General features: G+C 37.3%; 1 protein-coding gene across 1 annotated transcript; it reads left to right on the top strand.

Moving 5' to 3' along the window:
- Positions 1-19,887: 19,887 nt before the first annotated feature.
- si:dkey-215k6.1 (transmembrane protein 132C) lies at positions 19,888-103,535 on the top strand. The gene is made up of 6 exons (XM_056457478.1): positions 19,888-20,057; positions 59,662-59,805; positions 87,554-87,759; positions 91,578-91,851; positions 96,177-96,368; positions 100,618-103,535. Exons 1-6 carry the CDS (start codon positions 19,899-19,901, stop codon positions 101,806-101,808), a joined length of 2,166 nt encoding a protein of 721 aa, XP_056313453.1. The 5' UTR covers positions 19,888-19,898; the 3' UTR covers positions 101,809-103,535.
- Positions 103,536-111,330: the final 7,795 nt, after the last annotated feature.

Raw genomic sequence — 111,330 nt, 5'->3', positions numbered from 1 at the left:
CAGCGATCGTGCGGGTGGGACCATTTGCGGGGGCTCTGCCTGCCTGGTTAGCGCGGGCCAGCCCATCGCAATGGCTCATCCATACGACCAGACTCGGCTATGCGATTCAGTTCGCTAAACGGCCTCCCAGGTTCACGGGCGACCAGGGTCAGTCCTGCGTCCGCCCCTGTCTTGCGAGAGGAGATTGCTGTCCTCCTGGCGAAGGATGCAATCGAGCCGGCCCTCCAGCCGAGATGGAGCGCGGGTTTTACAGCCCGCACTTCATCGTGCCCCCCCCAAAAAAAAAAAAAAAAAAAAAAAAGCGGTGGGCTATGGCCAATCCTATATCTGCACATTTTGAACCGCTGCCTTCACTGGCTGCGCTCCGAAATGCTTACGCAGATGCGCATCACGCGATGCGTTCGTCCTCAGGATTGGTTTGCAGCAATAGATCTGAAGGACGCGTATTTTCATATCTCCACACTTCCACGCCACCGGCAGTTTCTGCGGTTTGCGTTTGAAGGTCGAGCGTGGCAATACAAGGTCCTCCCCTTCGGGCTCTCTCTGTCTCCGCGAGTTTTCACCAAGCTCGCGGAGGGTGCCCTCGCGCCCCTTCGGCTCGCCGGCATCCGCACGCTCAATTATTTCGATGACTGGTTGAGTTTTAGCCCACTCTCGGAAGCAATTGATTATGCACAGAGACAAGGTGCTCCGGCACCTCCGCCCGTTGGGGTTTCAGGTCAACCGAGAAAAGAGCAAGCGCGCCTCCATGCAGAGCATCTCCTTTCTCTGGTTGGAGCTGGACTCGATCACTATGGAGGCGCGCCTCTCACGAGAGCGCGCCGAGGTAATGCTGAACTGTCTGAGAGAGTTCGACAGGAAAAAAAGTGGTCCCCCTGAAATTATTTCAGAGGCTCCTGGGGCATATGGCATCCGTAGCCGCGGCCACGCCGCTCGGATTGCTCCATATGAGACCACTACAGCATTGGCTTCACGATCGGGTCCCCAGACGCGCATGGCACGCGGGCACACACCGAGTGACTGTCACTGCGCTGTGTCACCGCACCCGCACCCCCTGGAAAGGACCCCTTCTTCCTACGGGCCAGTGTGCCCCTAGGTCAGGCGTCCAGGCAGGCTGTCGTTTCGGCAGATGCCTCAAGTATGGGGTGGGGGGGGCCATGTGTAGCGGGCATGCTGCTGCGGACCTGTGGAGGGGAACCCAGCTGCATTGGCATATCAACTGCCTAGAGCTGTTGGCAGTGTTTCTCGCTCTGCGCCGCTTTTTACCGGTGCTGAGGGGGCAACACGTGCTGGTCAGGATGGACAGCACGGCCGCGGTAGCGTATTCCATCCGGATGGGGGGTATACGCTCCCGCTGCATGTCTCAGCTCGCTCGCCGTCTGCTCCTCTGGAGTCATACGCGGCTGAAGTTGCTGCTTGCTATTCACACCCCGGATGGGCTCAACCGTGCGGCCAACAGGCTCTCACGGCAGCTCCTTCCCCGGGAGAATGGCGACTCCACCCCGAGTCATGCGTAAGTATGCACTCCCCCCAGTGAGCCTACTCGGCAGTTTCTGTGCAAGGTCAGGGAGGACGAGGGGCAGGTCTTGCTAGTTGCGCCCCTGGCCCAACCGGACCTGGATATCAGAACTCTCCCTCCTCGCGACGCCCCCCCTGGCGAGTTCCTTTGAGAGAGGACCTACTCTCTCAGGGACAGGGCACCATCTGGCACCCTCGCTTAGTTCTGTGAGCGACGAGGAAGACTTAGGTAACCTACCGGTGGCGGTGGTTAATACCATCACTCAGGCTAGTGCACCCTCTACGAGACATGCCTACGCCCTGGAGTGGAGTCTATTCACTGAGTGGTGCGCTTCTCGCCGAGAAGACCCCCGATCTGGCCAGATCAGTGTTGTGCTTTCTTTCCTTCAGGACAGGTGGAGCGAAGGCTGTCGCTCTCCACACTGAGGGTTTACGTGGCCACCATCTCCGCTCATCATGATGCGTGGATGGCGGCACCGTGGGGAGGCATAACCTCATCATCCAGTTCCTCAGAGGTGCGAGGCGGATGTTTTCCCCCGCCCCCCTCTCATACCCTCTTGAGATCTCGCGGTAGTGCTACGAGCCTACGTGGGGATCCCTTCGAACCACTCGACTCAGTATCCTTGAGATTTCTGTCCTTGAAGACAGCTCTGCTGGTCGTGTTGGCATCGGTTAAGAGGGTTAGGTACCTGGAGGCATTTTCGGTCAGTGACTCGTGCCTAGAATTCGGGCCGGCCTACTCTCACGTTGTCCTGAGACCCCGGCCCGGCTATGTGCCCAAGGTTCCTACCACGCCGTTTAAGAATCAGGTAGTGAGCCTGCAAGCGCTGCCCGCGGAGGGGGCAGACCCAGCCCTTTCATTGTTGTGTCCTGTTCGCGCTTTGCAAATATATGTGGACCACACTCAGAGCCTTAGATCCTCTGACCAGCTCTTTGTCCATTACAGTGGTCGGCAGATGGGAAGTGCCGTATCTAAAAAGAGGTTGGCCCACTGGATAGTGGATGCCATCTCCCTCGCCTTTGGGCCAGGGTGAGCCGTGTCCCCCGGGGGTGAGAGCGCACTCCACTACGGAGCATCGCATCCTCCTGGGCGTTAGCACGCGGCGCCTCTCTGACAGACATTTGTAGAGCTACGGGTTGGGTGACACCCAATACATTTGCAAGGTTACAATCTGCGAGTGGAGCCGGTTTCCTCAAGGGTATTAGGCAACCCTTGGTGATTGAGGAAACGATTCGGTTGAGGTGTCGAAGCACGCTTGCTGCGCCACTCTCCCTAACCCGGAGATACGTGCGCTTTTTCAGCTTTGTCAGTTTAGTTCCCCATTTCTTTGGCGAACCCTGCAGAGTTCCTCCGAGGCCCCCAGCACCTGACTCAGCGGAGGAGTCAGGTGTTGGCCCGTTACGTTGTCGGCATGCCCGCTGGTCAGCCCGCGTTCTGGGTATAGGTGCCTGCTATGTGTGATCCCCGCTGGCGATCCCATACGTTCACTCAGCCACGGTATAGTCCCCCCTTCTAGGGCAGGCTCGTGTCTTCCCTCCCCGCTAACCATCCTTATGCAAGGACTCCCCATCTCTGGGCTAGTCCATAGGTTGTCACCAGGTCTCCCCTCTGGGTAACAGGTGAGCTCCGCAGCGTCCTCCCTATCGGGACTGAACGCTTTCCCAACGTACTGTCGTATCAAAACCTATTTTACTGGGTTATTGCGACTCCCCGAAAAACATAACTGTTCTGAACAGGTAAGTGAGGGCCAGGGGACACGTTGGAAGACTGTGTCTCGGGGCGTTGTAGGTGCGCTCGCTCTACTGCGTGGCACACCCTTCGCCAGGGACGCAGTAAGGTTCTTTCGTTGTGGCGTTTTCCATAGATTTCCCCATAGTGGAAGTTTCCACATAGCATTGGAGTTCCCCATCCGAAGGGGAACGCTACGGTTACTAAAGTAACCCTTCGTTCCCCGAGGGGGGGAACGGAAATGCTATGTTCCTTCGCCACAACGATTGTCCCTTAGCTGTTGAGCGTGAAAGTCTCTTCAGCTAGAAAAGGATGTCGAGCATGGCACTGGCTGCGTCTTTATAGCATGACTGATTGTCATTGACGCCAGCTGTGCACGCTGACGCTGCCAACTCATTGGCATTTCATTGGCCCGTTTTTATACTCTTTCAGATGATTGGATTCTGACGAAATCCCCATAGTGGAAGTTTCCACATAGCATTTCCGTTCCCCCCCTCGGGGAACGAAGGGTTACTTTAGTAACCGTAGCGTTCTGTTCATATATGTATTTGTCTTTATGTCTGTTTGTCTATCTTTTGTAATAGGAATGGTATGTGAGGTCAACAAGTTTATCCACATAAAAATGTTATCGGACTTGTTTTTGATCCCATCGTCATATTTTCTCACCTGTTTCGAGTGTACCCGCATACTTTGCTGCCAGTATATGTGCATCAGTATTTATATTTATGTGCTTGATTTAACGAAAGATCTGGACAAAACCTTGGCTGAGATTCAAAGCCATTAGCAGTGAGTGGGCGTTACAAAGGGAGAGAGAGGACATCTGATTTAGGGCTTTTCAAGCTGTCACACACACAGGCACACACACACACACACTTACACTCTTACAGTAGATCTGTCCTTTCGATACAGAATAGAGCTCAATGCTGACTTACTGGCCTTGGTGAGTTTCCAAACCCTTGAGCACTGGAGCCATAATAAACTTCTTCAGCTCTGTGTGCTGGACACTGTTCACCAACAGCTCTCAAACACTTTATCAGGGGGATGAGTACTTCTCTTTACATGAAGCACTAATGCGGTTCAAGCGCTCTTTGTGTATGTTTTCAGCGCAGGTGCTTCTTATTTTTGAGCTGCTGTTAATGTCATTTTGTCATTAGTCGACTAGTCTAACAAACCAAGAGAAGAGTCAACTGAAAAAATAAAAGACTGAATGTTTGTGTTTGAATTTGACTCCTATGTGTGAATAGTGCACATAACATGCAGCTGCATCTCAAGAAAACCTTGACGTTTACAGCCAATGCATTACTTAAAGTCACTTTTTTTTTGCAAATGTTAAAGTTCTGCAATGATTCAAAGATCGAAATATGTAATGAAGTTATTGCTTATGGCCTTCATTTGCTGTCCATGAACATCTAATTTAGTAGTTGTAACTTAAGTGGTTGGCACACAACAAATGAAAATAAAGTAGTAAATATAAACTAAAGTAGTTTAGTAGTTGGCACACAACAAATGAAAAGCGACAGACCGGAAGTCATTTATTTCCAATGGAGAGTTGTCCTAATTCAGATCTGATTTGAGCTGCGGATCTGTTAAAATATTTGAACTTCTGTATTCAAATAAAAGTATTTTTTAATGCTGTTTCCACATTTTCTTCAAAAATATTGTAGCAGTCTATTAATTTTTAGTATTCATTCATTCAACCATGGCGAACACACGGCAAATAAAGGTCCCTGCTTTTGCACTTCTTTATTTCAGACACTGCGAGAGTCAGCTTCTCTCTCTTGGTGCACGATAAAACATTCTGTGTGACTGCCACAAGGGGGCGAATTCAGAAAGTCGTGTTTGGATGTCATGTGCAGTGGAAATCCTTGTTGTTACATTCTCATTTTACATTCTAAATCCTAGTTGCAACACAAGTAAACAAAATATTGATCTGAGCTTAAATAATTTAGTAACTCTTGCATTAAACACAAAAACACAGGAGAGTGGGCTGCACAAACCACCTGTAGAATCACTCTCTCTCTCTCTCTCTCTCTCTCTCTCTCTCTCTCTCTCTCTCTTTCAAAAAACCCAATAAAGACAAAAAAGCACAAACAGTTCCTTTGTTAAACTAGGACTTTCTGTGTATTGTCTCTAATTGTTCACTGAATACCTCAGTTGTAAGTCGGTTTAAACAAAAGCGTATGCTAAATGTAATGTAATGTAAAGCTTGCAGAAAGAAAAACAGCTGAATGCAGTCACAAGAAATTCAAGAACAACAAAAGATAAGCATATACGTATGGATATGAATGTCTTCACTGATGGTGAAGGTGACTCGAAGTCCACAGATAAGCCTGGGTTAACAGTTTCAGTGGTTGTTATCTAAAAAAAAACATAACTTGGAATATTGTGATTAAACAATCAGAGGCAAGTATTTCAGAGAGCCATGTACTGAAGAAACAAAAATGAACAACCCAGGCTCATTCTAAAAACGTACCCCTATATTCATTTCTGGAGAGCACCAAATATTTCCTTGGAACTCAGTTTTTTGCCGATTTTGTTTTCGCGAATCCACCAAAGGCTTCTGTGTATGCTTTTCCAGATCTCAAATTTCTCTTGCGAGTGCGATTCATGCCTGCTGTTCTCGTGTAAATCCACCAGAGGCGGCTGTCAACTTATTGTTTGACTGACTAAATGACTGACTGACTGATCATTCGACTGACCCACCCTTGTCTTTCCCTAAACCCAACCAATTGTATTTTCAAAAGCAATCCAGAAATAGAAAAGCCCCCGCCTGATTTTTACCACGTTTTGAGATTTTACCACATTCTCAACCTGTTATTTACTTGTGTATTTCATTTTTTGGATTCTGTTTTTGTCTTAACTGCTTTCTGGAACCGTTCTTCACCAGACTCAAACCCCGTTGTCATAGTCAACTCCTCTTTGCGTCTCAAGGTCACCAACATACGAGCCACTGGACAACTGGTTACAGTGGAAATGCTGTCCCAATGGAGGTAAGCGGTCAGCTGGTAAATGCAAAAAGCAACGGTGTCATAACGCCCCATATCGTTCATTTTAAAGATGAAATGCAGCCATATGTAGCTCTGGCTACATAATTCACGATATCCAGAAATGTATATAGGGGTACGTTTTCAGAATGAGCCTGTGTTATTTTATCATCATTATTATTATTATCATATCAGTCACAAGACATTCAACAAAAGATAAGCATATAAATATGGATGTCTTCACTGATGGGGAAGGTGATTCAAAGTACACAGTCTGTGTTATTAGTTTCAGTGGTTGTTATCCGGTAAAAACTTGGAATGTTGTGATTGACCAATCAGAATCAAGTATTCCAGAGAGCTATCTACTGTAGAAACAAAAATGAACCATAGTAAAATATGTCATTTGTATAATCAGTTTTACTTCAAATACCATGGCTAAACTACAGTTAGCTAAACTATTGTTAATTTGTTGGTACAAAGTTTTACCGCCTCCCAAAAAATGTGAATTATTCTGAATGTGGCTGATGCTGCATCGCTTTCTCATAATGCAGACTGTATAACACGCAGTTAACACTGGAAATGAGACACAACAAAACGGGAACACTCTCATTATAATCAACAAAGGGTAGAGGCGGTGTAAATAAGAGATTTATTGTGCGGCGTCGACAGTGTTTGTTATAATGGAGCATTTGTGAGAGTCTGTTTGCGGACAGTCAGTGAGCTCGCCCTGAACTTACAGTCATGTGAAACGCCAAAAACCTGCAGTGACAGCTTTAGCTATTATAATAGGAAGAGAGCATTCGAGTATTGTCACATTGCTCACTTTCTCTGTATAATTTATTCTGAATCTGCTTGTTATGGGTGTATAGTGTACATAAGGAGTATGGCATGCAGTTGTCTCACACAGAATACAGTAAGAAAAGTATAAGAGACAGTACGTGCTGGTCACCATTGAGCAAAGGGTCTTGCATGGGGGACAACTGTTTCATTCTGGTGTCATTTAGATATCTAATGATCATTTTAAACAATTATTACTGAATACATCTTTGTTAACACATCTTTGTTATAAGTGGCTGAATTTTGTAACAATCATTTTGAGTCAGTTTGCTATACTTCTAGGCTTCTGGACTGATCTTTTCTTTGAATGAGTGATTAGAGCACAGAGATGTGAAGTCCAGCCACAATAGAAGTAAAGCAGACAGAAAGTGTTGGAATATGTGCCAGTGAATTGACATAGTGTGAAAAAATTAAGGAACGAGAAATGTCATTCAGCACTAACAGCGTCTTACTGAACAACATATAGAGGCTTTCACTGTATTATATTATATTCTCTATTTTTACTTATTTCCAGTAAAATACATCATTTTCTATATTTTTAGTAGAACGTTCAAATGAACATCATCCATTTTAGTCCCTATGATATGATATGATCACATGTCATGTGTCATCATTGCAATATTAAGTATATTGCTATATATTGCAATTTTTTACCTTTTCCCAATTTCAAGATCTCCCCAGTTCTCCCCAGTGTGTGTGTGTGTGTGATTGTGGGTGTGTGTGTGAAAAGAGCAGGTAGAGTGTGACGGGCTAGGAGACTCGAGTTGATCTTCTTGGAGTTTTTGCTCAATAAAATAGTTAGTTGTCGGTATTTTCGAGTCCATCGTCTGTATTTACATTCACCCACTGGCAGCCAAAATCCACGCCTTACACTATGAAGCATGTATGCACTAAAACTACTTTTATATTGTTGATTAGCTGCTGGGCATTTCACGCTGTCTTGCACTGAAGGCTGTCAGTGTCGACCAATCGCAGCAGACTGTCATCCGTCCAATCAGCGCAGATTAGCTTCGCGCTAAGGAGAGGTTTGGGAACAAATGAATCGCTGAACAATTTATATGGGAGTCTCTGGGATAATTAGGTAAAATAATTGCATATTATAAGACCATGAAAGTGTTTTTTGACCTTACATGCATATTAGACTGTTGTTGGAGACCCTTACAACCAAAATATGACCCTATTTCATATATAATAGGGGCTCTTTAAAAAAAAAAAAGTACTTCAGTGTTTGGGTATTCTGTCTGTCTGAGATAATTAGACTGCTCAAATGTGTGTATTTCATACAAAGTATGAAGCTGATCAGTCAGTTCTTGTCACGTGACTCGCGGTGCGCTCGCTGCATTCATTATACTGGGTGCGTCTGGAAGACGTGAGAGAGTCACACTGCTCCGTTGGAAATAACGACCTTGCGCACCCTAAAAGTCCGCTGTCATTTGCGATCTCCAACATTTGATCTTCTTGCACAGACATAGTGGATTCATCTGATTTGTTGACAAATGGGTTGCGGATCTATTCCTTGGTAGTTTGCGGGTGTTTTACTGGGCCTTTTCCCTTTAAGAAACTTTCCAAAAATGTCTGTTTCTTACTCATTTTGCTGCTTGTGAGTTCAATTTGGGTGCTCACGTGACCGAGATGTAAGCCAGAGAATATTTCAAAATAAAAGATTTTCGTTCAGACTCAGATAATAAATAAAACTGAAATAATTAATGATTTCCCGGTACCAATTGATCCGCGGATCGGTACCAGTCCGTGGCCCAGTGGTTGGGGACCACTGGACTAGAGAGCCAGTAAAGAAATTGGTTTTATTATTAAGTTATTGTTTATAGTTTATTTACTTTTTTTCTGTTATTAAACTAAATTGTTGGGGAGCAGTGTCTATATCAATTCCACTCAGTTGTGATCATTTCTGTTTTGTTTTTTGTTTTTTACAAAACTTCTTTTGAGGTGTCTCAAAGAATGTCTCGCAGAACTATAATCCAGCCCTGTAGCTTGTTGCAGGTCTGTGATTTAGTGAGCATCTTTTTACTGCTTTTTCACACTGATTCAGTGATCCGTGTTGCCTCAACTAATATACAGCCGTTTCTTGTTGAAATATACATTTCTTTCTCATATTATCTGAACGAATGTACCTACGCTCTTGGCTTGATTGTAATGCGATGCAACTTGTTGTGTTTCCCAGCGCAGCCGAGCCCTGCACATGAACCCTTCTCCAGCAGTCAGCGAGGTTATCGTGGAGTGAATATATGCCTTACGAGGCTGCATTCAAATTCACTGTGACCTAAATACCACCGAGAATCTCTATGGGGAAATGACAGCGTGGAAACATGTATTGTGCGCTAGACAGTAGAGAGGGAGAATGAAGGTGAGAGAGGAAAAAAAAGAAAGATCGCTGGCATGACATTTCTGTCTCTTTTGGGCTCTGTAGTGTGTGAAGACTCTCTTGGCTCTGTTGGCAAGGCCCTACTCGCTCGCACATGGACACACACACACACACACACGCACACACACACGCACACACACACACACACTTGTATGCTATTGTGTGGTGTGTATGATAAGGCAGTGTAGCTGAACGGACCTCCACATGGTTTAGCGTCAGAGCGCTGTGCTCCACCCGTCTGTCACTGCAGTTTCTGACTTACTGGAACACCGCTGCAACCGTGCATCTCCTGACACTTTCTCTCTCTCTCTCTCTCTCTCTCTCTCTCTCTCTCTCTCTCTCTCTCTTTCATGCTTGCTTTTTTACCCTCTCGTTCTTTGTCCCATGACAGCTTTAGTTCTGGCTGGTGGCCAGCGGTCAGTAACGAGGATATGACATTGTTCTTCTTCCAATCTCTCTCTCTCTCTCTCTCTCTCTCTCTCTCTCTCTCTCTCTCTCTCTCTCTCTCTCTTTTTAAATGCTGACTCTCTAACCTGGCTTGCTTGTGCATGGTAAAATAGCAATTAGGTCAGTGTCTGGCACTATATATAGCTCACCAAACTTCCATGAAGTGATTGTTTCTCAGCACTAGGCTGAACTTGAGACTGAGCCAACCTAAAGACGATTGAATGATCTGTCTAACACTCGTATTGGAATGAGATGACATGCTGTAGGTGTACAGTCATATACTTGTACTATATATGAGATCGATATTGGCAGTGCTTGTATTTAGTATTTTTATTTTTATATTAAAACCAACATTCTGAAAACGTAGTCCTATATACGTTTCTGGAGACAACAAATTATGTAGCCAGAGATACATATGGCTGCATTTCATCTTTTAAATGAACACTACGGGGTGGTATGATGCCATTCCTTTTCGCGCATACCAGCTGACCGCTTACCTCCGTATGGACAGCTTTCCCGCTGTAACCAGTTTGTCCTGTTACCTCGCCATGCAAGTTGGTGGACTTGAGATGCAGAGAGGAGTTGACCACGATGATGGGCTTAGAGCCCGGCAAAGAGTTCCAGAAAGCAGGTGAAACAAAAACAGAATCAAAAAAATAAAATAAACAAGTAAATAACGGTGAGAATGTGGTAAAATCTAGAAACGTGGTACAAATCAGATGAGGGCTTATCTTTTTCTGGATTGCTTTTGAAAATTGTTGGTTGGGTTTAGGGAAGTGGTTTAGGGAAGGAGGAGGGTGGGTCATTTGATGAGTAAGTCAGTCAGTCATTCAGTCAGTCGACAGCGGCCTCTAGTGGGTTTACGCGAGAACAGCAGGCATGAATTGCACTCACGAGAGAAATTTGAGATCTCAAAAAGCATACACAGCGGCCTCTCGTGGATTTGTGAAAACAAAATCTGCAAAAAAACGTACCCCCTGGGATGTATTTCGCGGTCTCCAGAAATGTATATTGAGGTATGTTTTCAGAATGAGCTTGGGTTGGCTAAAACATGCTGATTATTTTGTCAGCATAACATCAGCACGAGAAGCTCAAATATTTGATGGTATGTTCGTAATAAAATTTGCAAACCAAGTTACTTTTATTCAACCAGCAATTTTTTTACAATTTATTTATTTATTTATTTGTTTGTTTGTTTGTTTGTTTGTTTGTTTGTTTGTTTTTTTGACCGGAAATGACACAGGCTTCTCCAAAAAGATAACAATATGATGTCCATCATTGTGGAAAATAATCCATATATTTTTCAGCTTTTATTTACATTTGAACAAAAATGTTAAGCCAGAATTTGTCAGGGGTATGAATAATTTCAGGTTTGACTGTAGTTTCATTTTATTGCCTATGCACAGGATAAGTGTGGCTCTTGAAAACAAACAAACAAACAAACAAACAGTTGGTTCTTGATATTAATAAAATAACTACAATGCATTTAAAGTTCGCAAAAGCAAAATAAATGCCAATAAAAGTGATTTCATTTTTGTATTTTCACTTAGATAATATTGTAATACGTAGATTATATTGTAATATTTAGTTACTAATATAACTGAAAGTCAAAACATCAAGTCAAAAAAGTAAAAATTAACAATAAAATAGACTAAGTAATGTAAGTAATGTGTATTCAAATAGCACATTTATCGTGTATGAACATACACCCAATGCACTTTACAGTGAGGAGGGGGGTCTCTTTACTCCACCACCAGTGTGCAGAATCCACTTGGATGATGTGATGGCAGCCACAGGACAACGGTGCCAGTGTGCTCACCACACACCAGCTATAAATGGAGTGGAGAGACAGTGATAGAGCCGATTTGTTGGATGGGGATGATTGGGAGGCCATGATGGGTAAGGGCCAATGGGGGGAGTTTAGTCAGCACACCGGAATTCTCTTTACGAAAAGTGCCATGGGATTTTGAATGACCACAGAGAGTTAGGACTGCGGTTTAACATCTCTTCCAAACTATGTAAACAATATAAAATTTACAAATAATCTTGGATACAAGCGGCTGAACTGAGTTTTCTTCGCAGGGTGGCAGGGCGCACCCTTATAGATAGGGTGAGGAGCTCTGTCACCCAAGAGGAGCTCGTAGTAGAGCTGTGTCTCCTCCACATCGAGAGAAGTCAGCTGAGGTGGCTCGGGCATCTGTTTCGGATGCCTCCTGGACGCCTACCTAGGGAGGTGTTCCAGGCATGTCCGACCGAGAGGAGGCCTCAGGTAAGACCCAGGACATGCTGGAGGGATTATGTCTCTCGGCTAGCCTGGGAACGCCTCGGGATCCCCCTGGAGGAGTTGGAGGAAGTATCTGAGGAGAGGGAAGTCTGGGGTTCTCTCCTAAGACTGCTGCCCCTGTGACCCAGCCCCAGAAAAGCGGATGGAGATGAGATGATTATGAAAAACTAAACAAAATGACTAAAATGAAAATTAAAACTGATGATATAACAATAAACGATAATACACTAATAAAACTAGTAGTATCTAAATAATAACAATATAATTGCTTAATAAAATGTAAAATGTATTTAACTGTATTGTTTAAAATATTGACTAATTTATAATAATCGGTTAAAGTTAAAAGTTCCTGTGAAGTAAAGGGAAAAACAATATATAGTTTTTAAAAAAATTCATGTTATTGGGCAGCACAGTGGCTCAGTGGTTAACACTGTCACCTCAAAGCAAGAAGGTTGCTGGTTCAAGTCCTAGCTGGAGCAGTTAGCATTTCTGTATGGGGTTTGCATGTTCTCCCCATGTTGGCGTGGGTGCTCCCTCCACAATTCAAAGACATGCCGTATAGGTGAATTGTATAAACTAAATTGGCAGTAGTATATGAGTGTGTAAATGAGTGTGTATGTTTCCCAGTACTGGGTTGCAGCTGGAAGGGCATCCGCTGCGTAAAACATATGGTGGAATAATTGGTGGTTCACTAAGCCAAAGGAAAATCAATGAATGTTATTGATCTGATTCATCTATGCATTCACCTCAGAATACTTTATTATTGGCTTCATTTTTCCCCAATGAGCCAATAAATTGAACAGTCCCGCTTAACATTTTTTATTTATTTTTTATCCATTTCACTCAAATGTACTGTATGTCCCAAAACTAAAGGAAAGATATGTCGATACTTCTGTTGAATCGGACCTTGAATCTTTTCAAGCGGAAATGCCATGCATACATCTGAGCCTTGTTTTACAGCTGTGCTCCAATTCCAGAATACTTTAAACCAGTGACAGATTAATTAGAGCCAGCGTGACAACTGAAAGCCCTTGGCTCGCTCTTTTTTGCAGACACCTACAGAGAAACTCTCTCAAGCGATGTCCTGAAGTACACGTTTACCTGAGTGAACCCGTCACGGGTGACAAACAGCCCTTTAAGTCTGCCTGACTGCACTTCTCTGTCCCTTCTGCCTTCGTCCAGCACTCTAAAACACGACTTTCTCAACAAAGGTTAAACAACAGGCTGGTGATGTATAGCTGTGTGCCTTCCTCTCAGCTGCTCTGGCTTTCTGAGCCACGATAAGATAAACACTCCTGCCTTTTCGGCATCTGTGGCGGCCACAAACCCTGAACCGATCGATGATGGCTAATTAATACAGCTGGGGACAATGAGACTCCTCGCTTCCCGCTTTTCCTATGCGCTTAAATTAATTATGGCTGACTGAAAAATCCAGACTGAGGGCTTGCATTTTGGCTCGGATGCCCTGGTGCTGCCTGTGCTTTCTCTTTGTATTCCTCCAAACTTATTTTGAGTTAAGATAATTGCTCAATTGCATTAGGGTTTTTTAAAGGCGGTAAGAATACACACATGATTACATACATTTAAAAACACAACTCTGCATGCATGTACAAAGGGTTATGTTATAGGTCATTTGGTTTCATAAGGACTCTTTTCACTGGTTACTCTTCTGGCAGTTGATTGTAGTAATATACAGTGGGGGGTGGGTGGGGTATTCAACATGTCATGAGTTTTTTTTTTAAAGTAATACTTCTAAAGTACCTGTTGACATGGAATTGAACCAGATTTTGATAAACTCTTGATGGTTCTGTGGGTCTCATCTATCAAACCTGATCTTTATTTTGTATTTTATATTGGATTAAAGTCAGGTGATTGGCTAGGCCATTCTACAGCTTGATTTTCTTTCTCTGAAACCATTTGAGAGTTTCCTTGGCTGTGTTTTGGATCATTGTCTTGTTGAAATGTCCACTCTGCTTTCATCCTAATCATCATGATAATGTAGATGATTGAGGCAGCTGATATTAATTTACAATAGCAAAGGGCAGAGGACTGCTGAATAACTAACGAGAGATTTTAGCTGTTGTCTGGGCTTTCACTGCCTTTCTACACCTCCCTTTCTTCATGTGTTCAGTACTTTTTTCCTGTGTCATTTCATTTTATTACACAACTGAATTTGTAAACTAATTAATATTGTTTTTTTTTCATATATGAATTTCTTTGGTTCTTACCAACATGAAAAATTTCAAGTTAACAGCACCTTTAGAAATAGGTTTTCAGAGAAAAATGATGCGTTGAATTATCTTTTCCCCCCACTGTATGTCAGTATATTATTCTCTTTAAGAACGTGTTGATAAAAAAAGAGTTTCAACACATATTCATGACTAAATTGATATATTAATGAAAGTGTGTGTTTGTTTCTGTCTGATTTTTAAATTGCTCATTTAATGAGTTTCATTTTCTCATTGATAAAAAATACTCATTATACTTTTGTACATTGTGTGTTTTTAAACTTGGCATCTGAAGAATTGTCAGTGACTGGTTTTTGGGTGTCGTATGACTTGCCAAATTTTATTATGTTATTTTAGAGCTACCATTCTTCCAGTGTATATCCTTTTGTGCTTTCACAAAAGTTTGATTGAAAAAAGTAAGTCATACTGTACAAAATGTGAGTTTCAATGAGACTTTTGAAACCTATTTTAATCCCACTGGGAACTATTGTGATTTTTTTTCTGTTCTGAAAAGTTCTGAAAGCTCAAAAAATGGCTTTGGGCTTTTACATGAATTTTTTTTTTGATTGGAAATGTTTCAACAACATGCACAGTGATGCATAATTCTTTATTTAGACATGTTGGTTGTTCTGCAGTCAAACAGAAGTAAATGAGTCTGCAAGTCTAACACAAGTCTGAAAACAAATCTAGATGAGTCTGCAAGTTTAACAAGTCTCATTTAAGACAGAGCTGTCCTGTCTATATTATACTTTTTAGGAAGGGCAGAGTATTAAAAAAAACGTGCATGACTTGTTTTAGTTGAGCTTGTTTTAGGGTCTTGAATAGATCCTGCGGTTTCACCTGCCCTGACCATATTGAAAATATCACCCAAAGTTGTTGGGCCTCTAGCATTTGCATTACTTTGGCTCAGCCAGTGCTTAGGAAGCAAGAGGTTTTAATGTCTCACACAGCCTATAGCTGGAGTTTTGAATAAAATGAGATAATTAAAAAAAAACTAAGAATATAACTTTTCAGTTATATATAAATGCTGTATTTATAGCACAGAAACCAATAGGGTTTGCTTTGCTTTGGCTTTTTCAGGGTTAATTATTGTGATATTCTGATTGCAACAGAGAAATACTGGGAAATCTCTGTAGATTGATGGTATTTCGTGCCGTTCAGCCTCATAACTTTAAAATGTATTTATACGTTAGGCTAGAGATTCATTAGGCAACGGTTTCTACTGTTCTGATGTCAGCTTCAGATGTGTATGAATGGCGGAAGAAAGTTGTTCCTCGTACAAAAGGACTTTTGAGACTCCCCATGTTTGATTTTCACATGAGTATGCCATCAAACTGTTGTATAAACGCAATATCACACGACTAGCAGTGCGATATGGCTGTATATCGGCACTGATGGGGGGCACAAAGGCATTCAGCCTGCGACTTTGAGCCAATGCACGCCTCCCACCAGTGCTGATACACAGCCATATCGCACTGCTACTCGTGTGAAATTGCTCAAATCACTGTTAATTTGAAACTACATAGATCATATAAATTGATAGTCTCACTTGGGTGTTTCCCATTGCTGGGTTGCAACTGGAAGAACATCCGCCACATAAACATATGCCAGAGTAATTGGTGGTTCATTACGTTCTGGTGACCCCTGATTAACCAGGGACTAAGCCAAAGGATACACTGTAAAAAATAAATACGTAAAATTTACAGTAAAAAATGGCAGCTGTGGTTGCCAGTATTTTACCATTAAAAATACAGAACAAGCCGTAAAAGTAATTTCTCGTTTTAATTTCTCATCTTTACAGTAAACTACCATATTTCATTAATTCATAGATGTAATATGTCTGTATTTTGAATTACCAACATCTACACATCTTTTGTTACACAGATGGGCACGTTAACACATCCCAGCCATTTGCTGGTGATGATGAGTAAGTTACATAATGAACCAATCCTCATCACTAACAACTTTTCCCACAAGTAGAAAAGTGTATCAGTGTGTAGAAGGTGCTCAGTGTCATTCACACAGCTACTAAACACCAGTATGGTAACACGCATCAAATTAAAGTCATGAAATAAACATTGTCAACATTAGATGTAACATAAATCTCTAATGTACATAACTGATGGGGAAACAACTAAAAAGACCCATAGTAATGTCAACAAAAAGCATAAAAGGTGATTTGCCAGGCAGGGAATTCTGGGAAAGTCAATTTACGGTTATTTGCCGTATATATTAAGGAAACATACTGTTAACCAGGTTACAGATTTTTACTGTAGCATTTTTACAGTTTTTTTCAGTGTAGTGAGTGAGTAAACTTCAACATGACTATGATTTTACATACTTCATTTTACATACTTTAACATGTAGAAGATGTAAAATGGAAATTTTGGTGTTTACTTGTAGCATGACAACCGTTAACAATCAAACACAATGGCATGCAATTCTATGCAGTTTCCTAATGGTCACTGTTGTTACAAACTGGTGTGTAAATCCTCATTTAACCAACATAATAATAAAGGAGGCATGACAGTTGTTCTCAAGTTACAAGATTTTTTATGATTAAATGGGTTATTTTTGATGTCAAGGTTGTGGGTTCAGTTCCCAAGAAAATCCAGAACATAATTTAGGTCACTCTGGAAAAAAGCATCTGCCAAATGCATATGAATGTAAATGTAAAATAAAAGAAATGACAGAATTCCCACAATGCCTCCTTTGCCGTACGCTCTTATGCCCTCTGCTTATTATCCAGCCGTTTATAATGCCTAACAACTTTCCTGGAAGACAGAGAGTAAGTTTGCTGTCCTCTCCACTTCTCATCTGCTTCTACATAACTAATCCTCTTAACGCCTCTGAAAGTCCTGTTCAGCGTGCTTGTGTTTGCGTATAATTGTGCGAGTGCGCTTTTTCTTGTCTATGGCTCATTGTTCGCTGCAGCCGAGTGTTTGGGCAAGATCGCTGTCTGACTCGAACTGAAACTGGAGTGAATAATGACAAAACGCTCGTACTATTCAGAGAAATGACATTGCGCTTCCAGAAGAGACAGAGAGGGACTGTGACTGATTCTTTTTTCCTTGCTCTCATTCTCCATAACATTATTTGTCTCTCGTTTTCTGACCGACCGCCCCCCCCCTCCCCTCCCTTCCTCTGCTCCCTGTAGACGCACGCCATCTCTGCAATAAAGTATTGTCTGTTGGTTTATTGATTCATTTACTGCTTCGAGAACATTCTTTTTGAAGGAGGAAGGGGTCAGACAGCAGCGCATCCATCAAGCAGCCGATTGGGCCAGTGTAATTGAACTCATTTCGGGGGTGTCATAACAAGGATGGAGGGGGGAGGCGGTTATTTGGCCCCTGTTGATCTGGGGTCAGAGGTCAACTCGGAGCATTTAGAGGGGTCGTGATCTAACTGCTCGTGTTCATTCACGAGAAACAGAGGAGAGAGGAATCAGGGAGGGTTTGCTGTCATTCAGGGAAATGGATTTTGCTTTTCGCATCAGGCTTGGCGCTTTGTGCGTGCAAATAGCAGAACAAGACATTTCACTCTTGGTGTAGAGTTTTTAACTTTGGGGTGTATTCAGCCAAGAAATGCACATCGTGATTAACCAAGGGTCTTTTTCTGTTTATTTTTTGGTTTGTTTTGTGCTGTTAAGAGTTCATTTAAAAGGTCAAATGCAAGCTATGCCCATTTACACTAATGTACAGTGAAATACAATCCATTTATTTTTCTATGATTTGGCCTTTCTTTCACAATGCACTTTTTGATAGTATTCTCCAAAGAGAGTACATTTTGATAAGTTTTTACATTGTTGTGTGGTATTTAAAAGCAACTGATAGATATCTGTTTATATTTATATGTGCCTGTTTTATGAAATTCACTTTCGCTGTGTTTCGAAAGATAAAGGAGTCATTCTTTGTCAACCAAATTTGAGACATTTCCCTGCCTCAAATATTCTGATTCTGATAATCATAAATATTTCTTTAAAAAAAAACAGCATATTAAATGTAATGGGTGTATATTTAGAAGTACACTAAATATTTACATTTATTTTTACAGGAGATCAAAATTACATTTGGAGTAGGGCTGCATGATGTTGGAAAAAAACTGGCATTGCAGTACTTTATTTTCTGCGATGCTTATTGCATTGTTGAGAATAATTTTAATAGATGAAATGAATAGCTCCATTTGGAAAGAATTAATAATTTTAGGATAATTTTGGATGAAAATAGGATGATTTTGTAATACAGCGCATCCGCATAAAAGGCAGACCAAATCACAAGCAAGGATATAGTAAAACAAAGTTGGAATTTAAATAATGCTTTATGGTTTTTCTGAGAGAGTATTCAGGTGCACAAATTGAATAATTAAATGTAAAATAAATAAAATGTTATAATCTTTATAGCATATATCAGGGCGATTCAATTTTCAGCCCACTTTGCACTAAGCTAAGCTTTGCACATTTTTTTAGTGATCAAAAACTCCATTTTTATACAGCTTATACTTTTATTTAATAAAGAACAAATTCTTTAAAAATTGTATCTTGTTTCCCCTCAATTAAAGGTTTCCCTCATTGAAAATAATTGGATAGAACAAAATTGTTAACCACCCCTTGAGTTTATTCATTGGATGTGATTACAAGAAACCCTTCAGATTGTTTATTCCAATATCTTAGGAGATAATTTATGTGCATTAAACACAATCATACCAGTGGATTGTGCACACTAATTTAGAATCTATATATATTGAGGAGATCAATTATTCATCTCCTAAATGGATTTTTTTATAATGTGTTCAGTAATCAGATTGGATTTTTGTTGTTGCACTTTAAACATTGAAGCAGAATGTTCATTTTTATTCCCTTTTTATTTGCCTTAACTGCTTTTGGATATATAAACACTGTTATTATTAGTTTCATATTTGTTTTTATTAAAATTGGTTTATAGCACACACATTTATGTATGAAAAACATGCATAATTCTATATCGGTGCAAATAAACAAGTATGTTTTCAGTTTGTGGTCTGTAAAGCATATTCTTTCATACCTTTTCTCCTGGTATTCTTCTTTTATGGCCTTATTTGTTTAAATGCTGGTATAGACATTGATTAATATGTGGCTCCATCAGTAAATTGTTAGATTGTGTACATTTTAGTGATAAAAAACAAAACAAATGTAACTTACTTTACATACTATACTTTAATCTTTTGAATGCAAATGATAGAGCAAATATTGTAAAAACTAGAAATGTAGCTTGTTTTTTTCTATTGACACTGTTAGTGAGAATCTTTTAACAGCACACATGCTAAATTGGCTTAGAAATGCTTTTTTTTTGCATGTAAGTAACAGAAAGCTGACTGAAAACTCCTACAGGTGCATTACAATCCTTGGTTTTTACAATCCTTCAGGCCAGCTGCAGAAATAGCAGTGCCCACGTCTCATCTGGACATCTGTCTTTCTCTTTTCCTCAACAGACTTGATGGTTCCTACTACGAGATCATGTGGGTGGACTTCGAGATTGACAATTTCATCACATTGCGGTCATCGCAGTCCGTCCGCTGGCAGATCGAGTATCCATCCACTGGAGCGTCAGCTGAGGTCATCTCCACCATCTACATCAGCCAGCGAGACATCCAGGGCATCGTGCCCATCGCTGAGGTGAGAGCAACACACACGCTTTCTTGCCTTGTCCATATATTCAAGGTTATGATGATATCCCCACAAATATTTTTAAATGTTGTTCCTGTTGAATAGGAAATAAAAAAAATATATATATATGTATAACTGGAGAAATTCTGTGTGAAGGCCCTGGTATACTTCAAATGAAATGGAAGAAAAAAAACGTTTTCGTTTTCTGTTTGAGTGATTGTATACTATTTTCGAGCATTCAGAGGCTGGTACTGATCTACTCCTAAACACAACAACAATGTTGGTGCTTAGAGAAGAACAGTTTTATAAGGCTCTGCTCTGTAAAAACTTGACTCTCCAGATTGTACATGTTGATGTTGTTTTCTTGTCTGACCTCCGTGGAATGAGAAAGAATCAGGGTCGAAGTCAACTAGCGCCAAAGAAGGCGTTAAAGAAGTTTCAGAACACACCCACTGATTGCATAAACACAATGCACCAATGTTAACTAAAAGGTGTTTTGCATGCCCCTATAAAAGTTCGCTTTGGTACTTGGTTTCGAACTGCCGAAAAAAATTCAAATCAGAACTTTGTTTTAGCCGGATTTTGTTTAAAATCGTTTTAAAAGCGTTTCTGTGTGGAGTTTGCATGTTCTCCCTGCGTTCGCGTGGGTTTCCTCCGGGTGCTCCGGCTTCCCCCACAGTCCAAAGACATGTGGTACAGGTGAATTGGGTTGGCTAAATTGTCCGTAGTGTATGGGTGTGAATGACTGTGTGTGGATGCTTCCCAGAGATGGGTTGCAGCTGGAAGGGCATCTACTGCGTAAAACATGTGCTGGATAAGTTGGCGGTTCATTCCGCTGTGGCAACCCCGAATTAATAACGGGACTAAGCCGAAAAGAAAATGAATGAATAAATAAATGAATGAATGAATGAATGTTTGAAATATACCTTAAATCATGACAGAATGTCTTTAAAAATGCTGATTTCTAACACTGGCATTCAAGCATCAGTCAGTCTCACAGTATTTTATGCTTTAATATTTATATGTTTTATAATATATATTTTTAACGTCACATTGAGTCCTTTGTGTCATCAGGGTTTTCTTTTGATGAAACAGAGAGAAGATTTTTTTCAACACATTTCTAAACATAATAGTTTTAATAACTCATTTCTAGTAACTGATTTATTTTATCTTTACCATGATGACAATAAATAATATTTGACTAGATATTTTTTAAGACACTTCTATACAGGCTAAAGTGACATTTAAAGGCTTAACTAGGTTAATTAGGTTAACTAGGCATGTTAGGATAGTTTGGCAAGTTATTGTATAGTGATAGTTTGTTCTGTGTACTATCGAAAAAAAATAGCTTAAAGGGGCTAATTATATTGACCTTAAAATGTTTTTAAAAAAAATTAAAAACTGCTTTTATTCTAGCTGAAATAAAAGAAATAAGACTTTCTCCAGATGAAAAAAATATTATCAGACATACTGTGAAAATTTCCTTGTTGTCTTAAACATCATTTGGGAAATAATAAAGAAAATAAATAAATTCAAAAGGGGGCTAGCTAATTATTCGGATTCGGATTATATAATAATTCATATATATATATATATATATATATATATATATATATATATATATATATATATATATATATATATATATATATATATATATATATATATATATATGTATATATGTATATATATATATATATATGTATATGTATATATATATGTATATATATATATATATGTATATGTGTATATATATATGTATATATATATATATATATATATATATATATATATATATATATATATGTGTGTATATATATATATATATATATATATATATATATATATATATATATATATATATATATATATATATATATATATATATATATATATATATATATATATATATACACATATATATATATATATACACATATGTATATGTGTGTGTGTATATATAACTACCGATAAATACACACACACATAGCACCTGTTATGTTTCATTTACATTATATGATTTTTTTTTTTTTTTTTATTATTTATAAATTATTTTAAATCCACATCAAGTCGATTGTGTTTGCATTTGATGAAACTCAAGACCCCATTGGCCTAAATGTATTTCATGATTACAGTAATTTATATTAAATTATTAATTTAGGTAAGATTAGTTTCCATTTATTTCATTAGATTTCCTTGACAGTTAAGCAGTTCTCTAATTTAAATATAGATGTTTACACTTTTTTGTCTTATCGAGTCCATTAGCTGGAATTTATTTTAACTCTAAGCATTTATTTATAATAAATTAATAATTAATAAATGAGTATTTAGTTCATATTCGTTCAAATTTACGTGACAGTTAAGCAAGCCTACCACTAATTGATTTATGAATTGATTGATAGATTTTTTCATTCCTCCAGCACATCTCAGTCTCACACTTCCAGACTTTAGACTAGCATAAGGATACTGTCTAACTGTCTACTGTCTAGCAGCCAACCACAGTTTGATATGTATATATATGCCATTTCTGAGCAGTCAGTTGTAAGTGATGAAACTGTATAAAGATCATCCACCTGAAGTGTGTTTAGGCAGGTAGAGATTAAACTCTACAGCGATTTAAGTCTGTAAGTCTTTCAGATAAGCAGACTCCTGTGGTTCTGTGCGATACGAACAGCAATACTTTGTCATGTCAGAACCATAGGACGCAAAGAGCGCTTATAGCAAATAGACTCTCGGAAACACAGCATGAGCAGTCAATAGTGAAGATGAAAGAGCAAGAGAGATGTGTGGCTGTATCTGCTCCAAAGGTAAAGCTGGCGTGAAGAATTTTCATTATATAATGGCCTTGTGTTCCCCTCATGACGAACAGTACAGATTTTCACTTCTGTAATTTCTACTCTTACTGTTTTTTGAAATTATTATTATTATTCATAGAGGTGATTCTATTCTTCTGTTCACTAATATAAATTCTTTACAGTTAAAAAACAATAGGTTGTTGAAATTCAATTTTGATAATTCAGTACTTGCCAAACACAAGTTACTTCCTGTTTTACTTTTAATGAAAAAAGAAAAAATTAGGCAAAAGAAGATTGAAAAAATGTGGTCAGATGAATCTCAGGATCATCTCAGACTGGTTTCTTGAACATGACAATGAGTTCACTGTACTCAAATGGCCACCACAGTCACCATAACTCACCATTGTCCAATTGATTGTCTTTGGGATATGGTGAAACAGGAGATTCGGATCATGGATGTGCAGCTGACAAATCTGCAGCAACTGCGTGATGTTATCATGTCAATATGGACCAAAGTCTCTGAGGAATATTTCCAGCACCTTGTTGAATCTACAGTATGCCACAAAAGATTAAGACAGTATTGAAGGCAAAGCGGGTCCAACCCAGTAATAGTAAGGTGTAATAAAGGGACCAGTGAGTGTATTATGTACGTTTCCTATCTGAACAAGTTGTCTGTCATCATTTACAAAAAACAGCCATTGACTTTCATGATATTTTTTCGTTCCTACTATGGAAGCAAAAGCCTGCTTTTCTCCAACATTCTTCAGAATATCTCGTTTTGTGTTGAACAGAAGAAAGGATTGAAGTTTGAAACCTTTCTTTGAAAGACTGGTAATAAATATGAATATTTGATTGAAGAGCTAAACCACTTTTTAAAGCTGCATTCAGATGATTAAATTAGCCACAATTATAGCCACTGTATGTATATATACATGTACAGTATATTTCTTATATAGATTGTTTATCAAGTCTTTTGAATGTTACTTTTGAATTCTGTTACATTCTGTCAATATTGTAACATAAAGATAACAGAAATCACAATTCTAAGCTTTTTAGCCAAAAGTTTCACATACTAATTGCTTAAAAATACCAATGAAATTATGTTTAAAAGACAACCCACTGTGTGATTTGTTCCATTTTATATTATAACAAGATTTAGTTTTGGTGTTAAAACTTTTCAGATGAAAGTATTCTTTCAGCAAAAGCACACATATTTACTTAATGTGTGAGTGTAGATTACATAATTTCTTGTATCTTGTTGTTGGAGTTAAGTCTGTCAGTTTCAATATAAAGTATGGCACAATACACATTTTTATAAAATAAACATTGTTTTTAAACAATTTAAAATTGAGAAAATAAATAAACTGAATTAATATAATATAATATAATATAATATAATATAAGTAAAATAAAATATTTTGATTTCATAGTAATACATAAAACATGATGTAAAAAATACACTGAATAATTCAGATAGCATGTTTTGTATACTGTATACAAGACACTTTTTTTCCAGAAAATATATTGTTATAGCCTTTAAGACATTAGGCTCTATTTTAATAATCTAGGCTCAAAGTCTAAAGCACATGATGCAAAAGCATTATGGACGTGTCCAAATCCACTCTTGCTATTTTAAGACTGGAATAAACCAATCAGAGTTTAAGGAAACGGTGTTATACGCACTCCACTGAAGACATCCATTAGCCTACATAATTAATTTTGTTTGTCAAGTGCAAAGATTTGTTTAAAAACCATTTCTAAATTTAGTTTTAATGTCCAGCAAATGAATAAATGAACAATAATAATGAAGTGTGGTCAAAAAACTGAGTTTTATCCAAAGACGCATATTCTCCATATGGTTCAAAACCTGACAAGTGGACAAATCTGAGCTTGTTTTTAATAAAGCAAATATAAATATGCATATTAATAATAATAATACAAAAGCAAGTTGTCATGAATAAACTGAAAAAATAAAACAATGTGAAGAAGGCTTGGAGGCATGCAGTGGTTTTTATATTTATGTAGAAATGTTTATGTTGCACAGTCTAATTTAGTTCCTCAAAATAGCAAGGCACCAACAATGTGCCTTAACACACCACTTTTCTAGACCGGAACACCCATAAGTCCAGAAAGTGCCACAAATAGATTTGCTATTTAAACAACGCAGCGGAAAATGGGAAAATTACTGACAATATTCTAAAAAATAGCAACACGTCGGGGCAAACACGTCTTGCACCTTATTGGGCCAGGTGTATGATAGAGCCCATTGTGATCAATGTCAATAAGTAGCCCAGTATTCAAATAACTAAAAATACAACCATTTTAAAAAATAGAATCATTTACTTTTAGCTATTTAGCAGATGGTTTTGAATTGAAAAGGCATTCAGCGATTCGACAAGAAGAGGAAATACACAAAAGAAGTGCTAATTATACAAAGGAACTGATAGTGCTCAGAGCGTTAGGCGCTAGAGTTAGGGGAGTGTGTATTTTTACGAGAAAGAAGAGTGTTTCTACAGGTGGTTTGTCAAGCCCACTCACTTTTTTTAACAGGCACACTTTTATAAGTCCAACATGTTTTTTTAATTGCATGTTTAATTGCATGTAATTGAATGTAGTGCAAATGTGCAAAACTGGTACAAGTGATGGTTTCCACAGGTGGTTTGTAAAGCCCACTGACTTGTGTGAGGCACACTTCTATAAATGCACAATGTTTTTTTAGGAGATATGGAGTGATTGTAAGAATGTGTGTGGTGCAAATGCGCAAAACTTGTGCAAGTGATGTTGAAATGACAGAAAGATGAAAAGAGTGCGTTTTCTACAGGTGGTTTGTCAAGCCCACTCACCTGTGTGAGGAACACACAGAATTTCAAAAATGTTTTGAGGTTGTCATGTGGTTGGGAGTCATCCATCACCCATCACCGGTATACAGTATCTGCTTATGACCTCTCTTTAGACATGATGTTGACCTGAAGCTGTAATGTGGAAAATAGAGGATCAGGTGTGGGCTGATGCCTCCTGCATAATCACCAGGCCACGACCCGACACCTTGGCTTTATTGAAATCACCCTTGTGTTTTGATCTTCTGATAGGTCAGGTCATGTGTTTGTCTCCTGTTGTTTGGGGCTCCATGATATATGTGCCTCCAGCAGGGGGGAGAGGTGACTCTCACAGCCCCCGATCTACGCTCTCCTGCTGGGGTACATGATTCCAGCACACTCCTATCAACTCCGCTCACCATGGAGCCATCAGTGGCTTTTTCCACTGTGGGGGAAGTCATAGATAACGGGACAAGGTTGGAGTGTGTTGTTGTTGTTTTTATGTAACTCGTATCATTTTCAATTACAATTAAAGATCGCTTGAAGTGCCTTGGAATGCGCAGTAATGTGAAAATATTCAGCACATTTTACTAAATTATTTTTTATCAAATAAATAGTCACGTTAAAATTGTACTCATGATTATTGTTTTTATGTAAACGTTGTTGATTTATATGCATATATAAAAAACTAAATGAAAAATATGAATGTTTTGCTAATTATTATGTCCTTATTATCCTTATTATTATTATGTCCCTTTTTTCCCTTCCACCTCTTCATCTTTCACTCTCTATGACACATCTACAATGACATCCAGTCCAAACCTCTTAAAGTTAGAGCTTGTTAGAGTCCCTGAGTAGCTGTCAGTGAAGACAGGCAGAGACTCGTGGCTTCAGAGACTTGCAGGCAGAAAAGGTCAGAAGATGAAAGGCGGTCCATGCTGGAGTCCTGGACTTCCAGCACTGATCATTAAGAAAACACACACACACACACATACACACCAGAAAACAGGAGGAAAAATGGAGGCACAGGGTGTGATAAAGGTTAGTGATGTTTTGTGTAGAAGATTGAGTTTATACATCAGCAGTGGTTAGTAAGATCCATTTGATTTCAACATCAAAACCTCGCTTTCCAAGCCCATTTACCCCGTAAATAAACTCTTAACAGGACATTTTTGTGCTCAGAGTAGCTTTTAGTACTTGGTGAGTTCCAGTAGAGATACGACCTATTAGCGATAATTTGCCTCGCCATGTAGACGCTATTTTACCCACAATGAGTATGTAGTGAAAGAGGCTATTTCACCCCTCTCCTCTCTTTGGTGTTGAAAGCCAGTTATAAATTGGATCAGTGTGGCTGTTTCCTTACATCTGAGCTGCTGTGTAATTCTGCTTTGGGCTTGTTAGAGTGTTTTAAGCCCCAGACGCTGAAACCTCCAGGCCATTTTAGAGCTCTTTTCCATCTCTCTCTCTCTCTGCCTTCACACTCACCTTTTCTCATATATACGTTTTCAGTATGTGACCCCTGTATCTTATCTTTTAGCCGCGGGTGTATTTGTGCGTTTTTCTCATGGGAAGAGATGTTCATTAAAATATTTCAAGTGATATCAGTCATATTATTAAGTTCAAGTTGTTTTATTGGCATGACATTTTGTACATCATTGCAAAACATTTTAGTCATGTATAAAACTAGCATCATCAAATGAATAAAATTATGAAATTAAAATAAATGACAGAGAGAAAAAAGGAATAAAAACAGGTAATGTCTTTAATAATTATATGAATTATAATATTATATATATATATATATATATATATATATATATATATATATATATATATATATATATATATATATATATATATATATATATATATATATATGTATGTGTATATATATATAATTATTCACATGTTTATATATATAATTATTCATATGTTTATTTTGTTATTAATATTATTATCACTGAAATTGTTACAAAAAATACAACATTTCTGATATTAGTTATAATAATTACAATATTTATATAATTACTAATGAATTAATGAAGTTATAATACCTACAAACTTAATAATTCAATTTAATAATTGCTAATTAATAATGCAATCATACATGTTAATTCTCTCTCCATCTCTCTCTCTCTCTCATATACCTCCTGTTTTCACACTCACCGTTTCTCCTATCTATGTGTTCAGTATTTGACCCCTGTATCTTATATTTTAGCTGTTTGTGTGTTTCCTCAAGGGAAAAGTTGTTCATTAAAATATTTTGAGTGAAATAAATATCATAATGAGTGTTAATGAACTTTTTATATGGCCAAAAAACATTAGATATGTGGCTAACAAGGAAGAAAAAAGTGAATGGGCTGTTTTTACTGATGCTTCTGTGAGTTTAAGATTACTGTTGAGTTTACATATACAATAATTGGTGATTTTGATCATTTAAACTTATTTAATTATTATAATTATTTTTGTGAATTAGAAGATATAATTCTACAATTAATTGAGTTTTATTTTGTTTAAAATTTGTACTTTTCTTTTTTGGTAATATCGATTTGTTGTTTTTGTAAAAACTGTTCAAGTTCAAATGCATAACAATTAATATAGTTACCTTTTCAAAGTAATAATAGCAATAATAATAATAATAATATTAATAATAATAATAATAATAATAATAATAATTATTATTATTATTATTATTATTATTATTATTATTATTATTATTATTATTATTATTATATATTATAATAATAATAACAATATCAATGTATAGATATGAAATATAAATATGCATATGATGCAATTGAAATATAAATTTAAATATCTTTGTAACAAAATATTTTTGTTTTTATCACATCACATCATTTGACACATCATGTCAAAACAAACTTTTATTTTGGTTGCGATTAATCACGATTAATCTTTGCTTAGCACTATAAAATAGACAACATCTCTGATATTAGTTTTAAGAATTACAATTATTAATAGAAATACTAATTAATTACTGCAATTATAATAATTACACATGTAATGATTGCTAATTAATAATTACTAATTAATGATGCAATTATAAGTATAAAATCTCTTTCCATCTCTCACATAAATTTCCTGCATTTACACTCACCTTTTCTCCAATATATAAGTTCAGCATGTGACCCCTATATCTAATCTTTAGCTGTGAGTAAGTGTGTGTGTGTGCGCGTGTTTCCTCGCAGTTTGAGTTGTTCCCAGTGGAGTGAGCAGAAGCAGTTGAGTGTCTGAGAGGTAATTAATTCTTAATTGGAACACTTGTTTATCTTTGTTGTTTGAAGATTCCAATGAGTTGCCGAAATACCCAGCGGGCCATGTAGCTACGAGAGGGGCGGCGCTTTCAGCTGTGCAGCTTAATACCAGTCTGCCTGCGTTTGTTTACATTAGGGAAAGATAGCAAGAAAGAGAGAGAGATCTGTTTTAATAGCGTCCCTATTTGAAATTAGGAAGTTGCACGCGGATGAGCTGGTGCTGTGGAGAGACAGGCAAAGAGGAGATTTAAATGAATTGCTTGTGCAGTATCGTGCTTTATTTCGATTACTGTTTCATGTTGTGTGGATGATTAATGGAGTGCAGCGGTGGAGATGTGTGGACAGACAATCGCAGCGTGAGCGATTGAGGAGGTGGTGGATGTGTTCGAGAGGAGTTCGGAAATGAGGAGTGTCTGTGAATGTGAATTTGTGGTTAATTGCGGCTTGTTATGTTTTGTTGTGGGAGATTGTTTTACCTTGTACTTATCTGCTATACTGTAATAATATTTATTTCTTTGCATAAGTGTGTTGAGGCAATATTTTTATTTCCGAAAAACAATGGAACAGCATTGATAGAAGTAATTAAACAGTTTTTAAAAAGAAAGATAAAATAATGGCCTTTGATTATCCCTTATTGGTTTCTACAGGCATACATAATGCATGTTTTAGGGCAATTTTTTTGGAAATGGCCTAAATTTGAACTACCATATACTGTAAAACTCAAAAAGTTAATGTAACTCAAACCATTTGAGGAAACTGATTGCGACAAACCATTTAAGTTCAAAAACTAATCCTAATAAATACTCTGAACTAAATCCATTTGAGTAAACGAAGCAATCTGAGCACAGTAATGAAGAACTCAAACCAACTGAGTACTGTAAAACCCAATAAAAGTTAAATCAACTCAAACCATTTGAGGAAACCGATTGCAACAAACCATTTGAGTAAAAAAACTAATCTATATGAGTACTGTGAACTTACTCCATTTAAGTTGAAGTAATGAGGTATTTAATTAATAAATTATCTTCAACACTGAGTTCAAAACTATTTTCAAATGAGTAGAATTAACTTTAAGTCAATATGACTTTACTTTAAGAATTAACTTTAAGTCAATAAGTCAAATGAGTTAACTACACTCATTTCATTAGATAAAGTTGACTGTTTGGCAACTCTGTATTAATGCAATTACATTCTGTTATATAAATTAAATGAAATATTTTTGTTCAGTTACATTATAACACATATTGCTTAAATGTGTTTTAACGACATGTTGTTTAATTACATTTAATTGTGTTAATAAATTATAATGTGTGGTTCTCCTTTGGTTTCAGGCAAAAATGAACATGGAAATATTTATTGAAATGTTCAAGAAGCCTCTTTTGTTCCCTCTTTTGTTTGACAATAATGAAGAACATGGTTCTAAGCTGCTTTTAGAACCATATCGAAGGACATGTGTTAATGATTTATTCAATTTTAGACGTTTCAATTGTATTAGTGCTACATATATATAAGTCCCGCCCATTACTGACAATCGCTCTCTCATTAGCATAAACAGTCCTGAGTGAGAAGCAGCCATCCGCCACTACAATTTTCACCTGCTACACCCCGTTTACACTGTCAGGCCTTGATGCCCAATTCAGATTTGTTGCCTACATCTGATTTTTTTGCCTATCTGTTTACACATTCTTTTAATTGTGATCCATATCCGATTCATGTGTTTACACGCATCATGTGTCGTGCATGCATAAAGGTGGGTTCTAGCATCTGTGCCACATTTGCCATGATGGAAGAAATTTTCTTGCTTTAAGCTCTGTGAAATATGCAAAGTTCTACTTTAAAATGATTTTGAGGCGGAGGAGGAAGGAAATGGCCGTCATCGCAGCTTGTGCCTATAGTTGATGTATGTTGTCCTCCACCATTCAGAGGAATTTACATGTACAAGAGAGATCTCAGGTCTGGTGGGAGCAAATTGTGGCGACTGACCACTTTCCTCCTCCATGTTTCCTCTGTTGTTGTTGTTTACCGCGTCATCGTCTCCACACACGCTCTTCCTTCTACGTCATTAAACCGCAGAGAAGTACCACATTGTCGCAAGTCTAATAACGTACAAAACGGAATGCCTCATTAAATCCAATCTGCCGGTTTACATAATAGTCGCATTGTCACATATCTGATTTATATCTGATTTATTTCCACATATGAAGGAGGCCTGAAACCGATCTCTATATAGCCGAAAGTATTTGTTTTTTGTTGTTTTTATGTTTTTTTTTTGTGCGTACATGGTCATAGAACAGATCCGATCTGTGTCACACATGAGCAAAAAAATCAGAATTGGGTCACATTTAACTGGCAGTGTAAACGGGGCCTAACAGGATTATAAATGTGGAGTTTTAGGAGGCACAAATGAGCACTGGAGTCTCCATTGTCTTCATTTGAGACACTTCATTTGACATTTTCAGTTTTTCACAGAGATAAAGAGAGTCCTGTTTTAAATCTGCCGCTATGCTGACACACATGCAGTTGTAGCTCCAGCCTCTTCTGTAAAGCACTCTCATTTGAATTTAAAGCGACAAAAGCTGCACAATTTGGCTCAAAAAGGGGCATAATCGGTTCCTTTTCATGCTTAAATAACGTTGATAATTTTCTTTTTGTCTTGAATTTTTATCATATGCTAATTCTTTCCCTTACATTAATCCACAAATCCCTTGCTAGTCATTCATAAAGTGGATGCAGATATTTAGTTTATATGCAATTTTTTCTTATTGTATAGCTTATTTTACTCTGTTTTGGTTAACTATAGAATACATTTTATATACATTTCATCTAATTATGGTGTAATATAATTATATAACATATTAAATACTAAATCTAAATGATAAACAAGTTAGGACAAAGCTATCAAAAAGTAATCAGAACACACATTATAGATTACATTGCTAACTGCTATTTTATCATGTAGTTTGTAATCAGCAACAGACCGCACAACAAATCTATCCATTCATCTCATAGATCATAATAGTTTTATCGTTATTTTTGTTCAGTTATTTATTTTCTTATATCCGCTCTGCCTTTCTCGCCTCTTTAGATGAAACGCCCATAAGAATGAGAAAAAGGGCCTGAAGCAGCAGCCGGACCTGCTGGGAATGGAACTTTTAATGTAATTAAAGACAGGAAATTTAAACATTGTCCCGCCTGAAGCTGTTCTTTTGGGCCATTACCTTTCATTTTTCAACCGTACCTTCATACACCATCTTTTTCAAGTTATATTCTCTCTCACACACACACACACACATCAAATCAGTGTCTGTACTGTATATCTTGGGTTCGTTTTCCTCATTAGCTTACTTTGAGCAAGCAGAGGAAGGTTGAGAAGAGAAAGAGAGCAAAAGAAAGAGAAAGAGAGAGAGAGAACACAGTCTTATCTATATTTATCACAGCCGGTACATGGAGCTGCCATGCCTAGTTTTAATAATACGGTATGATGAATGGATGTTTCCCACAGGTCAAAGAAAGAGTGGAGGAAACAGTGGCATTGGAAAAAAGAAAGTCCTAAAATGAGAGCATAAATGGTGATGTTTTGCATTTTTTCCCAGAGTGTTTAATAGTCCGGCTCTGCCTTTGTGTTTCTGAATAAGACAGAGCGTCTTGCATATTTCGAGGGGCCTGGAAGACGATGACTCCAGGGACCTAAGCCCCTAACAGACCAAACACAGACGCACAGTCCACCGAGGGCTTTGATCGCTGTTCTGTTCATTGTTGCCTTGCCAGCTTAGATTTATCGCTACCTCTTCAGGGGACCGTTTTACCCTGTAAATACAATCAACAACGTAAAAACCAAATAAAACATAGGCTATCGGGGAGTAAAGGCAATCGATAGCCAAGGTACGAGCAAAACAAAGTAATCAAATGAAGAAACGGGTAGCGTTTTTTTTGTTTTTGGAAGAGCAAGATTCTTCAGCATGTCAAAAATACCGCAGAGAAAATCTATAGGAAGGCGGTTATAGGGTAAATCAGATCTGATCATTTTACTTTTACTTTATTTTTGTAAGAGTGTGTTCACACTTAATTGACATTTGTTGTTTTTTTTTTTTGGGGGGGGGGGGGGGGGTGATTTGACTGAAAATTAAAACAGCATGTATACAATAATAAAGCAAAAACATCATGAGCCAAAAACAGGACATGATGATGTGAGACTGAAAAGGACATAATGCCCAAACATACCTGGTTATTCTCATCAAAGTCATGAGTTCCCTATTGATTAAAGCAATGTTCATTCATTTTCCTGATTTATCAGAGTTCGTCACAGCGCAATGAACCGCCAACTATTTCAGCAAATGTTTAACCCAGTACTGGGTAACACCCATAAACACTCATTCACATACGCACTCATACACCATGGCCAAATTGTTATTTTTTTTAACTAGTTAACCTATAGCGCTTGTCTTTGGACTGTGGGGGAAACTAGAGCACCTGGAGGAAACCCACACAAACACAAACTCTACACAGAAATGTCAATTGGCCCAGTTAGGACTCACACCTTCTTGCTGTGAGGCGACAGTGCTATAATTTTCATGATAAGCAAGTTTTGATTGATGAAAATGAGACAAAAACTAAATAAAAATCAAGTGATGATGGTAAAAGAAACCATATTGACATTTTTATTCACTAATAAAAACTAGATTCATATAAACTGTTAACTATTAAAGGGCACCTATGATGAAAATCAACTTTCATAAGCTGTTTGGACAGAACACTGTGCAGGTATAGTGTGTCCACTGTCATACTGGAGTGATATAAACCCAACTAGTCTCTTTTTTTAAATTTCCTGACATTAAAAATATGACCCAAATCCAAGTGATTTTGAGGCCCACCGCAACGTTACGTAGAAGTGCTGTTTCCCCGCTTACTGAATTGATTGACAGGCACCATGTTACTAATAGAAAATGTCTATAATCTATAATAGAAAACTATTATAGAAATTATTCTCTAATAGTTTTTATAATAGAACATTTTTTCGCAAAAAAAAAAAAAAAAAAAAAAAAAAATATATATATATATATATATATATATATATATATATATATATATATATATATATACATATGCAGTTGAAGTCAGAATTATTAGCCCCCCTGTTTATTTTATTCCCCAATTCCTGTTTAACGGAGGAGAGAAGAATTTTTTTTAACACATTTCTGAACATAATAGTTTAATAACTCATTTCTAATAACAGATTGGTTTTATCTTTGCCATGATGACAGTAAATAATATTTGACACTTCTATACAGCTTAAAGTGACATTTAAAGGCTTAACTAGGTTAATTAGGTTAACTAGGTATGTTAGGGTAATTAGGCAAGTTATTGTATAATGATGGTTTGTTCTGTAAACTATCGGAAAAATATATATAGCTTAAAGGGGCTAATAATATTGACCTTAAAATGCTGTTTAAAAAATTTAAAAACTGAAATAAAACAAATAAGACTTTCTCCAGAAGAAAAAATGTTATCAGACATACTGTGAAAATTTCCTTGCTCTGTGAAACATTTTTGGTCTGATATAGAAAAGGTATGTTGCATATTTTTAATGAGACTTTTTAAATTTATTTTTAATTTCGATTATTTTGTCTGAACAACAGTATCCTTGCTTTTAAACTATCCCTTTAAGAACTCGTCTAAAGGTTTGTTGAGCGTGTCAGGATGAGAATGAGATGGAATAAATAAATGTAGGGCACAGATACGCACACACTCGCAATTTTTTATAAGCTTCACAGGCTAATTCTTCAAAAGGCAAAGTAATGGAGCCAAAAGTCACGCTGTAAAGAAAAGAGCACACACTTAGAGAAAGAGGTTGCAGCAAAGAGAAAACACACACACACACACATACACACACAGGCAACATGCGCTGACTCACCTAGATATTACAGCGTGGTTAGTGGAATCATTACACACCAGAGGGTACACACACACACACACACAAACGGCACAAAAACAGAGTTTGGGGAAAGGTTTCTCATGTTTCTAGCCCTATTAGAGGGCCTGTAATTCAGAGTGTCATGAAGCTAATTGTCAATTACATCTGATCTATCAGTCTCAGTGCCAGAGCTGCCAAGACCTGCCAAGACTCTCTCTTGTCGTATCGAGCAGCACTTTCCTTCTCTCTCATTCTGCCTTTCCTTTACTCTTCCACCTCTGAGCTCTTCACCTCTAGAGCTTTCCGAGCGTTCTCCTTCAAAGCAGGGCCATTGCACAGCAATTTGGCTCGCTGAAATGGAATTGCGTGCGTGTCCGCGAGAGAGAAACTCAGACAGAGAGAATGATTTGCTAGATATCGCTGCCAGTCCTCCATATTTGTATTCCACACATAAATCCAAAAAGTGAGTTCTTCAATGTTGCGCTTGATAAGGCTTGTCAGGAGAACAAAAGTAGGGTTGTATTAGTGCTTTATCTAAAGAGAAAACCAGACTATCACTGCGCATCATGGTAATTCTATGTCTGTGCTGCGTTTTCGTGTCCCATGAGATCTTTTGTTTACTTTTCTGCTTTATGGTTTTCTTAGGCCTGCCGGAACAGGGGAGAGGTACATTAAAGCATTTGAAGATGAATTTGGGTCTGGTGTTGAGCTCTACAGGGACCCGAATGTTCGCTCTCCCTTCGTGCATTTAATGGGTTTAGATTAAATCACCGCTAAGTACCTCCACCAATTTGCTTCTTAGAGTTTATCAATGGAAAACTAGAAGGAGAAATAAATAATGTGAAAGAAGCACAGGGGGTGTCTTTTAGAGGAAGGTTTATAGGTTAGTTGTATTTAAAATGTTTTGTGTATACATAGTTTAATTTGAGCAAGGATGCATTCAGAAGGAGATTGAGATGATGTCAGATGTGTCTTTTGATTGTTGTGTGTGTATGTGTGTGTGTGTGTGTGTGTGTGTGTGTGTGTGTGTGTGTGTGTGTGTGCGTGTGCGTGTGTGTATGTGTGTGTGTGCGCGTGTGCTTGTGTGTGTGTGTGTGTGTGTGTGTGTGTGTGTGTGTGTGTGTGTGTGTGTGTGTGTGTGTGTGTGTGTCATGGGATCATGCTTGTTGGTTGAAAAGTGAATGTTAGACCATGTGAAATATTGATGCCCGGTGTCTCCATGCTGTGACCTCATTAAAGTTTCAAGTTATTTTTTGTTTCACAGCATCAGCTGTTTTACTTCACAGTCTAACATAATGACAATGCTTTTTGGAGAAAAAAAATTGGAAAAGGACTTTATTATTATAATTATTTCTTTTAGTTTTATTTTTTAGCAGAAGTAGCAGCAGTAGAAGTTTTGATTTAATGTTTATGTAGTGCTGTTATGCATATTTATGTTGTATGTTAATATGTTTACTTGCCTGTTTGTTTTGTGTTTGTACTTATACACTCACCGGTCACTTTTAGTTACACCTTGCTAGTACCAGGTTGAACCCCGTTTTGCCTTCAAAACTGCCTTAATCCTTCGTGGCATAGATTCAACAAGGTACTGGAAATATTCCTCTCACATTTTGATCCATATTGACATGATAGCATCATGCAGTTGCTGCAGATAATATTGGCTGCACATCCATAATGCAAATCTACCGTTCCACCGCTGTATTGGATTGAGTTCTGGTGACTGTGGAGGCCATTTAAGTACAGTGAACACATTGTCATGTTGAAGAAACCAGTCTGAGATAATTCGCGCGTTATCCTGTTGGAAGAAGCCATCAGAAGATGGGTACACTGTGGTCATAAAGGGATGGACATGGTCAGCAACAATACTCAGGTAGGCTGTGGCATTGACATGATGCTCACTTGGTACTAATGGACCCAAAGTGTGCCAAGAAAATATCACACTATTACCATTACACCACCACCTACAGCCTGAACCATTGGTACAAGGCAGGATGAATCCATGCTTTCATGTTGTTGATGACAAATTCTGACCCCACCATCTGAATGTCGCAGCAGAAATCAAGACTCATCAGACCAGGCAATGCTTTTTCAATCTTCTATTGTCCAATTTTGGTCAGCCTGTGCGAATTGTAGCCTCAGTTTCCTGTTCTTTGGTGACAGGAGTGACACCCGTGTGGTCTTCTGCTGCTGTAGCCCATCCGCCTCAAGGTTCGACGTGTTGTGCGTTCAGAGATGCTCTTCTGCATACCTCGGGTGTAACGATTATTTGAGTTAATATAACGGTTATTTGAGTTACTGTTGACTTTCAATCAGCTGGAACCAGTCTGGCCATTCTCCTCTGGCTTTAACAAGGCATTTGCGCCCACAGAACTGCTGCTCACTGGACATTTTCTCTTTTTCTGACCATTCTCTGTAAACCCTAGAGATGGTTGTGCGTGAAAATCCCAGTAGATCAGCAGTTTCTGAAATACTCAGACCAGCCTGTCTGGCACTAACAACCATGCCCCATTCAAAGTCACTTAAATCACCTTTCTTCCCCATTCTGATTCTCAGTTTGAACAGCAGCAGATCTTTTTGACCATGTCTGCATGCCTAATTGAGTTGCTACCATGTGATTGGCTTATTAGAAATTTGCATTAATGAGCAGTTGGGTAGGTACCTAATAAAGTGGCCGGTGAGTGTATATGTGTAATATTATACATAGAATATAAGGTGTGTATTTGTACTTATTAATGATATATTTATTAAGTTCAACAATATTTAAAAAAACATCCATTATTAACGTTGTTAAGCATTGTTTTGAAATTCTTTTATACATTTCTATTTAAATTCATAAAAAGTTAAGAAACTTACTTTTGCCCATACTATTGAAGAATTAATAGATTAATGAGAGCAAAGGTTGCCTATTAGATATACAAGAAATATTGTATATAGTGGTCTGATGTATGACCACTACAGAGGCCTCAGAGCCAGCGGTAGATTCCATAAAATCTTTCCGTGGAATGCAATTTTTATTAATGGTGTATGAACGATGATCGGCCACTGGTGTTCTGGAGCTAATGACTCAAAAATAATTTAACACAACTTTCAAATAGGCATCATCTTTAGAAATAAAGCACAAATTTGGAGTCCAAACAGCCATATTCTGACCTAAAAATATAGAAATAAATTTGTAACCTAGAAGTTTTTACTTTTAAAATGTATTCAAAACTCACAAACTAGCCACAGACATTTTTTAGTATTGTTGTCATGTAATATTTTTTGACAATTCAAAAATAATATTGATGTATTGCATTTATTAAAATTCTTTCATTTTCCTTCGGCTTAGTCCACTATTTATCAGGGGTCACCACAGTGGAATGAACCACCAACTATTCCGGCATATGTTTTACACAGCCCTTCCAGCCGCAACCCACTACTGGGAAACACCCATACACACTCGCAGACACACATACTAATTTTGTTTACCCAATTCACTTATACCGCATGTCTATGGACTGTGGGCAAAACCGGAGCACCCAGAGGAAACCCACATGAACATGGGTAGAACATGCAAACTTAACACAGAAATACCAACTGACCAAGTCAGAACTCAAACCAGCGGCCTACTTGCTGTGAGGTGACAGTGCTAACCACTGAGACACCATGCCGCCATTTATTAAAATAATTCATGTAAATGTAATCGAGCTGTCTACTTAGTTTTTACCTTTAAACAACCAACTTTTTGAGATCTTTTTCATGCTTTACTGAAATTGTGGGATAGTAGAGATATGACAAGAGAGCTAGGGTAGGCGGAAATCAAACTCAGGTCACCGTGAGTTCAGTTGCTACATGTTTGTATGTTTAACCACAAGCCTAGATGCACTGACTGAAATGTTGTTTTACTTCTCATACCTTATGAAAGATACGGTTATTCTATGAAAACAGAGTCGCTTACTGTTGGCGTTAGACTAATATTGAGAAAACGAGAAAGCTTCAGGCAAGCTAACTGTAACAAAGACTTCACATTTCTGTTCATATACAATAATTAGTTACTTTTTATGTAACAGTAGCTAAGGTTTGCCCAACACTGATTAGCACATACAGGAAATCAACCGAACCGCAGAAATGTGGGACACGGGACTTAGCGGCTCCGCTTGTCAACAATAAGCCTTTGAAATCGTGAGACTGGAATGCAGACGCACACAATGGCTTTGAAAGACATCTCCTAATTGGATGTTGACATGCTCAAGTGAGCTGTGTGATACAGGAGAAGAAATGTAATGAATCTGCTAATTAGAGGTTAACTTGAAGTGTGCGTACAGCTGTCAGAAGGGTGTTTAGTTTTATGCTGATGACCACGTGCGGCTCCTCCCACTTGTTTATTCATCCGCCGTGTGTCATTTTTAATGTTTGACGTTGGTTTTGCTTGATGACTTGTGTCAAAACTGCTGATGGCCGACTGTATTAGTCAGATTTTTTGGCTGGTGTACTGCTGACTTGCTCTAAGATTGTTGTTGTAATTAATCAGCTTCTTTGAGGGTGAGAGCTGTATGTGAGTTAATTGTTTTCTGCTGTGACCTGCACATTTCACCAGCACGATCACTTTTACAAGCTTGTATTTCAAGCTTAATTACGGTCAGTTACGAGCTGCCATCGAGGCCTTGCTGGTGAACTGTGCGGCTAGATGTTTGTGACCTCCCCGATTTTATGGCTGTTTAGCTTTGTATTAAATACAAGATGAAAGCCATTGCATTTATAGCAGGTGCACAGCGCTGATAATGACAGCCAGCGGTGATGTACTTAGACACAGTGCATTGTGGGGGATCAGGTGACACCGCCGCCTTCCCCTTGGGAGTCTGTTTATTTTCATCCAAAATTTGGCGTCCAAGTTTGAAGCTAAGAATAATTGGATCGTTTCTCTTACAAAGCAACAAAATGACCTACCATTGTAATTACAATGACATTTACTGTGACCTCTTTTTTTGTACCAGAATGGCATTCACACCAGTTCTCTGAAGGTCAGTAATCCCCAAAAACCCAAATTGCACCGGATCGAATTGTCTGCCGTTGGAATCACCCGGACATGACGCTATAAAATAATTACAGGCGCGCATCGATAGTTCCTAAAGTGTTAATGTGTCTTAATTGAGTTCTATTTTTAGGTCTCCATCCACTGAACTAATGCAGTGTAAATCAGGCTGGAGCACTTTATGCCATTTCCTGTTAAATCCATATTGACAGAGCTATGTAGACCATTATCCCCTGATCTTTAATTAGTGGTGCTTCCTAAGGTAAGCATGACTATTTTTCAAAACCCCTAGTAATAAAGTACATATTCTCTGGGCATGAATGATGCTTCAAATTATGCACCTTGTTGAGAAATTGCTGAGTTAGCTTTGTCTTTTCTAAGCAATAACACTTAAATTTTAAGTAAGATATCATTGTGAGCGGATTCTTTTAACTTGCAACGACATAGCAACATGCTGACCACCACTCAGAACACATCAGTACCTGGATAGCAACACTTTCTATACAAGGATCAAGTTTACATGGCAAGGAAAGATTCCTTTTTTGCATCTCTGTAATATAATGCTTGCTCAAAAAAATCACAAACTAACATTTCATTGGAGCACCTTTAGCTTTGATAATGGTATGCATTTGCCATGGCATTGTTTCAGCATGCTTCTGCAATGTCACAACATCTGTTCCTATCCAGATTTGAACACACTGGGCCCTATCATACACCCGGCGCAAGGCGCGATGCAATTGTTGTTTGTTAGTTTCAGCTCGGCACAAGAGTCGTTTTGATGTTTTGCGCCACGGTGTTTAAATACCAGATGCATTTGCGCTCATTTGTGCGCCCATAGGCGTTCTGATCTAAAAAAGGAAGCGTGTTGAGGCGCATTGCTGGCGCGTTGCTATTTTGAGGAACTTGAATAGACGGTTCAATAGACCAGATCAAAGCTGGTCTATTGTCCAGCGCAGAGCACGTTAGTTGTGCGCCTTGCTTACACATTGCTGAATACACACAGGATGTACAGCAATATGCAAATATTTTTACAAATGAAAAATTGTATAAAAAAAATAAATAAATAAAAAATTAAAGGATTAAAATATTACAAAAATTATTATTTTCTAGCCTACATAAATATAAAAACCATACTTTCATGCCTTCTTCATCTCGGGGGGCTTTTGCTGTTTATTCATAACAATTTGCTTTTGTATAATGTTATCATTATTAGCAGTATTATTCATTATATGCATATTTATATTTGTTTTATTAAAATCAGGCTTAGATTTGCCCACCTGTCAGGTTTTAGACCATATGGGGCATAGTATGTGTATTTGGATATAACTCAGGTTTGAATACACTTGGTTATTATTGTTCATTTATTCGTTTGCTGGAAAGTAATGATAATGATAGCTGTGATAAAAATAGCTGTGTGTACAACACATTTCCCTATCCACGAGAGTGAAAGCGAAAGTAAACAATACGGAGGCTCATCTCTAATTCTCGCCTGTAGATGCTCTATTTACCTGTTTTCGTGCTAGTAAAGCAATCAGTTTTTCCACTTACAAAGTCAGCCATGTAAATAGCAAATGCGCAATGACACGGCGCAACTGACCCTTAAAGGGAATGGGAGATGAGACTCTGATTGGTTTATTCTTAAAACACACCTATAACTCATTAAGAGAATAAGCTCAACCCTGTTAGACCATGCACTGCGGCGCAAAGTGGATTTTTCCGTCCTTAAAATAGCAAAAATGGATTCTGACATGCCCTTAATGCGTTTGCGCCCTGCGCTTTGGATGGCTGCACATGGATCGTCGAAATAGAGCCCTTTATCTTAAGTCAGATCACCATGCAAAGTCTTCTTCAGCACATCCCAAAGATTAAAGGGTTAAAGTCTGGACCCTGTGGTGGCCAATTCATGTGTTTAAAAATGGTGTCTCATGCTCACTAAACCACTCTTTCGCAATTTGAGCTGGATGATTACTGGTATTGTTATAATGATATATGCATGTGAGATCAGGGGAAAAAAATCAACAAGAAATGCTAACCTGGTTATTCAATTCAGGTGGTCAGCTCTTTGGACACATAAAGTTGCTGAACCCGATTGCAGCATTCTCAGATCACTGCACCGCCCACACAGGCTTGTATGGTAGACAGGCATTATGGGTGCATCACCTCCACCTCTCTTCTTATGCATGGCAAGGCAAGTTTATTTATATATTACATTTCATACACGATGGTAATTCAAAGTCCTTTACAAAAACAGGAATAAATAAAACAAGTATAAGAAAGTAAAAACAACAAAGAATAAACATTATTCTTACCCTGATGCACCCGTCACTCTGAAACAGGGTAAATCTAGACTCATCAGACCTCATGACCTTCTTAATTTTCTCCAGAGTCCAGTATCAAAGATTTTTTTTTTGATCAAAGATTTTTACTGCGATAAGACTCACTGATGAGTGGTTTTCTTAAGGCTACACATCTGTTTTATCCTAATCCCTTGAGTTCCATTCGCATTATGTGCGTAGAAATGCTATGACTTTCACTTTTAAACAGAGCCATGAATTCTACTGTTGTTTTTGTGATTTAATTTCACCAGACATTTAAGTACTTCACCAGACATTTAAGTACTTCACCAGACATTTAAGTACTTGCCGTTACATTCAAGTTTTTTCCATCCACATTTCTTCCTCTAAGATGGTGGTTCCCCATTATCTTTCCAGCTATTAATAATGTAATGCACAAATCCAACACAGGTTCATTGTGGATATGAACCCCTGTCTACATCATGTCTCATTAATTATGTCTCATGTGACATTAATCATGTCTTTCTAAATAAGACACTTACAACTTTTTATCAGTAGGTGTCCTGCCCAAACCAAATCTATCTTCAGGTATAAATAAAGTCGCCTAACCTAACATACAGTAACATTTCTAGAGAGCACAAATTATGTAGCCAGAGGTACCTGGCTGCATTTCATCTGTAAAACGAAAGCTATGGGTCGGTATGGTATGGGACGATTTCTCTTCTTTTTCACACTACCCCTGACCACTTACCTCAATATGGATGGCTTTTCCAGTGTTACCAGTTTGCCACGTAGCTCGCCATGTACGTTGGCCAACGTGGGACGTGGAGCGGAGTTGACTGTGATGACGGGGTTTGAGTCCAGCGTCTGAAAACGTGGTCTTTTCTTTTTTTAGATTGCTTTTGAAAACACTATCGGTTGGGTTAAGGGAAGGGGGTGGGTGGATCAGTCAGTCTGTCAACATCAAGCTGGCCTGGTCGGCTGAAGTGTATATTGTGCACTCTGGTGGATTTATGCATGAAGAGGACGAACGAGAAAAACAAAAACTGTGAGCAGACATACCTCTGGTTACATATTTCATATTTCACTATCCCCTGAAATTAAGACCTGGGTATGTGTACACAATGAGTCTGGGTTGCAGTCATTTCAGCAATCTCTTAGAGGCTGCCTGTTCTTAAAGCATGCCAATAATTTGAGGGTTAAGTAACTTGTTACCAAATGAAACAAAATCATTGATGCAGTAATTATTTAATGCAAAGCTTTTAACTATTTGCTTAGTTACATATATCAAGGTGGTGACTTTTTTGGACAGGCAGTGTATTTACAGTATTGAAACCCAAACTATTGAATTGTAGTGTAAAAATTAAAGTACATATCATTCAACACAAGAATTCAAGTGATGCATACTGATTTCCTTTTGTTAAATTCGGCTTTTGTGCTTCTTGATCTGACCCGATGTGCTTCAGATACCGCTCTGTGGTGGGGAATCTACGTGGATTAGTTGAATGATGCCGGCTTATGGTCCTTCTGATGCTTTATTGATTCAGCTTCGGTCAGTCTCTGGAGAAAGGTGCTCTTCGGGCTGCTGCAACGGATCTCGTTGTTTGAGGGTTTTGGTTCAGTGCGCCCCCTAAACCGCAGTCTGTGTGGTCAGGCCATTTGTGGTTGTCAGAGTAATTGGGCAAAGCATGGAGGTTTGAACGCACATACCACATCTACAATCAAATCAGCCTGGTCATTTTCAAACTAATATTTTTAATCATCAGGGCATTCTAAAAACAAAATCCTCTTACTGGGAATTAATATCACAATTTAAACCAAAATCATCCCCATTTAACAGCTTTGAGGTTAATTACACACCTTCAGAGAATTTGTAATGGTTTAAATTGTAATAATGGAAACTATATTGATTTCTCTGGGTCTCTAATTTTTGGTTTCTATTGGTGACACGTTAAAACCAATAAATTGTGATGGAATATGTCCCAAAACACACTAGAATGCACTGGTTTAAAATGCACAGGTTTTAGTAATTACATTTTCATAGGTTTTAATGTCTTTAATGGTATTTGTAGTGGAAACCAATAGAACTTTGACAGTTTCTATTGCTTTTTTATTATTTCACCAGGGTAATAAAACACAGATCACAACCCTTTCATTCACTGCAACCAATTATAACAAAATTTGCTGTCCTCCGTCCAATATCGCATGCCTCCGTGCTAAAGGCATCTGATTGATGGTTTGTTATTTACTGTGGAGAAACTTCAGCCTCTGTACACAGACATTCTCAGTTTTATAGTTCGTCGCCCATTGCCCATCTGATCCAATCCTCCATCCAGCCTCTATTTAGGGGAGGAAACACGACCCATAAATCACTGCTGTGCCCATGGACACCTCTCTTCTCTTAACGCTTTGTGATATATATGGGCCCGTGCGCTATAGCTGCGGTTATGGCAGGAGGAGCTCATGGAAAATTGGATATCAAGGCAAAGGGGGAAAACAGGAAATGGGCTTAAGGATCGCAATGTGATTGGGCCTGGGGGCAAGAGAGCAGAAATTAGCATAAGACGCACAGTAGGAAACTGAGATTGGCCCAGAACATGACAGCTGCATAGTAATTATTGGCCCTACGCTTTCCTCATAAATTCACAACGGGCAGTAGCTTGAACACCAGCCCTTTTAATGGCACAATTCCCACTGCAGACTGGGAGGTGGAAGACGAGGTGCTGAAACATAACTTCAGCTTCACATTTATTTTATTTTATGCTTTTATTTATTTATTTTGTATGCCTGATGGTCAGAAAACACTTATAATGAAACTTGAAATGTCAGTTTATTTTCAGTGAGTGTGTTTAGAAATGTTTCTAATTAAATCCATTGGAGCTGAGTGGATGTAGAATGAAGTGTTATATATTTAACTCAGGGCCATCTGTTTGCTTTTAAGTGAGTATTCAGTTAATAAACATGATCAAATACTAAGGCCATGGTTTTTACATTTAAGAGCAAGCAATGATGTACAGGAGTTAAACTAAAAATGAATCTGATTATAAAAAACAGACTAATATTTAAGTCTAATATTTAATACAGACAAATATTAAAGATCCCCTATAAAGAAATCAGGGTATACAGTGCATTCGGAAAAAAATTCATAGTGCTTAACTTTTTTCCACTTTTTTTTTAAGGCTGTAACATATTCCAAAATGGAATAAATTCATTTATTTCCTCAAAATTCTAATTACGGAATGTCCTTGGGTGGCGCAGCCAGAGCCCTGATCTAAATCCTATTCAACATTTCTGGAGAGATCTGAAAATGGCTGTACACTGTCGCTTCCCATTCAACCTGATAGAGTTTGAGAGGTAATGCAAAGAGGAATGGGCAAATATTCTCAAAGACAGATGTGCCAAGCTTGTGGCATCATCAAGCTTGTGGCCAAAGGTGCATCAACAATGTATTGAGCAAAGGCTGTGAATACCTATGTACATGTGATTTTTTTAAATTTTTAATAAATTTGCAACAATTTCAAAAAATCTTTTTTCTCATTGTCATTATAGGGTATCGTGTGTAGAATTTTGAGGAAATAAATTAATTTAATCTATTTTGGAATAAAGCTGTAACCATGAAGTTTTCCTAAATAAAGTGGTCTTTGTGCTTTGCAGATTTTTTTTTCATGATCAAACAGCAATCTGTAAAAAGCATAAAGGGCATCTTTAAGTAGAACAAAACTGATATTTGCTTTATTAATTTATCTATTTAATCTATTGTCTAGTAAGGAAAAGATTCCACTTGTCAGAATTGTTGCTTGTATCTCAAATGGCAGAGCATGATTCTAACCTAGTTCAAATACTGACTTGAAGTACTGGCAAAAATGTGTCGTTTATACACTGTTATAACAGTGAATAGCATCATAAATGGAAAATGCTGATTTACATTTACAATCTTTTCTTGGCCAAAAAAGTATTAAATGACCAACTTAATTAGCTTGCTGCATGATTTGATGTATTTGATGTATTTGCATTAATATAAGAGGAGGAAAAATCAGTTTCCATTTCTTTTTGATGTCAGTTTTAATTATTTTTTGCTTCCAAATTACTAGAAAAATCTGCAAATTGAGTTTAGATTAATTACTTGTTATCTTTATGCCCGTGTACATTGTTTTGAAGTATATGCCAGAGCCAGTCAAGACTGCTTTGCTTCTGATGGCAAGTTCATGAGTTGGAAAATGGATAAATTGTCAGCACAGAGGTGTAAACATGCAACAGAATATGCCAGAGTTATTTCAATAAAAAAACTGCTTCAGAATTGCTGGCCCACAGGATTTGGCAAATCTGGAAATAAAATCCCCCAGTTTCAGTTGCTAGAGCCCCTCCGTCACAACCCACTCACACACACCAAGCCAAACTGACAAAACAAGTATCATTGCCTATGCCAGGTTATGCAATGGAGAGAGAAAAATACACGCTCTCACAGATGTCTGCGCTTTTAGACATCATCCCGAATTACTGCTGGCTTGCACTTATTCAAATGCATTTTTCGTTCTACAAAGAGACAGCTTCCAGATGTATTGATATTTGAGGATTTGTAATGCTGCTTTTTACACTCAAGATCTCCGATGTGTCTCCCTACGTGTGAATGCAGTCTAATGAACTCTGAAATGTGTGGGGGGTAAGTAAGAAAAGAACATTTGCGTATTGATTGTGAGAACAAGGAATCTGAAATGCTTTATTAGATCCAATAACCCAGTCAGTGGTGAATGAACTTAATGGATGATTTTTTTTTCTTTTTTTTTTCTACTGGTCGAATCGATAGGAAGGTATTACCATTACTCATTCACAATAGTTAAACTGAGTGACTGACCCCTAGAGGACGGTAACAGAACTGCATGTTTCTTGTGTTCTCATGTACTTATTTGTTTCCAGTTACAGTTTATGCAGGAAAACTATCGTTTGTTGGTTGATTTTCACAAGTCTGTAAATACAGTGGCTTAAGAAGTTGTTGGGCTGAAGCAGTTTGTTGGGCTGCTCCACATTTTAAACAATGGCATAAGTGTAGTGGCTGGACCATGTTTTTAATATCAATTCAATCATTTCTTCTGGAAGAATTTTCCTAAAAGGATTACAAAATAATAAGTTAAACCGCGAAGAAGAACATAAAAGCTGTTGAGTAGTTTACAACATTTTAAACTTTGAAATCAAAAAGTATTCTACATGTGCAGTAGGGGATTGTCTTCTGAAACAGTTGCTGTTGAGCTGGTTGAAAGTCTCTTCACATTCCAATGGTAATGATTAAAGTAAGTGATCTAAATGTATTCATATGTATTTTTATACTCTGGGTAAGGCATAAAACTACAAAATGTTAGTCCAATAAAAATTTGTGAGCCCAATAATTCCCATAATTCTGATAAGTTGCCCAAATCGTCTGTCAACAAATGTAGATTTGTACATCTGTGCATCTGTTCACACAGACAGGTCTGCCGTTTGTGCGTGCATGTGCGCCACATTCACATGCACACGAAAGTGTGACAGTGGTAAAAACAATTGCTGAATCAAATCTTTTTAAAATCCTGAATCAATATTGGAGTTACTTTTGCTTGCTGGAGGAAGGATGACACCAAAGTATTTCTTTTAGACTGGTAATGTTATGTTTTAAAACTATTTCAGTCACGCAAAGCTTATGTAGATTTTGTTGTTTATGAATAGGTTATATGCACTGAAGTGTTGTTCAACCACTGAAATCTTCAGGCGAACAATTGATGTCACTATTTTCTGAAGGGACCTTTTACAGCATCGATAATGTAGATTTTTATTGTTTAACAACAAAACATAAGTAAATACCGCTATTCCGCCTAGCCTGCTTACTGAGCTGAAGTTGGTTTTATATTTACATTGGTTAATTTTTGAACAATGACAACCTGTGACGTGCTCCCTATATTGTTTACCATGCTACTATTAATATTCGGTCTGAAATAGCATGTAAGTATGGCTTAGTAACTGTGATTCCTGCCAAGCACTACGCATAGTCAGACCAGCGATTCTTGCATGCATGAACTATTGCACATTATGACAAGTTTTGCTTGCTAACTACACAACTGAAATCGTGCTAGATATAATACAGTGTTTCGTTGGGAATTGTAGTATTATAAAGTACTGTAAAGTTTTCTAACTGGCGAATGACATGATCTAGTGGGTTGTGTACTGTCATCTTAAAGATGCGTGTTCGTGATTTTAAGAGGCGTGGATTTGGACGGCAGGGGAGGGAATGTGTTTTCAAAGCTATTATGCTAATGGTTAGCATTTTGGTAGATCACCTACTACATCTTTAATGTAAGATACAGAAGTGCAAGTGGTTTTAATGTGGGAACTAACAATGAATTACTATAAATGATGTGACTTAAAACCACTGAGAAATTTAAAGGCATTGATATTGATTTGATAATACTTCTAATCACTAAACTCTGTCAACAATAAAGTGCACTGCTTTTTCTCCGTATGTTGATCCAGAGACTATAACAAGAAAGTGACGCATGCTTTTTTTTTAAACTTAAAAGCTGCTAAAAATGCACTTGTCACTTTCTTTGCACAATTATTATTATTATTATTATTATTATTATTATTATTACTACTATTGTTGTTGTCTTTTTACTTTTTTAAAATCTTTTCTTGCTGCAATTTTGGTCAACATAGGCTCATAGGGAAAACATACCCCCGTATAAATTTCTGGAGAGCATGAATTATGTAGCCAGAGCTACATTTTGTCTATAAAACGAATGCTACTGGGCGGTGTGATGCAGCTGACGGCTACTGTTTCATTTCGCGCTACCAGCTGACGGTTTACTGCCGTGTGGATGACTTTTCTGCTGTTACCAGTTTGCTCAGTTGCTCACCATGTACATCAGTGAACTTGAGATGCAGAAAAGAGTTGACCACGATGTATACAGGGCTATGTATCAATAATGAGCCTGGGTTGATTGTTGTTGTTTTAGACACATAAAACGCACATTCCATTGTATTTTGTGCAATGACGATAAAGATTCTGATTCTCACTCTAAAGGTTGTGTATTTCTTTATGTATTATCTCGGAAAATCCACTGTATTTCGTAACAGTAAGTGTTTTGCTTGTAGGTGCTGTATCAGATTGGTAATACCGAACAAGGTTTGCACAATGTCTGCATAAAGGATCAGGCTTCATGCGGCACAGTCAATGCCAATCAATTAAAATGCCTCAAAAGAGATGTCTGAGATCGAATCAGGATATCTAAATTGCGTTTGTTTCTTATAATGTTATCACCTTTAGTTTCACACTCTTACATGGGCAACCACCATCATAAGGCAATCACCAATAGTCTGAGTATAGTCTGAGCACAGTGACAGCAACATCCATAAAAACACACAAAATTCATCATATCTACATTGATTCGGTTTATTTGTTCAGGAAGTCTTCATGCTTCTCAGTAGGGTATCTTGTTTATGCGTTAATCTTCGCGTCAATCCTTTGTGAGCGGGATCCTAGCGTTACGCAGATCCAATCAGTCACTCCTGTCCCCGGCACGTATAAAATGCATTCAGCCCAGACAGGTGACCAGTCAAAGAGTGTTATCCATCCCTTTGTCTGGACTGGCTCACGCGCCGCTGCCGCACTTCTCATTTGACAGAGACGATTTATAATGTCACGCCGACAACCCGTGAAGTACGAGCACGAAGCATCGCACCGCAACAGCATCATTCTCCGCTCCTCCACTTGAGGAGTGTGAAATTCATTAGCTCAATGGTTATAAAGAGATTAGGAATGTGACGTAATGGATATCAATTATGATTTATTCAGTCTGCTAGCGTGAGAGAGCGCTGCAGCTGGATCTCTTGAATATGAGGAGGCGTGCGAGAGTGTGTGTTTGTATGCCGTGTTTGTGTTTGTGTGTCTTTTTATGCAGAAGAAGCTCATTCATTCCAGGACACTCAGGGAGCAGCGATACTTCCTGCTTCTTTAGCGGCTTATTACTGATGTCATCATACAAAATTGGAGTCTTATTTTGTTGAGCTGTGCGGTTGTCTGGCTGGTAGATTGGTCTGTATTGTTTGTGTTTGTACCGGTGTGTCATAGCACATTTTTTGTTGTTGTATCTTTTGGTTTTATATGCAGAACTCTGATTATTACAGTGGTAGGATACCGAATCTAGTTAATAAATAGATAAATAAGTCAATGAAGCCTTAACGATTTATATTACAATTAAGAGGATGCACATAAACACTTTTCTGTAATAAAAACAGGTTGTCTGCAGGGTCTTAAAATCCATTTAAAATTGATCAATCAATTTGGGGAAATTTAAGGCCTTTAAAAAGTCCTAAAAAAGTCCTAAATGCTATTTAATAAGGTATTACATTTTGTATCAATTTTGATATATAGTATGCTAAGGTTTGCCTGAATTTAATCAGTGAATATTGGGATGCTGTGTAGTTTATGAAATTGTTGAATCTGAGACAACTGCAGCCTGCAGCTTGATGACATAGTTGGCCCGGTCCACTACATAGTTGACGATTGCCTACACCTTGCCCTACCTTCCCCAACTGTCACAGCAGCATAGGCGCAACCTTAGTGGGCTGTACAAGGTTCACTGTGTAGTTGAAAATCGCCTACACCTCCCCCTACCCTAAACCCAACCATCACAGCAGCATGAGTGCTACCTTAGTGGGGCGGTATAAGGTCTGCTACCTAGTTGACGATAGCCTACACCTCCCCCTACCCTACCCCCAATCATCACTGTAGCATGGGCGCTACCTTAATGGGTGGTATAAGGTCCACTATGTATTTGACAATCGCCTACACCTCCCCCTACCCCAAACCCAACCATCACAGCAGCATGAGTGCTACCTTAGTGGGCAGTAAAAGGTCTGCTATGAAGTTGACGATCGCCTACACCTCCACCTACCATAAACCCAACCATCACAGCAGCATGAGTGCTACCTTAGTGGGTGGTATAAGGTCCGCTACGTAGTTGACGATTGCCTACATCTCACCCTACCCTAAACCCAACCGTCACAGTAGCATGGACGCTACCTTACTGGGTGATACAAGGTCCACTATATAGTTGACAATCGCCTACACCTTCCCCTACCCTAAACCCAACCGTCACAGTAGCATGGACGCTACCTTACTTGGTGATACAAGGTCCACTATATAGTTGACAATCGCCTACACCTTCCCCTACCCTAAACCCAACCGTCACAGCAGCATGGGCGCTACCTTAGTGGGTGGTACAAGGTCCACTACGTAGTTGACAATCGCCTACAACTTCCCCTACCCTAAACCCAACCGTCACAGCAGCATAGGTGCTACCTTAGTGGGTGGTACAAGGTCCACTACGTAGTTGACAATCGCCTACAACTTCCCCTACCCTAAACCCAACCGTCACAGCAGCATAGGTGCTACCTTAGTGGGCAGTACAAGGTTCACTGTGTAGTTGAAAATCGCCTACACCTCCCCCTACCCTAAACCCAACCATCACAGCAGCATGAGTGCTACCTTAGTGGGGCGGTATAAGGTCTGCTACCTAGTTGACGATAGCCTACACCTCCCCCTACCCTACCCCCAATCGTCACTGTAGCATGGGCGCTACCTTAATGAGTGGTATAAGGTCCACTATGTATTTGACAATCGCCTACACCTCCCCCTACCCTAAACCCAACCATCACAGCAGCATGAGTGCTACCTTAGTGGGCAGTAAAAGGTCTGCTATGAAGTTGACGATCGCCTACACCTCCACCTACCATAAACCCAACCATCACAGCAGTATGAGTGCTACCTTAGTGGGTGGTATAAGGTCCGCTACGTAGTCGACGATTCCCTACATCTCACCCTACCCAAAACCCACACGTCACAGTAGCATGGATGCTACCTTACTGGGTGATACAAGGTCCACTATATAGTTGACAATCGCCTACACCTTCCCCTACCCTAAACCCAACCGTCACAGCAGCATGGGCGCTACCTTAGTGGGCGGTACAAGGTCCACTACGTAGTTGACAATCGCCTACAACTTCCCCTTCCCTAAACCCAACCGTCACAGCAGCATAGGTGCTACCTTAGTGGGCGGTACAAGGTCCATTACGTAGTTGACAATCGCCTACAACTTCCCCTACCCTAAACCCAACCGTCACAGCAGCATAGGTGCTACCTTAGTGGGCGGTACAAGGTCCACTACGTAGTTGACAATCGCCTACAACTTCCCCTACCCTAAACCCAACCGTCACAGCAGCATAGGTGCTACCTTAGTGGGCGGTACAAGGTCCACTACATAGTTGACAATCGCCTACACCTCCCCCTACCCCAAACCCAACCATCATAGTAGCATGGGCGTAACCTTAGTGGGTGGTACAAGGTCCACTACATAGTTGACGATCACCTACGTCATCAAGCTGCAGGCTGCAGTGAGGACATCTTGTAAAAATCCTGCTAGATTTGACAACACACTGCTTTGTTTACTGCAGTAACCAAGCCAACAGCATTATTCCTGCTGTTCTATAGGCTTCACCTGCTGGAAGAGAGTGAATTAGCATTTATTCAGCTTATGAATAATGTTTTAGTTTAGGTGCAGGTTTTAAGCCTAATACTTCAACTTTATGCAAATAAAGAGCCACTTTCCTGAGCGACAGCCAATAGGAGCACCAGTAGAGCTCACATGATCCTCTCCCAGACCTACACAGACCTGCATTTACAGAAGGTCTCCACCCAGAGTGACATGAAGCTACAAAGTTGCTGCTAGTGTGAATGAGGCATCATGTAGCATCATTTCACAAAAAACAGATTATGTTTTAACTTCATAATTTTAAGTGATTCAATCTATTTTAAATCACTAAATGCCCACGCTAATGATAATTGAATCTTTGTGTGAATCATGATGAAAGTGTAATTGTTGCATCAGCCTGAAAGAGAAAGTAAAAATGTGTTCCCACCCTTCTGAAATATATTGCATTGTAAATGAGTTATCACAAACTAAGACTCTTTATTTGTGCTTTCTTACACAATCAGTCTTTAGCAAATATCCTGTAAGTTAAAATGTCGCCAGTGTTACCGGTTGAAACCTAAAGTGGTATTGAATTATGTGGAAAACAGTCTTAAAAGGTGTCTATTACAGTTTTTTACTTTCTGATTTCTGTACCCTGAAAAAAGCATTAGGTTTTGTTTAAACAGGAAAGAAAATACAAACAAAAAAGACCATCATGGCACAGATTAAAGACTTTATTGTGCAACACTTTGTCAGATGCTTGCGTTGATGTTATTACATATTCAAATTAATTTCTGCTAATACTAGAAATGTTCATTTATTGTGTTCAGTTAGTTCTAATAGAAAGACCAGGGATATATATATAGATTTTGAAATACATGTATTTAGCTAAGTATTAATTTACAAAGTATGAATTAAAGAGGATCTATTTTGCAAAAAGTCACTTTTATTAGTGGTTTAATCACAGTTGTGGGGCGACAGTGTGTCAATATAACCAGCTAATAATGGTAAAAAATAATTAATGAAATTTTTTTTTTACAATCACACATAAAAAATGGTCTGCAAAAACACCTTGATTGACATTTTCCCATTTTTATGGGAAGTCTACCTTCAACCTAAGTCTACCTTCTTCTGACCTTCTTTTTTGATGTTGACATTTTTTAGTTTTTTATTTACAGAGACAGTGTTAGTCCAGTTTTGAATCTGCTGCTTTTTCTTATGAAAATAGGCCTGGGAACAAAGTCTCATTTGAATTTAAAGCAACAGTTACCAAAACGGCACATTTTTTATCAAAGCCTTAAAGGGGCAGTTTCAAAGAGTTATAAAAATATGTATTTATGGGCTATTTTGATTACTCTAGGGACATCAGAGACTTGTTTGCATCTCGTAAAAAGGGTTATAGGTGTTATAGGTCCCCTTTAACATAGGATAAGATTTCTTTGGTGGAGGCTCCGTTAGTAGCTTGAATTGGAAGCGAATAGATCCAGCTATGACTGCTGATGATGGTGGCGGTGGCGAGGATGCTAGATGAACGTTTGCATCAGTATCAACAAATGAACGGATAAATGAATGAATGGCCTGCTTATAGTCTTGAGTCGTGACTATCGGTTGGAAATAATTGTAATGAATGATGTGACATTAGGTTTTTTTGGTAGAACTAGCACTAAAGCTATGTTTACTTGTCTTCATCAGACTTACCCACTTTAGCAATTTGACTACATTTCTTTATCTGACCGAAAATACCATGCATATTCCAGTTAACATTCCTATGTAACACATAATTTGTTTACACATCCTAAAAGCTAATCCTGTCCAACTGATATGCTTTTATATCAACAAGCTTCACTTCAGATGCCGTCTGTCAGTAGTGTATTGCAATGTTGCCGATTGACAGGTTAGAATACAATGCACAATAGTCCAGTCATTAAAGTCATCAGTGCTTATTACAGATGCTATCATACAAAACTGTTTACACATTTCACTTGAGGAGGTCTTTTCCTGTAGAGCTGTGTGGTAGTCTGGCCAGTAAATAGGTCTGCAGTGTTTTTATTTTCCCTGGCATGCCATAGCATATATTTTTAGTTGTATGTTTCGACCTTATATCTAGCTAAGTGGAATAAAGTAGATATGAACCTATAGCTCTCGTTCATTCATCATGTTTATCTGTCAGGACGCCAGATGAAAAACTGCTCATGTTGCAGCCAGGTAGATTTTTCCTCCTCTATTGTATTGTGTCTCCTTTCCTCTTTTCTCTCTCCCTTTTTTTCCCCCAATCCCATTTTTCTTCTAAACACGCACACACAGAGATCTCTCATTCTGTAGGTTGCTGTAGGCGTGATAGACTGCATGTGAGGTTTCTACCTGCCTTATTTTAATGCACATTTAATGCGGGACTCAAACTGCACTTAATATCAGACAGTTTCTTGAATCAAGTAATATTCAGTATTAGGTTTAGAGTCGTCAGTGGGGTAAGTGCACTAAGTAGTTTATACCTTAAGTGGTTTTAGTGCACTTTAGTTTTAGAGTTTTTCTGTTCACTAGTTTGACCAGACATTAAGATGAAAATGGTGGTTAAATCATTCTTTTCAACGTAAGCATGCATTTTTAAAAAACTGATTAATTAATTATTTAATTAATTCATACATTCCTTGTGTTTTATTCTTAAAATCTTTACCACAGTTGAAGCTGCACTTTTAATGTCCACTTTTGGAAAGTTTTTTTTTTCAATGGTTAGAAAAAATGCCTCATGCGTTAACTTGGCAACCAAAAAAAGGCATAATTTTTCTGTTTTAATTTAACTTAAAATGTCATTTATTTCAGTGCAAAATATTCAGTTTAATGCATCATTTATGAACAAAGTAGGTTATTCATTTTAAAAAAAGAATGTTCTTTTGTAGGTTTAATATCATTCAGATTGTGTTTCATGTTTGATGTATTCCAATAACATGCATTTAAAAGAATCATTTATTCATTCATTCATTCACTCATTCATTGTGTTTTATTCATAAAATCTTTACCCTAATTGAAGCTGAATGTTTAAAATCCACTTTTGGAAAGTTTTATTTTAATGATTAGAAAAATGCCTCATGCATTTATTTGTCAACAAAAATTATGTTTGTTTGTTTTTAATAGATTATTATAGTCTGAATTTTTCTATTTTATTTATTTTTTATGTATTTATTTATTTCTGTGTAAAAGATTCAGTTTAATGCGTCATTCATTAACAAAGTAGGTTATTTATTAAAAAACTGGACGATTTTTGTAGGTTTATTATGATTCAATTTGTGTTTCATGTTTATTGTATTCTATAAACATGCGTTTATTAAAATTTATTTATTAATTCATTGTTTTATTTATAAAATCTTGACCCCAATTGAGGCTGCACTTTTATTTTTTTAATGGTTAGAAAAATGCCTCATGCATTTATTTGCCATAAAACATATTGGTTGTTTGTTTTTAATACAATTTTTGAAGTCAGCATTTTTCTGTTTTAATTTAACTTAAAATTTTATTTGTTTATGTGTAAATTAAATCATCATATCATATTTTGTTTGTGTTTGATGTATTCTATAAAAACGTGCTTAAGTAACTTAGATATTTGCGGAAAAAACCTACTAAATGTGGTGTGTTAATTATTAGTTTACAGCATTGAAGAAACAAAAAATCTTAACTTAACTAAGTAGCACATACAATACAATACAACAGCAAAATGGTTACTCTTATTAATTAACAATAGCAATTGTTTACAATCCTTATGAGCCCTTAGTCTGATTATTAGTATATAATAAAAATCAATAAAAAATTATAATAAATTAAGCAAAATTACCTTAGGATGGTTAATGTTGTGTGTCTGATCTCTTCTGGTGGAAGTTTTGAACTTCTCTCTGTGGATAGTGTTGTAATGACTCATTATGGCTATGGATACTGCGATAACTGACCTCTCTTCTCTCCATAATTACCAGCCTTTTCATAAAGTTAAAATGTCAATTATGGGCACGACCGAGCCTCCGCCGAGCCTTCGCTCTCATTTTCTGCCCCTCACGCTTCTCCTTTCTCTCCAATAAAGCAGTGTTTTCTCCCGAGAGTAATGTCTTCTCGTACTAAATATTTATGCGGTAAATACTTGAGGAGATGAATTTCGAGAGAGCCAAACCCACATGAAGACCCGTTAACCCTCTCTGAATGTGATGAAAACGATTGCATAATTGAGAATATGATAATTAATCTCTGTCAAAGCTGAGCAGTCGTGAGATATGAAACATCACGGTGCTGCCCGCCGTCATCTTTACATTACAGAGGCTTGCCTTCACTGCGCCTCTATTTACCGCAGATACTTTTGCAAATCAATTTATCTGTGTTTGTGGAGGATTTGAGCTGTTCAGTTATTCCATTCAACATTTTATTAATGGAAAAGGAAAAGGATGGAAAGTTCCCCAAAAAAACTTATTTTGGAAACTTTCGAATTTTAAAACTGCATTTATTTGGAAAATAATTTATTTTTTATTTTTTTATTGTGTGGAAAAAAGTGATTTTGTGAGATATTATTCAGTTCAATTCATCATTATTTCTATAGCACTACAGAGGCCTCGGGATGAGTATCCCTTGGTGGAAACACAGAATAAAGAAAATAATTAGCGTAGCTGCCGTTCAGAGTGTATTTAAACACAAGATGCAAAATGAAGTGCTATAAATGAAAATAATAGTTATATGAACAGACATAGAAACAAACATGTAAAACATATCTAACAAAATGTTGTGTGCATTAAGACAGGAATGTGTCCTACAGGTTGTTTGTCAAGCCCACTTACCTGCATGGAGCACACTCATCCATCATACTGTTACGCTTTACTAAAAAGATATGTCTTTAATCTAGTTTTGAGCTGACAGAGTGTGTCTGAGCCTTGGACATTATCAGGAAGGCTTTTCTCGAGTTTAGGAACCATAAATGAGAAGGCTCGACCTCCTTTAGTAGACTTTGCTATTCTGGGTAATACCAGAAACTTGGAGTTTTGAGTTGGTTAGATAAACAGGAGCTAGATTATTTAAAGCTGTATAGGTAAGAAGCAATTTTTTTTTATAATCAATACAGAACTTAACAAGCAGCCAGTGTAAGGAGGATAAAATTGGGGTGATTTGGTCATATTTTATTACAAAAGCTGTTTTCTATTTAATACATTTTCAGATGTAGATAATGTCTACATTAACATTTACATTTTAGCATAATTATTCTAGTCTTTTGTGTGAGATGATCTCTCAAACATATGCTGATTTGATGCTTAATAAACATTTCCTATTATTATCAGTATAGAGAAAAAAGAAATGCTGGTTAATATTTATGATTATTTGATAAATAGACAGGTCCAAAGATCAACATTTACTGTAAAAATCTATTTAAGTGATAGTAAAAGTCTTTATATCAATAAATGAATATTACTATAAAAAAAGTAATATGTAACAATGATTTAAATCATAAGCATTTTAATATATTTTTTCTTTTTCAGTATATCTACGATTAAAATTTTTTTTTTACATTTTCTGCATTATAATAAATAATGTTTCTTAAGCAGAAAATCAACATAAAGGATCACTTGACACTGAAGACTAAATAAAAAAGCTAAATAAAAACTCAAAAACATGTACACTACCTGACAAAAGTCTTTTAATCGATCCTAGTTGTAAGTTCTAGTTGATCATTTGGAAAAGTGGCAGAAGGTAGATTTTTCTGATGAATCATCTGTTGAACGGCATCCCAATCATCACAAATACTACAGAAGACCTATTGGAACCCGCAAGGAACCAAGATTCTCACAGATATCAGTCAAGTTTGGTGAAGGAAAAATCATGGTTTGGGGTTACATTCAGTATGGGTGTGTGCTAGAGATCTGCACTGCAGAGTGGATGGTAACATCAACAGCCTGAGGTATCAAGACATTTGTGCTGCCCAGTACATTACAAACCACAGAAGAGGGCAAATTCTTCAGCAGGATAGCACTCCTTCTCATACTTCAGCCGCAAATTGAAGTTCCTGAAAGCAAAGAAGTTAGAGGTGCTCCAGAATTGGCCAGCCCACTCACCAGACATGAATATTATTGAGCATGTTGGTGTAAGATGGAGGAGGCATTGCAGATGAATCCAAAGAATCTTGATGAACTTGATGAAAGTCAGACCTTACTGTCCTATTTAAATAATTACAAATTAAGGCATGATCATATTTTCATTCAGGTAAAATAAGCATAATTTAGAGGCCTTTACCTTTCATATAAGCCACGTCTGATACCGAATGATCAACTAGAAGTCAAGTTATTATTGGTTGTTCCTAAAACTTGGATAGGCGACAAGACTTTCGTCAGGTAGTGTGTGTGTACAGGAATAAATTTAGTGATATGGGGGCCCTAAACAATTGCATCCATAGTCCAAAAGTCCTATTATGCACTCTTTGTATATATTTATTTATCTATTTGTTTGTTTGTTTATTTTGTTTTTCTTATATCACTCAATCATTGAAAAAAGAAAAACTAAAAATTATAAATAAAATGTTTAGTTAAAACTAGGTACTTATTGGGTGCCTCCGGGTTTCCTGGGGCCCTAAGCGGTTGCTTACCTCACTTATTGGTTAAATCCACCCCTGTCTGTATATGTGTATGTGTGTGTGTACTTCAATATAAGAGTTATATCTTAAAATGATTCCGTTTCACAATGTAAAAATGTGTAGTGTATATTAAATGTACTTTTTCATTTTAGCAAACCTTTGTCTGACCTTCTAACACTCCCTTTATTATATTCAGTTAGCTTTGTTTTTACTCTGATTTTATTCTTTAATCTGCATTGGATTAATTGTGACTTGATTACCTCTATTGTCCTTATAGTTTGTAATAAAGCATCTGCCAAATGCTTAAATTTAAAACTATCTGAAATACTATACTATTTACAGTACTATATCACTATATTAAATATTACACCTCATACGAGCGATTGAAATGTCTATATAATTACAGCAGGACTTATCTATCTCCAACAGGACACAGAGATTCTGAACACTGCTATTCTGACCGGACGGCGTGTTTCCATGCCGGTGAAGGTTGTGACGGTGGAGCAGGATGGGACAGTCAGAGAGGTGGACGACCCCATCACCTGCATCTCCACCGATGAGGACGTCCTGAAGGTGAGCTGGTCCGCTTTACTCCATCACAGCTTTACGCAGGACACTGGAGATAGATTTCATCTTTGCAGGGAAGCCCAGAGTGCAGGCAAAAAGAGAGATGAACAGACAAGAAAAACAGCGGGTGCCTGCGAAAAAGCTTTTTCCGCCCGCAAAGCTTTTCTTTTTAGTGGGTTTGAGACATTGGAGAAGTATTCATGCACACATCCATCGTAAAAAAAAAAAGAGAGACGTTTTCAGAATGGTCTGGAAGACAAACGCAAGATGTGTCGCATGAAATGACAGAGCTGATGCAAATTAAGGCATGAAAGGTAGCAGAGCCAGAGAAAGAAAGATGGCACTATGAGGATGAAAAATTCTGATGTAACAGGAGGAAACACCTTAAAATATAAACAAGCCAACCACGTTATACCTGTCGCATTATTTATTCAATTCGTGTGGCCATTATGCATGCATGTGTTTACTAGCCATTTTGCTGGATGCGTGAGTTTATGAGGTTACATTACTAATAATTTATAACGTTACTAAATATTTTTGTTTCAAATAAATGGTGTAAAGACTCCTGAAGAAATTGCATCACCATTTTAACTAAATAGTGCAGCTGTTTTAAACATTATTATGAGCACACACACACACAAAAAATGTTTCTTAACCCTTTAACTGCCCCACCAAGAACAAAAAAGTGGATTGCATATCTTAACTCCTAATGTCGCTAGTTAACAAACTCAATGCATTTTTTCAACACATCCCATACACTCTATGCTCACATTAACCAATTACCCATGGACCGATACATTTTTAACTGAATGATGGTGTCAGTTAAACGGTTAAAAATATAATCTTTTATTCTGTGTTTTTTAAGTTTTGCTGCATAAATGTGCAACACATATTTGTTAACTCGCCAGGTGGTAACAATTGCAACTACAGACCTATTTGCCAGAGCAGCAAAATAAAGAACCGAAAAAGTATCTGGTCCAAAAGTTGTTGTCAAGTTAACCTAATTAACCTAGTTAAGCCTTTAAATGTCGCTTTAAGCTGTATAGACGTGTCTTGTAAAATATCTAGTCAAATACTATTTACTGTCATCATGACAAAGATAAAATAAATCAGTTATTAGAAATGAGTTATTAAAACTATTATGTTTAGAAATGTGTTGAAAAAAATATTCTCTCCATTAAACAGAAATTGGGGAAAAAATAAACAGGGACTAATAGGACTTCAACTGTATATATTAAAAATGAAAGCAACAATTCTGTAGATATTAAAAACCTCTTTTGCACATTTGCTTTAATTTTAAAATATATAAAGGTAGACAGCAGTTACTTTAAATTGAATTATGTTTTACAAAATTATAGGCATACTTAACAACCTTTCCAATTGTAATGTACAGTCTAAGTCACGATTATTAGCCCTCCAGTCATTTTCTTTTTCAAATATTTCTCAAATGCTGTTTAAAAGATCAAGGATTTTTTTCACAGTATTTACTATATATATTTTTTCTTCTGGAGAAAGTCTTATTTGTTTTATTTTGGCTAGAATGAGTTTTTAATTTAAAAAAAAAAATTTAAGGTCAATATTATCGGCTCTCTTAAGCAATATTTTTTTTTTCGATTTTCTACAGAACAAACCCAGCAGACACACAATGTCATAAAGCATTAATATTAGGTTACGTTTAGGTCGCCAGCATCTAAGGACGTTATTTTGACGTCCAATAATGACGCAAATTGGTTGATTTTAGGTTGTTTTGGAGAGTGACCAAAATCCAACATCGAGCCAACATCTTAAACCAAGGTCATACTGACATTTATTCATCAGGTATGGGAACCAAATCCAAGGTCAGACAGACGTCATAGTGGTAACGGCCACACAACATCAAGCTTTAACATCATTAAATGTTGATATTTTGTTGTTTTTAGGTTACGTTGGAAAGTAACCAAAATGCAACGTCTGTTTGACGTTGGACATTGTCGTCGACATGTAGTTTTTCAACCAAATATATAGTAAAATATTATGTACCGTCATCATGGCAAAGATAAAAATCAGGTATTAGTAACAAGTCATTAACACTATTGTGTTTAAAAATGTGTTGAAGAAAAAATCTGAAGTTGGGCAAAATAATCAAGGGGTTGGGGGGGAGGGGTGGGGGGGGAGGGGGTGGGTTGGGAGGGTTGTAATAGTTCAGGGGGGCTAGTAATTCTGACTTTAATTATATATATATATATCTAAGGACGTATAGATATACGTATAGACATGTGTATATATATATGTATGTATATAGAAAACGTTACAAAAATAAAGCATTAGCATTTCAACAGTGTTTTAGCAATTTTAAGGCAGATAATTAATGTCCCTGTTGTAAACTGCATTTCTTTTCTTCTTTCTTCCTTTTTTTTGTTATTTTCAAGATAAGAATTCTCCATTCTCTTTTACCCTTGATGGTTTGCATGGAAGTAGCGTCAGAGTCTGTATTGTCATGCTCTTCTGAACTAATAACTGAACCTTCAACCGATGCTGAGGCAATTTCCATTTACAAGCAGCAATATGTAGTTTAAATACAATCAATACTCGGGAACAATGAAAAACTCATTCCAGAGCTTTAATGCAAAGTTTGAACAACAGAGCGTGTTATTAAGGAAATTACAGGACACTCATTTTCTCCGGGTGTAGCGATGGAGAAAAAGAGGAGCATCCGGAGAGAAGAGAATCTGCTTCATGACAGAAACATGTGGTGGGGAAATTGCGGCAGGTGTATCTGTCTACTTGCGGGTGTCATAGAGATGTGTGTTTGACCTGCGGGTGACGTGCGTGACAGGTGTAAACAGAAAACATGACAGCGCTGCAACCCACCATCAGATCCAGAAGTGCAGCGTCAGGATAAACTCCACTACGGGAACTGTTCACCGAGATAACAAACCCTAGCTTTGTTTGTACAGTGTGAAAGTAAAAAAACAAACAGGGGAACTGTGTTTCTGAAAAGCACAGGGGGATTTAACCTTATTAAAACAGTATAAACATTAAGTCCACCAGATTTTTGTTACTAAAATGATTGATTATATGACCACTATTTGAACACATTGCTGGACATGATGCAGAGAATGTGTGCTTACAGTATGTGTGTAAAAGAGAGGGAGTGAGAGAGAGAGGGCTACGCATATGACAACAGGATGCATATATACTGTACAGATGGGTAGAGCAGGGACGAAAGTACCACTTTTCATAAAAACCTCATTTTAAAAGATAATGCTTTTAGCAGAAATATATTTTTGCTGTGGTAACTACACTGACAGGCCACTTTATTAGGTACACCTGTCCAACTGCTCATTAATGCAAATTTCTAATCAGCCACTCACATGCCAGCAACTCAATGCATTTCAGCATGTAGACATGGTCAAGACGATCTGCTGCAGTTCAAACCGAGCATCAGAATAAGGAAGAAAGGTGATTTAAGTGACTTTGAACGTGGCATGGTTGTTGGTATTTCAGAAACTGCTGATCTACTGGGATTTTCAAGCACAACCCTCTCCAGGGTTTACAGAGAGAAAAAGAGGTCCTAAAGAGAGAAAATATTGAGTGAGCGGCAGTTCTGTGGGCGCAAATGCCTTGTTGATGCCAGAGGTCAGAGGACAATGGCCAAACTGGCCGAGTTGATAGAAAGGCAACATTAACTCAAATAACCACTCATTACAACCGAGGTATGCAAAAGAGCATCTCTGAATGCACAACATGTCCAACCTTGAGGCGGATGGGCAACAGCAGAAGAAGACCACACCGGGTGGCACTCCTGTCAGCTAAGAACAGGAAACTGAGACTACAATTTGCACAGGCTCACCAAAATTGGACAATAGAACCAACCAAAAAACGTTGCCTGGTCTGATGAGTTGAATGAGTCTGATGATGCTGTCATAAAGCGCGGATCATCTCAGACTGGTTTCTGGACAAACTTCACAAAGAGTGTTACTTTTGACACCATCAGCAGGGATGAAATTAACACACAGTGCCCCCACTGTCCAAAATATGCATGAAATCGGCGGCAATTTAAAAACACAAAATTTAGCAGCATTTGCAAAATCCTGGAATCCTGGCTCTTGCCAAAGCTATACCTGTCAATTTATGATTTATATGTGTTTAAGCAAACTTTTTTCTTAATTTTTTTTAAAAAAGTGTTTTTCTGCAATATACACTCACCGGCCACTTTATTAGGTACACCTTATTAGTACCAGTTTGCAGTTGCTGCAGATTTGTCAGCTACACATCCATGATGCGAATCTCTTGTTCCACCACATCTCAAAGATGCTCTATTGGATTGTGATCTGGTGACTGTGGAGGCCGTTTGGGTACAGTGAACTCATTGTCATGTTCAAGAAAGCAGTCTAAGATGATTCACGCTTTATGACATGGCGCGTTATCCTGCTGGAAGTAGCCATCAGAAGATGGGTACACTGTGGTCATAAAGGGATGGACATGGTCAGCAACAATACTCAGGTAGGCTGTGGTGTTGACACAGTGTTCAATTGGTAGTAATGGGCCCAAATTGTGCCAAGACAATATCCCCCACACCATTACACCACCACCACCAGCCTGAACCATTGATACAAGGCAGGATGGATCCATGCTTTCATGTATCAGTTGGACCAGTCTGGCCATTCTCCTCTGACCTCTGGCATCATCAAGGCATTTGCGCCCACAAAACTACAGCTAACTGAATATTTTCTCTTTTTCAGACCATTCTCTGTAAATCCTAGACATGGTTGTTAGTGAAAATCCCAGTAGATCAGCAGTTTCTGAAATACTCAGACCAGCCTGTTTGGCACCAACAACCAAGTCACTTAAATCACCTTTCTTACCCATTCTGATGCTCAGTTTGAACTGCAGCAGATCGTCTTGACCATGTCTACATGCATAAATGCATTGAGTTGCTGCCATGTGATTGGCCGATTCGAAATTTGCGGTAACGAGCAGTTAGACAGGTGTACCTAATAAAGTGGCCGGTGAGTGTACTGCACTCATTACATTTTTTTTTTAAATTTTAAATACAATTTAAATTTGACATTTATGAAAAAAAAATTACACAGACACATTTAAAAGAAACTGTCAGACCTTTTGTTTGTTAAACGATTAAGAAATATAATTTTATTAAATGATATTTTATAATATTGCTGTTTTATGGCATCACTGATAAACTTTGTAAGAAACTTTGGTAACACCTTACAATAAGGTTGTATTAGTTAATGCATTTACTAACATGAACAAACAATGAACAATACATTTATTATAGGATTTATTTATGTTTATTAATGTTAGTTATTGAAAAGTTAGTTATTGAAGTTGTTCATTGTTAGTTCACGTTAACTTACAGTTTATTAACTAATGCTTACAAGTATGAATTAGAATTTTAATAACGCATTAGTAAATGTTGATCCATGATCAATACATGCTGTACATGTTTTTCTTTTTGTTAGTTTGTGTTAGTGAACACATTAACTAATGAAACCTTATTGTAAAGTGTGACCAAGACTTTAGTCATACATTAAAATGAATCATAATTATTCCTAGGTTTTGACCAGTATTCTTACACAAATTACAGCATCAAACACTCGCAAACATGCCATCACAATGTTCTCCCTCTCTCTCTCTCTCTCTCTCTCTCTAAATAGCGACATACTAATGAATTCAGGCTTGAGCTAAAAGGCTAATGTGGTCTTTTCTAAAAGATGTCACCTTGTCACATCGCCACCCGCAGGTTCAGGTGTGAATGCGATGGTATCTTCAGTGCTTAATCAGTTCTGCGGCCGCGTGGGTTGAAGGGCTCTCGTAATGATGGCTGATCAAATAAATAAAGGAGTCGGCTAAAGAGATCCCATAGGCTTTAGCGCTCAAATCCCACTGTTTAACCAGCGTCTGCGAGAGCAAGGCCACAGCCTTAATTGGTTCCTGTGAAGACTCCCTCAGTAATGTCTGCCGTAATTGAATTTGACAAAGAACAAGAAGGACAGAGGCATGGAGAAAGGGGTGAGTGTGTGTGTGTGTGTGTGTGTGTGTGTGTGTGTGTACACGCTCCGACACATGGGGACACGCTAAACAATGAGGATTATAAATCAATCTTTCACATCCTCAGCCCTTTTTTCTTTGTGTTTCAGGTTTTTTAATTGATCTCTCTTTTGTAATGGGTTGATTTGTTGTGTAAAATGATGAGTGGGTTTTACTGGAGACGTTGCAGGTGTCCTCTGTGTAAGAGAGAATGTGGTGTGGAGAGGTGTATGGAGCTAATCCGGTTAATAACTCATTCACTTTGCGGTGACAGGCGGGCTGATATCCGGCGAGCCCATAATCGTGTAAAACTCTGATCAGGTTAGGAGCATCAGGCCGCTTCTATTCTCAGGTTCAGCCAAGCAGCAGCAGCACAGAAACCAAATATGTTTGTTGTGAAAGAGGGAAAAGAGCTGCAGTTTTTGCATGTGTGTGTTAAATTATTTCTCATTAGAAATAGTTACTTAGTTATCTTTCATTAAGAATACAGTCTTAGGTTTATTATTTTCATATACCATTCTTGACTTAGAACAATTTTTTGAAGTGTGTGTGTATATATATATATATATATATATATATATATATATATATATATATATATATATATATATATATATATATATATATATATATATATATACAGTTAAAGTCAGAATTATTAGCCCCCCTGAATTATTAGCCCCCCTGTTTATTTTCCCCCAATTTCTGTGTAATGGAGAGAAGATTTTTTTCAACACATTTCTAAACATAATAGTTTTAATAACTCATTTCTAATAACAGATTGATTTTATCGTTGCCATAATGACGGTAAATAATATTTTACTAGATATTTTTCAAGACACTTCTATACAGCTTAAAGTGACATAAAAAAAATATATATATATATATATTTTTTTTTATTAACATTATATATTTTGGTTTAAAACCCAAACAATACACACATAAAAATAAAAACAAAACAAAAAACTTTGAAAAGTTAGTTACTGTATGTGTAATAACAATGAAATGGCACAAGGAGAAAGTACTGAACTACTGAAACATATTTATTGCTTCATAAAAAGGGCTTTTCTGGTGTTCTGGTGCTCAGGTGCGAGTTTTGACTTCAACAAAATGTAAAAAATCTTGATGGTTCTGTGGGTCTTGTCTATCAAGTCTGATCTTTATTTTGAATTTTAAATTGGATTCTAGTCAGATTATTCTACAGCTTGATTTTCTTTTTACTGGAACCATTGAGAGTTTCCTTGGCTGTGTTTTTGATAATTGTCTTTCCACTGGTTTCATAATCCTGCTAATGTTAATTTACAATGATGAAGGGCTTTCACTGCCTTTCTACATCTCTCTTTCTTCATGTGTTCAATACTTTTTCTGTGTCATTTTATTTTTTTAAGCATAACTTCATTTGTAAACTAATTAGATTTGTTTTCTTTGATGCTTTGAATTTCTTTGGTTGTTACGTGTCGCCACAGCGGAATGAACCGTCAACTTATCTAGCATATGTTTTATGCAGCGGATGCCCTTCCAGCTGCAACTCATCACTGAAAAACATCCACACACACTCATTCACACACATACACTACGGACAATTTAGCTTACCCAATTCACCTATACCACGTCTTTGGACTTGTGGGGGAAACCGGAGCACCCGGAGGAAACCCACACAAACACAGGGAGAACATGCAAACTCCACACAGAAATGCCAACTAACCCAGCCGAGCATCAAACCAGCGACCTTCTTGCTGTGAGCGATCATGCTACCTACCGCGTCGCCGGAGAAAGTCACTTTTAAATTAGATGGAATAAGCAGTTTTAAATTTTTCAATATTATCAAGGTCAACATTATTAGCCCCTTTAATTAAAAAAAAATTCTGTTTTGGGTGAACTATCCCTTTAAATACTAAACCCGACTGGTTTTGACATGGTTTGAAAAGAGTGGGAGGTTATAGCACATAATCAGAAAAAATTGCAGTATAATGTGGACATACACTGCTTATGACCCCCATAAACATCACAGCCGCTAATCAATCACAGCGACGCCCTTTTAAAACTATATGGATGTAGCTTCTTCCTAAGCTCAGGATGTACAGTGGATACGGCTAAGCTCCCATAATGCTGCCGTCTCTGCCCAGTGGACCCGTAACTCACAGCTAATGGACCCTGCGAGACCCTCCCAGGGGCTTTTTCCAGCTCTGGTAATAGCCTTTGACCTAACCTTCCTCTTTCTCCTTAAGCTCATGTGAGAGAATGAGGAAGAATCAGTTAACCTTCCTCCCCAAACCCTCATCTTCCCAACGGGAGCTATTAAAAGGTATTTTTTTAAAGGGAACCTATCATGAAATCTGAATTTTTTTCTTGTTTAAATGCTGTCATTGGGCTCTGGGTGAATCTTCTGACACAGAAAATGTGAAAAAGGGCAACCAAGTAACTTTGTTTTGACAAGTCTTTCTCTACAACATGTAAAAAAAAGTGCTTTTCAGATTTCATTATTAATTTAAAGGGATGGGTGACCCAAAAATTAAAATGTGCTCACTTAATTGGTTGCAAATCTTTATGAGTTTCATATTCTGTTAAACACTAAAGAAGATATTTTAAAGAACACTTAAAACCTGAAACCACCGACTTTCATAAAAACAAAATGGCTACAGGTTTTTAGCTTTCTCCGAAATACCTTCTTTAGTGTTCAACAGAAGAAAGAAAGTCAAACAGGTTTGGAACAGGTAAAGTGTGAGTAAATTCTGACAGAATTTTCAGTTTTGGGTGAATTATGTTTTTATTAGTTATTTACAAAAATAAGGTTCAGCATCATGGTTCTTTCTAGAAGTTATAACCAAATTACAGGGGCGTTAAGGAGTGATAGACCCCTTAATTAATGCTTGATCCCCTTTGAAGAATATGAAATAACATTGTTGGGGGGGTCAGTCCTCTAAATAGTAAGAAATAGTTTGCTCTGATTTGCATCTTAAATACTAATATTAAATAATAAATAATATAAATATACATTTGGCCACCCCATAATGGATTATACCATTGTGAATCCTATTAATCTAAGCCGATAGACAGGTTAAAGGCTGATTTATACTTCTACGTCAAGCGCACACGCATGGTCCTGTGCAGCCTTTGCCCGTTTGACGCCGACGCTGACGTGCACCTCTCAAAAAGTGTAACTACATGCCGCAACGACGCATGGCACAAGCTCTGTGATTGGTTACCTTGGTAGCGGTGCTGAGTGTGGGTGGTGCTGAGAGCTGCGTGCCCGATAAAGCTATTGTTTACAAGTGCTGTCACGTGAAGAAGCATTGTTTTGTGTTTACCTTATGATTAAAGTTACTGCACGTCTGCTGGTTCCCACCTCTGAATGAGCGAGTTTTAGCTAATTGTGCATTAAGGTAGAGTTCAGAAAAAACAAAACACCCATGAAGAAACTCGACACAGAGGAACATAAAAACCTACTGCCAGCTAGTGTTGCGAAAGTGTTATTGCAGAGCAACACAAACAGCATACATAAGTATAAATGCACGGCTACGCTCAAGGAAGGCACCATGGGTCACGGCGATCCCTTGACGCAGAAGTATAAATCCACCTGAAGTGTTCACAAAACAATTTTCTTGTAAAATAAGTGTTTGTTTCTACAAATAGCCTTGAAGTGAAGACAAATTAAATGCATAGTTTGTATAGTTTGATCTACAGGAACCTCTGAAAGGGCTAATTATAGGATATTGTAGGTCAGAATGCACAAACTAAACCACAAAACACCAAAAAATTAAATATGTTGCATTAATAAAATAGATTTATAATAGTCATTTCAGTTGATTAATTGAAGCATGTATTATACAAAATAATATTACCAAAAAAAGTTGACCCCGCTTATCATCAATGTATAATTCGCACCCTGGTTATAACCTCTTTCTCTACATTATTGTCCAAAGAATTGACAATTTTTAAGCTTCTACTGGTAATTTCTGATGGGTTTTTTTTCTGTGTGAGATAGCATTTCAGAATAGTATTTAAAGGCTCCGCCCTCATCTGAAAAGCAATAGCTCATTTGCATTTCAAGAGACACATATGAAAACGGAGTGATTTTTCCTCACATGGCAAAAGGGTCAAATTTGACAAGCTTTAATAAATGATCTGTATGGTCTTTTGAGCTGAAACTTCACAGACACATTTTGGGGACTAGGGCAGATATATTTTACATCTTATGCAAGGGAACATAATATGTCCTCTTTAAAGAATTATCAGAGTTGCCTATTACTTGTATGGCCAGTATAATTTTAGCACACTACAGGGAACCAGTGTCCCCCACAATACTCCCCCACAGTATACACCATTTGGGTTCCACTCTGTTCATGTATATTATCTCACAAACACAACGCTAGCATATTCTGTGAGTTATCTGACATGCTGCATGCTGACAGGCATATGGAAACTTTCTGTTATGTTAAAAGGTCTTTTCTCCTGAATTATTCAACAATATGCTACTGTTTCTTCACCATAAACTCTTTAGAACAAAGCTTTGTGTGTGCAGATAAACAGTTTTGAGACAGACGCAATGGAAGAAGGGACTGGCATTGCTGCTGGTGCTGTGCTGTGCTGTGATGCTTGTATTTTCTAATCAGATACAGTATACAGGATTCACTTCACATGATATGATTGCATACTGTGCAGGTAACCCAATACATACGCTCACACAGATGGAAGTAGCGCTTTAAGGTGTTTATGAGAAACAATGGCAGATTGTAGCTGAAATGCTGGGTAATCAGGGAAGTTGTGTTTACTAAGTTTCTCAAGATTTAAGATTTCAAGAGTTCACACTTAGCTGATGATAAATTATAGAGCGTATTTTGCATGCTGTCCCGGGAGAGAGCCTTGAGCTCATAAGATCCCCGAGCTCTGGGCTCCCTCCCTTTTGCAGGGTGAGTAGGGAGTTTGAGCTCAGGTAGATCTCGAGAACTCCCCTGCTTATTTATAGCTAATGACAAATTAGGGATTGCTACAGATAGATATACTGCTGATTAAGAGCTCTTGGTGCCAATTTGGTTTGGTCAAGTCACCTATGTTGCATGTTTTTGCATTGTGTGAGGAAACCGGGAAACCCATGCAAGCATGGGGAGAACATGTAAACTCTGCACAGAAACGCAGACTGGCCTGTTAGAGACTTGAACCAGTCACATTCTTGCTGTGAGGCAACAGTGCTAATCACTGGGCTGCCGTGCCACTCTATCAAGGAAAAAAAAGGAGTAGGTGTAGAAGGGGTGGGGGGGGTTCTTCAAGATGAAGATGACTGAGGTAAGAAACTCGTTATTTAAAGTGAGTTAGGAAAAATCTGATTGGTGAACCATCTGGCTATTTATGTGTGTTTGGATTTGTCTAACTGGTATATCATGTTATTGCAAATACAGGACCAGCCATGGTCAATCGTAAGCATGTGATCCTCTCGAAATTACTTTATAAATAATCTTCACTTGGTTACGGGTTACGTGTTTGAGTAAAATACGATTGCAAACGACAATGTGATACAAAATGAAAATATTTAATTTGAAATGTTTTTTGTTTCATTTAGAGCATTACTTCAGTTGTTCAAAATAACCAAAAATGTTTCTTGTTTTTAGACATGTTTATATTAATTTATACACAGCACAGTACCTATTTTTTATTATCTATTATTGTTATTATTTTACTTCTGAAGAGCAAAGATAGCAATATTTGGTGGAACAACCCTGCTTTTTAAAAACATTTGTTGTTTTGTCCAACAACAAATGTTGTTTGTCATTTTATGGAGGAAAAAATACTACTACTAATACTACCACTACTACTACTACTACTACAACTACTACTACTGCTACTACTACCACTACTACTACTTCTACCACTACTACTACTACTACTACTACTACTACTACTACTACTAATAGACTACTCTTGAAGAAGAGCAACCTGGATAACACCATATTGAGCAATTACAGGCCCATCTCGAATCTCCCTTTCATGGCAAAATCATTGAAAAAGTTGTTTTTAACCAGGTTAACAAGTTCTTAAACTTCAAGGGATGTTTGGACAATTATCAATCTGGTTTCAGAGCACATCACAGTACAGAGAGCGCCCTTATAAAGATAATCAATGATATCCGCCTAAATACAGATTCAGGCAAACTAACAGTGCTGGTACTGCTCGATCTCAGTGCCGCATTTGACACTGTCGATCACAGCATACTTCTGGATAGGCTGGAAAACTGGGTTGGGCTGTCTGGGACGGTCCTCAAATGGTTCAGATCTTACCTTGAAGGAAGAGGTTACTATGTCAGTATAGGTGACCATAGGTCAAGGTGGACACCCATGACATGTGGAGTCCCACAAGGCTCGATTCTGGCACCTCTCCTGTTCAACCTTTATATGCTCCCTCTGAGCCAAATAATGAGAAAAAACCAAATCTCCTATCACAGCTATGCTGATGACACTCAGATCTACCTAGCCTTAATGCCTAATGACTACAGCCCCATTGACACCCTCTGCCAATGCATTGATGAAATTAACAATTGGATTTGCCAAAACTTTCTTCAGTTAAACAAAGAGAAAACTGAAGTGATTGCGTTTGGGAACAGAGATGAGGTTCTCAAGGTGAATGCGTACCTTGGCTCTAAGGGTCAAACAACAAAAAATAAGGTCAAAAATCTCGGTGTGACTCTGGAGTCAGATCTGAGTTTTAATAGTCATATCAAAACAGTTAGTAAATCAGCATACTATCATCTCAAAAACATTGCAAGAATTAGATGCTTTGTTTCCTGTGAAGACTTAGAGAAACTTGTTCATGCTTTTATCAGCAGCAGGGTGGATTACTGTAATGGCCTCCTCACTGGCCTTCCCAAAAAGACAGTCAGACAGTTGCAGCTCATCCAGAACGCTGCGGCCAGAATTCTGACCAGAACCAGGAAATCAGAGCACATCACACCCGTCCTCAGGTCTTTACACTGGCTCCCAGTTACATTCAGAATAGATTTTAAAGTATTATTACTGGTCTATAAATCACTAAATGGCCTAGGACCTCAATACATTACAGATATGCTCACTGAATACAAACCTAACAGATCACTCAGATCTTTAGGATCAAATAGATTAGAAATCCCAAGAGTTCAGTCAAAGCAGGGTTAATCGGCTTTCAGCTATTACGCCCCTCGCTGCTGGAATCAGCTTCCAGAAATGATCAGATGTGCTCCAACACTAGGCACGTTCAAATCAAGACTGAAAACACATCTGTTTAGCTGTGCCTTTACTGAATGAGCACTGTGCTACGTCCGACAGATCGAACTTCTATGTTTTTCTCTTCTTTTTAATTCTTTTATAACACATTTTATCAGCTTTTATTTTATTTTATTTTATTTCTATTTTTACCATTTCTATTATTTGTTTTTTATTTCTCTTATACTTGTTTCTTTTATTCCTGTTTATGTAAAGCACTTTGAATTGCCACTGTGTATGAAATGTGCTATATAAATAAACTTGCCTTGCCTTACTAATAGAAATAATAATAATATTAATAATAAATGTAATAAACAGCAATATTTTTACTTAACATTTTGAAGAATTACCTTATAGTATTGCATTTTTATGTAAAATATTTCATTCAAATCAATAGCTAATAAATCTGTTAGATGTCTATAATAAATCTAATAATAAATTGAAATGATCTCTTAATGTCAAAAATACAAATCATACAATCACATGAAATTATTTAAAATCATAAAAACTAAATGTTTAACAAAACATCAATAAAAGCATGTTATTCTTTTATGTTCTTTTATGTTCTTTTATGTAGCTTGGTACTTGATACACCATCAGTCATTAAAAAAAAAAAAAAAAAAAAAAAAAAAAAAAAAATATATATATATATATATATATATATATATATATATATATATATATATATACTTACTAAAGGCTAAAATAAAAAGTAAGTGAAGTTTATTTATAAACTAATTTTGAGCACATCACGTGCTTATGATTGACCACAGCTGGTCCTGCATTAGCAATCACATGATATATCAGTCAGACGTATCCAAACACACATGAATAGCCGTGTTTCCTTACCTTAATTATCTTCGTCTTGAAGAATCCCTCATCCACCCCGACTTCTTCCCCCTTTTTCCTAGAAATACAGGGGAGTTCTTGAGACCTACCTGAGCTCAAAGGGAGCCCTGGGCTCGAGAATCTTAAGAGCTCAGGGCTCTTTCCCTGGACAGCATACCAAACATGCATTTACTTTTCAATAATCAGGTAAGTGTGAACTCTTGAAAAACTATAAAAATAAAACCTAAAATACTCCTACTCTTGCTGATACTGATTAATCTAACCATTTGTTAATCATTGGCCTACAATAGCCATTATTTAGTCCCCCCAGCATTGTATTTAATCACATATGCGAGTGATTTACCAGAACAGGTTTTGAGGACATTTTGCCCTCAGCGTTGGTGTTCAACTGCTCTATTTTCTAAGAACAGTATTTGTAGGAGTGCAGATTGTGTCTTTTGACTTGTCTCAAAGAAAGACTTTGTTTTTAGTTCATCTCCCATAGAGGATATGTTGATGAAAGTTTAGACCACTAATAATAATATCAGACATATTGGGGGCACCCATGACTTATATACCTATGCAAATATTATGTAAATATGCCGCATATCAATTTCAAAAGTTTGAAAAAGGCCTGGCTTTCTTGTTCTAGGACAAACAGTTGTAGAAATCAACCTTCCTGGCCCAAGTGTTTCACAGAGTCACCAAAGATGAGTTTTTGTCATGATTTACTCTTAAAGTCATGCTGTTTAATGGGTTTTAGGGTGTCATATGCACAAGTATGAATCAGATTTGAGAGCTACATAGTGGATGGGACTATTTTTAGCAAAAAAATTGCCTTTTTTCTCACATACCTGGCACCGTTGTCCTGTGGCTGCCGTTGCATAATCCAAGTGGATGCTGCACACTGGTGTTGGAGTGGAGAGAACCCCCCTCATGATTGTGAAGTGCTTTGGGTGTATGGCCAAACACAATAAATGCACTATTTTAATACACATTACTTACTTACTTATAGACATTGCATACATGGCGTACGTGATGTATTTGAGTGTATCTCCAAAAATTATGTCTCACCTGCACCCTTACAATCATTTCATTACATGAGAGTGAGGTGGGATTTGTTTTGCAGGCTGTACAGTAAGCAGACGTGGATAAAGTGCGAGTGATTTACATGTGAAGTCAATGCAAAGATGCAATTAGACATCCTGTTTTACAAATTGGGCGTTTTGTGCACTTCAGACTGCAAAAAAGTATGAGCAAACATCTAACAAACGGAGCAATGGGACAGACAGAAAATTAAGCAGCTTACAGTGATGGAGATTGGTTCAAGGATGACGGCCGGTGGACATGATCAAATTGAAGGACGTTATTTGTGCTGTACACGTGTGGCTGGTGTTATGATCTACGTAAAATCGATAAATTATGTCGTTTAACTCTTTCCCTGCCGTTGAGGAGAGAAAATGATTCCCTACCATTGACAAGTTTAATCCGTCTTTTAGATGTATTACAGTAGGGGAAAATCTAACGCATGTCCTTAGTGAGGTACATGATGTCAGAGGTTCCAAGGAGTGAAATCTGAGAGAAAGTAAGATTGTGGATAAAAATTACACAATCTTTCTTTGGATTAATGCCTACCGTTTTAGATCTGTGTTAGATCTTGACAAGAGAGAGTATGATTTGTGTCATTGTCATTGTGTCAGATTGCACACTTAACATATGTATATGTGTGTATATATATATATATATATATATATATATATATATATATATATATATATATATATATATATATATATATGTCCAAAATTGTCCGCAGATTTCTGGGAATTATTACCACAAAATCAGTCATTTTTAGTGCAAAAACAACTATATATGCACAGAGAACTTTTAACAAACATCAGAGAGTTGATATTTTTCTGTATGCGTGTGTATCTTTGTATCTGTGCAGACTAACTGATTTAAAAACGTCCATACCAATAAACCAAACCCACAGCCATGAACTAGATTAACGCTGAGAACAACTCAGTCTCTGAACTAGTTTGTAGTTTGGACTCACATAAACACTGATATAAAGTTGCAGCTACTCGCTCCTCCAAGCTTGCCTTACTTCCAAAGAATTTATGCCGTAATTGAATTTGAATTTAGAGCATTTCCACTGCAGAAGGCGATAAATTCAGATTCCAGGATCTAAATGTGACACTGCCTGCGGTTAGAGACTCCCATAGTGCCTTGTGGGGGAATTTGGCACTGTTAAACGTACATTATGAGTTTAAAACTTCATCTGTCAATCTTCCCCTTTAGGTGATTTCTCAAAATGCACATCTGCGGAGTACGATTTCAGATATTAGACCTCCTCTCTCTCTCTCCCTATGTTCCTCCTCAAAGTACTTCGCTTTAGCGTAATTTGATTTTTTTTGTGATGGATTATAGTGCTCATCGTTGCCTGTCGCCTTGCATTCATGACGTGGGACTTAAAAGCTCTGCAAATGATCAGAGTGTCACAGAGGAACATGGAGACGGAAAAAGATTAATAGGTAGAGTAAGAGAGAGCGAGGCGAAGCAGAGTTCAAAAGTGTGAAGCTAACCTTAAGATTCAGAGAGTTTCCCTGCATGATTATTCACCATCGACGAAATGTTTCTACTAGAACCTGCAATCAACAGTTATTAGTGAATCGTGAACTCTTCAGTTCATAGGGTTCATCAAATCTGCACTCAAATTCTTCCTCGAACAGGTCATTATTTATTCACACTGAAAAAATTAGATTTACTTGACTTTTTTACGTTAAGTGGTTGTAAACAATTTATATGAGCTGAATCTAAACAAACAAATTAAATGTAGTAATGTTCAGCTTTATTTGTTTGTTTAAATTTGGCCCAAATAAATTGTTTACAACCACTTAACGTAAAAAAGGCGAGTAAATCCAAGGAATCATCTTTGAATTTTTTTTTCAGTGCACCCTCCTGATATTTCAAACCTGCATGATTTTCTTTAATAATAAAAATGTTTCATGAAAAACAAACTGAACAATCTGAAACAATATTTCTAGCTATATATATATATATATATATATATATATATATATATATATATATATATATATATATATTCTTTTAATAAAAGAAATAATTGATTAAACTGTCATTTAATCACTCAAAAATTAAATATTTTTGCTTATTTATTTATTTTACTTTCTTATTTCTCATTTAAAATGAGTTGAAACAACACAATTCTTAAGTTTCTTTGGGACGACTTAATTGTTTTATGTTCAACCCTCTCAATTTTTAATTTGTAAGAACAATTAAGTACACTTAAGCGATTTGCGTTGGGACAACATGAATGAATTGTGTGGAAGGTGGTAACACAATTAATTTGATATTGTATGAAATACAAATGTAAAGTATATGAATATTTTAATAGTGCACACAACATAAAATTTACTTTATATGATTTACAAAAAGCAATCAATATACATAAATGCTTATTCACTAAAACAAACAGATTTAAATCTGTTTAATTATTTACTTAATTGTTCATAATTCATTTTAAAAATATTAGAAAATAAGAAAATTATAAGAAAATATTTATAAAAAAATAGAGTATTTCTAGTGCACCATTTTCTGAAATCATATGATCATCTTTGTAAGTAAACGAGTTTGTAAGTAGACGAGTCTTCGCTGAGGCCAGCTTCCAGCCTCCGCCACTGAGACTGCAGCTCTGCACAAGACGTTTGACCAGCGGAGAAATTAAAATGATCGTGCCCAACTGAGCCTGGTTTCTCTCAATGTTTTTTTTCTTCACTTCCGCCTATAGTGAAGTTTTTTTTCCCTCTCCGCTGTCGCCACTGGCTTGCATGGTTCGGGATCTGTAGAGCTGCGCATCGTTGGATTTACCCTTCAATATTTGGACTCTCAGTAGTGATTATTAAACCACACTGAACTGAGCTAAACTGAACTGAACTTAAACACTACAAACTGAACTACACTGTTCCTATTTACTGTGACCTTTTATGTGAAGCTGCTTTGACACAATCTACATTGTATAAGCGCTATACAAATAAAGGTGAATTGAATTAAACGTATTTACAGAATGTCATGCCTGAAACAGTGGGTTGATACATTTTTTGTCACCCCATATTTTGATAAAACTTTTACTCTTTTATATTTTTGATCCAAAAATAATCCAGCTTGTTTTTACTGTATATTGACCTTCATTTATTTAATCATTAATTTTCCTTTATTTTTACTCCACATAGAAATGCAAACTGGCCCAGCCAGGACTCGAGCCAGTGACCTTCTTGCAGTGAGGCGACAGTGCTAACCACTGAGCCATCGCGCCACCCTATGTGTTTTTTTTTACAGGGATGTTTATTTGAGTTTATTTGATTTGCAATAAAAATGTTATTTATGATTATAAAATGAGTTGTTACACTTTTTTTATGCCTAAATACATTTTAAGTAAGTTTTTTGTTTTCTATATATGTATGTATATATATATATATATATATATATATATATATATATATATATATATATATATATATATATATATATATATATACATATATATATATATATATATATATATATATATATATATATATATATATATATATATATATATATATATGTATATATATATGTATGTATGTATGTATGTATGTATGTATGTATGTACAAACATACATACGTACATACATACATACATATTGATTTCTAACATTTTTCAAAATATATTCTTTTGCGTTCAACAAAAATAAATACTATTAAGGGATAAGGGTTTGAAACCAACTGATGGTGAGCAAATGGGAAGTATATTTAAGTTACAAATATTATTTGCTCTGTATCTCTGTATCATCAAATTTATTTTCTACTCAAATCTGTGCTGCTATCTTATGCTGCAGTTCATCACAGAGAAGTCGAGATCTCAGCGAATCTCCAGCATCATGTTGTAAAAGCAGTAAAAGTGAAGATGATCCCTGTGTGGGCTCATCTGTCTGTTTTAAAAGCTCTCTGTTCCTGAGCGTTTCCTCTGCAAGTAGTGAACCAGAGCTGCTCTTCCCTGCCCAGGAAATTGATTCCACCACTTCCAGCTGATGCCCACCATCTTTGTCTCCCTCTTTCTTTTTCCTTTTTCTCTCCCTCTGTTGCCTCTTCTTTGCCCCCTACCAATCTCCATCTCTCTCTCTCTTTCCCTTCTCACCGTGGCAGAGAGGCAAGTGCCAATTCTTGCGAGTAATTTGCGAGCTGGGCGTATGATGGGATTGGTGGATTGCGGCACCTGGCACTGTTTTGCATTGTCAGCCAAATAATCTGTGATTTATCACTCCAGAGATGAGCAGAGAGTGGAGGAAGACACACAACAGAAAGAGTGGCGGAAAAGAAAAGAACAGAAAACTGACAGGAAAAGCAACTTTCTGCTTGTAAAGACGAACTGAAAAGAGCAGTTGAGATAAACTGAAAAACAGATGTAACACAGCAGGCTCTATTTTAACTAAGCATATGGTCTAAAGCCAATGGTGCAGGTGCACTAAGGCCATGTCCGAATTCACTTTGCTATTTTAAGGATGGGAAAAATGGTTGACGCACCTGGTGCATGCTCTAAAAGTGTTGTTGTTCCCTTAAGGGTGTGTTTTGGGCATAACGTGCATTAAACCAATCAGTCTCATTTCTTATTCTTGTTTAGATTTCTTATTCTTGAGTTCACACCATAGCGCATTTACTATTTACATCTGGACTTTGTAAGCAGAGAAAGGGAAGGCTACACTAGTGAAAAAAGGATATGTTGGATCTGTGCATGAGGCTAAAGCATGTAAGCAGATCATGCACAGAATGAGCCGGATTCCACCAACGCCCCCTGATGTGAAGGTTTGGAGGGAGGTAGCGGTTTTTATATTTATGTAGACAGTAACAATCTTTTACATTTTAATCCTTTAATTTGTCTGGCTCAAGTTACATTCCTACTGAGCTTTGGGTCATGACTGAAAGAACAAAATCTCGGATACAATCGGCCGAAATGAGTTTCTTTCGCAGGGTGTCAAGGTGCACCCTTATAGATAGGGTGAAGAGCTCTGCCACCCGGGAGGATCTCGGAGTAGAGCTGCTGCTCCTTCACACTGAGAGAAGTCAGCTGAGGTGTTCCAGGCATGTCCCACCGGGAGGAGGCCTCGGGGAAGACCCAGGATTTACTGGAGGGACTATGTCTCTCAGCTGCCCTGGGAACTCCTTTGGATCCCCTGCAGAGGAGCTGTAGGAAGTGTCTGGGGAGAGGGAAGTCTGGGAGACTGCTGCCCCTGCGACCTGGCCCCAGAAAAGCAGATGAAAATGAATGAATGAATCCTTTAATCCTTTGTGTGCTGCTGAGCATCCCTGTGTGTGTAATAAGCATGCACATTTTAGACCCACCTATCACTAACACGCTTTTAAATAAGCAATAATAATAATAATGATAATAATTATAATAGTACTGCACTGTTGACTTTAGAGGAGCTTTTAGTTGGTCAATGGTGCAATCTATTTTGGTTGCCTCAGAATAGCTACACGCCGACAATGCGCCTTAACACACCTTCTGTTCAGATCAGCACAAATCGGTGCAGTTGAATTTGCTATTTAAACAATTGAAACTTAACTACTGTTTTAGAGTTTTTGAAGTTTAATTGTGTTTTTGTTTGCTGCAATACTGCTAGATTGATAAAATCTGTGAATTATTTTAATAATACACACTCTTATCTATATATACACAGATGGAATATAATGTTTAATCAAATTTTCAATTTCAAATCCAAGCTCTCTGGATTTACTGTTTTATGTTTTAATAAAATGACTTTTTTGTTTTACTCTCTAATCTTTTAATTATTTCTTCTAAATTTGAAATAAAAATACAGTCATTTAGAGCTTTTTTGTTGCATAGAATGTGTTTTTAGATGTATTGTATTAATTTAATACCAGCGTTTACATTTATTTTGGAGGAATAATCTTAGAAAAATGATCTAAATGACAATATGTTTATGTCAAATTTTAAACAAATGTTATTAGACCTACACAGACTAAAACAAAAATGAGCTTTTTCCTCAAACACATGCAAACCAATAAATCCAGAGATTTGTGGAATATTTCCATAGCTATATATTGTTTTTAATAGTATTTTTTTGAGTATTTTTTTAAGTATTTCATACTTATTTAAAGCGGGTTTCTCTCTTACTATCTTTAAATATCCGATCTCTAAGTCAAAATGGGCCAAATACAATTGTTTTTATAGAGTTATTAAAAAACCTGCAATTAGTGCTGCACAATATATTGTTTCATCATTGATATCGCAATGTGTGCATTCGCATTAATCACATCGCAGTATCCGCAATGTTGAGGTGGTATTATAGTTAATTAGCAATGAAGACTGTACATTGCTATTTTACAATTTACATTACATTTGATTATTAAATTACTGTACCTGAATATCTGACTGTTTTGACTACTAGACAGAAAACCTTAAAGCACTGCTTATTTCACTTTTATCTTGTTTATTTTATGCTTGCAATTTGTTTGATTTACTTCACTATAGAATGATCTCAATCAATCTAAGTTAAAGATTTCATTCAAAATATCCCTATTCAAGTCATCTGCTAAAATTGTATTCATATCGCAATATATATCGCAGAAAAATAAAGGATCGCAGTGTCAGATTTTTCCAATATCGTGCAGCCCTACGTTCAATTGTAATTTTGGGTTAGTCTCCTTGTTGAGATAGTTTTCTCTTTATAGATCTCTTCTCTACTAAGAAACAGTGGCCTTCATCTCTGTGTCTCTCATTGCCCAGTCTCCTCTCCCCGTCTCTTTAAAATAGAGACAGAGATTAAATCGATTTTTCAGTGTCATCAAATCCATGGCTCAGCTCTTTGGCTTTGACGGAGGGAAGTGTTTATACAGGTCTGTTCTGAAGTCATGAAATAATGTGGCATCAGCTGCAGGGCGGGAGGAAAGGAGAGAGAAAACTGGATAAAGCAGCTGAAATGAGTACAGGAGTTCACTTATCATGTTAATAACATTTTAGCACTCACACAAACATACACATATTCTAACTATCTTTTTTTTCTTGTAAACATTTTAATTGAAAATTTGGAAGAAATGTATGGGTAAAAAAGTTTGCTTTACTCACCGAGCTGTATATACAAAATAAAAAAATAATTCTGAGTTATTTCAAACCAAATTAGACAATAATGATCATTTATTCCTATTCCTATTCTTCATTTATTTAAATCCTTCCATTTTGTGCTGGCAAATGTTTTTATGTGAAAAATGTGATGATACTGTACATTTTTAAGTTTTTTTAATTCACTGTAAAAATTCTTGCTGCCTTACATTTTTTTTTGTTAAAACTATTTAGGTCATTTCAAATTACATCAATGAAACTGACTAAAAATATTAAGTTAAACTTGAAAAAATGTAGAATATTTAGTTGAAACCTGATTATTAAAGTAACTATTTATTAAAATAAGTTAAAGCAACTTAAACATTTGTTGTCTTTTTGTTATTAAACATTTTACAGTGTACCTTTTTTGAATAAAAAGTTCAAATAAACATAATTTATTTACAAAAGTCATTAAGTTGCTGTATAAAATAAATTGCCTTTTTTTTTTTTTTTTTACTTGTATACAGGTTTTAAAAAGTAAATGACAGAATATTCATTTTCACCCCAAAATTGAATACTCTGCCATTTGCTTTTTTAAAAACCTGTTTGAGCTTTATTTTTCAGTAACACTTTACAATAAGGTTCATTAGTTAATGCATTTACTAACATGAACTAATCATGAACAACACTTGTACAGCATTTATTAATCATAATTGAACATTTACTAATGCATTATTAACATCCAAGTCCATCCTTGTTAACATTAGTTAATGCACCGTGACTTAACATGAACTAACAATGAACAACTGTATTTTCATTAACTAACGTTAACTAACATGAACAAATACTAAATGTATTGTTTACTGTTTGTTCATGTTAGTAACTGCATTCATTCACATTAACTAATGAACCTTATTGTAAAGTGTGACCTATTTTTCAAAATAAATGTATCTGTAAAAAAAGTTTACTTTACTCACCGAGCTATATATATATATACAAACAAACAAACAAACAAAAAAATTCTGGGGGATTTCAAACCAAATTGGACAATACTGATCCTTTATTCCTATCCTTCATTTATTTAAAATCCTTCAATTTTGTGCTGGCTAATTTTGTAATAAGTGAAAAAACATGATGATACTGTATACACTGTAAAATTCTGGCTGCCTTAATTTGTATTTATTTTTTTGTTAAAAGTGTTCTGGTCATTTTAAATTACATCAATCAAACTGATTAAAAATATTTAGTTAAACTTGAATTTGAAAAAAACCTGATTCATTTATTAAAATAAGTTAAAGCAACAAAAAAATATTTGTTGTCTTTTAGTTATTAAACGTTTTACAGTGTACTTTTGTTGAAAATAAAGTTTAAATAAACAAATTATTTACAAATGACATGATAGACATGGGTGGCATGGTAGCACAGTGGGTATCGCTGTCGCCTCACAGCAAGAAGGTTGCTTGTTCGAGCCTCAGCTGGAGCAGTAGGCGTTTCTGTGAGGAGTTTACATGTTCTCCCTGTTGTTGGTGTGGGTTTCCTCCGGGTGCTCCGGTTTCCCCTACAAGTCCAAAGACGTGGTATAGGTGAATTAGGTAAGCTAAATTGTCCATAGTGTATGGATGTTTTCCAGTGATGGGTTGCAGCTGGAAGGGCATCCGCTGCATAAAACATATGCTGGATAGGTTGGTGGTTCATTCCGCTGTGGCGACCCCAGATTAGTAAAGGGACTAAGCCGAAAAGAAAATGTATGAATGATAGACATGATCCATGATATAGTTGCTACTTTTTTTAACTTATACACAGGTTTAGTAAATGACAGAATATACATTTTTACCCCATAATTGAATATTCTGTTTTTTACTTTTTTAAAAACCTGTTTGAGTTACATTTTTCAAAATATGTTTTTGTGTAAAAAACCCATAAAAATAATCATTTTAAACCAATTGAGGAAGTCAGTTTCAATTATAATTCTTTTTTGAGAACTTATTATTTTAGATAATGTGTATTTTTCTTAAAATTTGAATATTAATTCCAAAAATCAACCCAGATGTTGGTATTGCATACCTTTTTTAACCCCAAATTGGGTTGAAATAACCCAGCATTTGTTTTAGAGTATGTGTCTCAATGAGATGTAACAGTAACCATTTCATTTCACTAGCATCCTCATTTCCCAGCCTTAAAAGAATCAGTGGTTCAATATTTGTAAAACTGAGATATGCTGGTTATGTGGGTAAACTTGGATTGTTTATACAATTATCAGCCTCAGCGGAGAGGTGCGACGGTGTGTCAGAGCTTCCAGAATGTTTTCTAATGTCATGTTTTTGATGTTGTGATATGGCCACATGCCACTTTAGCTGCCATTTTCCTGTGCCATTAGCCTCGCGGTCCTCAGCCCTGACACAGTCATTTCAGCTGCTCTTAGAACAACACTGCAGATGATCAGAAAGACGGCTGGATTGAAAAAGGTGCAAATTGCAAGAACAGAGATGGAAGAAAAAGTAGAGAAATTGAGCGTAGCATCCTTGCAGAGGATTCTGGGTAATTGCTCTTTCAGGAGTCACACAGATACACACACAAACTCGAGGGTGCCTTTTATCAAGTACGCTTGTGTCTTTGTGTGGCAGAACATTACATCCTATATAAAAACATGCGCAGCTTGGGATCTGTTCTACATCCTCTCTCAAGTGTGTGTGTGTGTGTGTGTGTGTGTGTGAGGCAGTCCATTTACTTTGATGAAATGACATTTTAACTCATATTTTCACTGTAATTGCTTGTGTTGAATGAATCACAGTGCATTTTAGTTGAACTTGCTTTTAAAAGGGTCTTTGTTTAACTGTCTGTTTATAATGGCAATTCAATCCATCTTTTTCTCCTCTCTCTCGCTCTCCACCTCCCAGATCAAGTATTCCTTAATCTCTTGACATTATCTTTTTTTTCTTTCCAAATAATTTGCTTCTGTTAATTTGGTTTAGTGTGGTTTAGTATCATACAAATGTGGAAAAAGATTACAGTTGATAGAAACGGCAAAGAAATTTCACAATGCTCAGTACCATGGAAAACAAATATGCTACAGAGAAAAATCCTATATATAATTATTGATGTTTTTATTAGTCTTAATAATAATAATATAGTTTATTTAGAACTTTAAACACTGGGTATGTTTACATGGACACTAATAATCCGATTAAGACAATACTCTGAATAAGAGTCTACCATGTAAACAGCGATTTTTGATTACCTTAATCCGACTAAAGTCATAATTGAACTAAACAGAAATCTAAACAGACATGTAGAATATGCGGGTTTTAGTCGTAGTACAGAAATGTATACACCTTAATTAAACTATAAATGTGGTGTAGGATTTTGCATCAGGACCGAGTCAGTCAAGGACCACAGACACCTGCATCGTGAAATGCAGAGGTTTTTTATCCATGTGGCATTGAAACGACACTCTTTCAGCAGTTCATAGTCTCATCCAATATCTCGTTTATCATGGGGAGCTTGCATGAAATGTTCCTGAATGAAAGTGAAACAGCAGTTAAAGTTGACAAATTAAAAATGAAACACCTAAAACTCTGGAGGAAATGTGCATAGCGTGGTGACACAATGACATTAATCGAATTATCTGCTATAACATGTAAAACAGGATCATGAAAGGAACATTCAAAAAGTAACTCATGTAAACACCTTAATTATATTAATGTCTTATTCAGATTAAGGCAAATAATTCAATTACTGATGTCCATGTAAACGTAGTCATGTTTTCATGGCCTCATTGACAGGTTGTTTTGTGTCTTTGACTTCTTGTTGTATTCTCAAATACTTTTTAAACTGTATATTGATATGATTAAACTGATTACTTTGGCCCATGGCTGATAATTCTTTATTGAAAAAAAAAACAACTCTTTGAAATGTTTACGGAGTAAAGAAATAATGTTAACATTAGACCATCAGCACAGTCTGTTAGGTACAGTATCTAACAACAGGAAATTGAAGGCACATTTAAGACATTAGAAACATAAAATAAGTTGTACTGAGTCAAAACTACATTGTTGAGAGGGAAAAAAACCCAATTTTTTAAAAATAATTTTAAGAAACAGTTTTAAGAATAATTATTCAATAATTTTGAAGAAATTATATAAAATCACCCAATACAATTTTAGAATAAAATAGAAGCGCTTATGCACTAAACACAAGCAAAAAGCAGATAAACATGGTTTGATGTTTTATACTGTATATATATATATATATATATATATATATATATATATATATATATATATACAATTTTTACAATCAGATAGAAAAATACCCTATTACCCCATATATCTCCCCCATCCCCCCACCCTGTTATATGCACATTAGGAAACACATAATAACTGTAGTTTAGACCAAGCAAGTAAATAAATTACATTATATTTGACTGTCATAATACCAGATGAGGGTTAAGTGTCTTAAGATTTATTTGATGTCACATATTCAGATTTTTGGTTTGATGTTTCATACTCAAACTACTCACTAAACTGTTATGTATAAGATGCTTGGTTACTTGGTAAAAGACTGGTATTTGAACTTTTAAAAAATATTTTCTTCAGCTAGTTGAATTAGGGACGGCACGGTGACTCAGTGGTTAGCACTGTCACCTCACAGCAAGAAGGTTGCTAGTTCGAGTCTCGACTGGGCCGGGTGCTCCGGTTTCCTCCACAGTCCAAAGACATGCACTATAGGTGAACTGGTTTAACTTAATTGGCCGTAGTGTATGAGTGTGTATGGGCGTTTCCCAATACTAGGTTGCAGCTGGAAGGGCATCCACTGTGTAAAACATATGCTTAAATAGTTGGCGATTCAATCCACTGTGGCAACCTTTGAAATAGAAACTAAACTGAAGGAAAATGAATGAATAGATGAATTAATCAAGTCTGTCCTGTTCCACTTCTCTTGCTTTTGTTGTTAGGTGATAAGTAGTAACACAGTACACTGAGGAACATGCTTTTAAAATAAAAGCGTTCAATAAATCCCAAAAGCAGTCTGATCTACACAAACGATACACATTCATTTCAAATTTCAGCGTGTCCCTATGGTGACCCTGAGCTGTAATAGTGAGATGTGACTGCTTCACGCTGCTGGAGCTCTCGTGCGTGTGTGTGTGATTTACCGTCGGGAAAATGACAGTGCTCTGTTCACCATGACAACGTCACACAGACACATCCCATCAAAGTGTCATAAACGTCCAGCGGACACAGACCATCATTAATCATCACAGAGAGTAAAGAGGGCAAAACAGAGAGGAAAGATGAAGTCCTGATCTAAAAAAGAGCAGCGAGAGAAACAAGGAGACACTCAGTAGACTGTTTCCCCAATTTTCACATAATTATGTGAAAGAGCTACTCTGTCTTTTCTTCAGATAAGTGTAATTGCGGCAAGTGATGGGGAAGAATCATAGCAAATGCCAGAGCCATTACCAAACCCACAAAACAATCCATTTTTTTTTTCCATCCACCTCTGCTTCACCTCTCTGTGTGTTTCTGTGTCTCTCAAACTGCAGGTCTCGCTCAGCTGTGATGAGGTGTTGGTGAATGGGAATGAGAAGAGGGGGCGTGTCTCTCTTCAAGTGAACTTTACCTACCTCTATTTGACCAGCCAATTAGAGCTCACCGTCTGGGTGCCACGGTTACCGCTCCAAATTGACGTCTCTGATGTGGAACTCAACCAAGTCAAAGGATGGCGGGTACCCATCATCACTAACAAGAGGTGTGTGTGTAAAAGTGTCTTTGTACTGTATACGCTTAACAGCCATTTTATTATGTACACATTACTCACACAGTGCCCTTTTGCCTTAAGAAACCCCTAATACTATGTAGTATAAGTTCGGCAAGATGCTAGAAGCATTCCTCTAAAATTTTAGTTTATATTGACATGATGGCATCAAGCAGTTCCTGCAGATTTGTCGGCTGCACATCCATTATGCAAGTGTTCCATTCCACCACATCTCAAAGGTGCTCAATTGGATTGAGATTTGGATACTGTGGAGACCAATTCACTGTCATGTTCAAGAAACCAGTTTGTGATGAATTGAGCTTTGTGATATGGTGTGTTATCAAGCTGGCTGTAACCCGGGATTGACATGGTTAGCAACAATGTTCAGGTAGGCTGTGGTGTTTAAAGAGCCCTTATTTTGTATTAAAAAAGGTCATATTTTGGTCTTGGAATGGATCCATGATTGCATGCTGTTTTTGGCAGACTCCTCAAACCATGCAATTTCTTTTCCTAGTCATCTCAATTTCTTTATTTCGGTGAGCCTCAGGTTAATTGTAGCCTCAGTTTGTTTACAGCTGACAGAAATGACATCAGTGGGCTCTTCTGCTGCTGTAGCTCATCTGCTTCAAGGTTTCATGGGTTTCAGACCTTGGTTGTAACGGTTGCTGCCTTTCATTCAGCTTGAAACAGTGTGGTCATTCTCCTGACCTGTGGCATCGAGGCATTTTTACCTTCAGCTCACTGGATGTTTTCTCATTTTTTCAGGCTCTTCAGACCTTTCTTTCTTTTACTGCCACCAATAACTATGCCAAATACAAAGTCACTTTAATTGCCTGTCATTCTCATTCTAATGTTCAGTTTAAACTTTAGCAGGTCATCTTGGCCACATCTACATGCCTAATTGCATTAGGTTGCTGCCTTGCCTAATTGGCTGATTAGATATTTGCAATTAAATGGTGTATTTAATAAAGTGGCCAGTTAGTTTATGTGTGTGAGCAGGCATGTGAGGAGAAGGGCACATCGCTTTTTGTTTTTTTAGCCAGTACAGCACAGATCCTGCAACATCCCTTTCATTTTCAGGCTATATGCTATGTGTGTGTGGGGGTATGCGTGTCTTTTTTCACAGCCCAATTCTGCTTGTTGGCCTTCAGTCTGTCTGCTGGGCCCATTTTTCAATTTGGCCAATTTCTGTCTCTCTGCCTGTAACAACAAAACCACTGTTACCACCAGGAACCGCATGCACACGCACACACACACACATTTAGACCCCACGCAATGCTTCCCCCTAGGTGAACAGAAAATTTGAAGTAATTGCCGTTTCAGAGAGAGAAATAAAATGGGGGAAAAGAAAAGAAGAGGCAAAGGAAAACAAAACAAGACCTAACAGAAGAAGCAGGCGCAAATAATAAAAACACACTGAAAATGTTAAGAAAAGTCAAGAAAATGGAAAAGAACAGGATAATTGCTGAAGAGCAAGAATTGTATTTGTCAAATAGACAGTTTTACTGGAATTTGCAAGCCCAGTTTAGCCGAATGTAGAGATGGCTGATGTTAAACTAATGTTTTGACACTGTTGAGATCCTGAAGCGCAAGTATTTTGAAACACTGCACCAAGGCATGACACACTCCAAAACACCCGGGGCCACGTGACTAAGGTGATTCAAACACAGGCTCATTCTGAGAATTTTTTTTAAACGAAAGCTACGGGGCGGTGTGATGCCGTTCCTTTTCGCGCTTACCAGCTGACCGCTTACCTCCGTATGGACGGCATTCCGGCTGTAACCAGTTTGTCCCATTAGCGTGCCATGTACGTCGGCGGACTTGAGACACAGAGAGGAGTTGACCACGACGACGGGGTTCCAGTCCGGTGAAGAGCGGTTCCAGAAAGCTGGAAAGACAAAAACAGAATCCAAAAAATAAAACAAACAAGTAAATAGCAGGGTGAGAATGTGGTAAAATCTGAAAAAGTAGTAAAAAAAAATCAGACGAGGGCTTTTCTTTTTTTCGATTGCTTTTGAAACATGTCGGTTGGGTTTAGGGAAGTAGGTGGTAAGGTCAATCGATAAAATTGGTTGGGTTTAGGGAAGGGGAGGGCGGGTCAGACAATTGTTCGCTCAGTCAGTCAAAAAGTCTGTCAACAAGTCAGTCGACAGCGGTCTCTGGTGGGTTTACATGAGAATAGCAGGCAGGAATGGCACTCACGAGGGAAATTTGAGATCTCAAAAAGCGTACACAGCGGCCTCTCGTGGATTCACAAAAACAAAAACTGCAAAAAAAACGTGCGGCCGGGACATATTCCGCAGTCTCCAGAAACGTCTGTAGAGGTACGTTTTCAGAATAAGCCAGGGTTGGATTCAAAACACCCAGATCATGTGACTAAAGTGTTTCGAAACACCACATCACATGACTAAAGCCATTAAAAGCATTGGTCATTTCAGAAGCGTTTCCAGACCTGGTGAATCTACATTTGACTTACAGTGCCAGAAAAAACCTCTCTCTCTCATGTAGCCTAGTGGACAGAGCGTGCTAGTGTGCTGCAAATGGCCCGAGTTAATATTTCGACTTGCACAAATTCTCTGAAACTATGACTTGATGTATTATAATAATGTTGTACTGTTTTATGACCAAAACAAAACACATTTATTCACAAAGTGTTCATTCGAACGTCAGGCCAATGTTAAAACAGAACACGTAACAAGAACAAGGCATTTAAAAACTGACATCTATATCTGTATAAAACCCCTAAAGGAGTTTGCAGGAGATGACTGATGGATTGATTCACTGATTGATTTAATAAGGGTTTCATTTGACAAGGTGGAAATTAGATGTGACAACGTGTGAGAACAATGTGAGAATACTGAGTTTCAGTACAATGATCTATACAGCATTTCTTCCCACAAAACTGGTAAACACTTTATTTGTTTTTTGGTGCTAGTTCCACTGTATGGAAAAGTCCCGCCAACCTTATATATTTTACGTTTTGGGTGAACTACTGTAAAAAATTGATTATTTTTAGTATGTCAGTCAATTTTTTTGTATTGTATAATTAATATTTATTTGTGTTGTATATTTATTTGTTTATCCTTCATTTTACCAGGAATTCCCCATTGAGATATGCATCTCTTCTACCAGGGGGTCCTGGCCAAAATGGCAGCACAGTTTTAGATACAAGTTTTAGATACAAAATTAGACACACATAAAATATCAAAACATTCAAATTTACACAAAACTTTCACACGATTGTTCCCTGTAAGATTTTTAAAAATATAATTTTTAGAGATGGAATTGTTTCTAATATGATGACACTGCATTTCATTCCATAATGTAGGGTCAAAGAAGGAAAACACTGTTTTACCAAACTCTGTACACACTCTAGGAACAGTTAAATGTAATTTATAAGAATTTCGTATACTATAACAACAAGTATAATATGATGTTACACATACAGTAGCTTATACTGATGTTTCTTTAACCTCTTCGATTCTACTTAAAGCTAATAATAACTCTAAAAAACACAACCTTGAGCCTTTTGAAATCAGGAAAGTGAAGTTTACTGCACGCCTCTCAATAGCTGGACTATGTTACACTTTCATTTCAGCGTTTATTGTATTATATTGGCAAAATCACAGGTTGTATTGCACTGGGTAGTTATAGGAACTGGCCACCAAGCCTGTTCCTGTTCTCAGGCTGTTTTCCTGGCTGGAACATACACTTAAGTCACTGTTTTAGGTCACATGTCACAAGTTGTGACTGCTATTATATTTTCCAAACATGTAAATTTGACATTTCTTTCTTCATTCTGTGTTGGCCAGACCAACGCGGGACAGTGAGGATGATGAAGAGGATGAGAGGAAGGGCAAAGGCTGTGCCCTGCAGTATCAGTACGCTCTGGTGCGTGTTCTCACACACTTCGTAGCCGAGCCAGCAGACCCTGGCGGAGAGTATGTGCACATGCTTGGGTCTGATTGGTCAGCCGACATCACAGACATGGTACTGGACTTCCTGAAAGTGGAAAATACACGCATTGCCCGACTGATTGATGGAAGGATTCTGGCGGGAAGATCCCCGGGCAACACCAATATACAGGTAAATATAGTATACAGGTAAAACAGTATCTGTCTGTCCCTTTCTCAAGTCTTTCTTTCTTTTCATCTATCTATCTATCTATCTATCTATCTATCTATCTATCTATCTATCTATCTATCTATCTATCTATCTATCTATCTATCTATCTATCTGTCTGTCTGTCTGTCTGTCTGTCTGTCTGTCTGTCTGTCTGTCTGTCTGTCTGTCTGTCTGTCTGTCTGTCTGTCTATCTATCTATCTATCTATCTATCTATCTATCTATCTATCTGTCCATCCGTCCATCGGTCTATCTATCCATCTATCCATCTATCCATCTATCTATCCATCCATCCATCCATCCATCCATCCATCCATCCGACTATCTATCTATCTATCTATCTATCTATCTATCTATCTATCTATCTATCTATCTATCTATCTATCTATCTATCTATCTATCTATCTATCTATCTATCTATCTATCTATCTATCTATCTATCTATCTATCTATCTATCTATCCTATCTATCTATCTATCTATCTATCCTATCTATCTATCTATCTATCTATCTATCTATCTATCTATCTATCTATCTATCTATCTATCTATCTATCTATCTATCTATCTATCTATCTGTCTATCTGTCTGTCTGTCTGTCTGTCTGTCTGTCTGTCTGTCTGACTGAATCTGTCATGCGAGCAGTCTTTTAAATAAAGTCAGCCTACTTTATTTCAAGTATTCACTGTTGACAAATAAAGAAAGAAGCTGAGAGATAGTAACACCTCCCTTGTCTCAACCAGCGGAAACATTCACCCCAGACTGTAAAGATGTTATTGCATGATGTGAGTGATAACAAGCTTGTTTGCCTACAGGTGTTAAAAATCTGAGCTCCGTTCAGTGCTCATTGCCGAATCAAGCGTTCTGCCGAGAACCAGCTCACTAACAGGCCCCAGTGTGTTTATGTTCATTTCCTCTGCATATGTGTGTTCATGTCTGACGGGTTGCATTTGCACTTTATTGTATTTCACATGTTGGTCAAAATGTGTTGTGGTTATATAAGACCTCACACGTGGTGTTTTATGTTTTTACTTTTGCATGGAAATCACAACGTTCCCCTTTTATGTTGTGTATCTCCCTGTCATTCAGACTTTCGCCACCCCTTTGATTTCCTGCCATATTTTTCTCAGCTTGGGAATCCTCATGGTGTCAGTCAGCAGTTTGAGTCCATGGCACTTCACAATGACACGTTGATTCTGAGACACCTTTGTACACCTGTCATACTGTCTGTCTGTCATAGTAAAGCAATTGCAAATTGTCAGTTTGCCATCTTTTGTAAAGATGGCAGATGTTATATAATGGAAGCATAGGCAGAAAAGGAGTTTCAAATAGTTATTTAAATAATTGAAAATGTTTAAGAGGAAAATAGATAGCTTTAACACCAGTAATTGGCACTTTTTAACTGCCAATGGTTGTGGCAATTGTTATTTTAGTTTTGTATTTAAAAATTATAGTAGTTTTTATTTTTATACTATTCTTGCTGTACATTTCAGTTCAGTTTGAGTTATTTTCATTAATGCTTTAATGTTAAGTATAGTTAGGTTATATTTCATCAACACATTTCTGTTTAGTTTTTATATATTTAGTTTCAGTTTTAGTAATTCTAGTTTAATATAGTTACAGTTTTTCTCAGTAGCTTTGGTGCATTTCTCACAACACTATTTACATTTGCACAACAGTTAATGCATTTCTCTAAACAATTAGTCATCTGTGCACATCGTAGTAGCAGTTTCTCATTCATTCCAACAAATTGCGAATGCTTTTGGACATGCATCAATTGCTTTCATACAACTCTCTGCTGTTTTATAACATTATCATTTGCTTATGTCATGTCAGTCAAAATTAAATAAACTTGTGAATGCCGAATAGTCATTCCATATAAAACTAATAGTCCTCATTGCATTACTTGAGTCATTACATACAAAAACTATTTGCCAAAATCCATCAAGCTAATTTTATAAACATTAAAAAAAAAAAAAATTCCTAAAAATGTCTTCTAAAATGAACAATTTGATGAATGATTTACAGACCTATGTATGTTGTAGGTTCAGTTCCAATATGTACTTCAATATTGTTTACAGTTGTGCACAGCTCTACCCAAAGGAAGTTTATGTTTGTTGTAAATAAGGGTGTCTTTATTCTTTTGCACAATGCTGTGAATAAATTAGAATTGCAAAGAGCATATGCAGTAAAAAAGTGAAACATACATATTCAGTATCTGGTACTCAGATACCTCACAAAATGCAGTGATGTCCAATTTACTGTAGTTTTCAAATGGCTGTGTAAATAGTATATAGTGCTGTCTTCAGCATTTTCAGGGAGTGTCACCAAAAAAGACTTTTTTGCATTGGACAAAATGAACAATCTGTCAATCTGTAAAACTGTCAAAATGAAAACAGGACAAAGCCATTTGACTATCTAGTTCATAAACAATGGTGTCAGGACTTTTCATCTTGATGACACTGACACATTCATTGACATGAATACTTGTTTTTGAGGAATTAGCTATCCGTTTTGAGCAAGTGACACTCTTTTGCAGGTTATCAACTAGGTTTTGCAGTTTGTACTAATTGTTTTGAGAAATGCATTAACTGTTGTGCAAATGTAAATTGTGTTGTCAGAAATGCACCAAAGTGACTGAGAAAAACTATAATACAGTTTTTCTCAATTGCTTTGGCACATTTTTCAAAACATTCTCTAAACTGTGAGTTCTCTAAACTGTAAACTTTGAGTGCAAATCTCAAAACTGTTTGCTGGAAATTCAGATCTTTAGTGCATGTCTGCAAAATGTAGTTACTCTCCCAAGACATTTCATTTATGAGTCAAAACCTAGTTATTGTGTCAGTAATTTGGCCAAGGCCACCAAAACATAAAGTGTGTTTGTCATTGTGTGAGCCACACTGCTCAAAATGATAAGTTGTTTTTTCACCATGACAGTGAACCTTGGATTTTAAGGTTTAAAAAATCTGATATTTGTTGAGAAGAGTCAATAGTACATAGAAAAAAATCATAATAGATAAACATTTGTATTTATGCAGTACGTTTATTTTTTGTACAATTATAATTTTTTAATTATTATAAATAAAAGTATTCTTGTTATTATACGATTATTATTCTAAATAAACTTAAATGTAACAGGAAAACAATGTTAAGACAACTGGAGTGATATGCTAAGATCATTTAAGAAATCTTTTGCATGAATATTAATTTCATTTGATTGAAATTCTGTAGACAATTCAAGAAAAGATTTGTTATAGAATTATCTGTTGTCTTAGACTTGACACATGGCAGAGAATTAGGTTTGTTAAGTCTTACCTCCCTGACTCGTCATCCTTCCTTTTTGCTTCATACAAAAAAAAATCTATCAGGAGGCATATGCTTAGTAAGATCACCATCATATTGTTTAAGCTTTAGTTTTGTCGACTTGCAAAATAAAAAAGGCTGTAACGGCGATTTTACAATGCATGAGCGGTGCGTAACAAGCAAGTAGTCTGCTTTTTTGGCGCGCATGTTAACTACCGGCACTCGCACCGGCAGAAGAGCAGCGCGTGCGAGAGGCGTGCTGGTTTTCTGCGCACATGCACAGTTTGCTCTTTGCTTACACTGCTTTCACCAGCGATGGTTCGGTTGCACATAGAGAATAGGGTCTTTCTTTCGGAATTACCACTCTTAATAAATACACTTGCATACGAGGTAAATCATACCTCAAAGCATTTACTGGGGCACTGGAGATTTTTACTGGGGTCTAGGTTTTATTGGGTCTAGCGACGCCCCTGTTTGTATGTATATATATATATATATATATATATATATATATATATATATATATATATATATATATATACACACACGCTCACACACACATACACTACCATACTTGATTTATAAATAGAGAACGCAAATTGCATTGCAAATAGAGTTAATTTACCAATTTAGCAGACATTACAAACAATGTCAGTATCAGATATTTATGGTGTAAACGTGCGTATACAAATGTTTGATAATTGAATAAATAGTTTTGAGTGTGATGGCTTACACGATGAAAAATGATTGAGAAGTTGTGAAGAATTCAAGAATTCAATTATGTATTTTTTTTCATACTATACATCAGACTATTTGTAGCTCAGGAAATATCCTTTTTAAAAACTTCTTTTACTTAAATAGAACTGAGCACAAACCTCAAAATTGAGGCTATATTGTTCTCTAGACAGAACAGGTTAAGCATAGAGTGGCAAATGCATTTTATCTGTACCGTGTGTAGACTGGCTCAATTTCTTTGTATTTCCCAGGTGATCTTCCCTTTGTTTTACTCCATTCTGGCTGAGAGGGCCATCACAGTGCTGGATGATAAAGTGAGCATCACTGATCTGGGAGTTCAGCTGGTGGGCTCTTTGAGTCTCTCACTGCAGCCCAGTTCCATCAACAGCAGATCCTTCTACATCACGACCACTGCTCAGGACCTGTTGCACACACCCAAACAGGTGAGAGACCATGAGAACTGACCACTAGAATGACTCATTTACTACTATAAACGACTATGAAGAATATGGAAACAGGTATCGGCTTTCACACATTAGCTATATATAGGTTGAAGCTATAGAGAATTAGCTTGTACATTGCAGAAATCGAAGTCGAAGCAACTGTGAATTGGCAGTAACATCCTAAAAAGCTAAACTTGGAGGTATTTGATAGTGCTGTAACATTCTAGAACAGGGGTTACCAACCCCTACCAACCTTCCTGCAGAATTCAGCTCCAACTCTGATCAAACACGCCTGAACCAATTAATAAGGACCTGAAGCAGAACTTGATAATTACAGACAGGTGTGTTTGGTCAGGGTTACAATCTGCTGGAAGGTAGCTCTCCAGGAACAAGGTTGGTGACCCATGTTCTAGAATTAGAAGCTAGTTTATTGAACCATATTTTTTCGATGTGTCACTTTTTAAAATCATCTCTTGCATTTTATTTTCCAAAGCATTTTATAATGCATTTGTAATACCGTGAAAGCGAAACATACTCAGTGACCATGTATGATTTTTGCTAAATGAGTATTTAATTGTATAGCTAATTTCCCACATCCAGTTTCACTTTAAAACATTAGGTTAGGCGTTTATACGGGAATGTCACTATAAATGTTTGTTTTACACTTATTTTAATTGTTCAGTTCTGAATATATTTAACATATATATATATATATATATATATATATATATATATATATATATATATATATATATATATATATATATATATATACAAATATACAGTTGAAGTCAGAATTATTAGCCCCACTTTGAATTTGTTTTTCTTTTTTAAATATTTCCCAAATTATGTTTAACAGAGCAAGGACATTTTCACAGTATGCCTGATAATATTTTTTCTTCTGGAGAAAGTCTTATTTGTTTTATTTCAGAAAGAGTTTTTAATTATTTAAAACCCATTTTAAGGTCAAAATTATTAGCCCCTTTAAGCTATATTTTTTTCGATAGTCTACAGAACAAACCATCGTTATACAGTAACTTGCCTAATTACCCTAACCTGCCTAGTTAACCTAATTAACCTAGTTAAGCCTTATGAAAAAATTAAACAGGGGGGCTAATAATTAAGAGATGCTAATGCTTCCGGCTTCAACTGTGTATATATATATATATATATCGCCAACTTATCCAGCATATGTTTTACGCAGCGGATGCCCTTCCAGCTGCAACCCATCACTGGGAAAACATACACACACACTAGCTTTACATTCCCTTGGAGAAAAGCTCGACATGACAAATCATATGTGAAACATTCAAAATACATGAAATGTCGGGTTCAGAAAAGTAGAATAATGGCTAAAATATAGAGCTTAAAATGTTAAAAAAAAGTCAGGGAAATGAATGACTATGAAAAAGCCTCCAAACTTAATTGACCATGCAATATTTTTGTAGAGCACTCCTAATACATGTCCACAGTCTGCTCTGCCAACAGTACAGATACCACTGCAGAAATAATCCAGTATGCAAACACTTCCTGCAAAATGTTCTGGCCTCTGTTTGCTCTGTTAACCCATGGCCACTCACTAGAGGCACCGGTGCTCATTTTGGCAGGCGTTATTATGACTGAGAAGTGAATAGCTGTAATAACCTAGTTCCCCCTACAGTGCTGTTTAGAATCATCTGATTAAAGTATCTAAAATAGCGGCTCTGCTAAAAATCGAAACGCTTTCCCTGGCTTCTGCCAACACTTTCCCACGCACAGGGCCCAAGGTTAACTATGAGTGAATGAGAGTGGGTGGGAAAACACTGCAGGAGTCTCATTTGGAGTTGTTGGCAATTACGGATATTAAGGAAAAACGTGTTTTGTCTCATTTGAAGAAGCTGCCAACATCAAGGTGGCCACATAATCTAGAGGTTGTTCTTGTACAGTATTTTTGACACTAGTGTAGTTGATCTGCAGTTTGCGTTTTCATTCTCTTGAGCATTTGCGATTAAATCCACACTCTCTGCATCATATATAATTATAATACGTATCCTATAATTACAGTACCTCTTTCTATCCTAGCATAGGCTGTTTTTTCCTTAAATTATTTATGACTACAGTAGATGTTTAGATAAGCTAAATTTAATTTGATATTTTTGTTGGCTTCTTGGAAACGTAACACTAGTCTTAAGGGACAGTTCACTCAAACTTGAAAGTGTTTTGTCGCTCAGATCAAAGTATATGGGAACAAAATATTTGGTAAGACTTTATTTTAATGGTCCATTTGAGTATTAGTAGACTGTCTGCTTAATATCTGTTGATAATGCTCCTTTAACAGACATTTAACTGACTATAAGCAAATTTTCAAATACAAGTCAACTTACACTAACCCCAAGTCCCCGTTTACACTTATATGTTTTAGTTTTAAGTTTTCTACCGTTATGTCATCTGCAACACTACCACGGAGTTTTTGAGCGGCGAATATGGAGCTGTTTGTGAACACTGAAGAGGCCGTTTTCATTTGAAAACGCTGCTGCACCCGTGTTAGTGTTTATGGGGAAAAATGGAGATATCTGAAAATGGAGGCGGGGCTAATTGTGGCTTTTTCCTCAATATTAAGTAGCCTACGCAAAGTTCAGTCCCATCCTCTCCTTGTAAGTTCGAACTTCACAAGTTTGATATGGAAAACAAACTCCCGAGGACACATCTTCAGGGATCTTCAGGGAACAGTGTACTGTATAACCTCATTCACATCACCCTGGCTACGCTATTTCACTTTAACAATAAAATGAAAACATGCAGTGCTTGCCAGTGTGTGTGGTCACGTGATGTACATTTTCAGCAGTGTAGTGTGGATGGAGAGTTGTTTCCGAAACATCAATGTGGACGTGGACGTCTTGTTTATTCTAAAATGCCATTTTAAAACTAAAGTGTATTAGTGTAAACGGGGCCTAAACCTAACCCCAACCTAACAGTCTACTTATAATCTAATGAGAATTAGTTTGCATGTAGATGCAATGTAACTTACATTGAACAAACAGACCATCAAAGTGTGGTATAAATGCAAAAGAGTATAAATGATTTCCCATACAGTACATCAGGCCTCATACATGAAACATGATCAGAATACATTTTTGAGTAAATCATTTGTAAATCTTTTTTTCTTTTAAACACAAAAGAGGATATTTAAAAAGAAATGTTGGAAAATGGTAGACTTTGACATCCTATTGAAACCAGTGGCTATTGGTTTGGTTTCTACTATTATGCAAAATATCTTCTTTTGTGTTCATAAGAAAACAGGAACTCATACAGGTTTGGAATAAGCGGAGGGTGAGTAAACAATGACAGAATTTCCAGTTTTGGGTAAACTATCCCTTTAAAGTAACTTTTTCATTACATAAAGCCGTGTTTTTCACTGTATTAGATAGTAGAAATATCCTTTTTTTTTTAGCAGAGAGTTATTCCAGGAGTTTATACTCCCACCTTGATTTTAAAGCCATTCAAAAAATGGCATTCAGCTCCATTGTGTCTTCTTAGTGTAGTCTTTTTACTGCAGGACTTCCTGTCAGACATGCACTCTGCCCTTACAGTCAAGTAAAAAGGATGTTTATTGTTTTCAGCAGGCTAACTTAATTGCCTTTTTTTTAACTTCAAGTATAAATTTCATAGCCTTGTATAGGTAAATCTCAACTCCTAGTACTCCTGCAGTTATCTTTGAGTTCTTTTTCAGTACATTTACTGAGAGAACTAACCTTGAAAGCTTTGCAATTAGATGTTTCAGTCATAAGCAATTTGTGCTTTGATTCAAATTTTCAGGGATTTAAAATGTTTCAGAGTTGAATCTCTTATTCCCTCAATGCATATACAGTATATAGAGCGTCACTCTCCAAGGATGATGACACAGTAACTATATATATTAAGCAGGAATGTTTCTTAAGGCCAATCTATAGTTCTGTTTCGAGTGCCCATGGTACTGTAGGTGCTGCAAAGCCTTTACATTGTCAAATACCCTTTGCATATCTTGACATGAACCTTTTAAAATATGTCACTGCATATCAAGATGGCACAGAGCAAAAGATGTGGTGAATGTTTAACTAGACTTAAGTCCCACAGATGAGTTCCAGATAAATACATTTTTTTTGTATTTATGTTATGAATAAAGTTGTTGAACACTCCCACATTTCATTCCTGAATAACCAAATTGTCGTTTTACCTAAAGTATACTTTAAAATAAATTTTCAGTTCTTAATTTCTCTTTATTTGATTACAGGAAGCCATCATCAGTGCGTGGATACAGTACAGTGATGGCTTTGTGACACCTCTCGACATCTATGACCCCAAAGACTTTACTCTTACCATCACCTCTCTGGATGAGACTGTGGTCTCCACCTATCATGACCCTTCCCAGCGCTGGCCTGTGGTAGTGGCAGAGGGTGAGGGCCAGGGGGCACTGCTGCGCGTAGAGATGATGATCTCGGAGACCTGCCAGAAATCTAAGAGGAAAAGCATTTTGGCAATGGGCGTAGGAAGCGTACAAGTGAAGTTTGGACAGAACGACCTGGAGCAGAGGAGTGGAACTCGAGAGGAAAACAGTCTGGACAACAGCACAAATGAACAGAGACACAAAGTTCTAGAGTCGGATAAAACAGGAGATAGCTGGAAATACACAAACACTGCAGTAGAACGAGAAGAGTCGATCCTTAAGAAAATCAGCACGACTGCAAAGACTACGCTAAATAGTCGTTCTGGAGGCAACAAACAAGGTGGTGGACAAAACAACAATCCTGGGGACTATACCAGTTTCCCAGTGCAGGTGGACCTACCTGGCGGGGCAGAGAGTGACTTGACCCAAGCTCCAAGAGGTCTGTCAGACCTAGAAATTGGTATGTATGCCCTGCTCGGAGTCTTTTGCCTTGCTATTCTTGTCTTCCTCATCAACTGTGTCAGCTTTGCTTTCCGCTACCGCCACAAACAACTACCAGTTCTGGAGCAGGGTAACATGAATCATGCCCACGACTGGGTGTGGCTCGGCAATGAAGCGGACCTGATGGATCATCATGGCGAGCACGGGCCGCTAGCACACAGTGAAGAGTGCACGACTGCGATAGATCGCAATGAGGGCTGCGAGGAGAGCAAGTATCTCCTCAACGGGAGTGGCATTCAGAAAAGTGGTTCTTCGCATGGACGTGGCATCCCCCATGTGCACTCAGATCCACGTTCCTGTTCAGGGAATGACCCTACTGGCAAAGTCGAACCTCTTAACAATTCCCCCAGCGCTGCCAAACGCAAAAGAGTCAAGTTTACTTCCTTTGCCACAGTATTACCAGACGAAGGTGGGCCGTACACCAACTCAATCCTTATTGGCAATGAAGATGACATCAAGTGGGTCTGTCAAGACATGGACCTGGGACATTCAGCCGAGCTCAGAAGCTACATGGAGAGACTGCAAGACAATCTGTAGGAGCTGAGAGGGAAACGAAAGAAAGGGAAAGCAAGAGGGCGGACACACAAAAACTCACCAGAAATGCCTTTGCACTGTGGGGGGAATGCAGGGAGAGTGGGAGGGAGGAATTATTAAAGTATTGAAAGTCGATGCAAGGAGTCGGAAGGAATAAAATCCATCAGGAGTCTAGAGTCAAGTAGGAAATTCACAGAAAGGGGAAACGGGTGAAGAGAGCCTGGCACGTTCATACTGGCTCTGACGAGCAGTCCAGGTGGCACAGAGAGAGCAGCTGCCAATTGACTAGCGCAGGGACAGAACGCCAGTTACCGACACCCTGAATACACAAGCCCAAACAAGACCAGTGAGATAGAGAAAGTAAGGAAACAAACTTGACAGCTGTACAGAAAATCAACCAACAGGGGTTGTTATCTCTAATGTAATTTATTTTGACTGAAATCATACAAGTTGGAGTTATGGACAGACTCAACAGATCTTATTTTGTTTTAGATAATACCAGGCTTTTTCCAGATTAGTATGTAACTAGACCAAAACAAGCCCTCAAAGCGCCCAGACTGCCCCAGAACCAGGTGCGTGTTTGTTTTTTACCTCTTATTTTGTACCGTCTGTCCCTCCTGCGTGAATTTCAAGAGAGCTAGGGTAGGCGGACATGTGGGATTCCCCCTGGCTGGAATTGTACCAGCTGTATCTGCACACACACTGTTCAAGGAGACGATGAAAAACACCAAAACGCAACAGTCCTCCCTCTCCATCTCTCCTTTTGGAAATAAACCCACAAGACATCCATGATGAAAAGCAACATGAGAATATAAAGACTCCTCGTGCACTGTCCATTTGATCAAGTGAATGTGGAACAAAGGACTGAGGACTTCTTTGGAGCCCCACTGGGAGGTTGTTAGTTTGCACAATAAGAATAATACAGTAAGTGCATATACTAAGCGGCCTTCAGCTAATCTGAGACTGGCCGTATGACTGTCTAAACAGCAACTTATCCAGAAGATGCGATGATGAACATGGGACGGACAGTGTAGACATACAAGGCCACAAAAATGAGTTGTGTTTGTTATAAAAACCATATGATTGCTGTAATAGGAAAATATACAGAGTAGATATGGTCTATTACTCTCCAGTATGGTAAATGTATGAATGTTTCTCTTTTTAATCGAGGCGAAATGTACATCATTTGCCCCCTTTTTATGAGAGAGGAGCACCTCCCCATGGTTTTTACTTGTCCTAGCAACTTTCTATTTCTGCCTCACTAACCCCAGAGTTTACCCAGCTCCTTCAATCTTTGTTGTTTATATTACTGAAGAGTTGTGGGGAAGGACAGATGTGGAAAAAAACCTTCTCTTTGAAAGCTCAGGTGAAAATACGCTCACAGATAAACAGTGGTAGAATTGAAATGTAGATTGTAAGAATGCAATATTTATTTGTAAGTGTAATATGAGATAGGATGTAAATAAAAATGATTCAAAATTTCTTGTGGACACTGCAAGAAGGCTGTTGCCTACATTTTCACAATCGACACAGTTGTGTCACGGGGCCATTTAAGTGTTTCATATTCTATGTTCAAGTCTGATTTCCACTTAAGGAATAAAAATTATAGGGTTTAAAATGTTCAGACATGGCGTGGGTTCTGTCAAGACATCAGATTCAAATGCTTTTACTTGATATAATATTTCTAATTTGATTTATTTAGAGCTACAGCAGATGTAGGGGAGAGCATGTGTGTGTATGTGTGCGAATGTGCACATAAATATTTTTAATAATGAAAAATTTAACCTAAATATTTTGCATAAATTTTTTGCCTTTTAAAACTACCAATGTGCTAATGTAGATTCTTAAATTTGTAATTTAACAAAAGCTGCACATTTATGAAATATTTATTAATAGTAAAATTAATTTTACCAGGTTAGAAATAGATTTTATTAGGTCATTAGATCTTTATTAGTGAATTTAGTTTGTTGTGTTGCTGTGTATGATTTGATCTATATATAAAAATATACAAGCTACAGCAAATTACATTTTAATCTACACTTTAATTTGAACGTTAATATCTGTCTAAGGAGTTGATCACACCGAACGTGCTTTTACGTTCCAAAAAAGCAAGGCGCTCCACACTGCCTTTTTTGTTGACAAGAAAAAAGAAGCACGGTGCGCTTTTTATGCCACTAGGCAAGGAACGAATCAGCTGTGTATTTTGCGTAAGTGTTGCTGTTGATATTGTTATTAGGGATGTACCGATCCCGATATTTGTATCGGATATCGGTTCGATACAGCATATTTTTGCTGAATCGGGTATCGGCCAGCTGTTACCGATCCAAATCCGATCTTGCACTTGTGCTATATTCTGTGTTTATAAGCCAACTAAGCCATGAAGGTAGCATATTATAAGGCACTAGAAAGTTGTCATGAAGGCCTACTTCATACGAAATGTTCTGAAGCCATTCTATAGTTTAATGTGAAGTACAGATGAATATTCAAGTGCTTAAATTCATGTTCAGTTCAGCGCTTCCCTCCGCAACGCCTGTCAATCATTCTACATTCATTCACAATTCAAACCGTGTGTCGCGTTCATGACAACTCGAAAAACTTTCCTAGACTATTTGTTCCTGTTAGTTTAAATAATTAGTGGAGAAATGGATTTAGTTTAGCATTAAATGGGTTCATTTTCACCCATTTAATCCTAAATCATTTTGACCTAAATCTTGTTGCACTGTTAGATCAGCAGATTGCATTCGCAGCAATGGATTAGAGAGGGTTGGTCTATTACCTGCTCTTTACACACACAAAATAGGTCTACCTGAAATTTTACATTAGAAAAGGCTCAATAATACACTGGACAGATCCTTAATGCACTGATTTCTTCCCTTTGTGCTTTTGAAAATGACCGCATACTCAAGGGCTGCGCGCTGTGTCTCAGTGATGCATCAAGCGCTTCATTCACACAGCGGCTGCGCAGACGCGATGTGCATCCCTCCGTAAGATTATTCTCACATTAATTTTCTGGTCTCTCATCCTTACAACTAAGTTTATTCTTCAGACGGGAATACTTTCACTGCTCCGAATAGTTTGTAAAGCCTGGCTCATTGTGGTCAAAGTAGGCTAGTTGATCAAATTAATAAAAGTGAAACTGACGGGCGCATTATGGATTGTCATGAACAGAAAAATGATTTAGCCTAATATAGGCTACTCTGAAACTGTGGTTTTTACAGTATTTTACTGTAATTTTATTTATATCAACATTTTATTTAACAGACAAGTTTGTGTTTTGGCGATGAAGCATATAAGCGGTACTTGTTTTGAACTTTCTCCATCTCATCACGGTGAGATTTGGCGAGGGATTATTAAGTAAAACTGGCCTCAGACAGTTTAGTCTGCGTCAAACCTGCAGGAAAATATCAGGCTTTGCTAAAAGGCTGATTATTTTACAAACTATTTGTGTCAATAGTGGTAGCCTATTGCAGATTTCAAAGTAAAATATTAATATTAAAAAAGGAAATATAAGCTGCAACAGATCAATGTCATAACGAATACTCAAATAATGTAGCCTAGTTTACAGCAAGCATCGTGTTTTTAGTTAGATTGTGCCGTCTGTCATATACAGTAGACCTATTGGTTATTTTTACCTATAAAAAATGAAGAGTTTTGATGCAACAACCTCTAAATGCCATTTGAGATTTTCTTCTAAAAGCATTTTGCTTAGACTCCTGTGTGTAGGTTTAATAATTTTACTTTTATAGTATTTAATACGTTCTCATTGGCTTTAAAGTGAAATAACTGAACATAAACATAGGAGGCTGAAAAAACACTTATTTTAGAAGAAAATTTCAGATGGCATTTAGAGGTTTTTGCATCTGAACTCTTAATATATTATTTGAGTTTAGCACCAGAGCTATAAAAAAAACTGTATTATGCTTAGAAAAAAAAAAAAACGAAAAAAAAAACCGCATAGTATCAGGATCGGATCTGTATCGGTCAAAACTCAGAATATTGGTATCGAGATCGAATCGGATCGGTTAAAAAAAAATGGTATCGGTGCATCCCTTATTGTTATAATTGTAATATTAATAATTTTGTGATATTCAAGATTTGTAAAGTCATACAGCTCTGGATAACTTGAAACATGGACAACTAGTCTCTCCTCCATCATTAAAAGTCTCTATAGTCGCCTCAGCGGAAACCCCACCTCTGCTTTCATTTGATTGGAGAATAAAAAAGACGCGACTGACGTAACGCACTTTTCTCACTCGGGGTTGACATTTATTCAACTGCGAGCGCACAGAGCACAATGGCAAAAATGTGATGTGCAGCAGGCGGTTAAAATGCGAGACGCGCAGGGCGTATAAGCAGCATGCAAAAACACTAGCGGCTGTTAGTGGACCATTAAAAAGGTGCGCCTCTTAACGCAAAAAGCATGTTCAGTGTTATGGACCCTTACACTGAAATAAATTTGGTCTTTATCTTTATTTTTACATTAAAAAACAATTTAAATGTGTTGAATTTAAACAAACAAATTTTGTAATGTTCACCTTAATTTGTTTGTTTAAATTAAAAGGTCGCTGATTCGAGCCTCAGCTGGGTCTGTTGGCATTTCTGTGTGGAGTTTGCATGTTCTCCCGTGTTCATGTGGGTTTCCTCCGGGTGCTCCAGTTTCCCCCTTAAGTCCAAAAACATGTGGTATAGGTGAATTAGGTTTGCTAAATTGTCTGTTGTGTAAAACATATGCTAGATAAATTGGCAGTTCATTCCGCTGTGGCGACCCCAGATTAATAAAGGGACTATGCCAAAAAGAAAATGAATGAATGAATGAAATTGTTTACAACCACAACTGATAAAACACTATTGCCAGACACTTATGAATATTGATAATTTATTATTTCAATCACATAACACTTTTTTGTTGTTTTATGCAACAATAACAAAAAATTGTCTAAATGATACAATGTTTATTTAAAATCTGGAACAAATGTCATCAGTAGCTTACAGAATATAAGTAGATTTATACTATAGAAGTACATTTAAACTTGCTCTCCCCTACCAAATTGATTTTATTTGTCATAAGCAATGGAGAAGTCCATCCATTTTACTTTAACACACTAAAAAAAGGACAGCTGTTGTTTTAAGGGATGAGTGTGTGGGATTGGGGTGGTAACTTCATACCAGCAGTCACAGTTTAAGCGGTTGAACTCTTTCTTTTTTCTAAAATAAACATACTTCATTTTGTTCAATGTGAAGTGACAGGACTTTTTCTTTTTTCCAGTTTCCTCATAGGATTGCTTTTTACCGTATGAAGTTTCATTTCATTCTGGCCTTGACCCATGCTATACAGCAGAGCGACTGTTTTCTTATTAAGTTGCTTGGTTTAAGCACTATCAAGTTTATTGTCAGTGGTGACTGTAAATTATGAAGAAACCATATAACAGAATGTTCGAGAGAGAGAGAGAGAGAGAGAGAGAGAGAGAGAGATGTTGAGCTCATGTGTTTGCCAAGGCCATTGCTGACACCTCTTCAACCAGAATAATATACTGGATTGTAACAATAACACTCTTGGTTCGCCATCCACACGAGGCCTTAGATGCAGTGTCACAATGTCTGATGACCTAAGATGGAGAATATGAACTCATCTTCACCCAATTATTGATATCATGATGTGTTTTTCCAGATAATCTATTCCTAATTACTCATTTTGAGTTCAGTGTTTTCTCATAAACCATGTCTTTTCATGCTTTCTGTTTTCATATACGCATAATCGTCTGATAAAACAACTATCCATGTATACAAATCTATATTTTCATATAAATACGTTTTAGCACCTGAAAACGCCATGATTTTGTACAAATATGCAGAAAGAATGCCAATACACCCCTGCGACGTTCTACGTTCTCATTCTACGGAAGTATCATCATCCGTTGACGTCCCTTTGCTGGTATTTGTTCAGTATTACCCTCATTGTGTACATGCTTTGTCATTAAAGTTGTTCCCTATTGACATGGATTTAAGTTTCTTTTGTTTTCCTTTAGATTCAGTGTACTTGAGCATATCTGATTTTATTACATATTTAACAATTAGTTAGCATGCTAACATGCACTCAAAATATGCTGGTCACTATACAAAAAATTGAAATATAATGCATTTATACAAGTTACTACATACAGAACTAGTTATCCGTGAATCATTCTAAACTTCAGGTAAATATTCTAGGTTATCATACTTTACACAGCTTAAAGGATTAACCGGTAATATTAGGTGATTGGCACTGCATTGTTTTACTGTGCACATATCTAATGGTTAAATGCACAAAAGCAATGCTAAAACTGCTCCTGAACAGTGCTCCGTAACCCTGGATAAAATGATACTCATTTACAAATGTGAAATGTTTCCTTACCCAGAGTTGAAAGTGGGGTTAAGAACTAGTATAATTGGTTTTGCACTGTGTAAGGCCCTATTGGATGACTTGTGATGTAAACCCAAGAGTATTTCAAAATGTCAAAAACTTGCAGACTCATTCTTCACTTATATTTGAAGTTTCAATGACTGTACCACTTTTCTTTTTACTGCACAAGATGAGAACATTTTATATTTCTTACCAAGAAAAAGTCAGTTTGCAGTATACTGTACTTCCTCCTCTAGCACAAACCATTTTCTTCCATACTGTACATACAGCTGCATCAGTTGCGTGCATGAAGTGTCCAGCATTCTACACATACGGTACATCTGAAATTAAATCCATATATCCACCTTCTCCCTTTAACTGCCCTTCCAAGAAAAAAAAAACTGTTCCTAATGTCGCTAGTTAACGCACTCAATGCATTTTTTTCAACACATCCCATAATTTCTAAAATATCAACTTCAACCAAATGGCTATGTCAGTTTATGGTAAAGGTACCGGAATTAATACATATACTACAAAAATTTAAAAATATGAAGTGTAAGACCAATTTATTAAAAAAAATATATCAAAAATAAAAGATTTTTGAATACTAAATCATCTTTTTTTTTAAGTATGCCATAAAATATTTAAGATTCTCATTTAATGTTTTATTTATTTATTTTTTTGCATGGCTAAAAGTATGAAACCGGCATCTTAACACATTTAAAGAGATAGATCACCCAAAAATGAAAATTCTGTCATCATTTACTCACATTTGACTTGTTCCAAACTATTTTCTGTTAAACAGAATAAGACTGAAGAATATCGTAAACCTCATTTTGTATTCTAAGAAAGAAAGAAAGAAAGAAAGAAAAAGAAAGAAAGAAAGAAAGAAATGACTACATAATTTTATTTTGGGTGAACTAAGTTATCCATTTAAGAAACAACCACGACAGCATTAAAACGACAGCTTGACATTAGCATATGTGGGGAAAACAGTATGTTTAACTGTTCGGAAGTATCCTAAGTTCAAATTCAAATGTTGTATAGTACCTAGGTTAAGGTCAAATATCATAAAGAACATTTTTACTGTGAATTATTGCCACTATTTAAATGGCAGTACTACTTGGAAAACTCCAGCAGAAGAAACTTGGTTAACGTTAGGGTCTTATGACAAGAAAATGATGAATTAGCCACAACTGTATTTATACAGGTAAGTACATACAAATCTTATGACAACATACCGTAGATCAACGGCAGGCAAGGGGTGCCGACTGGTGCCAAACGGCGCGATATTAGACTTGAGCACTTGACGTGACGTGAATGGTCACGTGTTGGCCGTTTTGGCGTTGTTGCTATTAATCTGTACACCTACCCGTGTCCTGAACGCGACGCATTTATCTCGAATATGTGTATAGGCTTTGATACTACGATTTACGTCGGATTATGGCTTTGATGCAGGCAATGACTGATGTTTTGAAAGGTGCAAACCTGACATACGTACAGTACAACAGGCTACAATTAGCCTAAGTAAAAGCAGCCACAGCACAACGCTAGCCAACGAAAAGATAAAGTTTGTGTGCAGCAAATGTTGGCAAGATGTACTGTACACATTTCATTTGGACTGTTTCAACAAAAGATGGCACAAAAATACTCTGTAATGAACCCCACCATCTTCCACTTGGACTTCAAAGTCATTTTTCAAAATATGGACCCATTTTTCCCCTCTCAGAAATGATGGAACTGTCATTATGCTGCTGTTTCAGGAGGACAGAGAAAAGGTAAGGGCAGCATTATCTTTGTTTTACCAAATAGATGTCATTCATTTAGTCGAGGGGGCTTTCACCAAATATGATATTATTTTGGGTACAAAACATTGTTCACTGATATTCACAGGTGTAGATGTACGTATAACAAAATACATGTATACAATAAAAAATTGTATCATTAAATTGTGTATACTGTATATATTGACTTGACTGTGTATTTAATTGTGTTTTAATATAATACAATTAAAAGTAATTACATTTGCATTAAGCTGGTTCATTCTGCCGTGGTGACGCCTAATAAAAGGGGGCAAGTGAGTGAGTAAACCTGTATTAATTAACAACTTTCCATTATATAAATATACATATGTTCACAGCTTATACATTTGTATGTGGGTTGGCTGAAAGTCTGGCTTAAAATGACTGCCTCTGTAAAGATTGAAAACCCCTGTTGTAATCAATTGGGCCATCCTGTTCTTTTAAAGAGCTTTTTAAGTGATTCAAAATGGAAAATTAGCTTCCCCTCACACATCTCTTTTTCCTTTTAAATCGTCTCATTTTCCAGTGACATAAAACAGATGGCTTAGTTTTTCTTGCTCTCTTAGCCACTAGTTTTTTTCCCTCCCTAAACAAATTCTATTCCAATTTAGTGGCTTCCATTAACATGTGTTTCTGCACAGGGCATTGATTTACTGCTGGTATCAAATACATATTGCCAACCAAGTGAGACATGCAACCTTTCATTTTCACGCTGTCGCGTTACAAATTCGACATGCTACATTAACAAGAAAAATGGCTGTGTTTGGCAAAGCCAATGGGAAGTGGCCTGTGTCTTTAGATGACATTTCGTTTTCTTTTTGCATTCATTACAGCTTGCTGTCACCGGAGTGCTTTAAGTTGTAAGAGTGGGAGTGCTTTTGCTTCATCACTGTGAGTCATCACAGACGTGTGTGTGTGTTTGTTATTAACACACAAATGTGGCACTGCTGCAGTGAAACACATCGGGCTGCTCCAAGTTAAACAAGGCCCTTACCTGTGAATGACCACACTGGAGCCTTTGCCAATAAATGATGCCTCACAGAATATTAAAGCAATACATCTCTATCAGTGGAAGGGCATTGCCCAGAGCGAGAGCTTCATTTTACTGTCTGAAATAAATGCACTTTATTTAAGGTTCACATTTTCACTAAGGTTATCGTTTTCACTTTCGGGTTGAGAGCGGCGTGATCGTCATTTGCCTAGAGCGCCAGTTCAGCTTGCTCCTGCCCTGACTACAGCAGACAGAAATATCCTTAAAATATATTCTAAAAAGGTACATACGTTTTCATCATTTGCATTTGTGATGTTCCTACTTTCAGTAAACAGTTATTAAAAACCAAGGGC

Source organism: Danio aesculapii, chromosome 5 (assembly GCF_903798145.1).
Source record: "Danio aesculapii chromosome 5, fDanAes4.1, whole genome shotgun sequence".
Classification (NCBI taxonomy): Eukaryota; Metazoa; Chordata; class Actinopteri; order Cypriniformes; family Danionidae; genus Danio; species Danio aesculapii.
The sequence above is the reverse complement of the archived record's forward strand: the minus strand, read 5'-3'. Positions and strand labels throughout refer to the sequence as shown.

Excerpts from the sequence above, each read along its gene's own strand:
- si:dkey-215k6.1 (XM_056457478.1), top strand. The coding sequence starts at position 19,899 with ATGTGGGTGGACTTCGAGATTGACAATTTCATCACATTGCGGTCATCG. Across the intron at positions 59,806-87,553 it reads CCGATGAGGACGTCCTGAAG|GTCTCGCTCAGCTGTGATGA; the intron begins GTGAGCTGGTCC and ends CTCAAACTGCAG. Across the intron at positions 91,852-96,176 it reads CGGGCAACACCAATATACAG|GTGATCTTCCCTTTGTTTTA; the intron begins GTAAATATAGTA and ends TGTATTTCCCAG.